The sequence below is a fragment of the Strongylocentrotus purpuratus genome, unplaced genomic scaffold (genome assembly GCF_000002235.5).
Source record: "Strongylocentrotus purpuratus isolate Spur 01 unplaced genomic scaffold, Spur_5.0 spur5_scaffold_12, whole genome shotgun sequence".
Classification (NCBI taxonomy): domain Eukaryota; kingdom Metazoa; phylum Echinodermata; class Echinoidea; order Camarodonta; family Strongylocentrotidae; genus Strongylocentrotus; species Strongylocentrotus purpuratus.
In genome coordinates this window covers 332,936-477,114 of record NW_022145597.1, presented here as the reverse complement: position 1 = coordinate 477,114, position 144,179 = coordinate 332,936, and the positions used below count along the sequence as shown (strand labels likewise).

General features: G+C 37.4%; 5 protein-coding genes and 3 non-coding genes across 14 annotated transcripts in view; 4 read left to right on the top strand and 4 right to left on the bottom strand.

Annotated features, from left to right (window-relative positions):
• Positions 1-34,416, top strand: part of NCKX (testis potassium dependent sodium/calcium) — a 44,961-nt gene extending 10,545 nt beyond the window's left edge. Inside the window, exons 1-12 of one of the 3 annotated variants that reach the window (XM_030981350.1) lie at positions 9,451-9,597; positions 13,447-13,685; positions 21,403-21,546; positions 23,253-23,494; positions 24,566-24,762; positions 25,337-25,517; positions 25,983-26,081; positions 26,815-27,378; positions 29,576-29,808; positions 30,556-30,709; positions 31,916-32,086; positions 32,617-34,416. In XM_030981350.1, the coding sequence (XP_030837210.1) occupies positions 9,572-9,597; positions 13,447-13,685; positions 21,403-21,546; positions 23,253-23,494; positions 24,566-24,762; positions 25,337-25,517; positions 25,983-26,081; positions 26,815-27,378; positions 29,576-29,808; positions 30,556-30,709; positions 31,916-32,086; positions 32,617-32,826 (2,460 nt within the window). In that variant the 5' untranslated portion in view covers positions 9,451-9,571 and the 3' untranslated portion in view covers positions 32,827-34,416. 3 annotated transcript variants of the gene reach the window in all.
• Positions 34,417-36,314: 1,898 nt separating this feature from the next.
• LOC576628 lies at positions 36,315-47,325 on the bottom strand. The gene is made up of 6 exons (XM_030981536.1): positions 46,508-47,325; positions 41,666-41,756; positions 41,113-41,178; positions 40,287-40,361; positions 38,539-38,776; positions 36,315-38,110 (listed from the first exon to the last, which is right to left on the bottom strand). The coding sequence occupies exons 1-6, from the start codon at positions 46,856-46,858 to the stop codon at positions 37,894-37,896; spliced, it is 1,038 nt and encodes a 345-aa protein (XP_030837396.1). The 5' UTR covers positions 46,859-47,325; the 3' UTR covers positions 36,315-37,893.
• Positions 47,326-78,163: 30,838 nt separating this feature from the next.
• Positions 78,164-96,472, bottom strand: LOC100890291. 5 transcript variants are annotated; one of them, XM_011664272.2, is made up of 7 exons: positions 95,809-96,472; positions 95,167-95,497; positions 90,878-90,913; positions 87,931-88,002; positions 86,365-86,412; positions 83,902-84,023; positions 78,164-81,796 (listed from the first exon to the last, which is right to left on the bottom strand). In XM_011664272.2, the coding sequence occupies exons 1-7, from the start codon at positions 96,283-96,285 to the stop codon at positions 81,551-81,553; spliced, it is 1,332 nt and encodes a 443-aa protein (XP_011662574.2). In that variant the 5' UTR covers positions 96,286-96,472; the 3' UTR covers positions 78,164-81,550. The 5 variants fall into 5 exon arrangements, with proteins under 5 accessions (XP_011662574.2, XP_011662576.2, XP_011662575.2 ...); XM_011664274.2 differs by lacking the exon at positions 86,365-86,412; XM_011664273.2 differs by lacking the exon at positions 90,878-90,913.
• A 10,554-nt stretch (positions 96,473-107,026) lies between these two features.
• TRNAE-UUC lies at positions 107,027-107,098 on the top strand. Its single transcript has one exon. It is a non-coding gene; the product is annotated as a tRNA-Glu (tRNA).
• A 512-nt stretch (positions 107,099-107,610) lies between these two features.
• Positions 107,611-107,682, top strand: TRNAE-UUC. The gene has a single exon. It is a non-coding gene; the product is annotated as a tRNA-Glu (tRNA).
• A 352-nt stretch (positions 107,683-108,034) lies between these two features.
• On the top strand, positions 108,035-108,106 carry TRNAE-UUC. The gene has a single exon. It is a non-coding gene; the product is annotated as a tRNA-Glu (tRNA).
• A 13,653-nt stretch (positions 108,107-121,759) lies between these two features.
• Positions 121,760-123,900, bottom strand: LOC590135 (G-protein coupled receptor GRL101-like). The gene is made up of 2 exons (XM_030982505.1): positions 123,881-123,900; positions 121,760-122,831 (listed from the first exon to the last, which is right to left on the bottom strand). The coding sequence occupies exons 1-2, from the start codon at positions 123,898-123,900 to the stop codon at positions 121,763-121,765; spliced, it is 1,089 nt and encodes a 362-aa protein (XP_030838365.1). The 3' UTR covers positions 121,760-121,762.
• An 11,448-nt stretch (positions 123,901-135,348) lies between these two features.
• LOC105437559 (slit homolog 2 protein-like) overlaps positions 135,349-144,179 on the bottom strand; it is a 15,808-nt gene continuing 6,977 nt past the window's right edge. The window contains exons 4-7 of the mRNA XM_030982504.1: positions 142,533-142,604; positions 139,745-139,816; positions 137,168-137,239; positions 135,349-135,424 (exon numbers count right to left, since the gene is read on the bottom strand). Coding sequence (XP_030838364.1) covers positions 135,349-135,424; positions 137,168-137,239; positions 139,745-139,816; positions 142,533-142,604 — 292 coding nt within the window. The remainder of the gene's footprint in view (positions 135,425-137,167; positions 137,240-139,744; positions 139,817-142,532; positions 142,605-144,179) is intronic.

Here is a 144,179-nt window from a genome sequence, read left to right as displayed (position 1 = left end):
ATCAAGCCGAAATGGATTAATTGTGCGATGTTTTCCCGCGCATTTAAGTGGTGACTGCTAAAATCCTCGGCGTAACACGTCAGTCACACCGCAAAACCAACCTTATACCGACTCGAAACCGGCCGATTTTTGACCATTCGGAGAATGTAATTATGTGTTCGGTCTGGTGTCGGTCTGCTTTCGGTTCAATATCTCGGTCACACCGTAAAACCGACTCCATATACCGATTCCAAACCGACCGATTGGTCTGTTGTCGATCTGCTGTCGGTCCAATACCTCAGTCAAACCGATTGGTCTGTTGTCGGTCTGCTGTCGGTCCAATACCTCAGTCAAACCGATTGGTCTGATGTCGGTCCGCTGTCGGTCCAATACCTCAGTCAAACCGATTGGTCTGATGTCGGTCTGCTGTCGGACCAATACCTCAGTCAAACCGATTGGTCTGTTGTCGGTCTGCTGTCGGTCCAATACCTCAGTCAAACCGATTGGTCTGATGTCGGTCTGCTGTCGGTCCAATACCTCAGTCAAACCGATTGGTCTGATGTCGGTCTGCTGTCGGTCCAATACCTCAGTCAAGCCGATTGGTCTGATGTCGGTCCGCTGTCGGTCCAATACCTCAGTCAAGCCGATTGGTCTGATGTCGGTCTGCTGTCGGACCAATACCTCAGTCAAACCGATTGGTCTGTTGTCGGTCTCTTTAATGTGACTGGGGTATAAGCAATGGAGTGATATCATTGCTATGGGTAACCAGATACTGCTCCAAATACTAACTATCTTTTTTTTTAATCGTTTTTGCTATAGGTAAGAAATTGATACCAGTCTGAACTCGCGTTCACTCATTTGGTCATGATGTAATTGAGATGTTCATGGGTTTTCCAGTAAACTGATTTTTATGAATAATTATTTACTCTGTGTTAACATTACAGTCCCCAAACTTCTTCCCCTTCTGTCTGTCTGTCTCTCTGTCTGTCTGTCTGTCTCTCTCTCTCTCTCTTTTCTCTCTATCAGGCCAGGTGATTCATACTAAAATAGAATAAAAACAACAACAACGACAACAGCAAACAAATCGCGAAACCAGCACATGCGTGAGTGTTTGTAATATTCGATGCAAGAAATAGGATAAAGCAGTGACAACTATGACGTCATGCGATGATAGTATTTATATCTCCATGGACGTGACACTATTTTCTTGCTCTTTCTTACAAGTTAGTTTCTACTGTGGGATATGACATTGGGAGGTACGTCCTACATTTTTGCACAGGCGACACTGCCACCAAGCGATGAACGCGACTGCCAAGAGTATCGTTTTAATGGTGCGATGAATTATAATATTTATGATATGTTCGTTTGCAAAACGTGGTTTTTGAGGATGGTTAAATATTTTTTTGTGAAATGTGGAAAATTACTATCAAGACTCCATTTCCTGTGCACAATTAAAACTAGTGCTGTAACATCACGGATATCTCCAATTCCGTTTAACCGCCAGTCAAAACCGAACGGTTTTCGGTTAAACGATTTTTTAAAAAAAAATTAAAAAAAATTAAAAAAAAAAAAAAAAAAAAAAAAAAAAAAAAAACATTTTTTTTTTTATTTATTTTTTTTTACCGACTCTGTCGGCAACTTTCATTTAACTGCGAGGTGCATTTAAAGGAGCCGATTTGTGCTTGTGAACTTGTCACAAATAATAGTAACAATGTTGTTTTTAGAAGAATGTGTAAGATCATTAATGTAAATTAAAAACAGTAGAGGACCTAGGACAGAACCTTGTGTAAAAGTTGGATGAATTATTATTATAAACTACATATTGAGATGATGAGATCTATTACAAAGATTACTTTCAAACCAAGATGACAGACAAATTGGAGTGTTGTTCTAGTTTTGGAGTGGTGAGTCAACACACAGATTACTGAGCTGTGAGACATTGCCAGGCATAGTGCCAGGTGGAGGGGCATAAATCGAAACTTTAAAAAAAAAAAAAAAAAAAAAAAAAAAAAAAAAAAATTATTAAAAAAAAAAAAAAAAAAAAAAAAAAAAAAATCGGGAAAACGAAACCGTCCAATTGAAAACGGAATCCGCCATGGGCGGTCGGATACCGGACGGTTAAACGTTTGACTACAGCACTAATTAAAACCACCACACAATTATTACCACCACAGCATTGCCTGGTTACCATTTTGATAAGCTTGGGTCGAGAGAGACTAAATGCCGGTTAAGCACCTTGTCCTAGGATGTAAGCACTGAACAACGATCGAACCTATAGCTAGGACCTCTTGTATGAAAGTCAAGAGTCTTTAAATATACCATGCCTAACAGAAAAATATGAGAAATATGTATTTCAGAAGTGATGCAGAAAGAGAGAGTGGTGTATGGGAAAATTCTTGGCACGTTTGTTTTTCTGAGGATTATGAGACGATTGTGGAAGTATATTTTTCTTCGACCCTCTTTCCCCGTTCCTCATGTTTTCTCGTCTAAGTTTAGATTTCGTAGAGTACGTTGACATTAGAAAGACATGCAATGTTTAGACAGGCCACAACCAACATGTTTGATCGCATTGAAATGAATAACATTGGCGGATCCAAGGGTGTGAGGGGGGGGGGGGGGGGAGGGGGAGGGGGCTGCCCCGGTAAAACACAGTCTGGCATGCAGTAAGTACACAATGATTATAACGGTACTCTCGGCAGCAATCTAGACGCCAATGATGAAAAATTAGATTTTTAAAAATATTTTTTTTTTTTTTTACCCTCCTCTCTCTTCTCTTCTTTATCTCGCTGTGCTTGTCAGAGAGATTTTGAACTTCAGTTTCCAGCCCCCCCCCCCAGTAAAAGTATCCTGGATACGCCTCAGACACCACTTATCCACTTTTTCATCTGCTCACCCTGTTCTAATCGATCTTCATTAAGAAAAAAGAAGCTTGATGTAAACGCTTTGAATATAAAAAGAGCAATTAGGTTGTTTTGAGAACAAGAGTTAGAGTAGGAACATGAATAGAGCCCCCTCCCCAGCATGCCAGAAAAAACCTGGATGCCCCACTCTTCGCCTTTCTATCGTGTGATTATCGATTTAAAAGAAATGAGATAAATTCTCTGAAATTGATAAAAACGAAGCACGTGGCCTCTATTTAGACCAACAGTATAGAGGAGTAACATGGGTCGAGTCTCACTCACCCTATTCAGAAAAACCTGAATCCATCACTTTTCAAGAAAAGTTAAATGCACTTGAGAGGTTGGCTTTTATATTAATAGAACAAATAGTAGAGCAGTAAAAAATATAGATCAAGCGCCCCCCCCCATTCTAGCCCTAATATTTGGAGCTGTAATAGAATTGTAACTGATTACGCTATACACAAGAGTCTCATTGTGATAATAAGGGAATGAGGTGAGCAGAATGGTAACCTAACCCATCTTTGCTGTCTTAAATATCACTCGACACACTTCAGATAGAGAACACAATCTGGGTTCGTGGAGAAATGGGTTCGCCAGCTTGCCCGTAATGAGCACCGATTGCTACAATCCTGTGAATCAAATTGTGTAATGGTGTACTGCGGATTTTTTTTTTTTTTGGGGGGGGGGGGGAGGGGGGGGGGAGAGAGGGGGAGGGGTGGTGGGGGTCTGTCGAAAGGGACCACATTGGAGGGAGAAAAGTGATCGAGCGGGGAGGGGGACATGCCCCTCACATGGTAAAGAAATATTTAATTGTTCTCTCACTCCGTCGGCCTCCTCGGTATATTTTCGATGGGCCCTGTATGCCTCTGCTATGGTTTATAACTTCTTCTACAATTCTCTTGCAATGATAATAATTGAAAAAATACCTAGAACCTCGATAGAGCCGCCTTAGTCTTCATTTTTTTCAAAATACATGCAAAGTGATATGCAAAATAGGACATTTTCGTAATTTAATTTAATTCACAAATGTTTGTTAAGTGCCCCATTACAATGAACACGGAATGACTTCCTGACTATTGAAATATAATTATTTGTAAACAGGTGAAATAAATATCTTCTTCTTCTCCTGATTGTTATTATATTGCGAACCAAAACACACTTAAAATGTGTTTTTCTTTGTTGGTTTTCTGTTGTTTTGCCTGCTTGTTCATGTTGGTAGAGATATGTGAAAATCACCAACGAAAAAAACCCAATATGCTTACCTTAATATTAATAATAATACTATTCCGTGTTTATATGGCGCCTAATACATCGATCCGACGATGTGCCTAAGCGCTTTACAGATATATTATTACCCCGGATTCAGGCTTACCCGCACACAATGTAGGCCTATGCACATTTTCCACTCCTTGGGGAGCATTCCAGCCAGTCGCCATTTTACAAGCGCACACTTGCTCGTTCAACCATATGAACTTTCGCATCCTATCGGGTACCCATTTAACACCTGGGTGGAGAGTAGCAAGTGCAGATAAATATCTTGCCAAAGGATATTACCTTCTTTTGTATGTGAGATGTAAATCCTGGCTCCACACCGGCCCGTAGTAATTGAGAGAACAGCTCCTAGAAACTATCTTTTACGATTCTATTAAAGCACACCGATTAACGCATCTTGAACTAACACCATGTGGGTGTGTCTTACGCTCATATCCTAATACATTATCATGTCTGGGTTTTTGTTACGTCATATTTTGACATCGTTAACCTTCTTACGAAGCGTTGATGCAAGGATGAACATGTTGAAACAGTGGACAGTATTATGGTCAATTGAACTTTACTCTTTCATCAGGTTCATTTTTTTTGGAGAAACGTCGTAAAAACAAGAATTGCATGTTTGGATGTTGGTTGAGTTTGAGCGCCGTTGTCAGGTAAATATGATACTTTGATCATATTTATTAGTTCGTTCTCTTTTGTTCGTAGATATTTTCTAGTGCCATTAATGTCCATTAGCATGTTTACTTTCCACTCCCCCTGTTAGATGTTATAAATGTTTAGTTGTTACTAAATTTTTACGCGGGTTTATATTTTATGTGGGATAACATTTTGATTTCAATCTAATTGTATAAAAAAAGAGAACTTAAAATGTTACTCGTTTAACCTTCAACCCTAACCCTATTCTATTATGGGTGGGGGGGGGGGGGGGCTGCACTAGCTGGTCCAAGTGGCATTGTAGGGGCGGGTCTGAGAGCAGTCATATCATCTTTTTATTTTGGGGAGGGGGCTTATCGATCACATGAGGCCCCTCCCGTTGGGGTTACGCCATTTCCAACATGCAATGAATGTTGAATAAATTGGCCTTCAGATTTCACCTGTATTTTATCGAACGCTTCCTGTCTAAACACTGCTTTTTAAGGTGTCTCCATGGAGTTCGTACGAAAAGGTCAAGTCCTTCGTGGTTTTTCAAAGCACCCTCATCATTCTCTCAAACACCATCTATCTAGGCAGTGAAATAGTGTTTCCAATTCAACGACGGAAAGAGATGTATGGTCTAAATACAGAGGCGGTATTCTAATTTAGATACTTCATTATTTCGAAGAACAGTGGGGCGCTTTAGCGCAGCATAGGTCCAGCCATTGACGGAACACTGGCGTCATTGAGTGGGGGCGGGGGAACCGGAAATATTGTGTTGACGAAATGCGAAAGAACAACGTCAACGAGTGAGGATATCTAAGGTGTTGGAGGGGTCCTATCAACTTTTGTTCAACGTCGCCCATCCCGTCCCCTTTTCTCTTTCTTGATTTGTTTTGTTTTGTATAGCTACGTTACTTACTGAAAGGAGAGGGGCGCCTCCTTCATCATGTATTAAAGATGTAGGATACTCCGCTTCCGTTTTTAGGAAGGGGTTAGTAATAGGAGGAATATGGAGAGTGGGAGAGAGAGAGAGAGAGAGATTAAAAGTGGAGAGAGAGAAGGAGGGGGAGAGAGTGTAAAAGTAAACACAATATGGAATGTATATGAAGTTTATGATCATCTGCCTGAAACCCTAAAACCCCTTATGCAATGTTTTCTTTTTTAACGATTTTTTTTATGGATTCTGGAATGCAGGATTTTTTTTTGGCGGGAAAGCGAGCAATGCAGGGAGAATGCATCCTTCATCAGGGGAATAGATGCTCAGGGATCTAACACACCAATACGGGGCTTGACCCGGGGAGTGACATGACCCCCCCCCCCCCTTTAAACGGCATGGAGCAGGACTAGGCGGGACCCATGTAGGAGCAAAGGGTATATAAACAAATAAATTGCCGGGAAAAAAAGAGAAATATGGTACCGTATACTATAGACATTTGTGAGTAAGGTCAGGATCCATGGTAAAATCAAAAGGAAGAGAAACTGAACGAGGAAGACATTATGTGTGAGTGAGAGAGAGAAAGAGAGTGAGAGAGAAGAGATAGATAGAGAGAGAGAGAGAGAGAGAGAGAGAGAGAGAGAGAGAGAGAGAGTTGGTGTCTATAGGGCTTGTACATAGGAAATTTTATATGTTTACCGAGAATGATCAATTTAAATTGACATAGATGCGATGGCATTGGAAAATGGAAAGGGATAGAGAGGCATAAAGTCGGAAGGAAGAAGGGAACAAGAAAATTACAATAAAGGGATATGGATAATTTATGAGAGGATTAGATGTTAACAAATATATCAAGTGGAATAATGTTTTCTCCCCTCTTTTCAAGAAATGATTCTGACAATATGATTTATTCTTGAATCTTGATAGATTAAGATATTGTCTTCTCAGAACTTTATAAATTAATTTATGTGAACCATTAGATTGATCAATAAAGTTCACAGAAGATAAGTTATACATTTTATATATCAAGAATAATCATATTGCCCCAATCACTTCATGAAAAGATATAAGAAAGAAATCAATCCACCCTTATGGACATAGTTTACTAACAACATGTATGACTATCCTAATGTGGAAATGTCTCTATATATGCCACGGGAGGTTCCTACAATTTTGAGAGAAGACTTTTAGTGGAAAAAACACGAGAACAAAAGGACGTGAAAAACGTTGGCGTTCGGTAGTAGGTACATACCCATATAACGATTGACTTGAAAGAGAACTGTTGATTGGGGTGTCAAAATGACAGGTGCGATTATAGGAAACGGTGACCAAAAGGTGACAAAGTATGAATCATTTATAAATAGAGCAGATAGAAAGAGAGAGAGAGAGAGAGAGAGAGAGAGAGAGAGAGAGAGAGAGAGATTTAAAAAAATGATATCTGTTTTAAAAAAAAACCTGAACATTTTGACGGCATTCGCTTTGAAGTATTTTAGGTTTTGTTCTGAAATACGTGAAATTACATGTATTATACAAAACTGTCTTATCGTGGCAAATCAAAATCATTTCGATTCAATCCAATTCAATTTTTAAATTTCTTCATGTGGGTGATTATTTTCGTGCCTGAAAGAGTAAACATAAACAACAACAGCAACAAAAACGACGACATCAACAACAACAATAAAAACATCGACAACAATAGCAACCACAACAACACCAGCAGCAAGAACAAAAAAGCAACAAAAAAGCAGCTACATGAGCAGAGGCAACAGCAATAAATATTACAAGAATAAAACACTTATAAATAGGCCTAAAATGACAAAAATGATGCATTGACGAGAGTCAATAATTTCTGATTTAGATGTGCTCATGTTAGCTAAATTCGTAATGTTTGTATATCTCCGTTTTGTTTTAATGACATTTTGCTTTCTTGTATAGCTCTTTTCGCGGGGATTTAGACTAACTTTCCTGTAATAATGATAACTAAGACAGACTTAAAGAGAAGGTTGAGTTCTGGGAAGAGGTGAAAAATAATTTGTGAGCGTTATCATTCTTATTATGCAAGTGTGGAAGAACATCAGATAAGACACGTTCCCTGAAAAGCATGGCTCTTCAAATGCCTTCATACTCTAAATATGGCATGTAACACCGTAAAACTCGGGGGTGGGATTTTTACGCCACGTGTTCGTGTAGTCCCATATACAAATTTCTGTGTACAGTGTTTGTAACTTTACCAAGACTTGGCCAAATTTCTTATCATTTGATGATTCCAGAACCTTGCAAAGTTGCAATACAAACAAATTCTAATATGCTAGATGATCAACCTTTTCTGGTCGATTCCACACCGTTTCTTTCACAATGCAATTGCATGACCAGAACTCAACTTCATCTTTAAAGAATGAATCATTATTTGTGATTTACATCAATTTTGTTTTTAAATGGGTGTAATTGACCATCCGAAGATGTACGATTTGACGACATACTGACAAGAATAACTACCCCCTAAATGCATGCCCCCAAAACAGTTTAGAACTCTTCTTTTTCTTCTTAGGTATTCTCCTCAACGTCCCGTTAGGAATCAGTTGCTCTGCTGTCAGTTCCCTGAACTAAAAACCGAAGTCTTAATTTACATTGAACCACACTATTCTCAACCCTAACCCTAACCCAGATACTTACCGCAACACTAATCCTAACCCTGTATAACTCTAACACCACATCCCTGTATGACCCTAACCAGTAGCAACGCTTACTTGAAACCCCTAACCTTTTGACGAAATAAAGCCCGGAGCAAAGAAGCGAACCAAATATAGGGTTACTTGAACAAGTTCTTATAGAAGTTCCGCACAATGGGTGGAATATGATAAAGGGTACATTATTAGCAGTTGTCCGGGGGATATTGTCCTAGGCGGGCGGGTTGTCCAACGTCGGTGGTCCGACCAAAATGAATTAAATGCAGCATTTTGGTACAAATAAGTGTATATGATGCTTTCTGTGCACATATACGGCCAACATCTACAGGGCCTTTCATTGGACAACAATCTCAGGAAAATAATTATAATTATGGCATTCTACCTGAAATATGAATTGGTACATTATTATTGTAAGTTTTATCCTCTAGAAGAATCGTGCCCTCAGAAAAAAGAATAGAACTATAGGATTTGAACTGTAAAAAAAAGGGAAGGTACTTAAATTATATGCTTCTTAACAGTGTTTAGTAAACCGCAAAGAAAATTATGTGATAATAATCATAAAACATGTTTAGCAGGTATTATATTATCTCTAAAGATAGGATATTTATACTTTTTTAAAGACAATATAAAATGTCTGTCTTTGTTTATTGTTTACGAAGCTCAGTTTGCAGACAAAGTTTATTTCCATACTTTTGTTTGCTTTTAATTTTGTTTGCTGACTTGGAGATGATCACAATGTTTTCCCAGCACCCAATAACACGACTACCGCCTGATTTTAATTAATAATGAGCCTCCGACTAGTGAATAATATATCACTTTGTAAGACCATTGTATTTACCTTTTTCTCGGGGGAGTTTCCTTTGTGACGTAACTTCTTGAAGAAATTGATTAAATGGAGTCCTGTTATCCTCTGGTGCATTTTGTGCGCCGGTTGCTCCTAGCAACTATTGGTCATTCCAGCGCGCGCTACTACAATACAGTGGTCAATGGATGAGCTGCAGCTCGCGCGCTTGCGCACAGGTTTACCATAGCGTACATGCAACCGCCACAAAAAGGTGCACATCACTAAATGCGAGTCGCCAAAGACAAGAAACTCGCAAAATACACAAGCCCGGAAAATAACTGGACATTATTTATCATTTAAAGGAAATTAAGCTATCTTTATGAAGGGAAATGAACACGCAATAAGGTAACGGAGTTTTATATGTGTATGTTTTTGTGTTTTATATTTGCTAAATTATCGTCAGATACTCGGAAAGCTGTAAAAAGGATTCATTTTTGTGTGATGCTTTGCCAGGAGTGTGGACTGGTGCCTGGTTTTAGAAGCGGTGATGAATGATGATGCTGTCATTGTTATGCCCTCTCTCTCTCTCTCTCCGTCTTGACTCTTGAAACGAGTAATTCTCGGCCAGCATTTGTTTTCTTATGATTTTCCCCTAATAAATACTTGTGTGCACACGTCTCATTGGGAGAAACAAAAAATGAGGAAAGGAATTTCGTTCAGCAGACACGATTGGAAGATTAATGTGAATATTGACATAGATCTAGACTCTACTCTAGACTAGACTTTCTAGATGTGAGGCACTGCCTCATATATTTCGACCAAGACCAGGAAAATGTGTGAGAATTCCTTTTCGTCTCTTCTTAGTATACTGTTGGTCTTAGTCATGCACAAAGAATAAGATCTTACTTTCAGTTTTACTTTAATATCTAGACCTCTAGACCTAAATCTAAAGACAGCGGTGACATTATTCTCTTCTCTTCATTTTTCATGATATTATTGTCCCCAAAATGTCAACATTGGATCGAGATCTCGATCTTAATAATATGATAAAGATCTAAATCCTCGACTTTGCAGAACAATTGTATTGCTAAACTGGACAGTTATGGTAACAAAAAGATAATGAAGATCTTTATTTCTAAGTTGCCGAGCAAAATGTGAGTTTACAAAGGCACAAGGTGATCTACTTTTCATTTCGTAACTAACGCCGCATCCGAGTCTGCGCGCAAATCAAATTCATTGCGTTTTAAAGTTGTTGTTGTTGTTTTTTGTTTCCGAAATCAGATAGGCCTAGATTCTAAAAATATTAATTTGTTTTATTAGATAAAAATCGAGAAGCGTAAAGTGAAATTTATCCTGAGTTTGAACGATAGCAAAACAACAACAACAACAACAAAAAACAAGAAGGAGAACTAAGATTTGAATCGCGAACTAAATTTGTTTGTGAAAGGGCCAAGTGGTCGTCAATATTTTTTTGGAAAAATAATTTCTGATTCCTTTATACGGTCACGCTAAGAATTATTGGAATAGTTGTCAATTTGACATAGACTATATCTAGCCTAGAGGTCTAGGTCTACATGTATTTAGTTGACTAATTTGATGGCTCTTTGTGTCTTTTCAATTTTGAATGTAACTTATGTGGTTGGACTAGACCTAGTGGTAGGTCCGGGCAGGTCATTTTCAAGCAAGAAATCGGAATCGTTTTCATTCAAGTTATCATAAATCATTCACAAGATATCTAGAAAGTTGTAAGAATAAATCCAAAGTATACACGTAATGTAGTATTATTCTACGTTTTTCTATTATATACCTTTCTAAATCCCCAACCGCATACGTGACAGTTTTAAGTCTCATTGCCCACGCATGCACACCCCCAATAATATTTACTTGCAAAGTACTTCTTACATACACTGTAGACTCTATTTCCGTTTGGAAAATGACCTAGCTGTCCCAGATAAGTAACCTGTCCGGACACACAACGTGTTTACATTCAGCAATAATTCTGTATTTCCTTCTTATTTTATAATCTCCCATCCAACCACAAGGCCTGCATGTTCATTATAATAATAATTGAAAAGATGTATTATTAGATCTGTCAAGATACAAAAGTAAAATGACGCCGAGATGTTTGGCAGAGCAAGGTCAATGATGATTTCTCCGTATATCTAGGATTGAAGATGTTCACGATTCTCCCTCAAGGTTGGAAATAAAATAAGAAAAAAAAAATCTACCGATAACTCCTTGAATAAATTTGCTCAAAGAATCCTCTTATTTCAATGAAATTCCCAGAAAATGTTGTGTTATGAGCATTGGCGGATCCAGCCGGCGGGAAGAGGGGGGGGGGGGGGGGGCAATCCGTGAAAAAATATTAGTTGCGACTCAGCCTTCGATGAATAAGCGGGGGGGGGGGGGGTAGGAGGCACTTTTTTTTGGTCCAATGGGGGGGGGGGTGAGACCACTATTTTTGTTTTTTCACCTAATTCGTGAGAATTTTTTTTTTTAATTTTTTTTTGTTGTCCCGTCAGCCCCCCCCCCACCGTGGATCCGCGCCTGCAGAGGATCCAGACGGCGTGAAGGGGGGGGGGGGGGTGGGTGGGTAGCCAAATCTTAATACAAAATTTAGTGCCGACACCGCCGGCCGGCGAATAAGCGGGGGGGGGGGGCGCTTTTGTTTTTTGTTTTATAAAGGTTAACTTTACGTTATTATCCTATCTTTTTATCGTTTTGGGGGGCTAGGGGCGAGGGGGGGGGGCGGGCCGGAATATTCGCTACGTGGATCCGCCCCTGGTTATGAGTGACGTAAAGCGTACACTGATTATTATAGTCTAGGAGGATTTATTCCGTTATTAATAGGACGTCGACGATGCACATTTCAGTATTTTGCTTTCTTTGTAAATTATGTCTTCGTTCATAATAAGTTTGGTGTGAAAGATGATTACAATATTATGAATCATCACCAATTTACAATAGCACAGTTCTCTGAGCTTAATGGTTAATGATAAATTTGCCATTTTTATAATAGCAGCGACGACACCAACAACAATAAAATGATAACAATAATAACAACAATAATGATAATAATAATAATAGTGCTCATGACATCTACAATTTTTCAGAGTAAGCACTCTACAGAAACATCGAAATGTAACCGTTTGTGAAAATTCTGTTACGAGTGTTTCATGATGCATTTTTCTTATTTTCATTATGACAAAGAATTTGACAGCGCTTTAAAACAATGAAATACTTTCAACAATAAGCTTAATGTAGGGATTGTAGCAGCGTCGAGAAATATTTCCTTGAATGAAAAGGTGGCATGACTTGTACATGTTCACATGTACATGTACATAATAAAGGCAAATCATGGATGTCGCCAAACTTATCATCATTACCGCTATAGACTCCTCCTCCTCCTCATCACAAATGTCGTCGTCGTCATCGTCGCCATCATAACCATCATCAGCACCATCATCACCACCACTACATGCACGAATATCACTATGTGATATCCTCCTACTTCTCATTATCATCCTGATCGTCATATCATCTCATAAAGAAAAAAAAAACGTTCTTGGACTTAAATAAATGTTCTATAAGAACTTAGGTACCCTTATAATGTTTGTAGCGTCTTGAGAACGTGTTGTACTTGCTTTGTTCATCATCATCAAGTCATCATCATCTTAATCATTATTATTCTCATAGAACCTCATCATCTTCCTCGTCATAACCACCATCATAAAACTTACCACCACTATCACCACCATCATCATCACCATCACCACCGTCACCACCATCATCATCACCATCACCACCGTCACCACCATCATTATCACCATCACCATCGTCACCACCACCATCACCGTCAGTACCATCATCGTCACCACCACCATCACCGTCAGTACCATCACCGTCAGTACCATCATCGCCACCACCATCGCCACCACCATCACCATCACCACCACCATCACCACCACCAACATCACCACCATCACCACCACCATCACCATCACCATCACCACCACCATCACCGCCACCACCACCATCACCATCACCACCACCAACATCACCACCATCACCATCACCATCATCATCACCAACATCACCACCATCATCATCATCAATATCATCTTGCATACGGAATGAGGGCGTTGCCCTACAACTTTCGGCCATTTCTCTATAGGTGAAGATGATTTAACGTTTCGGATTTGTTTTTGATCATTCTAATCAAAGATGAATTATTCTGTTGTTTTTCCATTTCAGAACAATGCAATCACATGAAATAGCAGTCCAATCCGAGCCTGTGAGACGAACTGGCCGCCTCAGGAAACCACCATGGCGCCACCGGGTTGGACTCGGGGGACGGGACAAGAGCAAGATCGGTACACTCAACAAACAGTGGCTATCAAGAACCTCCATCGTAGTCGCATTTTTTCTCATCTCTTCCATACTATACATCACATCAAACAGAGCATCTGATATGCAAGACAAATACCAATCAGGTGAGGCTTTTCAGTCCTTTGAAGAAGAAGAATATACACTAGGAAATAAATGTAAAACGACCCATTTTTAGACGTTTCCATCCGACGAAATTATTGAAACCATATAAGAGATTCTCAGGAAGATGGCCTTCTTGTAAGATGTAATCAAGTTAAAGATTACTCTCATGGACATCAATCCTCACACTTACCTATTTCTAGTTCGTGTATTACGAAGGATTTTCTAAATTATACCGACGCGTTCGTTACTCTTAATTGCTATCAATTACTGACCAATATAAATGTGTTATTGTTTAAAAAAAGTACATGTACGTCGTAAGAATTGAAAGTCGATTAAAAACCACTCGGACGACTGTCAGAGGTAGCGTCATCTGTATTTAAAGAAAAAGAAAGAAAGAGAGAGGAGATCAAAAGAAAGCGATGTTCCTCGAGTATGTAAGACAGCATTGAGAGACAATTTCCTGTAGCTGATAACTTAATAGAATCATTGAATTTCTAAGATAAAACTGCGGCTGTCGTCTAAAACTCTTTGCAGTGTAGAGCATCAAATTATTTCGAATAGAATGACGATAAGCGAGGCATAAAGCAAGGTAAATGAGATATGTTTTATGAAACGTATTTACTGTACATGTAGAAAATATTATGAGTAAAGGTAAAACGGAGAATTCGCGATAGTGTCATCTGACATGTTGCGCCGCCATGCTGCCATGCTGAGATGCTGAGATGAGTATGATGATGTAAGTTGTGTATACATTATACATACATGCTAATGTGAGAATACTTGAGCATCGTTTTAGCATGAGAATGATATATGTTCTGATCGGGGTAATTCTACTACGAGAAGATGAGAGACGAGCCCTGTCTGACCATCATGTCTGACGAGACAATCCTTGGGATTTTAATGATCGATAACGTCTCCACCTACATGCACACAAAGATACAATAAGGCATTTCTCCTTATGTATAACATCGAGATGCCATTACGGCACCTTAACACCACATACTGTACATGTAGTCATTAGAAGAATATTATTGGATATTTGGAGTCGTAGGTGCCGTGCACATGCAGCGATTCGCTTTAACGTTTATATACATGTACGTTGCTGCTCAAAAGGGATTTATCATGGACAAAAGGCGAAGAAGACCCTTCGCACGGAGCGATCAACCTTCGATTTTCTTTCTTTTATTCTTCATCTTCGGTAGCTGCCCACATTCTATTCATCGCAGTTGTTACAGATCGAAGGCGCTGAATGCGATTTTCGGCAAGACCGATCTCGATCAAAAGAAAGGGAATATGGACACCCTTATTTCACCTTGCTTCGTGTAGCAGGAGAAAGATGGTTCAGTATTGTGACGTAACAATCGGTATAATTATACGAGCGGGCAATGTGGCGGCTATATAGTTGTCATGGTTGTGTGGACCGTGTTGTGCAGAGATCGACAATAGGGTAGCTCTAGAATGGCGGAGTATTAATGATATCCCCAAGCACACAGTGAGTGGAGATTAGGGCAGGGGGTGCGGGGTGGTGGGGGTAAAGGGGGGGGGGGGGGGTAAAGGGGGAACATGGGGTGCGTGGTGGGGGTATAAAGGTAAAAGGGGGAACATGGGGGTGAACTGTGGCGTATAAGGACGTGACTATCAATAGGGGTGGGGAAATAGGGGTTGTTTCGCGATAGAGCAAACCCCATGCAATGTACATATATTTTTTTCCTTCCAAGGGCCTTCCCGAAGGGCGGATATTCTCGCTTGATTGCGTCTTTCTAGAATGATTGCTTTTGAAACATTCATCTGAAATAACCTTACTTTTAAAGGAAAATACCCGTCAGAATATTCCCACCAATGCGTCAAGAATTGATTACAGTTTGGACTTAACTATTCGGCAACAAACGCTTAAGCACACTACCGTATTTGCTGTATTTGCCTCAGTTATTGATACTACGTGTACTTTTATTATAATTCCGAATTGTATTGGGAAAATTGTTGAGGAAATAATTATCATGTAGACCTACAAAATACAGAAGAAAAGTGAATATGCCCTACAGTAATACATGAAGATTATTAAAACAAAAACCTGATTGCAGTGTATAGGCGCCTGCATAGAAACAAGTACAGTACACGACCAAGCACAAGGTGCCATGTTTTATGATGAAAAATATTGCAATATCAGAGACAGAATACAATATATGATTTATACAAAATGCAATCATGATTGTATAACGGTTTTAAAGTAATCAATTATGGATACGTTGTGAGCATGCAGCGCCGGGAATCTCGTGTGAAAATCAACGTGTCTCGTTTCTATGGTAAACTGAACGTGTGAATGTTAGGTTTTAAACTTGTCTAGGCACTTACCATATTGCAACGCATCGATGACCAAAACAACGGTACGACTGAATCTCCCCTCTTTTTATTATTTTTCTCGTAGTTTTAGTTTGATACGATTTGTTAATACGTAAGAGATAGACAATGTTTAGAGGGAGAATGAGAGGAAGAAAGAGAAAAGGAGAGACGAAGGGGGAAGGAGAGGAGAGAGAGAGCGACAGGGACAGGTAGAGAGAGAGAGAGAGAGAGAGAGTTAGAGAGGGGGAGACAGAGAGAGAGAGAGAGAGAGAGAGAGAGATTTTATGCCGTATTCAGGCGTGAGTACATGCATAGCTCGTGAAACCAAGGTATGGACAGTCATTAAATTCTGACTTTTACAAAGTCATGCATTTTGACTTTGTTTATGAGTAAAACAGAGTGCGATTACACTGTTCATGTATTCACTGTCTTGCGACATGAAAGGAAAATTTACTACAATTTAAAGAATTTTTCTTATTTTGTTCGTGTTTCATTCAATGATTATTTATACTTGAATTAAAAGAAAATATTGTTTATGAATTATTGGTTATGATTGTACAAAGCGAACATAGATTTTATATCACAATAATTATCATAAACCGTTTAAAAACCCCAAAGAGCTAAACATCATTATATCATTTTGCCTCTTGTCTTCTCCACTACTTCTCCATTACGTCCATTTTCTCTTATTATTGGATGATTTCGAAATGACAAATAAGCACTCTAAACAAGTGAGACTATCAATGCGATAAAGATTAATGATGCATAAATAATTTCGAAGTGATGGAGTCAGGGGCTATTACAAGCGTTCATTTTATCGACAATAATGGATTCGATAATGCGATGGTGAAAAGTAGGCATATACATTTGTACTTGTACATGCTATGTACAGTACATTATGAACATCTGACTATGCTGTATAGGGTAAAGGAGCTGAGGGGGAGGGGAAGGGGGGGGGGGGGGGGGGGGGGGGGGGGGGTAATAAACAAAGCTGTCACGCGCTCTTCTATTAATGATTGTTTTTGAATTTTTAGGAATATTTCGTTCACATCATGCTTAGCAAATCTTTTATAGCTAAGATCGTAAGATAATTATCACAAATGATTTATCATTATTGATTTACCAATAGAAGCCATTGGACTTCCAATATCATCAGACTGCCCCCGAATCAAAATAAAAGTCACACAAAGATTCTAATATCCCACTGCATGGGCTAGACTGTTTAGATTCATTCCCGGCATGCATCAGTCTGTCGAAACAATAATGATTCAACCATGACGTAGGCTGCGATCAGAATTTTCTTAAATATTATTTTCTCTTTCTATCGGTTGAATTATTTTAACGATTTTTCATCAACCGACATGAGACAACTATTATTTTTATTGAACTCATCAGAAAGTGACGGATAATGAATTTGATTTTGGCACTTGCTGGATATAGAATTTTGGATGTCTAGATGAGTACCATTTTTGTTGACAAGTGGCACTATAATGTTTGTGTATAGAGATATAGAGACAAAAATTATCTATCGTCCATGTAGGACGCTAACATACACATGAACATTGTTAATCTATATGAGATGTGGAAACACTGCACACAAAGTTAAAACACACACAATTCTATTGCCCTCCTCAACTGTGTGTAGTTATTTTTTTCTATTTTTTATCTCACTTAGAGTTTCTTTTTAATTTGTCTAATCTTCTACTTTTTTCTGGGACAAAATATTACATGTATTGTATTGTATTTATTAAACATCATTGATGTACATCAATATTCTGTTTATAGACATAGTTATAATCACTTTACAATGTAATGCAACAATCGATATATAAAACATAATATAAAACATTTACAACACCTTTCTAAATAAACAATAAGTCATGCAATACGAAATATGTAAATGAGAACTAAAACAAAAGCATAAGATTGTACACGACTACTTTGTTATAACATATAGTATCTAAAAATTACCCCTCATTGCAATTATGTTTTTGGTGAACAAAGAAAAACTATCTATTACAACTTCATTATCTAATCTCATTATAAATATGAATTTTTCTTGACTATCCAAATTACAAAAATTTTCTTCCAGATTACTAATTGTTTCTATAAAATCTACTCGTAAATCTTTATACTTGTCACATTTCATAATTATATGGAATTCATCTCCTACAAGATTCATATTACAGTCTTCACAGAATCGTAGATTCGGGGGAGTTTTTTCTGGTCTTTTATACCTTCCTGTTTCTATGGGTAAGTTGTGCGCGCTTAGACGTAGTTTGGTGATATTTTTTCTTAAATTTATATTTGGTATATGAGATAAATACTTTTCTTGCTTGATTGAGTTTTTAAATTGTCTGAGGGTTCTGAGTTTATTTCCTTTACGGGTATCCCTATCATCAAATAAGTCTAGTTTTAATTGTTCATCAAATCTCCTTTCCAAACAAAGTTTACATAACTCGACAAAATCTTTATGAGAAATTTGTATATTTTCAGGGTCCAATACGGTCTCATTTCCATTATTACAAATATTTAGTGAACTAAAGATATCCCGAATTGACATTAACCAACAGCTTTGTTCGTTATTTACTAATTTTTTGTTTTCTTCAAAAGATTTATAGACAAGGCCATTTTCATCCAAACTCCGTATTCGTATCCAATATTTGAGCATGTTTATTGCAATTTGAATAAGTTGAGGATGCCTTCCAATTTCAGCTGAAACTGCTAAATTGCTGCATTTGCGGTTTACCCCTAAGATATTTTTACAACACTGAATGTGTACTTTCTCAAAATCGTTTTTATAATACAGTCCTGTTTTCCCTGTTTCTATTTGAAGAATTTTCTTCATGTCTATTGCACTAGCACCCCAAATTTCGGATCCATAAAGCAAAATTGGTTGTACAGTTGCATCAAACAGGTGTAATAAGGTTTTAATACTGGGCGTATAATTGCCGAAAGATTTATAAAGTTTAAATAATGCTCTCCTGGCCTTATCCGCTAAGTCCCTTGTCGCCATTTTGAACGATCCATTATTACTAAAAACAATGCCTAAATATTTCATTTCCTTTACCGAGGTAAGTTTTTCCCGTTTATTTCAAAATCACTCTTATCATTCAACCTGCCTGACTTATTACATATCATTATTTTAGTTTTGGTGACATTAACATTCAACATCCAAGAGTTACAATATTGAGTGAATTTATCTAAACAGTATTGCATTCCTTGAGGGGATCTAGAAATAATTGCTAGATCGTCTGCATACATTATGCAGTTCAAGTCCTTGTCATGTAGCGTTACTGGTTCACTAACTGAGGTATCAAAAATATCTACAACATCATTTAAAAACATATTGAATAATGTCGGGCTAATGACACACCCTTGTTTTACTCCGGTATTCGTATTGAAACACGAGGTGACGCCCTCGTCTAGTTTTATGGATACTTTACATTTTAAATACATGTCATGTAGCACTCTCAGAAAATTACCACCAATACCTTGTTTTAACATTTTATACCAAAGACCATCCCTCCAAACATTGTCAAAGGCTTTCCTTAAATCTATAAAACATATATATAAACCTTTCTTATCATTCTTTGCCCGGCCTCTTACATATTTATCTATTATTGTTTTTAGAACAAACATGTGGTCAGACGTTCTGTAGCCCGCTCTGAACGCAATTTGATTGGGTTTATACAGTTCATTGTCTTCAAGGAACTGTACTAAACGTCGGTTTAAAACCGAACAAAATAATTTGCCAAGACAGCTGGATAGGCATATTCCTCGATAGTTTGAGGGGTCACATACAGACCCACTTTTATAAAGCGGTTTTAGAAGGCTCACTGACCAGTTTTCAGGGAAACAACCACTAATTAAGATTAAGTTAAATATCTTTGCTAAAATCGGTGTCAAAACAAATCGGCTTGCCTTTAGCATTTCGTTTAAAATTGAATCATTTCCTGGGGCCTTATTTCTTTTCAATTTTTCAATACATCCTAGAACTTCATTTGGAGTTATCCTAAAATCTAAAGATGAGAAGTTTTTTTGCAGTATTGCGTCGTCCGTAAAGTTTTTAATTTCTTTTTGTTCTTTTGACAGTTTTGGATTCTTGTTCATAAGGTTCTTGAAATAGTCAAACCACATGTTTGGTTGTATACTGTTTCCAGGTCTACATTATGTAAAAGCCAATTTGTAATCGAAGCATTTGCCTGGAGAAAATGACATCTGTAAAAATGTGGGATCATCTAAAATCATCCTCTCTGCTATTTATGTACATTTACAGGTACATGACCTGTATAGGTCGTCTAGAATCTCTAATAATAATTTCACATACAGCATGTACCACTGAAGTGAATTTGTGAAAACATTATATACAGTAGATCAATTGTTGTAAATAGCCTACAACAACATTGTAGTTATCTTCATGATGCCCACAAGTTCAGCGCTATCATACCCAGCGATAATCTGTTAGAATTAATTGATGTTTTACAATACTCTGCATTGAGTATTTTAAAACGTCGAAAGATATTAAATTGAAATTTAGCGATTTCACCACCTAATACAATCTTTAGTTTAACGTGTATAAACGTGTACAAGCTTCTCCAATATGATAGTGTAGAAAGCTACACGTACTAACAAGATGGTGGTAAAAATACGAGCATGTATGTACTACCACCATACGACGCACCTGCCTCTAATCTCACCAATGGGAGAGGACTTGAGTGAATTATCTCTTGATATAAGGTCTGTCATGTCACTTTCTGCATGGAGGTTGTCTGGCAGCTAGGTGACAGACGTCTGCCTGAAAGCCGGATAATCCAATAAGACTCCCAAGTTCACTTGTATTGTATGCAGCTCTACTGACAGCTAGTCATGATGTTTGTTTCTTGCGTCTAGGCTTCTCAATTATTATACGAGTGTTGAGGTCTGATGTTAACCCTTCAAAGCTAAGAATACAACATTCGTGATCTCAGATTGTGAATGGTGTCGTCCAGTTCGATATTGGCTGGGGAAGGGGGAGGGGGGGGGGGGCAGATAACTTTTGTATTGATGTCCGATTTCAAAACTTCACTTCTACATGTTCATATTAAAGAATGGGCCACTTTTGAATTACGATGATGCGCAACCTTGCAAAAAGGATTACCCTCGTCATTTTGTCTCTACACTCATTTTGTGCGCTCTATTGGCATCGTTATTATATTTTCTGTCATTTGTGACTTAATTGTATTTCTGTTATCACCGAACTGTCGAATTGAAATGTCTACATGTATAATTATTCAAAATGTAGGCCTACTTTCTATAATTTTGAAAATGCATACATGAATAACTCTTGATCATCATCATGATTATGTAATTCGTATCATTTGTTTTTCTTGTTTGCAGATGGTAACATGGGTAGGAGTTTATTGTCGAATGAAAGCGGCGGCCATGTAAGACCGCCCTGGGAGACATGCAGCTTCGAATCCGTTAATCAACCAGTACTCTGGGTCATCTTCTATGCTATATTTGTCATCATTTTGTTCATCGGTAAGTTACGTAATACCGTCAAGGAATCACTGTAATGAGTGGCAGAAAGCCATTAGCCTGTATCATTTAACACAGAGCAGGGAGGTGATCCCTGCACAGAGCTATAAATGCCTTTCTAGTCCTTAACTCAGGCATACAATGCTATTCATTTTGCTACACGCATTATAGTGCGTGATGCATTCATATTTATATACAATAATTCTATACACTGTCAATTTAATGCTCCGCAAATGATGTTTATAATGGTGATGGTGTAGTATATCCCGACTATCGTATCATTTATTCCTCAGTAGCCCTAATTTCAGCCGGTTTAGAGATAATAGTAGCCTTTAAGTTGTATTTTAAGATTAGAAATTCAAGTTGCAAAATCCAAGATTCAAGAATACTTATCGGATTAGATAATCAAGCTTTAATATACAACATCAACGTCACAATTCTAAACAAAACTGATGAAAGCGGTGAAATTCCCGAGAAGGAGGATGCTTGTGTTGCGATACCGTAATACGTCATTGTGAAGCAAACATTACATGGCAACAAAATATACACGTACATCTGTACATGATTAAAAGATAGAAATATAACGAAAAGAAAGAGTGTCTATCTTGTATGGGTTTAAATCATCCCAAACAATGAATCGAGATTAGATTAGTAGCACATACACTAAAACTCGACAAACAGTGCACAAAAAGAAGGGGAAAATAAATGTTAGGATGTCTTCCTCTGTATCTATGGACTGTTTAACAACGGAGCGCAACTAACGATTTTAATCCAATGTTGGAAGACTTATCTTGTTTCCTTGGATACAGAATAAATAAACTTTAATTCTGTAAAGCTTTTTTTGATTATTGTAATCGCATTTTATATTCCTTTATACTATAAAGCCGTAAGAGGCTTTTAAGAATTACATGTAGATGTAGATCTGCAGACATTTCCAAACCTCATATACTAACTCATTTAAATCCCCAGTCACAATCCGACGATTGCATGATTGTCAGAAAAAGAGATATTGAAACGGCAATGAATGGGCAGTTTGTAGTAGGAAACAGAAATTATCACACCCTTTTTAAATTTCATTGACACCTCTTGAAGTGATGTATTTCCTCAGCATTTGGTTTAACAATATATATTTACGAATATTTTGTTTTATTTGAAATAACTCAAATTAATCGTCATTTCGGACCTAATCATAAAGCTCAGAGCTTATCTAGAAATGCTATGTAATAAGAAAAATTGATAGAATATATATTACAGTCACAATAAATTTCATATAATGCCCTTCCAAACTACAATGTATATTGATATTTTTCAGTAATGTTTCACTTACCTTTGAGAAAAAATGTGACTGACTAAAGATGGTACATAATGATTTTTTTAGTATAAATGAATATAATCATGGTTGTCGAATTCCCATAAATGTACAAAATTACGAAAAGATCATTTTAAAATCATGGCGCATAAATGATCTAACATTTAAGATGGACAAGTATTGCTCAAAATTATTACTTCTATTTATAAAGCTAAAGAGATACATTCTGATCAGCTAATAATAATGATTTGGTTTTCGCTTATGTCATGCATTCGAATATTCATAATTTGAACGATGTGTTATAATCGATTTGATGTTTAATTGTATTTATTAGGAAAGCTTCATTTACATGGTACATGCATATTAACATGATTGATTCTTATTTTGATATTTATGATAGCAATCGCAATAATTTGCGATGACTTCTTTGTGCCTTCGCTGGAGGTGATCTCGGAGACCCTCAGCCTATCGGAAGATGTCGCCGGAGCGACCTTCATGGCGGCGGGATCGTCGGCTCCGGAGCTCTTCACAGCCGTCATCGGTGTCGCCTTCGAAAGCGATGTCGGGGTCGGCACCATCGTGGGATCAGCCGTGTTCAACATCCTCATCATCATCGCACTCACAGCTGCTCTAGCTGGTCAGGTGAGTCGGGAAATGATTAGGATTGAGGACAACATTGGAATGAAACGTTTCTTAATTGTCTGAAAAAAAGACGAAGAAAGGTAGCACCTGCGCTTGCAATCAAATGATTTCCTTTGCTATTCTCATCCTAATATTCCGTATTCCTTCATCATGATCACATATAGACTTTCGAAAGATCAACCTAAGGCCATTTCAGTAGGGGTTGTTCATTGCCTATCGAAATATGCGAACATCACAATATCATAGGACGTAATCAGAATATGATTTCTGGGGGATATACGATACGAATATGAAAATTGCCTCAAAAGTCTTCAGGAATTGAGTTTTTTAAAAGATTTTTACTTGAGTGTTTTTGTTTGTTTTCGAGAGCCATTTTGTTTAAATGAGACGGAATGACCATGGACTCCTAATCCGACATTCAAGTTGGAAGAAACCGTGCAGTATGTGAGCTCCAAATCAACTTATAGCATGAATGAAATTAATGTTGGTCCTACACTCTCTCCATGAGCTTCTTCATAATGATTTCTCCTTTTCTTTATATGTTTAAGCATTATTTAGGCTATCACAATTTTGTTTGTAGTGGCAGGTTTATATGTAATGAAGAGTTACTATGAGACTGCCCATTATCTGTTTGAACATAATTATGTAACAAAACAAATTTGTATTTTTTAAAAGATAATCAACACTCATGAATAATAGGACAGTGTCACTAAATCAGTTGCAACCATCATAAACCAGGGCCTCGTCGCATTAAACTTATCATTGATAATAATAATAATAATATTTAACTTTTATATAGCGCTTATCACAAATGTCTCTAAGGACTCTACATATATATCATTACCCCGGTCATTGGATTCAGTGCTTGCCCGCACACACTATGTGCACAATCTCCACTTCCCGGGGAGCATTCCAGCCAGATTTTACTTGACGCTCAAAAACTGTTTGACCAACAATGACGGTCGCATCCTACCGAGCAATGTTACCATGGTAGTTACCATTAATGGTTTTATGCAACAGGTCCGGCCCAGCATCAAGCACCATCTAATATCTGTTTCCTCTTTTTCACAGGTTCTTAATTTGGACTGGCGCCCTCTGGCGCGTGATAGTTTCTTCTACGGTCTGTCCTTGGTGTGTTTCATCGTCTTCTCTTGGGACACGGAGTTCACGTGGTGGGAGTCCCTCATCCTTGTCATCCTCTACGTCATCTATCTCATCCTCATGAAGGTTAATCCCATCATTATGGACAAGACCAAGCACATCACATGGTGAGAGAGAACTCAGAGAAGGATGCATGGCTAAAACCTTGCTTTACCCTAAGGGGCCTAGGGCGTTATGGAAGGGGGGGGGGGGGGGTTGTCCGAAGGAATTTGTTTTTAAGATACCTACTTATTTCCAACAATTCCCTCCCCCTTTATGATAATCAATTTAATTTGTAATTACATTTAGAGTTAGATTTATTCACTCATTCATATTCCCCAAATTCAAGTTTAACAGTGATTTGAAAACAAAAATACAGAGAATAATGAATAGATTGAGAACTAGTAGAACATCTTTTAGCTTCGCCTCGGGGGTGAAAGAAGGGCCGGAATGAACACCACCTTGGGAGTGAGAATTCCCACCATCATCCTCATGAGCAGTCAATATTTGTATACTGTAACACCTCCGAGTACAGTAGCAAAAAAAGAGTTTTGTCTTGCAAAAGTATGTGACGTAATGTCTCAATGAGCCTCGTAATGTAAATGTAGATGTCCGTTGCCCATGCACCTTTTTAACTGCAAATGGTCATAGGAATTGCGAACATTATCACATTTTCTTTTGATCTGATTTTTGTTGTTGCAGTGGTGGTTTCTGTCGCAACGAGGTAGCTCCATTGGATGCCGAGGCGGGCGAGGCTGTCGGAGAGACCGCGGTACAGACCGTTACCGATGGACCTGAAAACCCCGGACAAAACGGAACAGCCAACGGCAATGCCTTACCGCGCAAGCTACCACCCCTTCAGGCGCACGAGCTTTCGGAAGAGGTAAAACATCTAAACTCAATTCTAATTCATTGCTTGTTGCTTTATTCATTGTATCTTCCACAAGTCAACTCACCAAGGAGGATTAGACGGCATGACAGCTGACTTCTTTTAGTGATTATGTTCTCCAAAAGAGTTTAGTCAGAATGAAGATGATGAAAGAACAGGTCTCAATAAAAAGTTACAATTGCTCCGGGCTTTATTTTTTATAAGGGTTAGGGACAGGGTTACAGTTTGGTGTTAGGTTAGGTTTGGGTTTAGGTATAGTGTTTGGTTCAGGGTTAAACTTAGGAATTCGGCTAGCGTTCGATCTTGACCATGGAAAAGTTGTTGTCGCGGGGGTATGTGTCATACGACAATATAAACATGTATATTGAAGAAGATGCCGTTGCTCGGATAGCTGAGTGAGTGAGGAGTTTAGCACACCATTAATAATCAAATGATTGTCTTGATTTTCTTTTCATCCAGAACCGAAAGATATCAGTTCTGTCCAACCAGTCGTTAGCAGTACCAGGCAACAATCATATATTCCATCACGTGAAACATGGAGAACTGTCTTCTAACTTTGTAAGTATCGTTACGGCCGGCAGAGAGATAACAAAGTATATTGCAACATGTTGATCGTGAACTTGTAAGGGTTAAGTAGCAATGAACGAAGTTAAGTGATTTCTATTAAATGAATCGCATACGACTTGGATCGAGAGAAATTCAATTTAGATCAAAAGGAAAGACGCATAATTCACTTTAGACCGGAAGTTTGTCTTAACCCAATTATTAGGGAGAGTACGATTTATTGTTGTTCTAATCATCTGAATATATTGGAACGCATACCATTTGCTTGTACATTAATTCGATTGTTTTTGTTCTTTTTTGCCCTTATCCAATCCCACACCACTATCCATCTCCTTTATATATGTTGCATTCCTCTTCCACTTACATCTTTAATTGTTCATCATCGTAATGTTCATCATCGTAATGTTCATCCTCGTATTGTAAATGTTACTCTTTCTTTTTAACCTGTAACTCTTTTATATATTATCCTATGCACATTTCTGTCATATTCATTTCAATGCACCCTATCTATGACCTAACGTTTTCATGCATTGTGGATCTGCGCATGCAATTCTACCTCGCGATATCTTTTTTAACGTGATATGCGCGTAATTTTCCCTTTATATGGTTTCCGAAAATTAAATTTCATTATCAAAATTGTGCTTGAATTCCACTTTGATGGTTTCAACAAAAAAATCTATCCAATGTTGTCGGATAATTGTGCAAAATTCTCATGTGTTGTAAACAGACCTCATCGAGTTACGATCTTAGAAAACTCACACGAGATACTGACAGTCGGTTAGGTTCGCGACCTAATAGCGCTCACTCTACAGCGCTTAGCTCGCGACCCGATTCCCAAGCATCGCTTGTAAATAATAATAATACAAATATCAACGGCGACGTGAACGCCAACAACAATAACATTCCCATGGTAACAAAGACAAATGGAAGCATCGGCAACCACCAGAATGGGGTTGTTCCGACCGTTGTCGCCTCTGATGGGCGAATGAACGGGGACTTGGTGGTGGGAGACATGGAGAGTTTGGGTGGGGATAGCCAGGGTGACTTTGGTAGTCAGACGCAGTTGCTAAGCGTGCCGGGTAAAGGTAACGCGATGATTATGCGCGATAATGATTCAGGGATCCACAGCGCGCACGGAAACACCCCTGTCATTCCCGAGTCTTCCTCTGACCCCTCTTCTGATTCTTCCGACCCAAAGAGAAGACAGTCCCTGGTAGATGGCCTCAATCATCCTCACCACCATCATCATCATCATGATGAACATGACGGGGACCACAAGCCACACGCTCAGGTAAGTAATGGTCAAGCTAAGTCATTGCAAAACAAATGTATGTTGAAAGCCAGAAGGGTGTTAACATTTAAACAGGGTTAACTCCCTACCTCTCACTAACTCTCAGCAGATCACATGTTTCTATGTTGTGTGTTGTAGGTTGTGGGTTGTAGGTTGTGGGTTGAGGGTTGTAGGTTGTAGGTTGTAGGTTGTATGTTGTAGGTTGTACGTTGTACGTTGTAGGTTGTAGGTTGTATGTTGTAGGTTGTAGGTTGTGGGTTGTAGGCTGTAGGTTGTAGGTTGTAGGTTGTATGTTGTATGTTTTAGGTTGTAGGTTTTAGGTTGTAGGTTGTAGGTTGTAGGTTGTAGGTTGTGAGTTGTGAGTTGTAGGTTGTGGGTTGTAGGTTGTAGGTTGTGGGTTGTGGGTCGTAGCTTGTGGGTTGTAGGTTGTGGGTTGTAGGTTTTAGGTTGTGGGTTGTAGGCTGTGGGCTTTAGGTTGTGGGTTGTAGTTTGTAGGTTGTAGGTTGTAGGTTGTGAGTTGTAGGTTGTAGGTTGTAGGTTGTAGGTTTTAGGTTGTAGGTTGTAGGTTGTAGGTTGTATGTTGTAACTTGTATGTTGTAGGATGTAGGTTGTATGTTGTAGGTTGTAGGTTGTAGGTTGTATGTTGTGGGTTGTGGGTTGTGGGTTGTGGGTTGTGTGTTGTAAGTTGTAGGTTGTAGGCTGTAGGTTGTAGGTTGTAGGTTGTAGGTTGCAGGTTGTAGGTTGTAGGTTGTAGGCTGTAGGTTGTATGGATAGACATGAATGATACAGGAAATATACGTCCTTTGAGATGCGAGACTGAGCAGCAAGAGCATTAATTTATTGGCTCATAATCCATTTACACAGACTAATCTATTTACATGCCCTTCTTGCTTTCGGCATACCATGATTTGACATTGTTGGTATGGTGTATACTACGAGCCGGACTTTGGTGCGTGAAAAGTACCCCTTTACCGGACATTTTGGTAACACGCATGGTATCCCTCCGATCACGGAGTGGGGGTGAGGGGTGGGGGGGGGGGGGGGGGGAGTGATTGCTATATATGCTCGTCGCACGTACACGAAGCGTCTCGCAAGACTGTCTCAGCGATTTGCATGGTATTTGACGCGCCTTGTTTGGGTGATACAAACAAAGCAAAAAACAAAAGAACATTAGAAAATGAACAATGACCACACAACAACAACATCAAAACAACTAAACAAACATTGACTTACTGGTGTAAAGGCAGAATTCACCAAGCCTTCCTTGAAACAAATATTTAGCACGGTTTTCATATTCCTTCGTCGACTAAATAATAATTTTTTAAAAAATTCTAAAGTGCTACAAATGATTTATTTTTTCTAAAAGTAGAGCGATAAACAAATGAGAAGTGAAATATGATAGAGAACTCTGTCCTTGATCTACATCAACATGTTTTTTTTAAATTTAATTCTCCCAGCATCCATGATTGTCTTTCCTCATTAGGACTCTCTCATACATGACGCCATAAAAATGCATGCCTGAAAAAAAAAAGCGCAGTGGCAAACTAGAATGACAATTAGAGGCATTGTTAGCTTGACATTTCTCTATGATGTCATCACCACACAGAGTACAGATCTGTAAGTCCGTTAAAGGCAAAGACCGGAAGTGGTAAAATTGCGGTTCGAGGGTTTTGGGTGCAAAATATCCATTCAATATCGTTTGAATATTACCTTCAGAAGTTTCGATGACTTCAACCTAAATTCGCAAAAAAGCAGAAATATATGCCCAAATTTTCAGTGTTGAAATGCATTCGCGATATATATCTATCCAGGCCGGATCGATATGATAATTTACCTAATACATGTATAAATCAATTAGTAGGCGGTTTCCCGGCAAATTTGTATCATCACGTAAAACAGTCAAAACATTGGTAATAAGAGCTTCCATTTATTTTTTGAGAGGGGGGCGTTTCCAAAACTGGTTTATACCTTTAAGCTTCACTTCCAATTCTTTTTAACACAAACATATTTGAGTTTGCCATGGCAGAGCTTTTAGGCGGTTAACTGCATCATGTGAACATTTTTCACTGAGATTCTTTGCAGCGCTCTTATTGACCTTCAGCTGGCCTCATTATTATTATCGCATATCGTCTCCGTCAGAGAACATCACAGTACAACTCGTAATCATGTTCTTATTCCATGGCTATCTTGAAAACAGGGTGAGAAGGAAGAAGAAGAGGATAAGAAATCGGAGGATTCTGAGGAAGAGCCGACACTTCGTCCCCTGCCCTGCCTACCAGCTATCAACATGTACTACCCTGATAAGGAGATCCTGGAGAGTACTTGTGGTTGTCTTCGCTACTCACTCAAATGGTTGCTGTTTGTGATTAGCTTTCCCTTTATGTGTGCCTTCTCATGGACCATCCCCAACTGTAGCGTGCCACGTCTCAGGTATAACTCCTTCATTATCTCAAGTTCTTGTTTGTTCCATAGTTTTTATTGTTGTGTTAGTTTATCATCTATTCAAATGATTCCGTGAACAAATTACAGGTAGAATTCATTTTGGAAAGTGCAGCATACAAACTTTGCTTTTCAGTATATCCCACCGTTTCCCCCAAACAAATTGCTCTTAGGTCAAAGCTTGTTCGTATACTGTATTGTAAAGTCTTCTGATATAACATTAGTGTTTACTGAATGTCACAGAATTCTTGAGAGAATTGCGTTTGATCACATTTCAATAGAAAATGACTCGGGAGCTTTTTGCAATTTTTTTTTGGATTTAACACAGCTAAGAACAATGATATGACTCAAATTCTCAAATGATTTTAGTCGGAAGGAAGAAGACGCAGCGCATGCAGTCACAGAGCCTGTCACTTTTTGCGGTTCTTATTCCTACTGAAAGACGAAATAAGCCCCCCCCCCCAAAAAAAAAAAGAAAAAAAAAAAGAAAGAAGTTATATTGCCCTTTAGGTGCCAAAACATTAGTCGGTCGGTCGGAAACCTTTTATTTAATACTTTTTTTTAAATACTTTTTTTCTTTGAAAGCTTTAATTTTTTTTTATTCATTACACATTTTTCCCTCTAAAAAAAGGTCGCAAAGGGCAATACAACATTTTTTTTTAACGCCTAGTGTCAACCGTTAAACCTAGTTTTAACGATTACCCCTTCTTCTTTTCTCCTGATTGGATGTTGATATAGGAAGTGGTATGTAGCCTCTTTTCTGCTGTCCATCTTCTGGATTGCTGCACTCAGCTTCGGGATGGTAACCCTGGTCGTGAAGATAGGATGTATTCTCAATATCAGTGATTACACCATGGGTCTCGTCATCGTCGCAGTCGGGACAAGCGTACCGGTAAATCAATCAATCAATCAATCTCACAGTCGATAATTTAATCATGGCTATATTTCTTTGATTTTTCACAAGTAACACAATTGTAAAGTCTTTTTAAGAAATCGAGCTCAAGTGCAATTTCAATACATTCTTGTCTTAAGAATCATGTTGGGATTACGTAACATGTCAATGTAATGTTTGCACATTTCAATAGGTGACGCACAAGGTCTAGGGAAATGTTGCCAATATAACTTTTTCGAAAGTCAATGCGATCATGTCAAAATATAAATAATAGTTGTCTTTTTAGAAAAAAAAGAAATCGTCGCAGCCCGAACCCTGGAATGTGTAATTCTTATTCCAATCGTGATTCGGATAATTTGCTCAAATTTGCCCGAAAATTTGTTATAGGGTGGCATTTCGTGTCGAAATGGCAATCAACTCAATTGTGATTATACTTTTTACCGGAAATATAAATTAATTGCAGGGAAATTCATTTTTCTCACAATCACAATATTGATTGAAAACATTAATCTATCAAAGATTAATACTTATAGTTATTTTTTATTGAACACACCGAAACAGGGCAGAGTTTCATAAAACTTGTTGGCAATGCCAAAATGCTAAACTTCTATGACAAATTCTGCTCTCTGCCAATCAAATGCCACAATTTCAGCAGCTTATAACAATTGTTATAACTTGCTAGTGATTACACGTTTTATGAAACCGGGCCCTGATATGACTACTTTCTGTTAATCTTCGCTGGAAAGATGACTGAATGTTACAATCATTTGGGAATCGCAGACAAAAAGCACTGTTAGTATGGTATCCGCGCTCGCACAAACTAAGTTTTATCACGTAAACCAATGGGGATCGCAGCAAAATTTTACTATTTTCCCGGTACCCGGAATCTTGCGGGAATTATAAACCGGTACTGGCATTGTTCGTTTCTTTACGGGAATGGCTAAAATCACGACTCCAATTTCGACCAATCAGATGGCTAGATTTCTAAAGAGAGGTATATAATAAACTTGTTAATGTTAATCAATTGTCATACCTCTGTCACATCACCCACACCCACACCCATTCCAAACCGATCCTTCGTCATTACCGGTCTTATTTGGTTCGGTCTGTTGTCGGTTTCGTGCATGAGTATGACCGTAGTATGAATTATTCTTTGAGGGAGCTAGGACCGACTGCTTATCATCTCCATCTTTCTCTCTCAACCAGGATGCATTGAGCTCCATCCTAGTCGCCCGCGATGGTTACGGCGACATGGCAGTCTCCAACGCCATCGGCTCCAACGTCTTCGACATCAACCTCGGAATCGGACTACCCTACCTCATCCGAATCGCCATCAACGGCGGCACCAACATCGCCCTCCTCAACCCTGCAGACCAGGTAAGAAGCTAATTATACAGATATGATGCGGTCAACAGCGGCGGTTGTTTTTAAGATGACGTACAGTGTAATACCTGTAATAAAGAGACTCTACTGTATATGAGAATCATATAGGGACAGACATGAATTATGTAAAATATTACATAGATTCACAGTAAAAGTTGCAGATGATTTGGATTCCACATTTCTGTGACATTAGTCTACTGTTTTCCTCGTTAGGGCAGTTTACAAAATATATCCCAATAAGACTAATATCCAATGCTTTTATTCGAGGCTCCAGTTAGATATATGACATCTCTGTGACTCGGGAAATGTACTAATGCAGTCATCTTGATTACATAGATTCAACTAGAGTCTCCCAGGTGTATCTTTGTAAATATAATTATAACATTTAATATTTCTTGACTTATTCTCTAATAAATCTTGAACAGTTTGTAAGAAATCTTGACCGATCTTTAAGAAATCTTGACCAGTCTGTAAGAAATCTTGTCTGATCTGCAATTTTGTTTGGCCTGATTTGTTCCTAACAGCTGCGTTTCGACGACGGTGCATTCGGCCCGATCCCACCCCATGCCAAGTTTGGTTTCATCCTCCTCCTCATCCTCCTCTTCACCATCCTCGCTTTCACCGCCGTTCGATTCCGCCTCAACGCCGTCATCGGGGTCTCCTTCGCCATCATGTACGTCCTCTTCATGGTGTATGCCTTCGTGCAGGAGATCGTTTGCGATGGTGGATGCTAACGACCACCACAACACGAACAGCAAGCACATACAAACAACAAACTAATAGATACAAGAGCGATAAACACTAGTAAATTCAAGCAAAGTATCAGGCAACATTATACTGTTTTTAAATTAATATGGCAAAAATTATGAAATGAATTATGGATGATGTAAATGATTATGCTTCATAAAGTAAATTCTGGCAAATCAAATTCATCGATGGGTTAAAATTTAAAAAGTAAATATTAAAGTAGGATGCACATTTCCGTTTGTATGTGCTGAAAAATGACAAAGGTTAGATAAAATAGCAATAATCAAATTTGCATATTCTTTCTGAGAATGCAATCGTATAATTATGAACACCCGGTTATCAATCAAAAGGTATTTACTATTAGAGCAAAATCGTGTTATAGACTTTGGGAGAAAAGAAAAGGCTCAGAGTATCATGAACATTTCATAAATCTACATTTTATCATGGAGAAATTAAACCTATAAACGCTATTGTAATACACTTAACAATGCTCTTCGAAACATTGTTCATAAGATATTTTCCCTTAGATTTTTTGTTCCGTCTTTCGATATTGGTAGAGTCATCCGGGTAACTTGGTTTCTATTTATGTCTTGCCATAGACCGCTATTATATTTAAAAAGTGAATATCAAAATTCCGTCCAATTATAGCTTTACAGTTTGTTAGACACAATGTTATTGTACATATATTCCAAGATACACAAGCATGGACTAAAATGTATAGAATTGGATTAATAAATTTGATCTATTTCATGGTGTTCTTTTGAAGAGATACAAATTTCGAATTATTTATATTTTGCGTTGTTATAGTGCAATGTTATAACCGGTATCTTCTTTTCTCTCTTGCTTCAATCCCAACATTTTCAAATGTTGTGGTCGGTGTTGTAATTGCAATGCAGATGAGGATGGATTGATATTTGCTTGTGGCAATATTCTTTCTACCCAGTTTGTGTGAGAGAAGTTAACGTGGGATGCAATAAGTAGTCCAGAGTTGAAAAATGTGAATTTTCCCCTTTCGGTGTCTTGTAAACGATCAGGGTGTGCATAATAACATATGTAAATAGAATTGCATTACAGAGGGCGGGTAATCCTCTGGACTGATAATGAAGAAATTAATAATTGAACGCGTCAAGCGATCTACCAAAACACATTAGTGCCTCTGCTCAATAGACTGTTTCTACTTGGCGACAATATAATGATTCATGTTTTGTTTCTTTAGTGCACTTTCTCAACGTTCATATGTACGCTTTAATGACTACAGTGTGTGATTCCCTTATATTGTACAAAGTACTACCTATCGCAGAGCTACATAGTGTAATACTCTGAGATTATATTTAAGTTTGTAAAGAGTGTTGTACAGTGAAACAATACAGTGTATATTAGTAACATGTACAGTATCCCCCCTATCATTTTTTATATAAAAGTTGTGTGGCACAAACATTGAATACCCATGCATAACATGATATAGATATGAGAAACTGTAAGTCTAGGCATGGAAATTGTTGATATTCTTCTCTTGTAAGCTGAGCCAATGTAATTTATTTTCTAATAAAGGTTTGAGACTGATTACAACATTCTAAGGTATTTTCCCGACTTAAATTATAGTTTTGTTAAAATGTACTTGAGAGAGAGAGAGAGAGGGGGGGGGGGGGGAGAGGGGGGGGGGGGTAAGAAGGTGAGACAGATAAGGGAGAAAAAGTGTAAGAGAAGAGGAAAGAAAAAAAGAAACAAATGAATAGATATAAAGAACGAAATAGAATTGAAGATAGACATTGAGAGAGAGAGAGAGCAATAGAGAGAGAGAGAGAGAGAGAGAGAGAGAGAGAGAGAGTGAATATGGAAGGACTCATTAATGTTTTATTCATTCATTTTCTTTTTAAATATTTCCAATTTTCCTCCAACCTGTAAGCCTTCCTTTCCACACTGATGTCCCTCATTCAGTTATCTCAATGTAAAAGGCAGAATCTTGACTTCACAAATGAATCGTGACTCAGGGGTGTATCCAGAGGTAGGGGTAGGGGGGGGGCAGAGGGGGGGGGGGGGGGGGGGGGGGGTAGTGGATGACGTGGTGGCTCATGCCCCCAGTCAAAATTTGACTCAAGACTCGCAGTATTCCCTTCTCTCTACGCAAAACCATGAGTCACTGACAAATTTGATTATGCTTTTCTTTCTTTCTTTCTCTCTCCCCCTCTCTCTCTCTCTCTCTCTCACTCTCTCTCTCTCCCCTCCCCCCCCTCTCTCTCTCTATCTCTCTCTCTACCCCTCTCTCTCCCTATCTCTCTTGTTATTTATTCATCAATTTTTTTTTCTCGCTTCTTTTTTCGCAGATTTTGGAGACACATTTTCTCACTTGCCCTTGGTTTGAGAGCCAAGTGAATTAACCACTATACCACGACTCCTCCATAAAACAATTAAAAAAAACACATCAGAAAATGAAGAGAAAATGTTGTGAATTAAAAATACAGATGAACAATTTATTTATCTGACGTAGTCTGGGTATGTATACCAAACTGGGTTGAGTATTAAGTATCATTTCAAAATATTTTGTACAAGACATAGTAATGTGATGTTATTATTTACAATAAACAGGTAATCAGGTGAATTGCAAACAAGTCTTGTTTACATCAATAGCATTAACTTGAAATCGAGGAGACACGAAATGAACACACAAAAAAGGCTTCATGTAAGAGGTAAAGACGGTCGCAAAGACTTTCGAGAAATCAAAAATCATTACCCTTTTTAATATCCCATACAGATCTTATTCGGATTATGAAATGATTGTGATGTTTGCAATTTTCAAGCAGTGATACAACAATGTATTTATATAGAATTAGCATGATTTCTCGAAAATGCTTGCGACCTAGTTTACCTCCTGCATGACTCTTTTATATTAAACTTCGTTTCTCTTCGATGCAAGTACCAACATTTAGTAAGCAAACGGTAAAAATGTATGTATAATTCTAGTACAAATATCAACAAAAAGGCATAATCATATACCTCACTTACATCATCAAACTGATTCCGAACCTAATTTATTAATCGACCGATTTTAGACCACTAGAGGTAATTTTGTTTGTTTTTTGTTTTGTTTGATTTTTTTTCTAAAAACTCCAATTATTTTTGGTACACAACATAGTTTATACAAAACTGCATCATATTATAACAAAGCTTTTTTTATCGTTTTATAAACGAACATAATTTATTGTTCATAATTTCACAATGTAAAGGACTAAAATATATCACAATCACATAATAGGAAAATATTTTAGATGTACTACTCCGAGCCCTGCCTCCGTGAATCCCAACGAAAAAGAAAACGAATTTTCAGACACTTGAAATAGGAAAAATTTATCTTAAATCTCACAGCCTCTTATACCAAATACCTGATATCATTTGTTTAATTAATAATAATAATAATAATAATACATTATGATTTATAAGGCGCCAAATCCACTTGACAGTCAAATGCTCAAGGCGCAATTAAAACATCCCAACCTGAATAACATCACAGCAACAGAAATTAACAAACACAGCAACAAAATAAACAGTGACATTAGGTACAGGCAATCTACATTTAAATACGGAACTGATGAACTTTCATAATCAACTGGATAACCCTATATCTAATTTCCACTTCGCAAACATGGGACGGAGAAGCGAGAATCAACAGCGCAGCTAGGGAAGCAGGGAGTTACGGGACCATACTACCTACTGCTGACCGGAGATGGCGCTAGAGGAGATTTTGCGATGGTGCTTCTATATAGTACAGTAATGCTTTAATAAAAAAAAACATTCAAGAGTACGAAATTATTACTATCTGCGAATCAATTAAGATATTGTACAATGGAAAGAAATATGCAATTACCATCAATGTATCTCAATTAATATCTTAATATACGTCCCAAGCTGCTTTCTTCTAAACGATCAATGATTTTAATACAGTTAATATAATTATGTAAAGTTCATATAAATTTGATTATACAATAACACTGTTTACATTTTATATTAGATATCGTATAGCCGTGTACAAAAATAAGGTGCTCTCATGTTTTAATGCATGGTAACAAACAAATAATTCTTTTCGATCCTGAACGAAATCCAATACAATTATGAGAATAACAATTTGAAATTTAACGGAGACAAGTCAATAACAACTGTGTAGTTGCAAAGAATATCAAGCATAATATGAAATAATAAATAAACAAAGAATATATAAGATTAAGAAGCATGATAGAGAGCATAATGTTCATCATAATGATGCATACAAAAGGTGTTTGTTTAACTCGACCCCAGGGCGAACTCGACACCAGAGTGAACTCGGCATCGCGTCGCGATTGGGTTTCAAGAGTGGAAGAGCAAGCTACAAACCTCCCTCGATATTTAAAAAAAGAATGTCTAACATTTCATGTTTTCTTCAATTTCACGATTTTCACCTCTTGAAAATGTCAAGAATAACCTTCTAATAAATTAAACAGATTCCTGTCTGATATTTCTCTAAAAAAATTGTGTTTTAAAGGATGTATTCCATGTAAAACACTCGTTTAAATTTGGTAAAGAAATTCCCTTCTCAAATAAATTCTTAGAATGCTCGCCTGGTTGACGAGAATTCAAAAAGGATGAATCGTTGAATATCTGCAGCTAATAAATAGTTGATCCTGAATGCCCAATGCATATAGAGCGTCAATTCGATTGCGTTATTTCCTGCGCTAATCAAGCAGGCTACGGCAATTTGCCCGTCAGCCAATGATTTAAACCACTGTTTTAGCAATCACTTTGTGTACGATCCAACTCTCACATGGATGGCGCGTCAGCAACACTCGCTGACGCAGTCTTGCGTCAACCAAATAACTCTTTGTGTGCAAAGGGTATTGGGGGTTATTTAGTACTTTAAAGCTCGTGAAGATCAAGATGAACAATAAATAAGGGTCTCTAAAACGTAGAGGAAACAAGATTTCTTGCAAAGAACAGCCACGTATCACGAAAGGGCGCAAGACGTGAACGTGAACATGATACGTGATACGTGACTGTTCGTTGCAAGCCAACAAGATCATTGCAAATTAAGACGAACGAGGATAACAGCGGCGCTGTGTTCCTTGTGGGAATTTAGAAATCAGGATCATGCCGAAGTATGAGTTGCTTAGTTTGAGGAAGATACGAGACCGCATGGATCCTGGGGGGACGTACGGCTTCACTCCTACATGGTCGTGCTGCTCAAGGTAGTATACACCCCCGATGTAACCAGTGTCATAAGTACAGCCTAGGTTCCTGTTATACCTGCATGCCAATATAAAGGGATGGAAAGAAAACGTATAGATTAAAGAGAATCAGTCATCTGATTAAAATATTCAGTCGATAAACTTATTGCCTATATCACGCGACTATTGTCAATCAACTTTGCGTAACCAATCGCTAACCAGTCAAGCAATTAATTTTCGAATCAACCAGATATCATTTAATCAATCAATCAACTAACGAACCATTTAGTAATCAATCAACCAACTAACGAACCAAATAGTACCAGTAATCAAACAATCAATTATTATCATTTTGCTTACAGAGTTGTACTGGTATAAGTCAATTTGAAAGTTTGTGTTAAATAACACTATCCATTCTTACCCTATTTGGAATTCATTAAACTTTCATTTGATAAATCCTAAATTATTGATCCTGCATAAATCAATAAAACATTTGTGTCTACTTACGGAGTTGTAACTGTATAAGTCAACTCCTGCTCCGTGTCACGCCCACACGTGGTTTTCACATAGAGACTGTGTCCTCGTCCATCGGTATCCGAATCATTGTTGCACGACTCTAGCGTGACTTGGCTGTAGATGAAGTAGTAGCCGGAGTGAGGAGCTAGCAGGAATTTACCCGTATTGGAAAGAGGGATGGTCGCATGAGAGATCCTGTTCACTTGGTCCGTCCACACAAACCATGCACCTGATAAAAGATGGAGATAATGATAACAATAATAACAACGAAATGTCCATTTACATAGCACAGGAACTATACTGTACAAAGTATCACATTATTACCTCGGCTGTAGCTGAACTGCCATAGGCGCTAAAGCATTCAATAATTTTGTTTCCTCCAGGGTACCCATTTACTTTACCTAGTGGAGGGTGGCAAATGTTATTGAAATGTAGATTAATTTCTTGCCAAAGGAAATTTAGGGCCGCGGCGCGAATAAACCACGAACCATGTTATTCACAGTCCGATGACGTAGCAACTAGACCGAGTCACATCTACACCAAGGCATATAATGTCTAGATTTTTCAAATTTATTCCACAATCTCTGGTCATAACGATTACTACTGACCAATAATAACGCAAGGAAACGGAGCGTACTACTGTAAACACAATCGCAACTACTGCACTTTCGAAAAATCGACCTAAGCCAAGCCTTGTATATCACCTTTCGAAATGAGCGATTTTTAAAAATGACATATTACTGAATCCGAACAACTTTTTTTTTGGACTGTCAGTAGGGTGTTGAAGTTTTCGAAAGTGGTTGCGATTGTGTTAGTCTTTCTTGTCAAAAAGTGATCCTTCTCTTCAACTGTTATTTTGCCGATTCCCTACTTTTGTAGTTCCTGATAGTGAAGAAGATCGTAACATAAAGGTATACAAAATAAATCAAATTAATGCTCATATCAAAGTCACACCGCCCAAAACCGTTTGATTTTTAAGTTATTGCGGTAACAAACTGTTTCTTCTTCTCGATCTGATGTTGGTCTCATGGGCCTGTTTTCATCAGCTCTAGTTGGCTAAATAGCCCGCTATTCCTGATTCGGGAAATTAGCCCGATCACGAAAAAGCGGGCTATTTGGCAAGTGAAGACACAAAATAGCGAGGTATTTGCTCGGGAAATCCTCCAAAGATATCTTGGGCTAGTTTGTGAAATAGCCCGCTATTTGTCCGGTGCGTCCTCACCAGCCCGAAGACTCGCACTATGCGCGAACACTGAGCAAATTTCTCGAGCTAATTTCTCGAGCTCATGTTTTGAACTATCAAAGTCGCGATTTGTAACTTTGGGCTAATTTCCCGAAAAGAAAAAGCGAGCTGATGAGGACAGGCCTATGGTTGTGACTGAGGGAATATCTTTCTAGCGTTATACAACATTATTTGTAAATGGTCAATTCCAAGCGTTACGAAATTACATCTCAAGAGAATTTTCTATTTTGAATACAGAGTGTTATTTAGAATGACATTTTCGGTCGTTCCGTAATATTTCAACAAATATATATAAATAAATATTTCATAAATTTAATGAATGGTTAACATGAAACCCAACTGATGTGAAAGTATATCATATTAGTTTATATATTATATCATTAATAAGTAAATTAAAATGTCCATGAATTAATCTGTTCACAATTGAAATTCTCTAGAAATGTCCGTAACGCTTGGAATTGACCAAAATCAGAATTTGTCAATTATCTGAACTCACTTGTGGGATAGAAGTTGTTGTTTTGTTGCGCGTTAGGGGAGATGAGAGGAACAACATGTGCCGATGGCTCACCTTCTACAGAAGAAAAGAGTGGAAGAAAAAAAGGTGACAAAAAGAATAAAATTTGTTTTTTTCGTCGAAAAAAAAGTCATAATAAATCAAATTCAAAACATACCAAATCAAATCAGATTACATTACACGACATCATATCACATGACATCTTACAACATCACATCACATAACTTCAAATTAAAGCAAAACAATAAAATAAAATAGAATACAATAAAATAAAATCAATCAAATCAAATCAATCAAATACCAGAACAGGACACACCACATCACATCAAATGAAATCATTTAAAATCAAATGAAATCAAATCACAAGGAATCAAATGATAAAAGAAAATCACATAACAAAAACTATAGAATTAAGCCAAATCACATGATATCTCACAAAATCAAATCACATCTTATAAAATATGATACTAATGCCATCATATCCATTACGTAACCTCAAGGTCATTAAAATCGTATCAAATCAAATCAAACCATTACAAAAAAAAATAACATCACATCATATCACTACAAATCGAAGGAAATGAAATCAATCAAATCCATTCCAATCCAATCAAATCATACCATATCATTTCACATCACATCTCATCTAATCAAATCAAATCCAATGAAAATCGAATCACTTAAAATCATACCATATTAAATATCACATGATAACATCACGTAACAACAAGTTAAGTAACATCACATCAAATCAAATGACATCAAATGACATCAAATGACATCAAATAAAATGAGATTGCATCAATACCTTGCCTCATTCGAGTGTGCATCACACGCCCTCGTGAAGGGACCTGATCATTGGTTGATCTCCTCCCTACAGAAACAAAAGAAAGAAGGAAATATAGAGACAAAGATAAATAGATAGATAAGAATTGGAATTAATTAATAAAATTTAGATTTGTTTAGTGCCCATATCTGCCTATAAAGGCCCCAAGGCGCACACAAATGAAAAGGTTACAAAATAGTACAAAAGTTAGTAAAACTGATAAAAATGGCAAAATGGCAATACAATAATCAGATATAATCATTAAAATGATTAAAACATTAGAAGATTGTAAGTTTTGTTCATGAAGATTTTCAGGTTCTTGTGGAAAATTGAGATGAGAGAGAGAGATAGAGATAGATTGAGGGTTAGAAAGAGAGAGAGAGATGCGAGATAATGAGAGAGTGAGGGGGAGAGAGAGAGAGAGAGAGATTATTATTCATTATGACTGAACATTAGCAATTTGAATCAAGGTTGTCATTTAAGGACCATTTAGAAAGTTTACTACGAAAACAAGGAGTCAAGATATTGTTTCTACCTCTCGCATGCCCCTTGAAGTGTGTGAAATCATCATCGTTATCCTCATCGTCGGGATACCTGTCGCCATCTCCGGGGAATCGAAATGGGTTCTGGAAAAAAGTAAGCAATTCGAAATTAGGCATTGATAAAAAATAAAAAAAAAAACAAACTTTCGGAACACAGAGTATACAGAACATCTAAAGACTTATTGGGGAAAAATATATTCAGATATAACGGCGACCCCCTTATTCATCTCAAAATTAACCTCGGCATAAAAACAGACATTACCGATTATCTTGCACCGCGAGAGCACACTGTTCCTTAAATGTTATATCAATGACAAGTTACAGTATCTCATATAAGCTACTGAAATAGCTGTAAATGAATGTACATAAAAATGAAAATAGAAATAAAAATGAGAGCTTTTGTTGATAAAAAGTATGATGAAAACAGAGCACATGTTTGCTTGCCTACATCAATATTTCATTTTCAGTCAAAACTCGTAATATTATCATTATCTTGAGAAATGAGTAACAAAGAAATTAGCAACAGATTACTAAGAACTATTGATCGAATGTATATTATATCATGTCTTCAAATGCTATATGGAAAGAGTTATTCTGCTATTAGATGAACCTTCCTTCCTTCCTTCACACTGATGTTCTATCCTTTTCATCATTTTCAATGTGTAATAATAAGAATACTGCCATTGTCTATCTTTTATTTTTGATGGTTCTTCTGTGATTATATACACAACGATATAGTTTTTCATATATATTTTACGTATGTTTACAATGTGTGACCAAAACAAATTTCCATGTATTCCTGTGAATTTGGATGAATAAAAAGAATTGAATTGAATTGAATTGAAAAGGAGATGTACTCTTCTTGTACCACGACAACTGTGTTATTGACGCCCTCTGTGTCGTAAAGATTAAGTTTCAAACGTGGCCACTCAGTCAAATCACTCATGCATTCAACCTTTGGGGTGCACCGGTGTCATCTTATTCATGACATTTTCTCTTTTAAAATTCCTTTCTATATATAATTCAAATCTTGATTTTGGAAACAGAACTACCCACTGACAGAAAAGCATCTCAGCAATTCGAAATTGGATTTAACTAAATCACGTAGGCTTTTTATTTGTTTATTTTGATTTTCAATCTATTTTTGGCTGTACATGTACAAGGATGTTTATTCGAATGATGTGACATTCTTTTCTTCGGATTCAGCTTGCTCAAGATTCAATACTCTGTATGCTAAATGGGTTTCAAACTAAAGGAGTGGGGGGGGGGGGGGGGGTTGGAGGTGGTTGCGGTCCCTATAAATTCGCTATTGTTCCAAAAACCAGACTGGAAGCATTGGATCATATCCCATACATGATCTTTCCATTATTTTGTTTACATTATGTTTTTTTCTATGCACATCACGAGGGGGCTCTGTCAAACACATTAGCGGGATGAACGCTCCCTTTGATGGAAAACACATTAATGTCATCATGTTTTCAATAATGTCTTATCGCTCACACCATTCATTCCATCAGAGCTTCTGTCATAAATTCAAGGTCCTTCAGTCTCGCGCAGGACGGTAGACATTGAACTAACTTTCAAATAATAATAATGACTCATTAGTAGACCGTTTAGCATATGAAGAGCTTAATTCCAAAAGGAGCTAAATCCATTTTTGTAACTACAGAGAAAAGAGAAATTGTTTACCAGATTTTGTACAGTCGTCTATGGAAAAGTGATATTAGAAGGTGCATTTTTCATAATTGGTTAAAAAATGTAGATAAATAATTTTGTTGAAAGACGTGTTCTTTAAGTCAACAACGTTCTGATATCAATATCTCAATTTTCATTAACAGTGGGTTTAGCTCCTTTCGGAATTAAGCTCTTCATATAGACAGTGCACTCTTATATTTGTATTTTTTGCATGTCATGGATTAATTAAATGTATGTGGGAAAGCAGTGGTATACTGATGAGCTTATGTTTTGAAGGCTCTTCACTCTCACACGAGAGGTTCTGGGTTCGATACTTGCTCGGTGGTTACCTCTTTGGACGAGCTGTTTTTACACAAATTGTCCCTCCCGACCCAGGCAGGCGGGTACTTGGCAATGGCGGGGGTGGGGGGGGGGGGGGTGCCCCTCGGGGAATGAGTCTACCCTTGGTAAATCAAACTAATATTATCAACCATTAATATTTATCATTACTCATTTTCAGCTTCACTGTAGGATGTATACTACAAGGAAAGTACTCTGTGTGTATAGGCCCTGCATTATAATTGCGATGCCTATTCAGGATAGTATAACTTCGAAGTATCTTTGTTTCCTCTATAAAAGAATACTTTGCTAACTGAAAGCCAAAATGGCGTTAACTTATGATACAGTTATTGCCTTCCGACTTTTAAGAGACGAAATATATATCCTATACACATCTGGCGAGTGTTTCACAAAGACTAAGATCGACTAAATTTTGTCAGGCTGTTCATGTCACTGTTTGATCTCACCATTATGATCATTAGATAATATGTTTTCCTTCAATAATCAATTATCAACAAATATAAATTCTGTACATTTGTGACCGTGATTTGGACGTCCCTTGAGAGACCAATGCCAGTACATGGTGAGAGCAAACAATGGCATGAGCGGCCTGCTATATTTAAGTCCAACTTAAAGTCGATCGGAAGTGAAACACACCCCCACCCCCAGTTCTACTATTAATAATTGTATAATAATAAGCGCTTGATCGACCTTCCTTGCATGGAATGATTTCTTTTCATCTAGTTCCCTCCCACGAAGTATACTACGAATCAAACCTAAATGAATCAAATTGTTCAAATATAACCATAAAACAGTCTAAAAAGGGCGGACTTTGCATCATATTGTCATTTCTAAACAATAGGGTATAGGCCTACAGAGTAGATTTGAAGGTTGCCAGATTTGGAGTAAATCGATAACAGTAAAAAAAGCTTTTAGGATTTACATTATACTCTAATTCCTGAATTACAAAGTACAAATAACATTTTAAGGTTTCCAGCTTCCCGGTTCAAATAAAATCAATATAACATTCTAAAAAGCTACTTCTGTTTACATATCCTAATTCTTAAACTACATTGTTTAGAATAAATATATCCAAGGGTTCTAGCTAGTTATCGCGTTTTTAAGAATCATGCCAATGTTTGAGGCCTATAATATTCTTATATGAGATTTTATTGATGTTAAACTTCTTTTTTACCATTCAATAAAATAGTTATTTTTGATAATTTCCCAATAATTCTGGCTCAAAAGTTTGAGCTAATTATCAAAGGGAATAATGGAACACTCTTTGGGTGATTATAACATTGATAGGCCTATACACCTATACATCTTATTCTTTATTGACAAAAATGATAGCCCTATTGTATAACAGGTTTTTTTTATTTATACGAAATTCGATATACTTCACTTCTCATTGATAACAACACATATCTAGAACATTTTAACAGTAGAATGAGTTATTATTCGATGAAGTATTTTGTATTTTTGATTTTAGTTTATCATCAATTTAAATGTGTTTACAATTCACAGTATGGTGATGTTATGAATAACATGTCCATTTGTTTATTTGAGCGCAACCATGCACTATTGTAAACACGACCTTTGATACGTATTGAATCATGATAATGTTATCACGCAATCTACACTGCAATGCTGAATAAAATGAAGATATTTGTATAATGTCTGCTGCATAATGCGACATACACGAACATTGTGTTTGGACTTGAAAGGTTTTAACAATGTTCAACATTGACATTCCAACTTCTATTTGACAGAATCTTTTGTTAACATGGTACATGCAGAGCACCATAAATGACGACCTCTACATGGACTTATACAGTATAGCGCATTAATGCATGATAATAGCTTCGAATTGTGTATCAGCATATCCCTTTTTTCTACCAAGTGAGATATAGGCATTCAATATCTTTTCAGCAGCTTTTAAATCAAATTATGCAAAGGTAATATGGTTGAACACTAAACACTGGTCAATCGCAAATGAATGTAGTTCATACAGATAACGTCTCTTGATGTTAATACTTATGAAGTTCTGATTACAAGATATATTTCATTTTTGTCTCCCACACAATTTCCCTTGACATAATATAGTCACATGATATATGGGCCCCGTCTTACAAATTGTTGTGATTGATCCGAAATAATCGCAAGTCCTCCGATCCATCGCAAGTTTGCAGTCTCATATCTCTTATGTACATAGCTGCGATCACTATTATTTGCAAATAAGTTGCGAGTAATCGCAACTCTTTATGAGACAGGACCCTGGCTGATGAGACGTTCTTATACGGAGCAGACCCAGGATTTCATAACAAGGAGGGAGGGAGGCACAATGGCAGTGCCTAAACAAATGTCAATTGCTTACAATAAAATGCCTTTTTATTTAAATACTACTAAACAAAATTACTCTTTGACATATCTTGATAATATTATTATAGGCCTATCTGATGAGATGATATGACCGATTACACAAGCTTATTAATGTGAATGATGTTAATAGAAGTTTGATAATAATACTAAAGTAAATGCGAAAATTAAACTTCACTGTTGTGCTTCTACAGATTTTTTTAAAAAGCCCTGAATATAAATGGAAAGAACTAGATCTATAAATAGAAACCTTCTCGAAATAAGGCCTCGTTTATAAACTCGAGATTTCTGCATTCTGTATGTGCGTCACAACTATCGTTATTCATTCATCCTTTTATTCTCAATCTTGTTTTGACTGTATCCGTGGAAATAGATCGTACTTTAACAATAACAGGTGTATGCTTACAGTACCGACTGCAAATCGCTTATTTAAGTTTCCTTACCTTTTCAGGTTCTCGGGAATGGGGCGACCGACCTGGTTGCGTTTCTTCGTCGTCAGATGACCCGTAACTTTGGGCTTCGTAGGTAAGCTCTCTTAGCTGGTGGACCTGTCGTTCGAGGTCCCTCATTTGAAGGTAGAGCATGACGAAGCCAGCGCAGACGGCCAGAGCCAGAACACACAGTACGATAGTGCGACACAAACTTCCCTTGGAGCGATCGTCTCTTGATACGCCTGTCTGATGTGGCTCCGTCCATTTAGACGCCAATGACGGGAATCTCTGCGGCAACTTTCCCGGTGGCGACATAAGGTCCACGGTTGTTGGCGCGTACGGAGGAAGCAGATTCTGATCCATCTTTTTGCGAAGTTAAGAACTGGAGATGAAATGAATGAAACAGAAAGTTCTTGTATCAAGCCGTCACGACCTATCCTCTAACAAGCAAAGTGGAATTTAAATTCGGAATATCCAAGCACTGGTTAAGCTATCCTGCTTCGCAACCAACAATGGGGCTGGAAATCAGAGATACACGCGCAAAGAAATTCAACGAATTCATTGATCTACTTGATCCTTGCGAAGTCCTTCATCACAAGCGCATCGGGAACCATTGCTTTCGAGAAGCAGCAAGCTCAACCGAATGGGACGGTGGTATGGGCCTTCTAAAGAGCGCAAAAGGTAATGGTAAAACGCTATTCCAACTCAGTGTCTGTTATGATGAGGGCCCCTAAACCAGGATCACTAAAGAGCCTGGTTGTTGTGTGTAGAATCTATCGGAGCATGCAACAAATTGCGTGACGTTAGCAAATCATTTAGACTTTGGGACTAAACTCGGTGCAAAGTTCAATGACATAATCTGTCGAATCATTATACAACAGACACCCGCGTTCTCATTTTATGAGCATTTATACACAAATAAAAAGGAAAAAAGAAAAAAAGAAAGAGAATACAATGAACTTTATGAAGGGCATCTCAATTTTGCCTAACATTTAAGTCACTTGGACATTGAATCTCTAATAATTCATCTAGTCTATTAAAAACAAAGTCAAAATGTTTACTGCAAAAACAAATAAAATCAGACAAAAACCGTTAATACCTGTAGGTAGATGATTTGCGAGAGACCAAGGACATCATGTGAAAGGAAAGTGTGGGAGGGGTCACATAATCTCTTTTTATATTGCCCCCCCCCCCTGTCTTCCTTTTGTCCCTTTTCTCTCCATTTCCCAACCTTTTATGCCCGGATGCAACTGGGAGTCTGGGACTGGGTGTTCTTTGTACCTTTCTTTCATTTGTTCTTCTCTCTCTCTCTCCCTCTTGCCGTGTCGGCCTGTCTCCCCACCCCCTCTCGCCGTGTCGGCCTGTCCCACACCCCCTCTCGCCGTGTCGGCCTGTCTCCCCACCCCCTCTCGCCGTGTCGGCCTGTCTCCCCACCCCCTCTCGCCGTGTCGGCCTGTCTCCCACCACCACCTCCTCTCGCCGTGTCGGCCTGTCCCCCTCTCCCTTGCTATTTTCCACCCTCACCTAATCTATTTAATTTTATATTTCAATGATTTATATCATTGTTGTATTTACATTAGCCGGTCGTGTATTACGTCAGTGTCCATGGTACCGTCCTACATCGAATCTGTTTTGCGTTGCAAGTCAATATTTGGTTATGGAAGATTATACAAAATAAAAACCATTTAATAGCAATGAAAACAAACAAACGTTAAAAGGTTAATCATCTTCACCGAACCACAACCCTTCGTCATAAATTGAGTGTATAGAAGCAAAGGACCGGGACGAAATGAGGTGTTTGTTTAAATTGTTTTGATAACCAAATCCATAGCAACCAGAAATAAGCCAGAAGGTATTTGTTTTATCGACTGTGAATTTACAAGACGAGAAAAAAAGCACTATGTTACAATTTTCTTCCGTGATCTAAAGGATTTAATATGAAACTGAGTGAAAGTCACAGCCTCTAACCAAACATACATAATATGAAGATTGTAATAAAGGATATTTGAAACTATTCAAAAAGTTGTTTATATAACATAAACACGACAGCGCCTACTTTCGAAAAAATCAACCTCCTGCAATTTCGACAGCCTTGAGCGTCACCTATTGAAAGCGTAAACATGACAATGACGTATTAAAGCCCCATTTTCCTACTTGTAGTTACTTGCTCCCTCTATATAGAAAACTTCCCCAATCGGTGCCTGTTGGTCCCCCATGATCCTCTATTTTTATGTTATTAATTGAGAGCTGAGTTAATGAGATAGCCACCTGTCAGTGACCTCGCTGTGTGGTCTAATCCCTCCTTGCCAAACTAGTGGAGATAAGCTTTAAGTAATCCATACATGATTTCTATGGACAATAGGGTATTACAATTGCCCTTGATTTGGTGGTTCGAAAAATGTTCCGATCGTCTTCATAAAAAAAGTGTAAGTGTCATGTTACACTTTTTCATATTACATATACATGTATATATACTTTTACGGTTTACTTCTATCTTGTTTACAATAATCATTGTCATATCTCGCCCCGTTCTGTGCATGTGAAAACAACCTTTGCTTTCTTCGTTGTCATTTGACAGGTCGACTTAGTTGGTATTCACTTTTGTTACCTCAGAATTTATTTCGTGTACATAGTCGATTGTGTGACACATGCCCCTGTGGCAATAATGCTCTGCGTCGTTAATGCTTTACCTCAATGTCATATACAACAACAACCAAATTCTCACCTTCAATCCTGGCCTAAACAGTAGACATACCCCTATTACTCGTAAACCTAACCTAAAACCCCATCGCATCCCGACCCTGCCAGTACGATAGATCTACCCTAATCCCAACCCTATACCTCTGACGTAACAAAGAAGACGGAAGCAATAATTGCCGCAGGAGCAAATCAATTGTCGGATCACGACATGATCATGATCATGAGGCATGCTTGTAAAATGAATATTCAAACATACTATAATGTACCATTATATGGTATGATGGACATTATTAACGCTATTTAATATAAATGTTAATTTTACCCGCTGATAAAGTAAACATTATTCTATTACGGTGTAGTTTTATGTTTGTTCACGTTTATATGGAATCCATTATGTATGATTAATAAAATAATTTTTATTGTGCATAATCTTGATTTGCTTTCAATTGATGCTATGACCTGTAAACGTTGACAAGTAATGAAAACGTGCAAACAAATATTGAATTGTGTACTGGTACAGCTAAACCTGATCATAATTTTGATTTATTTGATTTGAAGAAGAAGAAAAAAACTTTCGTCAAACAAAGAGTCGTGACGGACAGCGTAAGAGCGCTTTCTTTGAGCTGAGTTTTGTTTGTTTTCGCCATAAACAGTGGTCGCATGAGGACCGTATGTCAGATTGAAGTAAAGAACAATGAACCCACCTTCTAAATAAATAGGCGTTTCATCGTGACTTTGCAATAGTTCTCCTCTCATACCATTTATTCTTGCTATTGTCTCTGAAAGGGGGTTAACGACTTCAGAATCGTATCATCAAAAGAGATTTTTGAAAGATTGCGTGAGAATATTTTTGGGTTTGAATACCGGCTGCAGAAGGATTGTTAGAGATAGGACGGTGAATAGAGAGGGAGAGGGAAATGGAGATGGAGAGAGAGAGAGAGAGAGAGAGAGAGAGAATGAAAGAGAGAGAGAGAGAGAGAGAATGAAAGAGGAAAGGAAGATAGGTAGACAGGGAGAGGGAGAGAGGAAAAGGGGAAGAGATGAAGGGAGGTGGTGGATGGAAGACGATATCTAGTAATCATGGAATGGTATTAACAAAGGTTTATACTTCTTGGACTTATAGGGTAAGAATGGATTATAACTACATTTAAAAAATACCCTTGCTTAAAGATAAAGACCAGTTATGGTCATGCGATTGTATTGTGAAAGAAACGTTGTGGAATCGATCAGAAAAGGTTGACCATCTAGCATATAAGTATTGGTGTGTACTGCAAGGTTCTGGAATCATCAAAATGATAAGAAATTTGGCCCAGTCTTGGTAAAGTTACAAACACTGTACACAGAAAGATGTATATGGGACTACGCGACACGTGCGTTTATCTCTCACAGACCATGTAGATAAACTAATTTACTAAATATATCAATTAGTAGGCGGTTTCTCGGCAAAATTTGTATCATCACGTATTAGTCAAAACATATTCTTTCACATGATTGGTAATAAGAGCTTCAATTTCATTTTTTGAGAGGGGGGGGGGGGGGCGTTTCCAAAACTGGTCCCTACCTGTTTCACCACCTGATCCATAGGATAATACTGAAAGTCGAACCTGTCGTAGTGGTCGTTCTTATAAAAGGTCACCTGTCTACTGCGGTCACCTCTACCATCGTCATCTATGGGAAACGGTCATTTATCAGCATGGCTACTCTTAATATGTTCCATTTGAAGCCCTTTTGACAGATTTGACTTTAATTATGTAAGCTACTGTCAGGAGAAGAAAAGTACAGCTTGTGTAGGTGAAGGCTGAAAATACCTTGTCATCATTATAAAATAAATATAGGCCAAGGGTTGTCTCTCTCTCTCTCTACCCAGAGAGAGAGAGAGAGAGAGAGAGAGAGAGAGAGAGAGAAGCAGCAGAGCGAGAGATTGAATCCAGGCACATAATATACACCTCCGCACAGGGTCCACACAAATTCACTTGGTGGTTTGTTTACCTTCACACACAAAGGGTATAAGAAAAAGGGATAACCCCACTTCTTTCCCTCAACTCCTGAACTCATGCATTAAACATGAGCACTGAATATTCATGATTAAGTGAAGGCATGTACCGCCCCTATTTGGTTGCGCGCGAAATAGACAATTTTAAACTACATTGGAACTGATTTTTTTTCTTCAGTCTTTCACAATAGTGTAAATAAAGTATGGTATAAATAGCTTTTATCTGTTCGAAAAATGTTTCCTTTTGGGCTAAAAATGCTTTAGAGATTGTCCAATATTAGTTGTGTTCCAAAAAATATGCATACATAATGAATAGGCCTTCCTAGACCTCTATATCGTAAAAGTCCGTTCATTGGGTATTAGCAAAAAATATTTGTACTATACTACTGAATGGTTTACTGCGAGTCATCGGGCATCACGTTGGATCGGTTCGGGTCTGGTCGGGTCGGGTGGTCGCGTTACCCGACCTTTTGTGAAAATGTGACTCTCTATTCACGAAATCTAGGGGTTAATGTTTGTAAAATATACACCTATAATTTACTTATAGTCTGGTCCGAATTACCCGACTCTTTGTGAAAACCATATGACAAATCTACGAAAGGTCGATTTATCTTCCATTTTCGTTTCACGAAAGGTTGTGTAACGCGACGAGTTGATGACTCGAATTAAACGTATTGGCATTACTAACGACGTGAAATTGTTTGTATATACTGTTCGTGCATGTACCTCTTTAACATAAATCTCCGCGTCGGCACTGAGGCTTGTCCAAGAATTGTCCGACATAGCAATAAGGTGGATTCCCTCATTATATACCACCCTTTTATCTCCATTGCTCCTCTGTTATGATGGAATGTCATCGTGGATAGAATTGCATATCACTGTGGCTTGTCAAAATGGCCACCAGTTTAGAATGCTCCCCAGGGAGTGGTGAATGTGCATTAGAGAGCAGAATTGTAGCTGAATCTAGTGATCGTGAAAGTACACTGTAAATTGTTTTGATCTGTTACTTAAAGGCCGTCTGTACTAGTTTGGCCAGGGGGATTAGACCACCCAGGGTGGTCACTGACGGGTGGCTATCTCATCAATTCAGCTATCACCGATAAGGCATTGTCTTCTACATGTATATAGAGGGAGCAAGTAGCTAAAAGTAGTACAGTGGGGCTTTAATTAAAAAGGCGCTTCATGATGACATTATCTTAATTATTATTATCATTATAATTATTATTGTAGTAGTAGTAGTAGTAGTAGTAGTAGTAGTAGTAGTAGTAGTAATAGTAGTAGGAGGGATAGTTGTAGTGGTAGTATATGTACAGTTTATGTCCTTGGTAATTAATAAGGAAACTCGAATTATGTCTGCTCCCTTGTTAGTGATATCACGGCATTGTACAGGAATGTTGAACCTTTTCATTGTGGGTAGTAAACATCAGACCCAGAGGCATGAATTAAAAAAAAAAAGACAGCTTTGTCATTTGTGTATGCACAGCATGACAAAGATTTCAAAGTCAAACCATGTATGAACTATGTGCATGTACATGAGTGCAGGCGTCAGTAAGGTATACAGTGCACAGTACGACACCCGACGTTATAAGCCGTAGGTGTTTGGACTGCTTGCAGTTGCCGAAGGTGGTTAATTACACTTGAATTCCAGATGTACATTTTTGTATATAGTATATAATAATAACAATAATAGTAATACATGTAATAATAATAATAATAATAATAATAATAATAATAATAATAATAATAATAATAATAATAATAATAATAATAATAATAATAATAATGATAATAATGATAATAAATAATCAAACAACAATCAATGCCTGGGAATTGGTCAAAAGAAATACCAATTTATTTCTGTTTTAAGTGCTAAGATTATTAAATAACATAAAAAAACCCTGCTTACTTGTCATTTAAACCAATAAACAGACCAATAAACCATTATTTCTCTTATTTACCAAATTGTAGGAAAAAAAATATTGTCACTTGGTATGTACCAAGTTTTGGTATGGGGTCATGAATTTGGTTCAAATGAACATATTGGAAGCATATGCGATCCTACAATATTCAGGGATCGTTGTGTTGGTTGAAATCGAGTCTAAAGTTATGAAATTGTTAATAATAAACCATTTATGTTGTATAGCTCCCTCTCAAGGTCAAGATTTTAATTAACCTATAAAACAATGCTTCTTGACTAAAATCGACCGATTAGCTATTCCCGTTTGGAAATTATATATCACGACTATATATTCTAAGATTTTTATGGTCGCAGCTATCATTGTACGGCCGTAGGCGCTGTTTGAAATTTATCAAAATTTACCGGGAGCATCGGTAAATTTTTATATTAAATTTTTCTCGAAAGCAGAAGTGTGTTAGGGGCTAAATTTTCTAGTGCTTATAATATATGCACAGGGGCATCCAAATATATCAAAATTGTAAAGAATCACTTTCCACCTAATGTTCAAAATTTCCCAAAACTTAGTATTACCTTTAAGATCATGGTGTAATATACTATCAATCAATATCAGTACAATATAAATGTATTATGACAATTTCTCTAAATAAAATTCTGAATTTAGCTCATGCTGCAATCATAATCATAAAACTTTAGGTCAGTCAGGAATTCCATGACCTTTACAAGCCGATCGACTGTCTGCTCATTTAGATATTTATGATTAGAATTCGATTTAAGCACTACAGCCTACTGGGGAAAATGAGAATGGGAAAACCGGTCACTCAAAGATTTGTTTACTTTTTTGAGGCATTTCATGATTATTTTGAAGCGCAATTTGTTTAGGGCTTCAATATTACACAATCAAAGACACTGATAACACGTATGGCCACGCATCTCAGTTTTAACATTGTTAAACGATGCCTTTAACTGTGAAATTGTTTAACAAGTAGAGAAATAAAGAGTTTGATTGGTATGATACACAGTTTCATTGAGTTATCAGCGGAAATGACCTTATTTGTTTTTCGGAAAAAGTAAAGATAACGAATCAAGGTCAAAGTTTACTTGGTTGCACATGAGCAGAATATTGTTCGAAACAGTTTGGTTTATTGGTTTACTCTTGATATACCTCTCTAAAATGATAATGAATAATAAATGGAGCATGACAGGAAATAAATATTGATTTGCAAGACTCATGTTGACCCGGTGAGAAGGAGAAGAACAACTACTAAGAGAAAAAGGAGGAGAAGGAGAAGGAGAAGGAGAAGAAGAAGAAGAAGAAAATGAATTAGAAGAGGAGGAGAGAAGAAGAAGAGAAGAAGAAGAAGAAGACTGCAAGTATCAACTGCTACAATATGCTCACGGCCAATCAGATGAAGCGATTTTAGTAAAGTGTAGCTTGTGACAGGGGACCAGAGTCATGGAGATGCTAATTGAATTCAGTAAAACCACTTATTACATTTTAAGTATTTTGTTAATAATATGATGTATGATTGAAACATTGTTGATTAAATTAAACACTAACACATTGTAGTTTGGGCGAACGGAGATGAAACGACAACATCAACAACTATTTAGAAGAGGTTACTCTAACTATTACAGACATACTCTAAAAATACTCTACGATTCAGAATTGAGAGATAGAGAGAGATAGAGAAACTTACCTTGTCTAGAAGAAAAATCAGATAAAGGCTGCACACGCGAGCGATGTCTTTTTACGCTGAACAAGTTATCGTCCGTGAAAGTTTTCGTATAGCAATCTTTTGAATTTCAAACTTTCTGATTCAGATGAGTTCTTTGTGAAGTCGTTATTAATCACTAAACAAGTAAAATAAAACTCTAATTGCAAATTTTCCCCACACAATCTTTAAGAAGCAATTTTCAGATTGATGATAATTATGATACAAGACAAGTGTAGTGTAAAAAGTTTTTCTCGATCCAAACGAGATGTTCTTCGAACACCGCATTACAATTAATGACCAGAAATACCATGCGAGTTTTCATATAAATAGATTACCGACACAGGAATAGAAACAAAAAATAGTATATAATATATCATATATATCTCAGGTTACACCTATACACTTTCATATCTCTAGTGCTTTAAATAACTGTTCAGTTAACGAGAAAGTGCTTTTTACAGAATCATGATGTATTCGTGACATGGCATTTCCCTATCGCTAAATAAGTATTTTTTTTGTTTCTATCAAGAACGACTAAAGCTGGGGGTAATTTTATGACAAAGCATTTTATGCTATACATGAACACCTGAGCATCGGTTACAAAACCGTCATAAGCACCGGTTCACTGACACCTCATTAAAACACTTAATTTCAATCTGATGTCGGCGAACGTAAACTTATTATGCCCAGAGGAAGATATTAAATCCACGTGTAGTCGTTTATGAAGCCCGACAGGATAAAAAGGAAATAGGCATATGTCAAGGTTTGCCAAATTACAGTGCTTCAAAAGAATAGACATGATATAAGAATTAGCGTTTTCGTGACAATAGTGGAAAAAAAGAAGTCACAAGTCAAAATGAAGGCATATTAACTGTTTTGTGTGAATTTTCATAATTAAACACCAGCTCCTTATTTCCAATGATAAGAGGATTATTAATCTTTCTTCTAGAAGACAAGTAATACAAGCGACGGAAGTTAACGCTATAATATGCACAAACTAATATGATCTCATTAAAAAAAAAATTACTTTAATACGAACATCAATGCAATAATACTAAATCAAATAGGACTCACCATATATGGGTAAATTTCCTTCAAATAAATTGTCTTCAGTGTTATTCTGAGCAAAGTGAGCTAGTAACTAGGTTCCAATCTTTGATGTTTTCAAGTCGAGTACCTCACAAAAATTGAATGGCTTTCTTCTGAATACCATGTATTTATACCTTACCGAGGGTAAAAACAGAGAAGAAAAACCCGATGTTCAAAATAAACTTTCTGATCGTGATGGATATTGCGGCATTTGCATTACTGAAGAGGTTATACACAGCCGAGCTTACACTCACAGCCGTGTAATATAGCATTTTCTGATCGATGATCTAAATATAGATTGGAAAGTATTTCCATCTCCTGCTTGGGAATTCCTCTGTCTGCGCAATTTCGATTTTGATTCGATAGACAGAGAGGGGGTTTCTCCATCGGAAATGATTTGTGCGATGTTGGGGGAGTATCTTCAAGACAACGAGGCAGGACTGCTCCCAGGGTTTGCCTACCATGGATACATTGCGCAACACCATATCCCACTCGCCCGTTTAGAGAATAGACTTATCACATACATCGACGGTTATCTCCGTGCTGGTATCGAGTCTTGACGTACACGAGGTATGAATCACTTGGGGAATCCCCGCTCACCGCCACTCTACGTATCGTCTTTATAGCTTGCCTAGTCTACACACTCCAGACGCACATGTATCATCTGTATAGCTTGCGTAGTCTACACACACCAGACGGCACATGTATCGTCTGTATAGCTTGCGTAGGCGAACGCTCCAGGCGGCACACGCTTTGTGTTCAGATTCGATAGGATATAACTTTGCATTTATCGTACTGTAACACGCAGAAAATGGTAGAAATGACACATCACCATTCTTTGTGTTGCGGTTCGTTTTATTTCATGTTACAAGGCAATTTAAACCCTGGCAATGTTTCCTCTGTTTCCACTTCTTTACATGTTGATGTCATTTGTCAACACCTAATGTAACCCCAAAGCTTGAGCGACGACCTCCCTGCCTGCCCCATGCCTTAACTTTAACAAATCCCATGCCCAACTTTAAATCTCAACAATTTACAAGTTCAAATGAAGGAATATTCCAACTATTCATAAGTGACAAAGCTAGAGCTTCATACCTGCTCTACACCTACATGTACTGTTATCCCTCCTATCAATATTATAAAATACCGGTGTCTTTGTATGCCATCACTCTGAGGCTCCATCTAACCAGCCAATATTAAATATGAAAGGGGGTATGGATTGTTTCAAACACAGGATTACCACGACACCCTAAATAATCTATGAATTAAAGAATTCCTTTCCCCAAAACAATTCAACCTTAATACATTAAAAGTATTCCATTAAAAGATAATTTCAAGAAAATTATTCTAAACAAACACAATGTAGCTCCTTAATAAATCATCACACTGACTAATTAGCTACAATTACACTCATACAATACACACACTCGTATCTTAACTCTACGTCCATATTTACACGTTTCTAGACGTCTGTGTCCGATCGAGCTGTCCCAAACAGATGTAGAATTAAAGATGCTCAGAAAGCCAGGGCTTGCACTTGCAGTGATGAAATCCTGCCGATTACTCCCTGTTTTAACACGCAGAAACTGGTAGAAATGACACGTCACCATTTTTTGTGATGATGTGGTTCGTTTTAGGTTTAAATTGCCTTGTAACATGAAATAAAACGAACCGCAACATGAAGAATGGTGACGTGTCATTTCTACCAGTTTCTGCGTGTTACAGTACGATCCATGTTTGATATTTGTTTTGTTTTGTTTTTTGCTTTTACAGTTTTGCGATACGTTACTCCTTTTGAAATCGTTTGATGTCGTTTTGCAAAGGATGAAACACCTTAGTCAGTGTTCTGTACTATGCGATAGAAAAACGCTTACATATCATCATGATCATTAATGATGTTCTTATCATATGCAAATGTATGGTAGCCATGTCCTCGTTTCTTAGCTGCTAAAAGTCATATACAACAAAATGTCGCACAAAATTGTAGGAAAGAGGAATGTGGTTATATTTGAATGTAATAAGGACAAACATGTTTCAGAGAAAATATGAGAACTGGATAGCAAATTGTTCAATCCCTCTTCGTAACAATACTCTACCACACTTGAATACGACTAAGTATATAAGTCTATTTATATATTCATCAAAACCTATCAAATTTGTGAAAGAAATAAACAAGTATGATGGGGGTCTTTCTTAAAAAGAACCGTAGGCCTACCTCCTCACTTTGTAAAGATTTATCGTGTTTTCATTCACTTTTTTTGTTATAGAGACGATACAAGTCTACGTTCCGCCGTTCCTATTAGTCCACAATACCTTATGGTCTATACATGGCTGCAATCATTACAAAAAATACGACACATGAATATTCCATACATTGGCATATACGTTGAAACAAATGAGGATAAAGAAGATGACAAGATGAGAAGATAAGAAAAGAATGTTAAAAAAAAAAATCACCTTTGATATTGAAGTAACATGGAAAGCTAAATCTACACGTAAATGAGTACCTGTCTGCGTTTTGAAAGTAATAACCCTCCAAGCTTTCATTTTGAAACAATTAAAGACAAACTACTTTCAACTTAAAAAAACTCCTTTATCCATTGCACTGTCAAACCTTTGTATGGCCAATACCGAGGAAAGTACCATTCTTTTTCTTGCAAGCATTTCACAATACATCTGGTAGTGTTGAACAGATGTTGCTTGCATGTTGCAGTTTTCACCTTGAATTCAATGATTTTTTGAGATAGACTTGATATGTTATTTTCTCCCCCTTTTCCTAGTTTCCATTGTTTGTGATTAGTTTAAATTTTGTGGAAAATTACACTGAATTGAATTAAAACTAAACCTGTATTCGGAAAGACCATTGTTGAAGATGACTGACTAATAAATCATAATGATTGCGAATGTTTTAACAATAATTAATTAATTTGATGTTTGAATAATTGTTGTCACTACCACTACCACTACCACTATCATTTTCACTACAAAGTTGAGCTTTCTTTTCATTGTGACATAATAAGAACAATAATTCTTCTCAAAAAAATGAATAGATAATTGTTTATTTTAAAATGATTTCGGCATGTATTTAGTACTACAAATTAAACAACAGAAAGGAGTCTCCCAGCCTTACAGAACTTTATGAAGATGTGATGATGTCAACTAATGAATTCCTGTCTTAAATTTATATTAATTTAAAAGTCACTTACTTGATCCATCTATTTTGTGCAAACAAATAGAGAATTAACCATAACAACTACTGACTACCTTCTGATATTCAAACACAATAATGTAAAATGGGGAAAATATCTTTGTCCTGAAACATTTGTTTACTACAGACCAAGAAAATGGATGCCTCAACTATTCTTCCTTCTGAAATCACCGCGATTAAAATTAATTGAATAAATATAATTGATCATTTAGGCGTCACCTTTATTTTCTTCCCCGTTTAGAAACAAATGATATGCAACCGGAACAGGACTAATTTACTTTCCTCCGCCAATCATAACATTGGTTCTTTAAATCAAACGATTTAAAATAATTCTACGAATTGTCATTTTTTAAGACGTAATAAAAACTTAGGTGACGCCTAAATGGTCAATCATATTTATTTAATTAATTTTAATTGCGGTGATTAAGACAAGGAAGCGTAATTATACACGTATGGAGACCATTGAAAGTTATTAATACTTATTCAAACTCATTATGTCCCGTCTTGTTTTGCATCGAAACAGGTTGGTAAAAGCAATTGAACAATGTCACTTACGGATATGACATAAAGAAAGTGGTCAACATGCGAGCATCAGCTGAAATACGAAAGTGGGTTTTATAGAAAATACATCATAGAAAGGCGGGGAAATCATGGATATTACTCAAACATTTCCCACTCTGAGGCAAAGAAATACCAAAAGTAAATGTGCGATTAAAAATAATATTGGGTGAATTTTGCCCAGCACCATGGTCATTATGTATCCAACCAAATATAAGCATTTTCCTTAGCACACTTGAGTGATATATTGCCCAATTAGGTTTAAAAATTAACATTTTCGGTTTAAAAAAGTGCCAAAGTTATAATACAACTGGGAACATCTTGAATAGTGTGGGATGGAGGCGTATACAACCTGAACTTGTTGAGGGGTGTGAGATGGAGGCGTATACCAACTGAACTTGTTTGGGGGGGGGGGGGGGGGGGGTGTGAGATGGGGGCGTATACAACCTGTAACTTGTTGAGGGATGTGGGATGGCCGGCGTATACAACCGGGAACATATTGAGGGGTGAGGGATTGGGGCGTATACAACTTGAAAATGTAGAGGGGTGTGGAATGGAGGCGTATACAACCGAGAACATGTTGAGAGGTGTAGGATAGGAGCGTAAAATACCTGAACATGTTGAGGGGTGTGAGATGGGGGCGTACACAACCGAGAATATGTTGAGTGGTGTGAGATGAGGGCATATACAATCGGAAACATGTTGAGGGGTGTAGGGGCGTATACAACCGGGAAAATGTTGAAGGGTGTAAGGGCGTTTACAACCGGGAACATATTGAGGGGTGAGGGAAAGGGGCGTATACATCTGGTAACATGTTGAGGGATGTTGGATGGGGGCGTATAAACTGGGAACAAGTTGAGGGGTGTGGGATGGAGGCGTATACAACTTGAAACACAAAGTTGAAGTTATCAACTGATTAGGGGAATTAAAGAAAAAGAAGAATAAGGAGGAGGAGGAGGAGAAGGAGAATAATTTCACATTCGCTGCCTCCTCCATTAATACCACCTGTAAATGGAGAGGCGAGTTGGCTCAGTCGGTAAAGGCGTCTGCCTGTCAAACCACAGATCGTGGGTTCGGCTCCAACCCAGGCGGACGACTGAAGACTGTGTTGTGTGGTACCACTCCCCTTGTTCCATAGACGCAGGCTATGTTAAGTGGAAACACACAGTCCCTTGGATAGGACGGTAATTGGAGATCCCGTCTAGAGTAGAGTCACCACCTTCGCACGTTAAGAACCAACAGCACTATTCTTACAGGAGTTGTGGGAAACCCCAGTGTAGTTGTCCACCTACACACCCCAATCAGTTATACCGGAAAGAGAGACCCGAGGACAGTGATTCAGTTCGCTTTTACAAAATTAACAAAATATAAAAAATATTGCAATTTGGTCCAATACCAATGCAGCCCCCCCCCCCCATCTACTTCCCAAGCACGGTGGAGGTGTCGTGGTCTAGTGCTGGACTGCCTCTTGACTGTCAAACACATGGTTCAAGATGCGAGTCCCCCTACGGCATTTATGTCCATTGGCAAGCTATTAATCTGCATTTGCTACTCTCTATCCAGGTGTAGTAAATGGGTACCCGTAATATACCTGACCGGCAGGAAGAAATTCCTTGATGCTCGAGCGGTGCACCACGGTAGCTCTGCTATTAAAATCTGGGGTAATAATATATTTGCAAGGCCCTCCGAGAGAACATTATTAACAAGATATATCATTATTATATCAATATAATTTTCCAACTGCTAGTATAAGACCAAGTGTTAACTATACTATGTTAGAATTTGACTAATTGTGTCAATTAGGATAACAGATTTAGATAACATATGAAATGGGTGTAAATGATCATGTAGGCCTAAACGAACTTAGTATCGAAGAAATGTAACTTGGCGAAATGAAACCCTGATCAATTGACAATAATTCGACCCTTACAACTCACAGGAAGTAATGAACGAAAAGAGAAAGAAATCGTATATACATTACTATAAAGTTATGAATTGAGGGGCTATGGCCCCCCCCCCTTATTGAGATTATTGCGATATTACCAGGTTTTTGTAACCTTCTTCTTCGTTTTGGGCTCTCGTCAATGACGTCACACGTACGCCAGTCTCACAAAGTCAATACTACTAAATTTTGTAGATTTTTCTGAGGAAAAAAAAAAAAAAAATCACCGTAATAATTAGCAAGCAAGTTGATTTATAAACAGGTTAGTTAAAATTGTGCAATATTTTCTTCGTTTATGAACATAACTGTAAATTGTAAATGTCAATTGAATATAATTATAGACGTGAGTAAATAATAAGAAGATGATATATGCATACAGAATTTATATTGTTTCTCATCGAAATTATAAACAAGAAGCACAATTGAACCTAATAAAATTTAGGAATATACATACAGCAGAAAATGAGAACATTTCAATTCTCACATTTCATGACTGACTGAACTAGATCAGGATGAGAAATGCGTGCAACACAAACACGGAAGATTTCTCTCTAAAGCCTTGTCTCCGTGAATGGATCCAGCCACATTTCAAATGAATAGAACAAAAAATGAAATTAGGCATAAAGTATGAAATGAAATATTATCTCAACTTCCGTTGTATTAAGCTCAGAAGAATTTCCTGAAAAGTCCATACCCGATCATTCTCAGAATTAAAAAAACACAAAAACCAACACACCGACAAAATCAAAAATATTAATCAATCAACTACACAGAACAAGACAGTACCACATCATTTTCAGAAAAGAAGGAGGAGTAACACAGGAAACGGAAATCAAAATCAGCAGTTCAGAGAATTGTTTTTATCAGCTTTATAAGAAATGTTTGAACAAGGTCGTTTATACTTCCTCAACAGCCAGGTATTCAAACAGACATATTGCCTTGCATTATGGTTCAGGGCATGGCCACGCAGAGAATCTTTTATGTTGGAGATCGGGGCAAAATTCAATGAATTATTGATAATTTATTGCATTTCTTTGTTTCTGGTTTTTTATTTATCGGGGCGGCCCCGTACCCTAGCCCCCGCTGCGTACAGTCATGATTCAGTGGCTAAGCAATGGCCTCGTTACTGTGAGGCTCCAGAACAAAAACCGTGTCGATTAGCTGTATAATAGTGCCCTTTTGTGAGGCATTAATCCTCATTACTGTCATGTATAACTTAAGGACGTAGGTACCCTAGTTGATTGGCATAGTGGCACACACATGCTTTAGCAGTCACACAAACTCCACGAGCGCCGCCCCTGCACCCCCTCACTTCCGACGCCTATGGTAATAATTGATTCTTATTAAGCGCTTTTACAAAATACTGATCAGAGCTACGATACAACAAACACACTAATATGTTTGGAACAATTACAAAACCTAAATCCTCATATGGCCAGTTTCTTTCTTGTATCAATACCATTAGTCAATGGCCATAACAGGAGATATAGTTAGAAATAAACACGATGAATGGATAATTTGTTTTAAATGTTGTAACACTGTATACCGAATCGTAAAATATATCTAAAACCTTTCCCACATAAACTTTAGGACAGCTTTTCACATAACCGTTATAAGTGCAAGTTCATCGAAATCCCATTCCCACACGTGTATGTCATGAACATGTGTTTCAATCGGATGCTGTTCTGATATGTGTACCTGTGGAAATAATTAATATAAAAAATGTCCGCCATGTCATTGACATCATAAAATACATTTGACCCAAAAAATGAAGGTCTGGCCTAACTTAACTTTATAAAGACGAATCGGAAATGAACTGAGCACGCCCATCGTAACAATAGAATAGTAAAGTAATCGCAGGCCTAGCGGAAATAAGGATTGGAAATGGTTATTGCAATTAGAAACTAATTCTCTAATTACAGAAGCTTTTTGGTGAATATTTCACTTTCATTAACAGCCGGAAGAGGGCATAGCATATTGCAAAAGCATCCTGGACATCCTAAAGGGTTATTTATTATAATTAGTTCTATTTTAGATCAAAGAGAGAACTGTAAATTTTATGGCTTTCAATTTTGGGGAAGAGGGCGTGTTTTTAAAGGATCATAGTACTGCGTTCTCATGCACTGTGAAAAGGTTGGGCAATATTTTCCCAACAGTTTGCCCAACGTTGTGCCAATAGTCAACCCAACCATCTATTGGGCAATATTTTGCCCAGTGGTATTGATAAACGTAAGTACCCTACTTCACACGTGCATAATTGTTTCGTATTTTGACCAAAAGTTGGGCAAAGATATGACCCTTCAACTGCCCGACTACGGTAGCCCACTTGTTGAGAAAATCTTGACCAACTGTTGGGCAAAATACGAAACAATTACAAAATATTGCCCAATAGATGGCTGGGTTGACTATTGGCACAACGTTGGGCAATGTGTTGAAAAAATATTGCCCATCGTTTTTAAAGTGTGGGGGAATTTGACACTATTCGAGTGTTTACCTAATATCAGGTGTTGTCAGTCACAATGAGCGGACTTCACATTTACGACCAGCGGATATTGTGTAGTACACTGTACCCTGAACCATTATAAATTATCATCATAGTACAACCTTCCCTCACCCTCGAGATATAAGGGCAAACTGGAGCACTTTGTGGCGAGACATCGGGTTCGCCGCCTAAAAGACTTATGTACACATTGAATTGTCAATTCAACCAAAGTTGTTGTCAGCGAATTATGATGCAATACACATGTAAAGTGACTGACTGCGATGTGGCTTTGAATCAACAATAATAGAAGAAAGAAAAAAGCTGGTTTGGAGGCTCATTAATTGTTTCTTCCAGATGAACATATTTAATATGTTTAACGAGAAAGGAAATTGAGGGTAGGACGACGATAGGGCGAGGGGAGTGCCGGGGGGGGGGGGATGGGGGAGTGTTGAGGTGGTGTGGTTTAGAAGATTAGTCACGTAACAGTATAGATCAGAAGGTAAAGTGTTCGAATCCCTACCACAACACTAACGTCCTTTCGGAAGTCATTAATCTACATTTGCCACACTAGACCCGGATGTAGTAAGTGAGTCCCTGATATGTTTTATTCCTTGAATATAATAATATTCAAAGTCCTTAAATAGAGATATTATTTATCATGATGTGATAATATTTGTGCTATGAACGAAATGAGAGACTATTATGTCAGCATAAAAAGAGAATATCTCACATGTGGATTATTTTTGGGTAGGAAGGGAGATCATCAACTTTGTAATTTCTTAACATTATTGTTGTTTTGGTCTTTTAAAAAACTTCACCTAAGATCTCATCGATCGCTATGTAATAATCATGTGGAGGTGTCGTGTTATAGACCTGGTGGTTGTTCATTCTCTTGACTCTCATCTAGAGGTGTCGTGGTCGAGTGGATACGTCACCGGACTGTGGATCACAAGGTCCGCGGTTCGAGCCCCGCCGCGGCACTAAAGTCCTCTGGCAAGACATTGATCTACATTTGCCACACTCAACCCAGGTGATGTTAATGGGTACCTGGCAGGAAATGATTCCTTGAAATGCTAGAGCGCCGTAATGGCAGCCGTGCTAAAGCCAGGGTAATAATCTCCCTCTGCGCCTTAGAATAGTTTACTAGAGCGATGGCGATGTGGTTATTATCCAACGGTCGCTATTTGGGGTTTACTGTTAAAGTGTTTAGTGGAGGTGGTTCAGTGGTTCATTCACTCAACTCTCAATCCAAGAGTTGAGGTGGTTCGAGTCCCGCCCGGCACTAATATCCTATGGCAAGACATTATTCCACATTATTTTGCCACTCTCCACCCACGTGTTAATTACTGGGGTATTTAATAATTTAAGGGGCCTCAGGAAGAACGGTATTTATGCTGATAAGGTTTTAATATTATTATTATTATTGTCATTATTATTCTTACCATTATTATTGTTATTACAATTATTAGCTGTTCGAACTCGTCTCGTTTAGCTTCGGATGACGCGTGTTCAATAAACTTTGTTTCCGCTAGACAAAAAACAAACTTGTCGTTGCAAAGTTCTTTTTGAAGAGAGAAATGGCGGGAAAAGATAAATAATAGATGAAATGATGACATAGAAAAAGGTAAACAATCAGGGGAAGAAAAGGGATTTTCCCTACCAGCTCCCTTCCATTCAACAACAAATGTACAATTCATAGAATATGAAATCACGTGGGAGAATACAAAAGAAAAATGATTTACCATTCTGAGTTTAATTGAAGTTAAGCACTGGCCCCTTGTAGACCTTTAACTTTACCCAGAATATTTACGATAGCTAGTCACGCAGGATATGTCGCATGTATGATGTTTTGAATGGAGTACTTCCTCTCTGTTCTTATGATTAAATCAGCTGTATACAACCATAAAATTAGTTGCTTTGTGAGTATATACCTGTTCACTAAAACCAAACAATAGGGGGATACTCAGTATTTGTTTGTTATCCTTCATTGTCAAGAAGTATGCATTAGGAAAGATACTAAAGCATTTATTGAGCTTACTTTAAAAATGTTGCTCGTTTTTAGTTAGTGTAGTCTGCAAGTATGTAAATTATGCATTTAAGGCTAATATTGTAATTGAGATTAATAATTTAAAGAATAATTGCCAACTCTTATTTCACTGAAAACGAACCATTGTATTTGACTTACATTTGTTGAGGCAGTATACTGCATAAAGAATGAACGTATCTTTCTTCTCTTTTTCGATTCATCTAAACTAAATCTGTATCAATACACATGTAACAATGTAGATCGATCAGCACGAAAGAGGGCGACATTCCAATATAGCGAAGGCAATTGTTCTTCTTCTATTTATAGAACCTCTGTTTATCTCTATTGCTTTTCTTTTGCATAAAGCTTTGTCACAAGTTAGCTAAATGATTAAAATATGTTTCCCCCCTTTTTTCAAGAAAATACTTTCGGTAAGAACGTTTGAAACCCTACAAAATATTTGTTTGATTACAGTTATCCTACCATTGATTATCTTTTCATTCGTTCATTGTGTAAAATCTGTTCATGTCGTGAATGTAAATATTATTTCTAGAGCATATTTGTGTCGTTAGTACACGTGCTCAAACCGTTTTACGCGTTTCCAACATTAAAACGCCATATACACCGCCTTATATCAGAATACCAATTATAGATTCAAAGACTTCTAATGATAGTAGGATAATGATGACTCTAACTGTCCATTGTCGCCCCTTAGAATTTGTGATGAAGTCCATGCAAGATGCGAGGCTATAATTATGGTTTCCAGTGCGTAACCGAATATATTGTGGAGTCCGGTACACAACTTAAAATTGAATGTCTCACTTCACCTCATATTAACCTATCTAAGCTTTTGATAAGGTTATTAAGTTAATAGGCCTACGGTGACCTGATATATTAAAATCTTAGATTTATGGGACAAAATTTTTGGGCTTGTACTTGGTGTACTGCACACATACACATAATCATTCCCTTTAATAGGACAGAACATAAATCAACTGAACCTGAAAGATCTGATACTTCTTGGGGAAAACCACGGAGTAATGATACAGGTTCATGGTTTATCCCACTATTGATCTAATTTAACCTTTTGATCATATCAAACATAATTGGGTAATAAGAGATTAGTCGAGTAAACACACACAGGAAATAGACGCAGGACCAGTCGGCGAGGGCGGGGTGGGCACGTTTCCGTATCGTGACGTGAATAGTTTTTTTGGTAGAAATTATTGGAAAATTTGTCATTTGTAGGGCGATGACTGCTCTTGACTTGCATCACCTCCCCCTCCCCCTTTACCTTCCTATTTCAATATTCTAGAGTAATATTGGGAACCGCTATAGACTAAGATTTAGATAAGCTTAAAGGGAAAGTCCACCCCCAAAATAAGTTTGTTTCGATAGAGGCAGAATATTAAGAAAATCAGGTGAGTGAAAGTTTGAGCAAATTCTGAATGAAAATAAGAAAGTTATGAATTATTGAAATTGTGATCAATCAAATACAAATTGGCAACTCTGTGGCTTATTATACGAGCTCTCCTTCATTTGCTTTGTGCATAATATTCCATAAAATCATGTTTTCTTCGTTATTGATGACGGAATATATATTTGTTCCTTGCAGGGGGAGTATAGAAACATATTTGCAATTATTATATTTAGGGTGCATGTATGGTTGAAATTTTTCTTGAGGGAAAATGAAAATTTTAGATATTTTTAGTACTGAGCAAATGGAAGTTGAGCTCGCATGATACGTCATAGAGTTGCCAATTTGTGTTTGATTGATCACAACTTCAAAAATCCTAACTTCCTTATTTTTAATCGGAATTTGCTCAAACTTTCACTGACTTGTTTCTCTCATTTTTCTACTCCTATTAAAACTAACTTAATTTCAGGGTGGACTTTCCCTTTAAACTTACATGTAGAGTTCAATGGAGGTCGAATGTCGGGTTAGAAGGTCAAGAGTCAACGTTTTAAAATAAGATGATATTAACGTCGATAGAAGAATAGAGATTAGATGTATAGATAGATAGATATATAATAGCAGAGAGAGAGAGAGAGAGAGAGAGAGGCAGAGAGAGAGAGAGAGGGAAGGGGAGAGAGAGAGAGAGAGAGAAACAGGGTTAGGGGGAAGGGCAGAGAACAGCAGACATATTGAGAGGGTGGGTGGGGAGAGAGAGTTAGAGTAAAGGGGTAGAGAGAGAGAGAGAGAGAAGAGGGGAAAAAGAATAAGACGGAATGAGATAGCAGAATATATATACATGTATATATCTTTCATCTAAAGCACAGCTCATTAAAATGGAGAAGAAAGAATGTTTTAACCTCGAAGGGAATACAAACGCAACAAGAATTACTGCAGGTATATAAGCTCACAAAGTTCTTAATAGGCGTATGTTATACAGGAAAAACATGAATTCTATTTCCCCAAATAACAATGCCATCTAACCTGAACCCCCGCCGGTGTACACAAGGCTGGCCTGGTAGACAAAAATAATACTGGGATTCCCCAGCGCATGCGCAGATCACGAACATCTGCCTAGCTCGTGTTTGAAGTAAGAAATAAATCCATGACCTGTTACACATGTTGGTATTCCCACAGATGTATTGTGTGTAATGTCAGTGTATCATGATAGCAGTCTATACAAGGGTCGTGGCAATGACTGATTTATTCCCCAAATATATATCTATGATAACGAAACATGCTATTCCGCTTGCGATTCGCAGTTCAAATATTAGATATAGAAAACACATAATTTGGATCTGATAATGATATGCGAACTTCTCAAAAAATAAATTGTTTGCCCACTTTGACCTGTTATTTTACCTGATTCCATCGTATAAACTGTTGATAAAAATATTGACAAAAGTGAGGGATATAGATATACAAACTACTATGTTAACAGCTACGTATATTTTCACGTCTTATTGTTTTATCACCCGCCGACTTTGCGATGTTATACACCATGATGAGACCCACGATGTCGGTCTCAGGTCGTCTTTTAGCCACTTCCATTAGACCGACAGTCAGTGAGACCGACAGCTCACCGTGGGATCAGACACTTTTTCTTCACGTGTGTTTATATTTGTTCTTATCGGTCTTGTGGTTTGTTGTTCTAGTGAACTTTTTGGAAGTTTCTTTTTTTTGTACCTTGTTTTGTTCCAATCTTATGGGCTGTCGGTTTATAAGGCCTTGTGAAAAATAAAAAAAAACTTTTTCGACCATGCCGGTCCGTGTTGCTGTCGGGATGACCGCCTACTGTTCGTATCCGGACACCTACGCCCTGGACATCCACCCCCGGATAACCACCCCCAGTCAACTACCCCCTAGGACAACTACCTCCTAGGACAACTAGCCCCTAGGGCAACCACCCTCTAGGACGACTACCACCTAGGATAACAACCCCCGGACAACTACCCCCTAGCCTATCCGATATGCGTTGGGCTTTAATTTAAGGCAAGTGTACTATGGAGACAGACATTGGCGTGGGCGTATCGCGATTAGTACACTTGCCATAAAGCCCGAGGCATATCGGATATTGGCTACTACCCCCGGACAACTACCCCTAGGATAGTTGTCCAGGGAGCAATTGTCCTAGAGGATGGTTGTCGTAGGGCGTAGTTGTCCGGGGGGAGCAGTGAAAAAATATACGGGGGCTCGGGGCGAATTAGCCCCCGAAATGCCAAAAAGAGCCACAGAAAGTCATTAAAAGAGCCCCCCAAATTTGCATAGAGTTCAATGCAAAACAAATTAAAGAGTGTTATTTTCATGGAAGCAAGGTTGAAAAGTAGCCCCCGAATTGTCCGGGGGTAGTTGTCCGAGGGGTAGTTATCCGGGGGAAGTTGTCCGGGGGTAGTTGTCTTAGGGTGTAGTTGTCCTAGTTGGTAGTTGTCTAGGGGTAGTTGTCCGGGCGGTAGTTGTCCCGGGGGTAGTTGTCCTAGAGAGTAGTTGCCCTAGGGGGTAGTTGACCTAGAACCCCTACTGTTACAAAGCCTGCGTATATTATGAAACGCGGGACGGGAACGTTAACAAACAACGCAGGCTTCTATCATCCACCTGGATTGGATTCGAATATAGTGCACGATACTTGAACTGACAGACATACGCTTTACCGATTGAGCCAACTCGCCTCATGGAGGGTAGACAAAACGCCCCATAATAAGAGGAGGGGAGGGAAGAGAAATGAGAAGAACAAAATTGATGTAGGGGTGGGCCCGTATTCAATTCAATACTTAAGTACAAAATTTAAGCGTTTTACTTAGTATTTGGCTTAGATAAAATACTTAGCCAATTTTGGTATTCAATTCACACTTTTGGCTAAGTATTTTACCCTAAATCTAAGCCAACTCCATACCAGACTTAAGCCAATTATTTGGAAGCCTTGATTGGCAGGCATATGGTTTTCTTATGCAGTATAACCTGCGCTCAATTATATCAGCGCGCATTTATTGCAATGCATCAATAAATATTGCGCATTACTTTTGAGTGACCGTGTGACATCACAATGCTTATCAGTAAGTATTTTACTTAGATTTTGTCTTACGTAGGTATAAGTCTAAAATGCGATTTGAATACGATATAAGTAAATTACTTGACTTAGCCATTTACTTAGTAAATTTCTTACTTATGCTAAGTATTGAATTGAATACCGGCCCAGGTATGGACGGTGTCCCCCTTCTCCCACTCCTGTAAGCAAAATACATTTGGGAAAACAAATAAAATCACCCCTTGTCGTAAATTCCTGTAACGGCTCCATCCCTCTTCGCAATATTTGCGGATGTTATCATTTTATCTGTAGACTAAATGAAAGCGGTCTAACATTCACAAACTTTATCAGAAATTTATCTTTACAAACCTTTACAAACTGACTGATCTCCCCCCTCTCTCTCTCTTTGCTCTCTCTTCCTCTCATAGAGACCTACCGTGTTATCATTTTATATGCAGACGATAAAGGTGGGGACAATGTTATCAAGAAGAAGGCTTAACACATTAAAACAGACAGAGGCAGACGTGTGTTTGTGGTGCTCCGTAAATTCCCATATTTTGTGCGTTTATAGTGCACTTTCTTTTGACTGTTATACATCTACGTCTTGGAAATTTTCCTGTGATTGTGGACATTTCACTCTTTTCGACGGTATGTGAACATTTTCCGAGATATATTCGTTTTTCGTCAATTTTAATCCAGTTTTTTAGCGAATTTATATTTCAAATTTGAACACTCTGCGTAGCATCAAAACAATTGTGCGCAAAAATATTGCGCCATACTAGTTAAGTTACGCAAAGGACCAGCAGATACCAACGCAGCAACGTAACCATGGAAACTTTACCAACAAATTTACGTGGACTCCGCGTGAAGCAACTACGTGCTGAGTTACAGAAAAGAGGTATGCATACAAACGGAGTAAAGGCGATCCTTCTTGAAAGACTAGAAAATGCAGTAGGCCTAGACGAAATAAGGAACACTAATGCCGCTGGTGATGTAGATGAAGATAAACATGAAAAGCCAGATGATGTCTTCAATGATGACGCAGACTGCCGACAACTACTGCATAATGTACTGAGTGAAATAAAAGGCTTGAATAGTAGGCTAGATACTATCGAGAAGAAGTTCAACAATCTATTCGAACAGCATACTTCTACTTCTACTTCTACGACGATACTCAGCAGGATCCATAAGTCAGGATGTAGTGCAAGGGAGAAGGAGAAGGAGAAGGAGAAGGAGACGGAGAAGGAGAAGGAGAAGGAGCAAGGGAATCTGAGGGCACAACAACAAGTATCTAGGCCTACCACCAAATATTTCCCGACAATTGCTACGCATAACCGGTTTGAAATACTATCCGAGATCACGGAATCAGACAACAGTGCCAAGAGTGTATCAATGCCAATTGAAGATCAACTTCGTGACTACAAGGCCAAGCACCTGAAGTTGTTCTCCAAAACCAACATCACCCATTCTGAAGTTATCTCTGATGACGCAACTGATGACAGCGACGCAACTGTTGACAACGACGCAACTGATGACAGCTCAGACCGATCTTTGTCAACACCTACTAGTACTACTTCTACTTCACCACCATACCATGAGCAGATAGAGGGATACCGCCACCGACATAGTGTGATCCGCAACAAACGAGATGTAGTTGTGGTCGGTGATTCCATGATAAAACACATCGACGGAAGACATCTCTCCCGCAGCAAGAATGTGAGGTGCGTCTCTTTTCCCGGTGCAAAAGTGAGAGACATATTCACCTCTTCACCTTGCGAGTTTCTCAAGCCAGGGGGAGAACTGATCATCCACGCTGGCACCAATAACATCTCTGAGGGTGCTGGTGAAGTTTGCCACCAAATCACAGACCTCGGCAAGTCTGTTGCTGCCGAGGGGTTTAACGTCTCAGTCTCTACGATCATCCATCGTAGAGGGGAGAGTGAAGCGGACAAGAAGCGGGTTGATGAGATCAACTATCTGATGGAGTTGGCAGCCAGCGAGAACAGATGGGGCCTCATCATCAACAATGATATCAGCGAGCAGCATCTCGGGCGTGATGGCGTTCACCTCAACAGAGCCGGTCAACGAATCTTGGCAGGCAACCTGAAACGCCTCATCAACAGTGCTGACCAACCGACAACACGAGGCCATGGCTGGACTCAACGGTCGTCCGATCAAGTTACAGGCAGTGAACCTGGAGCAAGGCGGCATCAAGCCATCTACCGAGAAAACCAGAGTCTTCATTCTGATGAGGAGAAAAGCAGCCCCGTAAAGTCCTACGCCGAATCTGTTTCTGGGAGATCTTTGGATTTCAGTGCAGTCAAACAGAGGTCACGACTGAAACCAGCCTTCAGACCATCCAAGGTGGACATGAAAGACTGGGCGAAATATCTTCAATTTGTAAGAAGGGTATTGAATTAAGTGAAAGTTTGACAAAATCTAGTGATGATCCGAAAATTATAGTTGACGGTCGAAAATATAAGTTCCCTTGTGGGAACTGTGATAAGCCAGTCAAATGTAATCAACACGGCCTTCTGTGTTCTTATTGTAAAAAATGGTTTCACACTAATTGTCAAGCTATCAGTTTTTCAGAGTACCGCAGGTTATATTATGAATGCCCTGATGAGAAGTGGAATTGTTTAACATGTTGTCTGCCATCTTTTTGTGACTCATTATTTAACGACGATTGTTTAGAGAAAGAAAGCCAAATGAGTATAGACTAAAAGAAAACTATTTTAAGATAACGCGCGTTACACCTGAAAAGCAAGCGATAGCAAGAGTAATTCAGCCAAACCTCAGAGATGAAAACACTTCTCTTTATCAAGAATTTGAAGAAAAGTTTAAAGTTAAAGGTCTTCATTTTTTACACCTTAATGTGAGGTCTATTCTAAACAAGATATCGGAACTTAGAATTCTTTTTAAAAGAAAAAGGCTGTCTATTATTGCTTTCACTGAAACATGGTTAAACAATTCCATAAATGATGAAGAAATTGAAATAGACGGATATAAAATCATACGCCATGATCGATCCTCTGGCTCTGGAGGTGGTGTATGTTTCTATATCAGAAATGATATTGCATTTAATATTATGGATGCTATAAGTACTGGAGATACGGAATCCCTGTGGATAAATTTGCTTATACCAAGATCAAAACCAATTGTTGTTGGTGTTCTGTATCGACCTCCGAAAAACAATTTGTTTATCGAGAAATTGTCCAATATTCTTGATACATTAAAGAAGGATGACGAAATAATTCTTTTAGGAGACATGAATATTTGTCTTCTTCGCAAATCGCCACTGGCTAAAAAATATATTGACTTGTTGAGTCTTCATGGGTTTAGTCAACTCATTAAAGAGGCAACACGCGTTACACCTACATGTTCTTCTCTATTGGATCATGTTGGTTGTACCAAAGAAAATAAAATAAGTCAAAGTGGTGTCATTGATCTAGGTATTAGCGACCATTATTTTACTTTCTGTACACGGAAAAATGTTAGACTGGCTATAGGTCATCACAGGACTAATGATATCAGATCCATGAAAAAATATACAGAAGAGTCTTTCAATCTTCAACTATCTGTTGTTGATTGGTCACGAATAACTGACTGTACAGATGTAAATGAGGCATGGTCAATATTTCAACATGTTTTTATCTCAAATTTGAATATGATAGCGCCACTGAAACGGATAAGAATAAAACAAAGATCAGAAACTTGGGTGACTAAAGATATTCTTTCCCTAATTCAAGAGAGAAATATAGTATACAAAAAATGGAGGAAAAGAGCAAAAGATGAGAAGCTCTATAAAAGATACAGAGTATTAAGAAATATGGTCCAAAGAGAGGTGAAAAAGGCTAAACTCGATTACTTACAAAACAAGATAGAAGAAAATAAACAAGATTCGAAAAAACTTTGGCAGAATCTAAAAAGCTTAGGATTGAAAAATAAGAAGCGAAAAGAACAAGAATCTGTCATTAAAATTGATGGGGAATTATGTCATGATAAGATGGCCATCGCTGATGAATTCAATTCTCATTTCACAAATGTGGCTGCCAAATTAGTAGACAAACTCCCCCCTTCCAAAGACCTTTTCAGCGCAGACAATGATTGTATTCGTGACTTTTACGAAAGAAAAGGTGTACGTGAAAACAGCTTCGAGTTATTACCAATCAGTGAACAATTTGTTTTCAAAGAGTTACGTAAGTTGAATGTATCAAAAAGTACTGGGTTAGACTTGATTCCAGCTAAATTTCTAAAAGATGGTGCGAAGGTTTTATTTAAGCCTCTAAGTTACTTAATGAACCTATCTATCTTGACGAGTACTTTTCCAGAAGATATGAAAATAGCAAAAGTGACTCCACTTTATAAAAAGAAAGATAAAACTGATGTTAGCAACTATAGACCTATTAGTGTTTTAAGCGTAGCATCAAAGATTCTAGAAAAATCGGTCTGTGTTCAAATTGAAAGATACTTCAAAGAAAATGATATAATTTATGAATTTCAATCTGGTTTTCGACATGATTATTCGACTGAAACATGTCTAATTCATTTGACTGATTATTTGAGGAGAGAAACTTCCCAAGGACGCTTTGTTGGTATGGTGCTCCTTGATCTGCAAAAAGCTTTTGATACAGTTAATCATTGCGTCTTATTGAAGAAGTTACAACTAATGGGTTTTGATAAGGCAAGTTTAGATTGGTTCAGATCCTACTTATCTAATCGGCACCAAGTAGTGGCCATTCATGATATTCGTTCCAAACTAATGCCTATAACATGCGGTGTTCCTCAGGGAAGTATTTTAGGCCCAATTCTATTTTCAAGTTATATAAATGATATGTGTATTTGTATAAAAGACTTCAAACTATTATTGTACGCAGATGACAGCGTGCTACTCTATTCAAATCCTGATCCTAAATATATTGAGGAAAAGCTCAGTGAACAGCTGTCTACGTGTGTCGATTGGATGACTGATAATAAGCTTTCTTTACACTTGGGAAAAACAGAAAGCATTTTATTTTGTTCTAAAAGTAGTTCTAAAAAGTCATTTGAATTCAAAGTGACACACAATAATCAAGCAATCAAGAGAAAAGAGTCTGTGAAGTATTTAGGCATTGAGTTGGCTAGCGCAATTTCATTTTCATCTTTAGTAGAATCAGTTGTAAAAAAAGCAAATTCTCGTCTGAAATTTTTGTACAGATATCAAAGTTGTATGGATTTAAAAGCAAGACGTACACTCTGTTTTGCTCTTATTCAATGTTTATTTGACTATGCTAACCCTGCATGGTACAGTAACATAAACAAGTCAGATCAAAAGAAGTTGAAGATTATACAGAACAAAATGGTGAGATTTATCAACTGTTCTGGTCCAAGAACTCATGTTGGCTATAGCGAACTTTCTAAAGCTGGTTTTCTTGAAGTCGACCAAAGATCAAAACAACTCGCATTGCATCACGTGCATAAAATATATCATACTAGGGCGAATCATTATATTCGATCCAACTTCGATCTTGTTACCGACGTACATGATTATAATACAAGAAATAGACGATTCAACTTTAACTTACCAGAAAGAGTAGGTAGTATTGGAAATTCGTTTTATTACAATGCCATAAAACATTGGAATTCCCTTCCCAATGGTGTAAAAGAAATAGGAAACTATGATCATTTTAAGAGGAAATTAAAGGAATACTTAATACTTGACAGTCAGAGAAGAGAAGTGAATGACATGTTATATGATTGAAATTGTTATTCTTCTGTCGGTTCATACTTTTTCATGTTGTATATACTTATGTTTTCGTACGTTATAGAAATTCTACAAATTCATCATTATTTTCCTCTTCTTCCTTCTCCTCTTTTTCTTCTTCTCCTTCTTCTTTTTCTTCTTGTACTTAATATCATTTCTATCATCAGTTTAATTTTGTTATTATTATCTTTAATAAGTAGTTCTTTTAATTTTCTTATCTGTCTGTAAATATTACTATTTTAATTTATTAATTGTATACATGTCTGTAAGGGACCCCACTGGAAATAAGCTCTCGAGCTTTCGTGGGTTATCCTGTTCAAGCTGACTTATTTTTGATCTGTTATTATTGTATATTGTTGTATATTGGAAGCTTGTCGAATAAAAATCAATCAATCAATTCTATTGCTGCTTATAGATTAACAACCGGATGGCATCATTTAGTTTTTAAGATCCATAACTACATCCATTTATCCATTTGATCTACTTAATTTTTTATTAAGTTTGAAGATGTATTTTTGTTTCTACACTTCTAAGGACCAATAAACAGGTTCCGTACCTTTTCTTGTCAACACAGGTTTAAAGAAAATAATATAAATATCAATTTATTTATAATTCTATTCTTAAACACAACTAATAGTCATACAAGCGTAAGATTATTAATTTCGTTTCGAAACGGAGAAAAGCTTGTCTTGGTACATTATCCGTATAAAACTTGGGGAATAGCTTTCATTCCTGCAACACCAAATTGCTTCCAAAATTAACCCGCAGACTACCGGATTCATTCAATCTCATAGGCTTTATACAGGGGCCACTGGGTTCCAGTAGGCAATGGTTTAAGGCCTATATTTGAATTGAAGGTGTTGAATTAGAGCACATCATTTTGGTTTTCCCCCTTCGTTGGATTCTAATAAGAAACCGGACCTTAAACGTAGATTACGATGGCATGACTCATGACTGATTTCAATGAGAGGAGCTTTTCTCCGAAACACATCACAAATAGTAACATATGATAATTTGCAGAAGAGTTTTACAAAAGATGAATTTGTGGTTTTAAAACTCTGACAGACACCAACGGATGAAGCGGATAATGATTTGAGCTCTAGAAGTCAGCTAACAACGACAAAGATTGATACTGGATTATATCTTAGAACAGACAACGGTTTATTGGATCAGGTCTTTGCTTGTGAGTCTTATTCAGGTTTATTTCCTTGGAAGTAATTAATTCTTTTCAGATAAAAAGAAAAGATTTATTTCATTTCAAGTCGTAACAACTAACAATGTTACTCAGGAAGCACCTGCCTCAATGGTGATGATGATCTTTCTATTGAGCAGTATAAATGTCATTTTGAAAATAAACTGTGACGAAGGGAAAGATAGCTCTCCTGTGTATTCATTGCGATAAGTGTGCATGACACAAATGTCTTTGTGAGGTTTACCTGGAGATCATTATTCATATTAAAGGAATTTAAGATGTATAGAATGATTGATCTTATCTGATCATATTTCATCCTCAGCTAGATGGTTGTGTGAGAAGAGGAAGCCATCAATCTAATGCGTGGATAATGTGGAAATATCAGTCATAATGTAACATTTTGTGCAATCGCGTTGACAATGCTTCACGTATATTTTGTATATGATATATTATGTAGGTTTAAATCAGCAAGTTAAAAGTATTAATCTGCCATTTTGAAAACGCTGTCGTTCTCAGTCCTTTTGATATTGAGTTTATATTCAGCTGTTGAAAATTTGAGAGTATTTTCCGATGTATTGATGTTTCCTTTTCATAAAACACACAAAACTTAAAACATAAAAGCGATGATGAAGGAACACTATAAACGTTTAATCTCTTTTACCAAAAAAAGTAATCAACATTTATTTGTTTAGCCTCAACGATTGCTATACACAACGTGGTATCCTGTGAGTAAAACTAATGACAATAAACATTAACATTCACTACTAGCAATTTCAAATATTCTTTTTGTCTCTTCTATTACACGCTATCGTGTCAGAATTATAATTTTTACATCATGCATATTGTATCATATTAATGTAAACAGAAATGAAAAGCTGCTTAAATTGCAAAGTTTGCATCGAAAAATTAATATTTGTACTACATTCTATGTACACATGATTGAATTGAATTTATTAGACCATATACATGTAAAAGCAAAACATACAACAGAAAATAGAATACATAAAACATACAAAATACAAAGCAAATATATGGTCAGGACCACAAAGAAGCGAATTGCTTATAAGGGCAGGCCCACGCATCACCATGGCTATAACACTATTTTCACATTTAAATACATAACAAAGTTATCCCCTTTGTAACCATGTAATTTTCTTCTATTTTTGAGTTAAACGTTGCATACAAATAGAAGTACAATGGTTTTGATATATACTAGTCCCAATTTAGTAAAGTATGACTGAATTACAAGTTTTAAAGTAACACCAAGTAATCAAAATACTTAGGGAATATTCTCTGTACATCAAGGTAAACAATGGTAAAGGTAAAATGATGAAGTGCTACTCGTATTAAAGCAACAGAAGTGATAGGCTTAGTACTACAGTGTATAAATGGTAGTATTTACAAAAATATACAACGATACTATTTACAAAAATACACAGTTTTGACAAAGTACTGAAGCTACTCGACTTCAAATCTTAAAATGATATTCGTCATTTCAACATTAATTTTGTGTTATTTATTTACAAATACAAAATCAGGTGCAGAGTAAAAAGAACTAAACATTGAAATACACGAAGATGCTGACAAGCTTATTGATAGAAATAACAGATTGATCATGGTGATTATTTTAAGAAAACGAAATGAAATGTCAGAAAGGAAGACAAATTCATAAAAATGAGGTAGGCCCTATCTACAGTTAACAAATAAATTATGCACCCCTTTTTAGATGTAAGCTTTAATAATTATGTCACATTCTCAAGAAACATAAATCGAGACAAACCAATTTTTCAAATACTTAAACAAAAGTTTAAAAACTTGGTAAGTGTAAGAATAATTTAACCGTTAACTGTATATATTCTACGTAACTATTTTACAATCAGAAAAGTAACAAACATGAACGCCTTTTAAAAATTATTTTGTATTAAATTACATTAGATATTTGCAATTTCATGGTTTCTTAATCATCAGGCAGAGTAAAACCTTAATCGACCTGCAGCATGTTCAAACAAACAGACTACTTTACAACTCGTTATGATACCGGATACGCTAAAATAGTTCTATAATGATCAAAGTTGTGTGAATTTTGTTTCTGTATTTATTATGCGCTTCTGCATTTTTTCCTGATTATTTTCTTCCTGGGCCATACGCACTATAATGTATGTCACTCAAGACAATATACTTGAAAGAAAATGTGACGTCATGTACCATGTTTATGTTTAAGGTTACATAATTGTTTTTTTTCCCTAACTTAACCTTTCGAAACAGCTTCTTGACCAAAAGGATACCATCACAAGTAGCTCAAGCAACCTGATTTCTGAAATAATCATTTTGACAAAATGAAAGCATGATCACAGCAATATAACTTAAAAAAAACATAAATCACTTAACATTAATGTTTAATTATTCTGAATAAAGTAGACCTCATGATCAGTATGGAGAATCTCCAGTCATATGGATGTGCACAATTACAACAATTCACTGTAAACAAAATGTTGGGGTTAAAAGGCGACCAACGTGAGAGCAATTTGTTGTAAATTTGAAGTAAAAGATGAGCATGATAGGGTAAAATGTTACCCTTGTTGAGCAAGAACATCGCCCCCAAATTGGTAGACATAATTACAATAACCCTCATGCTGGGCGATTTTACCCAACATTTTGACAATTTTAGATAAAATAAACTTGATCAATAGTGGGATAGTTCCCGTTCGCATTAGGGTATAAGGTTTAAACTGAAAATCCTTTGAACAAAAATTAATGTTAAGTTGGTGACTAAAAACTGGACCCAATGAATTTCTTATGAGTCCCTCTTGCCGTTTTAGTAACAGATAATGACTAACTGTTTTTTTCACTGAAAAGGATAGATACGTCAGATTTTGGCACAATTACTTTTATTGTTACGATTATTCTATGTAATACACACACATGTTATATCCATTAAGTACGCTGCTATCAACCGTGGTCTATCCAGTTTGACCGAATCCTCTTCAATTGATACGGGGAAACTGCCGGCGGCGCTGGAGGTCGAACAGGGGGTTCTAGGAGGTTCGGGTGTACGGGGAAGATTTTTACTAGATTTTGCTTATCAGAAACATTTTGATGGTCAAAACATTCAAGTTTATTATCTCCTTTTGCAGGATAATGCGATTTGAATCCTTATACTAAAGGTGTAGTCAAATGTTATAAGATAATCAAAGCGACAATGTTTCCAACAGTCGCTAACAGAGGATAATCGGGGATGTTTGAAGGTGTATATCAGTATTATTTAATTCTTAAAAATGCCCAGTAAATTTGCCATCAGGATATGCATCCGACTTTGCAATGGGCATTCAATATTTTTCCCATTGTAAAGTAATATTCAACTCTAATTGGACAATTTATTCTTCAAGTTCAGAATTTTTTTTCTCCAAAAGTTGGTTGAATACATAACTAATCTCGTGCTAGGCAAATTTGTACCCAATTATTTTTAATATTGTTGATTGTATCATACTCACTGCTTTCATGTTGTGATGTTTATTTATAACTCTATTTGTAAAACATACATCATCCATCTCCTTAGTCGTGGCTCAATTAAATGTATTGCGGTAAAGATAATGTAAAAAAAATGATCTTGGATCATTTTGTTTCTCTAAATCCGAATTGCCTCATAATCGTTAGACACATTCATTTTTATAGAGCGAATAAATGCAGACTATTACAGAAGTTTTTTCTCAGTTATTAATGATGGTTTGTGTTTGAATACAAATTCAAAAAATCTGACTTTATTTAGGGACACTTTCAATTCGGAATTCATAGAGCAAATAGAAGAAAAAAAATATTCATTGCAAATGTCTGTCATTAATGACGGTTTGTGCAAATTATTATATTTCAAATATCTATTTATTATAATTTTTACTGTGGTCTTTCGCCCTAGACCATCATTTTCATTTGATTTGATTCCTTGTTAAACAAAACGACAGAGTAAGGTAATTTCTCAGAACCGAAACATAATCCCATTTCAGTAATACATCACTGTTCCTATGAAAAACTGGCGGCCTTATACATGCCGAAGTATGCGCTGTCACTGTGCATATTAACCCATCGTTGAGAGAAAGCCAGGTGGACAGCTACCCGTGAATCTCGATGAAGGTAGGCTAGTCCACCCACGTAACAGGTATGCATGTTGCGAGGACGCAGCGGGGGACTTTCGGCGCACTTGAATGTCGGTTGTTCGTTGATCGTAATGGCGTGCCCCATGTAACGATCATCGTCGAAAAATTGTACCTGTGGAAGACGAAACAGACAAAGTTCTAAGGATTGATACTATTATTATTAGGAATAGGTGTTTTTATTCTTAAAAATAATGTATTTAGTATTTATTTATTTATTATTTATTTATTTCTGATATTTATACAGGGTGGCACATATCACCAATTTGGTGGTTTTCCACGACGCCCTGTATATGTTGAGTATATTTTTCGATTTTTCGGGTCACTTTCTTTCTTTGAAATGTTCCCTAACTTTTGCTCTATGTCACTTTTCATCTTACTGATATCCATATAGGATTACAAATGGAGTTATTGACACGAATCATTATAAATAATTCCAACAACAAAAACGTTTGTCAATATAACAATCGCTTTCATAACAAGATACACATCAGTAGACAATTATAATTTTGTTTTGTTTATGACCTCACAAACAAGAAAGGCTATGTCATTTTTCTGTCATATATTCGAAAAAAAAAATCTTCTAAATCATAACAACAAAGTGAGTTCCTGTCAGAAAATTGATTCTGGAGCCATTATCATCGCTTAACTATTCGATAATGGACGGTTGAGCCCTTTATCGGCAGTAATTTTCAGCAGAATAATGCTAAAATGATCAGTAGTCCCAATTAAAATATGAAGTATTGCCTCATTTAAACATAAATACAAGAACTATTTAATGAAGGAATTCCTATTGTATGTTTAATTTAATTAGCCTTTACTCATTTGTTTATTTATTTACTACCCATTGTTTCTTTTCTCTTTACTTTGTATTATTATTTGAGGACACTGGAGCCCAGCCTTTGAAAGGCCAATGGCCTCTGCTGGCTCCTCCATATTCTTTGTATTATTTATATTTATATATCGGCTTATATGTATAATGTATTGTTAATTTTTTTTTTATACGAGAAATGGAAATAAAATGAACTTAACTTATGAACTTATGAACTTAAGTATTCACATAATACTAATTTAGAAGTTAAAAATAAACGATTGTGAATAGAAATGAAAGTAGATTGATAGATCTTCAATTTTTTGTTCTATTATTCTGCATATTCTGATCTCTTTTGTCTTTGTCTGATCAGTATAATGACTCATCAAACCACAGCAGACTATCAAGTATTTTGTTTGATTGTTATGGTATTCTCATTTCTCAGTGTCATTTGCTACCGCCCCTGCATTTAACAATGGTACAAATTTATACATACCACATTGATGTTTATCGAAGGTGAAATAACTGTTTTGAATCTAATTGTTCATGCCCTGTTAAAGTTCAAAGATGATAAGTTCTGACTGACTTGTTTCACTTCTATCTCTGTATTATGTTGAACTAATGTTTTTACGCTCTCGCTAACTTACAGTTTAAAAAAAAAAAGATTGAATAATCTGTTTCTGGTGATATATCTTTATTAAATATTAATGTACTTATGCTTTCGCCAGATTGACATTAAAAAAAGAGGGTTCCCTAGCCTATTTTGTCGACGAGATCAAATACACATCAGACCGAAAGTACACGTATAGTTTTCTTTTTGGCCTCGTAATCATTAGGTCAACCGGATTGTAAAATAACGAAGACTGTTATACTGTGCACCAGTTCAATATTCCGACTTATTTCGGTAGAGCATGGATTGTAATAAATTTATAGTTGCTCAACTGGTGTTTTTCTAAGCGTATTAATAATTGTTTAGGCGGTTTTTATACATTGTGGAACACAATTAGTTATGAAGGACTGAACTGCAAGAGCCCTTTGAAAATCATAGTAAGATAGTGTTTTGAAGAGTTTTGTGCTTCATAATTTACATCGACTCTGAAAAAACAAGTCCGAATCATTGATGAAAAGAGTAAACTAAAATCCTTTTAATCATCTAACATTTATAACTATAAATTCATAACTTTTATTATTTGAGGATCGAAATTCCACAAGCCCTGCTTCACAATCCCTCCATTTTTACAGTTTTCCTCTAAACTGAGCTTACATTTGCGATTCGACTAATGATTGCAAAATGCATTATATTAATGTACGCTTCGATTTGATAATCTTTTATGATGAGTGTTCTTTTGGGAATGAAAGTAAAAACTGAAGCTGAAACATTCCTTCAGTATAAAGATATTTATATTTACCTGGCTGTAGATGAAGTATATTCCAGCTTCTTTGACCGTGACGACGCCATTGTTTAATACAAACTTCTCTTTCTGACGAGCAAGCGTCCATGTCGCGTAACCCCAGTCACTTAACAGATTCTCTGTGAAAGAGTTTGGAAAATAATATACATTTCAGGGTCGGAGGACGAGTATTTTGTTTTAGATAATAATTTATATTGATAACAGGAACAGAAGCGGATTAATCTTGGTCAAAATCGTTAATAAGTCGAGTATCATGCAGTCTCAATGTGTGCTTATGAAAACTTTAACATCCGTAGGTCCAGATTCGCTGATAGTTCAGGCTATAATCTTCCGACATTCAACATTGATTGTCAGAATATAAACCTATTCAACGAACATAATTATCTGTTAAGAACTAATTTATATACAATATTTGCAGGAAACATGCAAAACAGCTACTACACGAAACTGTTCAGACAGTTGAGAACATCTTTTAAAACTGTCCCTCTGTAATCATCAAAATTTGTATTTTCAATTACCTATCCGTTCTGCTTAATAAATGTGTTAATCTATTTCACGAGTTTTGTCTGGGGCTGTCGTATTATCAAGCAATCTGCCCACAATGACAGTCTTTCTTCCGCAAATAATTGTATAATGTTTGAGGAAATTTAGTATTTATGACAGTTGATCATTTCGTTTTTGAAAATAACAATTGTTATAAATAATTATTTGCTTATTTATGATTCATTGTCAGAAAAATACTTATTGTAAGTTATATCATTATTGTTATCGATAAACTGTGTGCTTACATGAATGCAGAAGAAAATAAAACCAAAATCAAATCAAAAATCATGTAATAGACAATAAATTGAATTATTTTAAATCAGGTTGTTGCAGTTAGCACATTCATATGTACGTATGGTTAACCTTCTCATGATTTATATATTATTGAACAAATTGTCTTGGTATCTAAGATGTGATGGCGTGCAGCGAAAATTAGTCAGATAGGGTTGTACATGCGACACGACTGTATATATACTCTGGTCACTAGAAAGCTCCAATATCTAACCTTGCAATAACGATGGACTTTGATAATACTAATACTAATAGTATGAGATAGATCAAAAATCAAAAGAACGCGATCGCAACTATTTTCGAAAAGTCAACTCAAGGGTATTTTCAATAACCAATTGTATGTCCCATATAAACCATGTTCAGATGATTAAATAATACGTCATTATCGTGTTCGCACATTACAATAGGTGACACACTGCTTCGCACATTACAAATAGGTGACACACTGCATGAGGTTGATGCTTCGAAAGTAGTTGATATCGTGTTAAAGATAATGAAATATATTCTAGTGGGTGACTATGTTTAGCATGGAATGTATAGCAGGGAATCTAAATAAGCATTGTACTTTGGAATAAAATGCCTAATGATCAATCATATAAATTGATAGATTATAATATGTTTCTATATTCTAGAGTATGATTATGTTTAGCATGGAATGTATAGCAGGGAATCTAAATGAGCATTGTACTTTGGAATAAAATGCCTAATGATCAATCATATAAATTGATAGATTATAATATATGCTTCTATATTCTAGAGTATGACAATTTTAAGCATGGAATATATAGCAGAGAATATAAATGAGAGATGTTCTTTTGAATAAAATGTTTTAATCAGAAATCAATGGATAATTGATTAATAATATGCTTCTATAATCTAGTGAGACATTTGAATTTAACATGAGTTGCAGAGATAGGTATCTAAATGAGCGAAATAATATGGACTAATCTTCAGAATGAAAATAGATTGAAATGCAATCTGTAATAATAGTGATATTTCCCACATTGACCTGGAGTTAAGTCATTGACTACATAATGCTCGCATTCCCATATGCTTAATGCTGGGGCTATCGGGTCCCTCCAGGCAATCGGGTTAATGTATAAATAAGGTCTCCATCCAAATCCTAAATAAACCAGCACTCACTCTGTATTTTTTCTATGTAAGCAAGATTTAAACGTCTCTCTTTTCAAAGAATTATTTCAGCCAGAGTCACGGTGCAGAACATATTCCATTGTTGGTTTTGCGGGTCTTAATTTGGGTATATTCCTTGCTGAAAACGCACTTTTTTAATTCATGAATGATATTCTGCAGGAGTGAGTCGGTCAAAGGAGGTGCACACCTTCTAATTCCTTGTTTGTTTGATCCTATGTTTAACCTCATGTCCGACCTTATGTATGTTTGATCCCATTTTTATTTTTATCATTATATATGCATGATTTAATGAATAAAGAACAGATTGATATTTTGTATGTTTTTTATAAGTTTTGGTTGGTAATTTTTAGTCAGACAATGGTGCACTTAGAAACACCCGTATTAAGCGCCTAATAAAATTATGTTGTGTATTATTATATTGAAGTTAGAAAAGCTAGAGATTAGCGTTTTGAAATCATTAATATCTTTACATACCAGAGATGTTGACCATCCTGGGAGAGAGTGGATGTAATCTTTCTGGATCTATTAAGATTAAAGACAAATAATAATAATAATAATAATGGGTTCTTGTATAGCGCTCATGTCAGTCAGGTTTGACCCTCCTGGCACTCCCGATTATTACCCTGGCTGTAGCACTGCTGCCACACGGCGCTCTAGTATTTCAAGGAATAAATTCCTAACAGGAACCCATTCACTTCACCTGGGTGGAGTGTGGCAATGTCTTGCCAAAGGACATATAAAGTATAAAGTATGGAAGCGGTTTACTCCATATAGTGTTTATTTATTTATTCATATAGTTACCTTTCATTAATGAGTAGGTGGGTGGGGAGGGGGGGGGGGCGGTAACAACAGGAATGCACGAATTGTATTATGCGTTTATTGACTCAACACCACCCCACCCCCTCCCCCTCCACGAGAAAAATACAAAAGTCACCCACTTGTACACCAAGTGCATAAAGTTGAAATAGGACATTTCCTGAATTCTGAGCACAAACAATGGATGTAATGAAGGAACCATTGAATGTCATTCGTAACTGGAGGCTATAAAGGCTGGACTTTCTAGTCGCACAACACCACTACTTCAAGGATGTACATGCAGGACCGTTTTCTCCGGACAACAATCCCCTATGGAAACTTAAAACAACTAATTAAGTGTGGGGGGGGGGTCCCCTCATGATTGCAGGGCCCTCAGGGAGAACAGCATGAATACTGATGAGGCTACCCTGGGTAAACAAGACATATTATTATTATTATTATTATTATTATTATGTACGTATTATATTACCCTTCTGCTTGCAGATACATGTAAGTCGTTCTGGGAATAATTGCCCGTTTTGATTAATTTTTATTATTATTATCATTATGTTTATTATTTTTATTATTATTATTATCATTATTGATATTGTTATTTTAATTTTGTTATATATTTTTTTTCTTAGGGAGGGGGAGGGGGGGGGGGGGGGGGAGTAAGGGAAGTGAAAGGGGCGGAGCATGGGTCTAGTATAAAATTTGTTTTAGTTTTTGGGGTAGCACTGATTTTATAATGGTGCAACGGTCTTTTTCTGGATTCCAGTGAGGTTGGAGGGATATAATGGAAGCGTCTTGTTATGAAGTGATTTAAATAAAAGATGATGCTCAATTATGGATAGCATGCCAAAATAATGAGTAGAAGAAAAAGAAAGAACAATTAGCTATTATTTTCTAGTAGTGGTCGGTTAGTTTTATATAGATTAAGATACGGTGTCGTAATATAATATCTCGAATCACCTACCACTTTTAGAATCATAGAATATAATTCCGCCCAATCAAATAATATGTATACCCTATACACAAATATCGAGATGCAAAAGGGAGGTGGTATTGAGCATACACTTCATATAGTAATGCACGTAGTTATCAGTTGAAATGTATTTTTTGTATTGCATTAAGTGTGTTAAAAACTAATTAAACTAATTAAAAACTAAGAATGACTATGAAGACTATGTTATTATGATTTGACATTTATGTTTGATCAGAATATATTACTTGATTTATACTTACGAGTGTCTACTAGAGAGCTGACGTTTCCAACGAAGTGGACATAGGCAGACTCTGGTTGTGGGGGAGATTCTCCTGTAAGAAAATAATGAATAATAAGAGCAATTGGAATACTTCTTTTATTCATGATCTTATTTTGAAAGAGAACTGAAGCGTCGATAGATGGTTCTAAGATGAATGATTATACGGATCAGTACTTCAACTAACATGTGGCGCGTAAATATTCATAAATGAATGATACACGCCATTTAATCTAAAATAACAACAAACACTGCTTAAATTTTGTACATAGGACTCATTGCACATATCCAACAAAACAGTATTTGATGACGCATAAGAAGATTTGATTGAAATAATCATTATAATATATACATTTATAAAGCGCCAACCCTGAGCAAATAATTCTCCTGTGCCACAAGAGCTACCGATGTGCTTGATATCTAGCACATGAAATTAAATTAAAATTTTGTGCTATTAGTTTTGATATAAAAGTACTTATAGATGGTGATTTCCTAATTTGGCGGCTATCAGAAAGAATAACTCACATTCTACAAGATAAACATCATTGGTTCTCTTTATAGCTACATCCCTTCATGATAATAATGATTAACCATTCTTGTATAGCGCATAACGCATTACATGAGTATGTCCCCTACGCACGTGGGCGGGCACGTGGGAAGAAACAGAAAATATAAGCAAAGGGAAGAAAAGGTTACTGAATCCCTTTTAGCTCTTTAACAAGTGTGTTCTAAGGGCAGACTTAAACGTTTCTATGTATTAATGTTTCTATGAGAGTCGGGGAGGCTATTCCGTAAAACTGGGGCTGCATGGGCAAATAAATGTTCACCGTATGTTTTTGTCAGAATAGGAGAATAAACAAATCCGTTTTTACACATGTTAGTATTCAGAAACTGATAAATGATTTACTGATTAACTATAATCTTTTCGAACATACATATTCATGTGCATTAATGTGATATTTCATATTAAATTCATTTAAATATTGATACATTTATCAATACAGTACATGAAATTGTATAGAAATTAGAAAAGGTATAACAAATTAAGTTATCCGCTTAATGCATATATGCCTAAGATGAACATGATGTAGGAGGGCTAAAGCGTAAGCATGAAGTTTAATGTCCTTGCAGCCCTCAGTTAAACTAAAAACATATATGTCAAAGGGAGAGAGTGGCTTGTCATTAAGAAAGGGAAACAACAAAGAGGGGGAGGGGGGGGGGAGCTGGTCAACATCTGTTGAATATACCAAGTCGAGGACGATTTATGCCCCCCAAGCGTGTTTGCTCATTACAAAACTGCATAAAAATGAATCAAATATTATTTTAGAAAATTCAGACAAGGATTAAAAGTCGACATGAACGGTACAACGAATTGTCTTCTTTCTCTAATAATTTAATGAAACGTCAAAGCTTCCGCGCTTCGCCCTCCCTGCACCCATTCTCCTAGGGAGCGCGCCTCGCCCCCCTAAAATAAACCCCTAGCTACCCGCTTGAGAAATCATTGTCTTCATATCAATTCGAGGAGTTGATCAAGAAATAAAGACGGAGATATGTGTGATCTTGTCAGGTGTACAATGCTCACGGTGAAAAATATTTAAAAAGAAAAATCAAAGACACCGTTAATCAAACGGCATCATCAAAAAACCTATTCAACACATAGTGAATCAAAGCTGATACACACACTGAGAATTTTCTTAGAAGTCAAATAAGGCATCTCAGAGATGACAAACAAAATAGATGCAATCGAAACAAACGCTTGTTGTTCTTTGAATTCAAATTTATTTCAGTTAATCGCTTTTTGTGTGGCGATAGTTATTGTTTGTAGGAGTAAACAAATCATCAAACTTTTGGTCTGAAACTGGATGTCACGTACTGTCTTATGAAACCCTAGTGTATATGTAAGGTTTAAATTGGAAGACCCGATTCCTAACGGAAAGACGTCCGGTGATCAGAATCATATTACATCCTATCGGAAACGTGTATACATCTCATTGAACAAGAATAGCGTCGGAATATTTTACCGGTGGTACTTTTATAGTCCTTCGACATGAGTGCTACGTCGGACATGTTGGTTGGTCACACGTCCGATAAGGCGTTATTAAGGCGATATGTATTTTATTTATATCAACAAACTCCCAGCTTTTAATGTCATTCGTTCGACATCATACATAATATATTAGGTTTAAGGGTTAAAATGATGTTTGATTCGACAGATGTGATACAGGATGAGAATATTGGGCAAAAATTAATGCAAGCCCCCCCCCCCCCCCCCCCATTAATGGGCAAACCGTGATTAAATCCATTTATTATCCACATTGTCATTAAATCGCCCCAAAAGGGTATGATAACTACCTTTATGTTGGGAAGGGATTTTCTCAGCCCACAAGGGTACTATTTAATTGAGTTCACTGTTACCCTTAACGTTGGTAACTCTTTTCATGAAATGATTTTGACAATGTTATTTATTCTTGATATATAAAGTTTTCATGGTATCAGATGTCGTGGACGAGTGGATACGTCGCCGGACTGTCGATCACAAGGTCAGCGGTTCGAGTACCGCCGTGGCACTAATGTCCTTTGGCAAGACATTGATCTACAATTGCCATACTCCACCCAGGTGAAGTAAATGGGGACCGGTAGGAAGAAATTCCTGGAATGCTGTGAGCACCGAAATCGGTAGCCTAGCAGAGCCGGGGTATAATTGGAGCGCTTTGAGCACCTTTCAGGGTGGATATGTGCGCTATATAAATATCCATTATTATTATTATTTATTGTCTATCTAAAGATTCATAGAAATTGATCTGTAAAGTTCTGATATAAAGTTTGTCTTTACAAAAAATCATAAGAAACTTATTTCAACTTTATGAGAAACAGTGTGTTATCAAAAAAAGTAAAACGATATTGTGAGAGTATTTCATCGTGTCACATACCATCTGGACACTGACACCTTTGTCTTTGCCTTCGTTCTGGTGATAAATAGAGATAAGAACATCTTCATTATCACACGCCATGGTGGTATACGAAGACATCAGTTGCAATGAAGCATGTTTGCTATCTTATTACAGCTTAAAGCTTTGTCATGAAAATGGAACACTGGATTAGATAATGGGAACGAGCCTGAATAATATTTATCCGATAATGTGTTAATTTGCGCGAGCTGAAAGTGATGGCATGATATTGATGTGTGCAGCAATCGTGTTGGAAGAATATTTTGATTTAGGATATAACGGGATATAATCAGAAGCAAAATTATATTTTTGTTTGTTTGAGATAACTATCAATCATTCATTTTCACTTTAAATGGTTTAAAAGGAAAAACGTTCAGAAGACAGGACGAATGGACTGAAATCTCTTTTGGCGAAGGACAATTTCGCCCCGACATGGTTTATATCCTATAACTGTTAGTTTTTGTTTAGGCTATAATCAGTCCTCATAAAGCAGAAGTGTTTAATATTATTTTAATACATCAATCCTTAGCAAGTATTACGCAACCTGTTTCTTTACGGGAGATATAAATGTATTGCCCTTGACATTACTGGCACAGTTTCGCCGCTCCAAAACATTGGATTAACCTACCATTAGACATAACAAAAGCCTCATCTGTTGCTGTCTTAAAAGTTTTGTTGAAAACGAACTTGTTTTCAGGACCTCATGAATAGTTTTTTAAAAATATTTTCATTGTGTGTTTGTAAATATAGCACTATTAGGGGTTGTGTTTTCATCACAATGCAGTAGATATATTATATAGTAGCTGCGCAATATAAATTGATCTAATCATTATTATACTCTGGCCATATAAACGTTTTCCCAGCCACATAGTTCAGCGATCTGGAGTTCACTACTAAGAGCTCTTACTTAAGCACTCATGTGTGTCATTTTGCTTTTTCTCTTTTTTTCTTTACACCCCACCATTCCCCTATTGTACCGACGCCATTGTCATGAAGCATTCATCTATTAATAACAACTGTCTACATGAAACGAACCAAGTTATCGTCTGTGAAGAAGGTATGATTTCATTGTCTCAATCAGAAAAGAAATATTGTGCGATGCGTTAGAACAGTATTTGGATTATCTGTAGCATCACGAACCACTTCTCAAGTCATGAAAGGGTCACCTCCTCTTCACTTAGAATTATTGACAACAATAGAGCAAGAAATTAGGGCTCATGATGTGATTATTTTGTCAAATCTTTTGTGTTACTTATATCAAACAATCATACATAAAGGGTGATCCTATGATTATATATATATATATATATATATATATATATATATATATATATATATATATATATGTAATTATGTAGTCTTTCAAACACAGATTTACAACTTTGTGATTTACCTTATGAGTATTCTATTTCCCTTGTTCTGAAAATGCAATCAATTCAAATTGGGAGATCTATATCATAATAAGGGTGTTTACAAATATGTGTTTAAAATAATATTTATAAAAAAGGTGAATGGATTATTTTCTTCGTAAAATTGAGAATTCATGACATTTCTAGTACAGAAAAGGTATACGAGAGGTATTAAAGACTCACAATCCTTCATTATATTTTCCTCGAACTTTCACTGAAGTTTTTCCCTCCGTTAAGCTTCTCTTTTAGCCAACTTGAACATAACCCCATTGTACCATTGTACTATAATAGGACATACCACTAAGTGAGACTAACCCCTATGGCACTGACCGTCGCTTGAACGCATCATTACAAAATGATTATTTGCTTCAATCAGAGGGGGATAAGCAACATGCAGAATGATGAAGACCACATATGCTGACATGCAACATTGATATGAATCAAAGCTCGCAAACGATATCAGAACCAGGATCACATGGTCTTCTTAATATCGGAAAGTTTAAAAAAAATAAATTCTTCTCTTTTGCAGAATCTATAGTAAAGTGGCCAATACCCATAAAGAAGAATCTTTTGAGAAAAAACAACAACATTAGTTTAATAAAATATGCTGTCAATTTTCTCTTTTCTTATACACTCATCGAGCACTTAATGTCAAAGAGATCATCATCATTACAACATCTACAACGAATCTCATCTGTAGAAAGAAATAAATTTCACTATTTTGAATTGGACTTATGTTTGGTCATAGCGCCCACCCCCCCCCCCCCAACAAGCAACAAACCAACAGTTCCTTTTAGGGGTAAGTATTATATAAATCAACCGTCTCAACTAAATACGTGGTCTAGAAAGATCAAATCTATTGTCCGTCAGGGGAAAGGATGATGCAATCATACTCCAAGATCGGGCATGTGGAGTACAAGTATCATGCTCCTGACGTAATCTCTCATTCAAGCACGTTATTTCTAACACCTCGAGCAGAAGACTGCTGCTTGAAAATCAAACGGAGATTTAATTGCACATAATTAACAACAAAAACAAGAAGAAGAAGAACAAGAACAAAAAGACTATCTTATTCAAATACCTATCTTGCAAACTAATATATTACAGTCGAACGCATTTGTCGATACGGACGTTTTATCGATTCGCTTCCCTTCAGTCTATTTTCGTTTGGAAACATAATGTGCATGTTGTTTCTTGAAAATAAACTAAAGCTAAATGCTCTATAAAGTTGGCAAAAATTGTTTATTATCAATCCATTTGCCTATCGAGATTTCTTTTGCGATAGTCATATATACACTAGTTATGTTAGTGCGGTACTTTTATTACGAACGCAACGTATACGGGTTACTGAAATGGAGCTGCTCTTGGATGGTTAGAGCTTGTTAGACCACTGCACAAAACAACATAACACGACAAAGCACGATGTGATTTCAAGTGTACTTTCTACAGGTGGTGCTCAAGACTAGTTTGGATAATTGTCTTTGCATCTTCTGTAAGGAGAGCTCAAGACATCCCTCACAACTTTTGATATTTGACTGAGAATTTGTCGAATGATTAGTTGGAAACTTGATCGGCGTGATTAGGGACTTTTAGATTCTGCACGACGAGAACGCGGACTGCCCTTTAAGGCAATGTGACGTCACTGCCAGTGCTATAAAAGGACGTCACATTGCTTTAAAAGGGCAGTCCACGTTCTCGTCGTGCAGAATCTAAGAATCCCTGTTAACTGGTGTCTCCGCTACGGAGAGCCAGAAGGGCGTTTGTAGATACAATCATCACATGGGATAAATGTTATTTGTATCGAAATAGACCAGTTCACGGTTAGCTCATTACTGCAATGACCCCGAATATCCACAGATCTTCAAAACATGAAGAGGTCCCACTTTGTATATTTTGAAATAATCACTCCTACATCAATGGAGGTCTATATCAATAGTCTTTGTTCCCCCTTTTCAAAGAATACTTCCACCTGACAGTGTGTATCATGGAGTGCACTGAATGTGCATGAATGAATAATGTTACATAACTTTCGTGAGCACGTATCCATTATTTCGTCTTCGTGTATTTCTAAATTTGTTCTGCAATGACCTTTATCTGCTCATGCTCAGACAGCAACCGTAAACTGGCTTATTGTAAAACCCATCGAGACGAATAGTGGATACGTGTTCATTAATGTTATATAATCATTATTCACTTAAGCACTAACGGTGCATTCTATAGAACACATGTGGAATTCTTCTTCTTAAAAAGGCAAACAGAAGATACTCATGAAGCACAGCCATTACTTTGGCAGTGATTATTCTAAAATATACGAAGTGGGACGTCTTCATGTGTACACTTCATATGGTCATTTGTTCCCAAGATAACTATGAACTGGTCTATATTGATTTACATGCATCTATTCCTACAAGCTTTCAATCTATGAAGCATGAAGTGTACTTGAAATCACATAGGGATTACATGACGGAAGCACATGCAGGGGGAGCTGAAGATATTTACTCAGACACTGATGACAAATGATCTTACCAAAGTGAACCACTGAGATCTTATTTCTCTCACATGAATGCATCAAATAACCAAAGGGCATTCTGAATACATTTCATCAATATGATGAAGTCATATAATCATGAAAGCTACCAATCGATGTTCTAAAAATAGAATTCATGTGAATTAACTTTAATAGTTGTTAACCCCTGATGAATCAACACAATTCTTCTCTTACATACTTTAGAAGAAACGTAATGAACATTCCTAAGATGGAATATGTCTGTAAATTTCTTTTTTTGTGTGTGGAGAATATACGTCAAAACAATATTCTTTCCCTTATCAAAGAAAACTTTGTCATCAGTGAATGCAAATTACCTCCTCCATTTTGCTGTGGAGTTTCTTCAGTCTCTTGCTCTCGTCTCCTTGTGCTTCCTCGGTTGCCCCTATTCCTTTTACTAGCCCCTTTCGAGGCCTTTCGATCGCGATTGCGATTCCTTGACTCACGGTTTTCTGCCTGTCGTCTGGTCCGCTTTCCCGCTCGATCCTCACTGGTGGATTCCCATCTGACGTCATCGCGTTCTGACTGGTGATTGGTGGAAAGTTTGCCGATATGATGACGGAGGGATGTTTCATGAGAACGATCCGTCGGGTAAAAGAGGTCGTCTTCTTCCTCAGACATCTGTTGGCTCTTGTATTCAGTCAACACCTGACAGAAAAATAAAAAGAAAGATATGATATTTTATGTTAGTAACATAATCATAATAACGGTTGTAAACCATGATTTTTTTTCTTCAAAGAGGGAAGCTGTAGCACATTAAACAAAACAAAAAGAAGGGCAAACGATCAATAAGAACACTAATAATTACATACCAACCATGGACATGAAAAATAGTGTGAAGCATAATGCTATTAAAGGTAGGCATCGTGAATTACACAAGTTAGGTGTCACAAGTGGATAAATTGCAACAAAAAATGATGAAGATGAACATAATTATAGACGAAGACAAAACTGTGTACCTCTGGTTCAAGTGCACCGGGTCCTGCATTATCTCTGTCTGTTGCCCATTGTGTATCTGATTCTGAACCGAGCTCTCGACGCCCAAATAGCTTCTCCAAGAAAGTAACAGAATTATCTTTATCATCATCTGCAGTTTCCACCTCCTTTCCTTTCAATTGATCTTTGCTAAAATCCATCAAAAGTTTTTTCAGATTTTTATCCTGATTTTGGTTCTGTTTCGTCTTGGTTTGTGTTGTATCGAGTGCCTCGAGACGTTCAACCCGTTCTCGCAGCGCTGTCACTTCGGCCTGAAGCTCGGCTACGAGGGCAGCGTGAACTCGCAGCGTCGAGAGCGAATAAATAATAAGGGTACCGATAAGCATTAGAGCAGTTACTACAGCCAAAACATGGGCCAAGCTAGGTGTCACTGAACAAGGTCCATCCGTGTGCTTCTCGCGGAAGCCTGGACTCGACTTGTTCATGTTAAATGCCTCCATGACTCCACAAATTGCTCCGTCTATAAACTCTAAATTATCTGAAGATTACCCCCTGCCTGTAAGAAGAGGATTTACTCGGAGAAGTGAGCCAGGACCGCGTTGTACCCATTAAATACAACCTCATGGTCCCCCCGGCAGAAATCGACAACAAACTTGGGTTGTTTTCCCCGGTTTAGCTTTATGTATCTTAAACCTCTACCTCTTCATTCGATCACAAAATATGCAATCGATTGCCATTTTGGTTGTTATCGTTTATTCCTATATTTTGTTTAATCCAAGAAGCTCAAATTTCTTTTCAAAAATCGACCCGGCCCACTGAGCTACCCTGGATCTGTGCTAGATTTTCAGCCAGACATCCATGCTCGTTTAAGGGCCTTTACGTCGCGGACGACTATTTGGAGGCGGGATATCAGTACAGGACGCTATCTCATTGGTCAAAAGGGAGAAATTGACTTGATGGCTTTGTGACAAATATGGACTTACCTTTTGAGTCCGAGTGCAAAAGAAGAGGCGACAGGGGGGGGGGGGGGGGGGGGGGGGGGGGTAGCGTCTTGTTCTCACGCGAAGGCATGTCTCATTGTTGATGTGTGGTGTCCATGCAATTTGCCTGGAGAGGAGCCAATACCTTTTTGATCTATCAAATGCACATAAAAAGGGCATGACAATCAAAATGTTAATAAAACTGATATAAATAGAGTTGGCTTTAGGGCTACAAGGCCTTATACACCCATGGCCCAGATCAGATGAAACAATGCATTATGATTTCAAACAGTTCAAGCACGACCTTAAAATGTTCAGGAAACATATTTTTGTATGCAATGGTAAATTCAGTACATGTGCGTCCTTTTTTCCACATAAACAAACTTCAACGTATTTGTTTATATCTGATGCTATACCTGTATTAACAACCGGGTTGATTCCAGGGAAAGAACATAACCTATAAGTTACTGTGCTCAATACAAAATATAGGATTACATTCAATCTATATAATTGCGTCAGTAGTGCAAAACATCAGTTTCCCATAAAAGTGATATTGAATACACAAGAAGTGAGAGATTGAAGGCTGAATTGATGCAGAAGGGGTTTTGATCGTGGCTAGTCATTCCCAACGAAGCTGTGTGGTGGTGGTTATTTTACTTGACTGCTAAGAAAGCATAAATGCTTGTTAGTAAGCAACCAGACGGCCGACGGCTTTAGGTCCTCACCAAAGGGCACTAGCGCATCGACTTGGTTTCGAACCCGGGTCACCGGATCACAAGACCACTGCTCTAACGACTGAGCTATCGCGACTCAACTGATGATTCGGGCATTGCCTACGAGTTCTGGATTGAAAATAGATGACTCATTTTTTTATATTCAGAAGACGACTATAGGCATGCGTTGCCTATTGTGTGTGTGTGTGCTAACATTCCAATAATCACTGCATTTTTCATTAATTCAACTGTTGTCACGACTATAGCTGATGCTTTGAGAATGCTATATCAGTGGGCGGTGGCGGGGAGGCATGAAGCATTGGATCATCGTGGAGAATATTTCTAGTAAACAATTGTTATTATTATTATCATTAGATTGCTTTGGATTGGGATGCCGTGACTATCACTAATACTCTTTTTGTTGATTAATAGTACATTTGATGTATATGTTGTATTGTGGTATGTCGAGTTGGTGTAGATTATTCATACCATTTCATACGGAATGTGGTCCATTCCACATCTTGCCAAAACCTCGACTGGTGCTAGAGTCCCACCCTGGTAATGAGCACCCATCTATGAAGTAACAAAAATAAATGACAAATAAGTTTTATCACATGATCTTCTTTTCAAATCATCATTTTTTAGATTATCGACAAGGGTGAAGAAGAAAAAATATCCCGACAGAAATGTTTGAATGGGGGAGGAGGGTAGCAAGGTTACACCCCTCCCCCCCCCCCCCCCACACCACGTGACCTCCCTCCAGCGGCGATCTTGGGCCCAGTAACATAAAGCTTATCAATTGATCATCCGGTTGAATTTTGCTAGTGATTGCTTTGAACAATATGTGCATTCAGTCGTAAAAATCGATCGTACCATCACTCACTATAAGCTTTATATTATGTGGCCTTGATGAGGTAAAGGCTCTTTTTTTCGTTTTAGACATAGCCTATAGGTTTCTCCGAAATAAATTTAGATTTAGCTTTGTCACGATTTTGAATTACAAAAGTTTAATAAGCCATCAGATGATATGTTGTATGAATTGCAAGGAGATGCCACACATGTTTAGTCCGTATTATACTGTGTAGTTCAATGGTACCAGATTTTTACCGATTACACAGAATTTTATGGAAGAAATCGCATACAAACCGACATCCAACTTAATGATAGGATCGCCCAAACGTATAAAACATTCCGTCATAGTGATATTACTTGCACATCACATAATGTGAAGTTTAAAGTCCCACTGCACTAGTTTGGCCAGGAGAGATTAGACCTCCCTGCATGATCACTGACAGGTGGTTATCCCATCACATAAGCTCTCAATTAACATAAGAAAAAGGGGGTCATGGGGGACCAATGGTCACCGATTAGGCATTGTTTGCTATAAAGAGGGCGCAAGTAGCTATAAGTAGTTCAGTGGGGCTTTAAGGCAAGATGTATTGTAGCTCCTGGTGACCCCGTGGACAAACTCTCTCCAGGCTACCCTATCCTGTGTAAGTATGCACATCTCTCTTAATGTATTGTCTGTTTATTTGGTCACACCTTCCACTGAATCTATTCATCCAATCATTTTTGCCATCCTCTTCTCCTTTTACCCTGCACTTTGCCTAGCATCATATCCTGACACTATGAATATGACTGACAAAGAAAGCGGACAAAATATACAGTTCCTCAGGTAGACAAAGGAACATCCCTTCACTGCTATTTTGTAAGGTGAATATGCATGTGACACCTGTTCTACACATTTTTTACATAATAGCAGTGAAGGGATGTTCCTTTGTCTACCTGAGGAATGTATATTTTGTCCGCTTTCTTTGTCCGTCATATTCATAGTGTGGATCCAATAGTCTAAAAGTAGAAGTGTTGTGGTCTCGTGGATTAGTCTCCGTCCATGTTCACCTTCAAATACAGTGGTCATAATAGCATGATTAATAAACATGTGAACCGCCTACGCACTCTGAGTACAAAGGTCTTTATTTTCATTCTATACACTCCATTACACACCAGTAGAGTCGAAGCACTCATTCATTTCCTACGTATAAATAATGAACACTATTTTTATCTAGATTCTTTTAATTAATAAAATGAATCATTGCTTATGACAAACATCAGAGAAATCGCTGTTATTTTGTTTTGATAGATTGTGATAAAACCTACGCAATTCGGCTTCTTTGTCGTCTGAGAGTGACCTTTACCTGCCGTTTGGAATGTTTATTCAAATTTGGAGGAGTATATTTTGTTCATATTTGGGGTTTGATTATGATGGGTGTGGTTGGAATCGACGCAGTCTGGTAGGTTTGTAGAACGCACTCAACAAAAGGGAATTATTCCGGTAAAAAGCCGGTGAACAAGAGACATACCAGTGCCCCCACCACCCTAAAAAGAAAATGGGATGAAAAGGAGAAAGAAAGGATGATTCATGAGCTGATGAAATTTTCGGTTATGTGCCATATCTCCCCCCCCCCCCCCCCCCCCCCCCCCCCCCGCGCCCTCAGAGAATCTGGGTTCGCAACTGATTATTCACAGTGCTTTAAAAAAAAATTAAAAAAATTAAAAAAATCCTCCTTACCACATGTATCCACTGTAGAGGTCAGTGCATCTATCGTGAGTAGCGCGCAAACAAGCTTACACCGCCAGAGGGAGACATTTCATTCCGGAACAGCTTTCCTGTAGAACATAAATTATGGTAAAGAAAATATGAAATATATATTCTTAAAAGGAAGAGTGGTTTCTCTGAACTTGAAAGTACAGAATTTAAATGGATAGAATAATAATAATAACTTGTAAGACAAAACATGTGAGAAAATTTAAAGAAAATATCCTTTCCTTTTATGATCATTATAATTTTTAAAGTTTAACTCCTTTTTTCCTTCTTTTTAAACAATCTTTTAAAAAATACACCCCCCTCCCCCAAAACAGAACCTACAGCTCGGACATTTCATTACTCCTCCTGGTAGTCAACTTTTATCGGGATATTGCATCATCCTGTTTTTTTTTTTTTTTTTGGTTTTCTTGTTTTGATTTGTTTTGGTTGTGTTTGTTTTGATGTTTTTGAACAAGAAGAAAGTATCAACGAGTAAATTTCATCATCTTTTTTTGTAAGAAAAGAAAACGCCTTTCTCAGTGTTGTGATTAAGGAAGAAAAAGCTAACCTGGATAATTGGTGAATACATAATGTACGAATGAGAAGTAGTATAATCTCAGTTGAAAGGTTTTTCTAGTTGTTAGAGTTGAGGCATTCGGATCTGCAAAGACGACTATAAGATGGAAGGAGAACGATTTCATCATCTCTACTCGGAATGTTAACGATCTTTTCTGCAAATGATGAGCAAGATTTAAATGCTGTAGAGATTTTTTTAGGTCCCTGTGAATGATAGTATCGAACAAACTATTTACAATATATACGTGACAAAGGACAAATAAAGAAGTCGACCGGAAATTCATGTTGATCATAAATCTATTGTAACGGGACATTTCATTTCATTTCATTTCTTTCATTTCATTCCATTTCATTTCATTCTATTTACATGGTTTTTATTTTTGTCACGGTATCCTATGGACAGACTCTCTGAAATATGATAATTTTCACTTTTGATTATAATAATTTCTTAATTAATATATTCATCATTATCATCATTGTTAAAATAATAATTATGTTTTGAAAATAATACTAATAATTATTATTATCATCATCGTTAATATTGTTATTACAATATTATTATTATTATTATTATTATTATTATTATTATTATTATTATTATTATTACTATTTCATTATCATCACCATCATCAACACCATCATAATAATCATAATAAAAAAACTTGTAAGTAATCTGTAGGAAAAGTCATTATGGATGTTAAACTCACCCACTCTACAAAAGTTCAAAGACGTCTTAAAGATGTACGAAGGAAGATTTCATCATCTATTCGAACAAGGACACACTGAAGATCTGAAAGGGAATCGTAGTGAAAGAAAATCAATGTTTTGACTATTCATTAACAAAATAACAAAAAGAAGAAACAGAAAATTGTACTTCATCATATGATTTTTTTTAAAGGCAACCAAAATATTCTTAGATTATATTCGAGCAACAAGAGGAATTGATTCGATGGAGGATGTAAGAGATAAAGTTTAATTCAATCATGGCAACATGATGGATTATGGAATGTGTAAAATGTTTAGTATTTCAGTTTAAACTTTGTTTAAGCAAAATTCCATATCGATGATGAAATTATCTTCAAATTGATTTTTGTGTTTTGCATGTTTATTTTCTAAAATCGACTTCAAAATAAATATTGCGTTCTATTTTCAAACGTCGTGAAAAGTATAACGCATTTTTATGTACTACTATAGCCAGATGTTGTTATTTTTTTTATTTAAAAGATGATGCAATCGCGCATACCTCTTGCTTGCTATAGGCACATCTAGAATTTAGATCATTTTAAATATCAACGTCTATTTAGGGACTAGGACATTCAGGTTCCTCCCATACTTATTCTTCGGGCTTACGATAAGCCCATGGATACCTTTTAAGAGGAAAGGCTCCTTCTTAAAAGGAAAAGAGAAGGAAGGAAACAAGGTGACTTGTCCCCAAATTGAATGCGTGGGGAAATCTCTATCTTTGGTTATACTTTTAGAAAGTAAGCCCATAGTACATCAGCATACCTTCTTTGGAGTAACGTTCACGGTATCACTACGCATATTCTTTGGAATAGGAATACCTATAAGTTGTTTGAAACCTTAGGACAACCGACATCAACAGATAAAGAGGCTTTTACTTACCCTTTTCCCTTAAGCCCATTCATAATTGGTATTAGCATTTTGTCACTTAGGAACCGAGGGAATGTTTATAGTTACATAATATTGTATATAGGATCAAATGCGATGCGAACTGGCTCTAAATAAGCAAACTTCTCATTCAGCGTTAGTCGGAGTTGAACCGTTTTGAAAGGACATTTTTCTCGTCATAATTGTGTAGACGAAAAAGGGGCCTGCTCAAAGATTAATTATTTGCTGTGGATGGCATTTTTAATCTCAAAGAAACTGATTTGTTTAATTTCGTTTGTCTTTACTTGCTACTTAGAAGCTTGCCGATTAAAGGTAAAGACCAGTAATGGTCATGCGATTGCATTGTGAAAGAAACGTTGTGGAATCGATCAGAAAAGGTCGATCATCTAGCATCTAGCATCTGCAAGATTCTGGAATCATCAAAATGATAAGAAATTTGGCCCATTCTTCGTAAAGTTACAAGCACTATACACAGAAAGATGTATATGGGACTACCCTATCTCTCTCACCAGACCATGAGAGAAATAAATTTACCAAATATATGAATTAGTAGGCGGTTTCCCGGCAAATTTTTTATCATCATGTATTAGTCAAAACATATTCTTTCACATGATTGGTAATGAGAGCTTCCATTTCATTTTTTGAAATTGGGGCGTTGCCAATACTGGTCTTTACCTTTAAATAGTGTTGATATACTTAACAATGCTCGGACAAATTTAACGATTGCATCATCTTTTCACGGGAAATAATTTGAGAAAACTAGTATTTTGTAGTTGGTTTCCATATTCCATAGTGGACGCATTTTAAACGTAAAAATGCCCCACGAATTTCACAAAATTATTTAGCAACATCAATGCAGTAAACTTCATTTAAAATAATGTCTCGCTGATCACAAGATTCAAATTGGCATTACGCCCCTTTTTCAACACCTGTTTTGTGCTCATAAAAAACAACAGTACTGTTACCACTCATTTTGTATATGCATATTTTTCCGATAATGTGGACAATACAAAATAGTGTGTAATAATACGTGTACCGACAAATGTGACAGGACTTATGCAAATAATTATGTCCATCTCAATTCACTCTACACATATCAAAATCCATGTCTTGTTGTTATGATTGATTGTATACATCTTACGGCACCATAAAATATTATGAATTTTCGTCATCATCATCATCTCCTTAATCCTGATTTGTTATTATTTTTACAAAGATTAGATCAATACCTTCTCCTATGAGGATTAAAAGCTGATATGCCAAATGTATGTAATGATAGCCACATTAGCCCCTAATTTTACACTAAGTTCTAAGCGCTTTTGTATCATAGATATTATTCCCCCGTCATTGAATTCAATTGCTCATCAGCACATGATAGTACAACACGCTCCGCTCCCTGGTGAGTATTCCGACCAGGCGCCATTTTACAAGCGCAGACATTCTAATCTGAAACGTTAATTTGTATCCTACCTGGAACCCATTCAACACCTAGGTGGAGAGTGGAGAATGAAGATTAATGTCTAGCCAAAGGACATTAGTGTCGCGGTGGGATTCGAACCATGTGATCCACGGTCCGGTGACATACCTACGAGAACACGACACCTCTACATGTATGTACATATATATTTCAGAAAATGACAAGTTTTGTAAGATTCTGGAACCTGCCTTTAAAAAAAGGTTGGAGATGGCGCTGTTATATTTTGAAGGTCAGACTCATGACAGATTTAACAGAATGGAGATCGATAGAGAGAGAGAGAGAGCGATGGCTAGAAAGATTGAACATCGAAATATTGTAGACGAATAAAGGGGAAAAGAGTACATTCCAAAGGATGGTATGTGTGTTCTAAGATATATATCCATGAATCATTTTAGCATTTTCATCTTGGTCTTGGATACAAGTGGCTTTTCATGTAAATCTAAAATTTGTTCTTCGAGTATTAAAGATATTCATTAAAACAGCGCCATCTATGATGTCTGGCGTTGCTTTGTTGATTTTTTTTTTTCATTCTCTCTCCCCATTTGTCATACCACAGATTGACAAATATCTTATACACCTCTGTCTTTATTCACTTACTCAGCTAACCATCGAGACCTTTCTTCAAGATGACAGCATCGCCATAGCAACAGGGAATGCATCTTTTATTTCTACCATCATCACCATCAACATTACAACCTAGATGGAGTAGTTGAAAAGAGGGACGTCATACATCTCATGATTTTTATTTTTTCCAAAGGTTAGTTCAATTTTAAAATATTTGGGAGCACATTTCCACCCAACTATAGAAAAGAAAAGAATACCATTGATTTATTGATTCTATGTACCGAGTATTACACCAAAAATGTTTAGATAATAACTTGATAACGTAAAATAATTGTATCATTGTATAGGCTGAACTGTCAACTATACATGTATATCCATGTTTGAAAGCGTTTATGATTTTGTTAAGAGTTAGAGGCATTCCAGCAAGAGAAAACATTTCTCTAGATCCAGTCGGAAGATACAAAATAGTATTTCATTATTTTTGACGTTCACTATATGTTTGTTAATGTCTTTAATCTATCTTTGGTGCTTATCTTGTTACATGTCATTCGTCGCTGTGTACTGTGAAAGTGTTTAAAGTGACACAATAAATACATCTATATGCATGTTGTGAGGTAGGTTTGTGTTTTTTCAAATTAATAATGTCAAAGAATAAATTCTTTGAACATGCAAATATAGCATAACTTCTTTTCTTTGTCGACTGCGTGGGTTTATTCAAATGATATGCACTTTGGCCCTTGAGCAACGTACCATAGAATACCTAATCGTTGCTCAACAAACACATCTATTCATATTCATATTCACGTTCCATTGTTGAGTACTGATGGGAAAACCCCTACAAGCTACCTCTCCCATTAATCAAAAACCTGAATCAAAAACACAATGGTTGAACTACTTTTTCATTATTCGAAACTTCTGAATTTCCGATTTGTATGGTCAATTTTAGGTGGATAATCTTTTCTGCAGTAAATTAAAGAGGGAATTTTCTATGACTTGTAAAATAATCTTGAACACTTTGACCGATCTATATGATTTCAACCCTTACTATAATTCTGATTGACAAAATGTTGATAAAACTATGATATTATTGGTATATGTTTAAGCACGACTGGCTATTTTGAAAGCTGTTCCTGGCAGGAACCTGTTCCCCTCTCTGTAAAACCGAAATATATCCCTTCCTTTTCCGAGACGATTCTTATTTTTTGTCAATTTCGACCAAATCAGAAAATCAGTTTTTTCAAAAAGCGTGAATGTAACCAGAATTTCCTAGTGATAAGGGACTTGATAACATTGCTCAGATGAGAGAAAATGTTGGCTAGGTATAGTGACTTTAATGCTAGATGTACAATTACAGATAATCTGTAAGTTTGAGTGAAAACAGACCATTATTAATGATGAAAATTGGGGAAAACTGTTCTGATCGATTCCTGAATTCTCTCAACTATATTATCATAGTTTAATTAAATTTGAGTTGAATGTCAATCGTCACAGAGCAATGAATTGGTTCTTTATACCATTCTAAACATTTAAGTGTTGAAACTTTTTCAAAACAAAAAAAGGTTAGGAGAATTTACTGTTAGAGTCTGTCGCACAGTGACGCCTTCAAAGAAAACCATAAATATCTTTGTGGTTTGAGAATTTGTTTAGTATTGTTTGCAAGTAAAAGGGTAAGTACTGTAGAAGGAATATAATACGTAACATTTTATACAAAAATTACGCAATTTTTTCATCAACCTTCAATAATGTTACTGGTATGCCTTAGTTTTACAGGTTCACGAACATTTTGGGAGTGATGGTACTTCTTTAGCCATCCATCTCATTTCTTGCCTGTCTTGCCTTCGGCTATCCTGAAGTCCATAGTGCTCAGTGGTCGGTTCAATTCACACTGTCTTCACCAGGTACTGTGCTGCATTTCAGATTCAGATTCAGGTTTTTCATTGATTCATATTTCAGAAGCCCCGAAAATTAGCGTCCACGCGCGGACGTACTAACAACAATGTTCTCCTGCATAATAGAAACTATCAATAAATATGAAATAAATATTCAAAAGACTCCGTGAGAAAAATTAGAGGGACGTAACTATGGTATTAAAATAAGAGCCCCCGTCAGCACTAAAAGAGCCCCCGTGAGAAGGCTCACGGGGGCTCTTTTTTTTTGGAAGAGCCCCCGTGGACAAAAATTAATTTGAGCCCTGGAACCCCTTGGACATTCTTTCCCATTGCCCTTAGAAGGAATGGTTCAGTGTACTTTGGGTAAATGGTAGCCACGCATGACGTAACCATGGTAACTATACTGCAAGAGTATAACTTATTTCGGGTTCCAAGGAGAGTTGTGGAGGGGTAGGACGGCTCCGTCCTATACTGGTGTGGTATCTGTTATTGTTGTTTATTTGTTTATTTTGTTTTGGTCTGTTTTTTTTCTTCATTTGTGTATATGCTTTTTCCATTTCCAGCTTTCAACTCCGTGCATGAACAAAGTATTTATAATTTATTTTAGTTTGTCTTTTTTGTTGCTCTCTTTAAAAAAAAAAGATTCATTCTTTGAAGGTAACTAGCTCGGGTCACTTTCGCGAGCCGCTCATCTTCTCCAGCAGTTGCTTCATCTCAAAGCTGCTTCGTTGTTCGCAACCCTCTCAACAATGAAACAACACAGGGAATACAAGTCTATCTGTGTACAGTGTCAAAAATAGAGCATAATCTCTTATATATGATCAACAAATCCCGTGTGGTCTAGTGGTTAGGATTCGTGGTTTTCACCCACGCGGCCCGGGTTCGATTCCCGGCACGGGAGTATTCATTTTTGCAGCCCTTAATATTTTCCTAAAATCTACGTTTTATTCCTTTTGTTGTTGGTATGATGTAGAGCAGAGTGAGTAAATAAGGAAATATGTGAAATGATAACATCAATTATAATAATTATTTTCATTTGTTTCTTTTTTGTTGCCTCTGGGACACTTATATCAGGGTCGATTTGTATGTAATGCAGTTTTTCATCACTATCTGAGTGTTCCAGTGAATATCATAATAGGGACTTTTAGATTTGCACGAAGACAATGGGGATTGCTACGATCGACGTCCTTTTAATGCACTGCCTTGAATGGAAGTCACACGTATCAGTCCACGCAAATCTAAAAGTCCCTAATGTCACTTGGACGAAAGTAACTAGTCTCGTGTGGTCAATTGTCTCTCAAAGCTGCTTCGTTGCTTCGCAACCCTCTCACAATGACACAAACCAGGGAATACAAGTCTCCTCTTTGTATAGTGTTAAACAGAGAGCATACTCTCATTTGAATGATCAACAAATCCCGTGTGGTCTAGTGGTTAGGATTCGTGGTTTTCACCCACGCGGCCCGGGTTCGATTCCCGGCACGGGAGGATATCTTTTTGCGATTTTTTTCCTTCACTATACGTTGTTTTCTATTGTTGTTATATTAATCATGTTGACCACAAGGGGCATACCCTTGAGTCGAGTGTGCCATTTCATTTCGACTCCTCTTGAGAATTTTATTCAATGGTCGAAATCGTTCTTGCCATTTTCATATTTAGGTAGGTATTCACGGATATATAAATTTGTTGTTGAATGCTAATGACTTAAGTTAATCCAGGATATCAGTTGGTTTATACAGACGATTGATTAATATTTATTACAATTTTATTCACGATCAGTTTGTTCCAGGCCATGTTAAGAATGACCAATAAGTTTGAACAATTTGTTTGAATTACCTAATCCCGTGTGGTCTAGTGGTTAGGATTCGTGGTTTTCACCCACGCGGCCCGGGTTCGATTCCCGGCACGGGAGATGTTATTTTTCTTGTCTTGGGATTATTATTCCGCTGTACGGAGGTTATTTTGTGTCATAATCTTATCATTTATCTCATCTAAAATCTCATTTATTAACAAATGTGAGAATGGAGGCATTCGATCGAACATTGAAAGTGCCGAATACTTACATGAAACTTTGAAAGGATGGAGTGAGAGAAATAAAATTTAGTTGCTGAACGATACAATATTCGGTCGAGTTTAAATATAATTTTGATCGCTTTTTGCAGAATCATCTAATACCGTGTGGTCTAGTAGTTATGATTCATGGTTTTCACCCACGTGACCCGGGTTCTAATCCCGGCTAGGTAAGTTCTTTTGCACTCTCATTTTAGGGCGTGCCCCCGTAACTGATTACAAATTACTCTAAAGCAATTCAGATTTTTTAGGTTTTCAAAAATACTTATTTGTTAGGGATTTCCTTGGAACGATACATTAAAGGCACACTGTCCTACTTGTACCTACTTGCTCCCTCTATATAGAAAACTTCCCAAATTGGTGCCTGTTGGTCCCCCATGATCCTCTTTTTCTTATGTTAAATGAGAGCTGAGTTAATGAGATAGCCACCTGTCACAGTGACCTCGCTGGCTCGCTGTGTGGTCTAATCCCTTCTACCTGCAGTAGTAACGCCTACCTTTAAGAGCTACACATTTTACATAATCATTCTTATATACAGGCGACAATAATAGAACCAAGCAAGAGTGCATTTTGAAAGGTCTCCTTTAGCACTATCCCATGACATGATCGCAAAGGCTTTCAAGAAATCTAACCAAAAGCATTCTTATTTCCTTATTTCATAAGCTGTATAAATCAGCTCGGTTTATGATATATGTTATAGTAATTTCCAAAATGTTTTTGTCCTGAAGTCTGTGAAATCATGTGATTTTCGAAATAAGATATTCGTAAAAACTCACCTTTATCTTCGTCAGCGTTGACTACGGGAACACCGGGGTCGATTTCAAGTCTAACAGTCTTCCTGACTACCGACATTGAAAGGCCCACCGACATCGAACTGTCTATCGCTCAGACACATCGGCGACGACGTCTTCATTCCGTCGACGTAAAATGACGAATAAAAGTGCTTTAGGAATTGTCTGCAATTTTTGCAATATCATTTCTCAACTTGTGTCAAATCCGGGTCTTTATCATTTAAATTTCCCGAGTCCGGATTTGCTAGAAAACCTCACGTGGTTCATTTGCCCACGACTTGGTCCGACTTGGGGAAAATTGAAACGAGAGCGGGGAAAAATCCCGAATTCTTTTGTTGGTCTAAAAATCAAATTGGTAAGCTTTCGTTTTGCTTGGTCGTTGACGCTACCTATGCACTACACTTGCGACTGTTGCCCAATCAACCGGTATATTCGGGGATTTTACAGGGGTGTGCATTACGTCATGAAGGAATTTGGCCATCGGGTTTCCCCCACTTTTAAGTATGAACTGTTAGACTTTTGGGCACAACAACGTATGATTATACAATGTACAATACATCTAATAAAGGTGAAACATGCCTAACATACAGGCATATTAATTGAATTGTGCTTAAAGTGATTCGGTAACATTGTTGAAGGTTGAAGAAAAAAATGCTTAATTTTTGTATGAAATGTTACTTTTTATATTCCTTCTACTGTACTTACCCTCTAACAGGAAAACAATTCTCAGAAAATTCTCAAACCACAAAAATATTTATGGGTTTCTTTGAAGGTGTCACTGTGTAACACTCTCTAACAGTGATTAACAGTAAATTTCCCAACCATTTTTGACTTTTACCAATCGTTTTTCCTTGAAAATAAGACATAAGACCGGCATTTAAAAATCTTTCAACACTATAATGTCTGAAAGGTATATAAAGCCAATTTATTGCTTTGTGACGATTTACATTAACCTAAAATTAAATCAGTTGGGAAAATTAAGGAATCGATCAGATTAGTTTTCCCCAATTTTTATCATTAATAATGGTCCGTTTTCTTTCAGCATCTAGCATTGAAGTCACTACCTTAGCACCATTTACTCTCATCTGAACAATGTTACTAAGTCTCTTTAAGAGTGGCCCCACTAAAGTATATGTGCAAAAATGAAAGTGCTGATTTTTAATAACTGTTGTATGTATTTTAACAATGTATCACACAGGGTGTTTGAAATTGTCTTCTTTTATCACTCAGAGTACAGTCTGCTTTTAATGCTTCTCTTACTCTTATCTCTTTGTTTTGTCGAAATTGGATCATTCGACATTACTTATAATATTCTCTCATTAGCTTATATCACATAACATACATCAAACAAAATAAAATGGTAAAGTGATAGCAATCACTAACTCCTATAATGCTTAGTTCATTGAGAAGGTTGAGATTAGAAGTCATGTGAAATAATCTTATAGGAGACATTACTCTTCCGATCAAATATTTCAAAAATGTATGTATTCATTGCTCGAAATTCAACGCGTTGCACAGCACTTTACTTTCAAGGTGTGTAATTTTTTTATCAAAAAATTGTATAAAATACGTCACAACATAAGGTTCGACAGACCCGTAAAATATTTACCTGTGGTTAGAATGAAACACATTAACACATCCTGACTCAAGAGTATATCGCGTTCATCAGCTGAAATAGAATTCTTGAAGAATTCTGGGACACTGTCTACTGATGAGGATCGTTAGATTCCCAAAAGATATTACCAAATGATTCCAGTCGCCATTTCGAAGCTCATTGAAAATAAATATGAGTCCAGTCCGAAACCAAAGTATGAGACTGTAGTAAAGTACATGATATAAGGAAGAAAAGCAACCGCTGACCTGAGCTTACGAGCGCCGTGTAAATTACAATGTGATTTTTAGGTGACTGATTGCGTGGGGTAATCCCCTCTTGCGATCCGGGGAATATTGGGATTGTGCAATCACCATAGTGTGGAATACAGATAAGATTTTTCCTTTGACCATAGATTTTACTAGCAGTCATGGATTGCTAGTAAAAGCAATGGTTAAGTAAATGTCGTACATTGTCATACACAGCACTAATAGGATGGTTCAGTGGTAGAGCAGCGGTCTCGCAACCGGATGGTCACAGTTTCAAAACAAAGTTGATGCGCTAGTGCCCTTTGGTAAGGCATTAAAAACTCATTACCAATTACCTCGGAGAGGACTTAAAGCCATCGGTCCCCTGGTTGCTTAATAACAAACCCATATTATTTGTTTAGCACTCATGTAAAACAAACAAATAAATAACCAAAGCTGTTTTGTAAGGTACATAGGCGGATCCGTAGGGATGAGAGAGCCGTGTCCCCAATACTGAAATAAAAACACGAAGAGCAACTTTCTTTAATCGTAATAAATGCTAGCGCCCCTTTTCCCTTTCCTTTACCTGATCGTCGAAGAGCCTTCAAAGTATATGGAGGTAAAGTGTGCATGAAAAATTGGAGGACTTCTTTTTATTATTCTATCTATACAATCTTTTTTAATTATGTCAAATTTATTTGGAACAAGTTCAAATAATTGTTTTTAACTATTATTATTTATATTTTCGTATATCAACCAAAGCTATTTAAACCGACACTTGTGTAAACCTGACGCCAGTTATGGGTTGTCGATAACATTGAAGGGACATGGGGTCCTGCTAGCACACTCATTCATAACATGCTCATCAGTCTGGATTAGACCACATGGACACAGTCTCTGAGAACCCAGAGCTTAATGCTTGCTATTGATATGATTTTGATATAGAGGATATTTAAATGGGCTTATTGGATATTTGTTTGTTATACAGATCAATGGCCTTTAACCTGATTATGTGTAAAATAAAATAAAATAAAAAATTACATATTCGTGATGCATCCAAATATACAACTGTAAAAATTCATCATATTGTTGATGTAACAATGTTTCATTCTTTCTTCACAATAAATTATTAGACAAATTACCGGTTGTGGAAATGAAAGCTTAACCAAAACAGAAGTTTTATTGTTCTGACTATGAAGAAATTATTAATTTCGAATCATTCACATAACATGTATACATGAAAAATTACATTCGTTTATAAAGTGTTGTATTTCAATAGCCACAATACCAAATCCTTAATAACTTCATGCTAGGTCAGATAACTAAATTGTCCTACCTAACACGTTTTCAACCCGCGAATATAGTAATCAGGCACAAATTAAAATAGCCTACAGAGTAAAAATGGGGTTCTAGGACAACCACCCTCTAGGACAACTACCCCCCGGATAACCATCCCCATGCAGTCAACTACCCCCTATTACAACCACCCCCTAGGACAACTACCCCCTAGGGCAACCACCCTCTTGGACGACTACCGCCGGGACCACTACCCCCGGACAACTACTCCCAGATAGCTAACCCCTAGGACACCCCCCTAGGACAAATACCCCCGGACAACCACCCTCTAGGACGAATTCTCCCCAGGACAATACCCCCGGACAACTACGCCCCGGACAACTACCCCCAGAAAACTACCCCAACGACCACCACTGTCCTAGGGGTAGTTGTCTGGGGAGTAGTTGTCCGGGGGTAGTTGTCCTGGGGGCAGTTGTCCTAGGGGGTAGTTGTCTGGGGGAAGGTGGTCCGGGGGTAGTTCTCCTGGGGAGAAGTCGTCCTAGAGGGTGGTTGCCCTAGGGGTTGACGTCCAGGGGGTAGGTGTCCGGATACGTGAAGATGCCCTATAGAGAGATTCAGAATACTACAAACACTGAACTAGGGGGTCAGACTTGCGCCCTCATGTCCTACCCCTCTTTCTTTTAATTTGTTTGTTTATACATTGTAATTTATGTCGCGTTTATTTGCCCCTTAAATTCAATAAGGCATGATTGTTTTTATAAATATTTCTATGTTTATAAGCTGACCAAATTAAGATATAAACGAAAAGAAAAGGCCGGGGAAAAAGGTAAAAAAACGGCAACAATAGATCAGTCGATAGAAATTTCGAACGGGATGTTGTTATATCCCATATCCCATATCTATCGTCCCCCTTCTCGTAGTAATTGGTGAGTAAAGCTTTTAAAGACGTTTTAAAGAAGTGACCCCATATGGGCGGAATAGGAATAAGAGTAGGATTCCTCTCGGGAAATCTATGTGGCCTTCCCTTTCTATTCGATACATGCTCCAAAGCAGCATTCCTTGGGAATTGACTCGTAGCCCTTACTGGTCAGTTGCTCCTGTTGTTGGGGACTCGGGAGCGCCTTATGAGGAATAAAGTTCAATTGGTTTTATCCCAACTTGCATTGTATACGAAGCTCCACAAACTTTATTGGAACACCCCCTCAAGATCCAAGCAAGCATACACCTTTATGAGTTCTGCTTTAGAATCAATTTCAACGACCCCAAAATGAGGGATTTTAGTTGTCATTCCTATGCCTCCATAAAAGAAAATCTGGGAGGGAGGGGAAGGGGGTTCCCCAAAATATGGGGATAAGAATTTCATATCTTTCACTGTTTTCACCCCTCTCTTTCACTCTTCTTTTCTCTCTTCCTCCCTATCCCTTCCTCTTTTGTCTCTCTTTGTCTCCAGCTCTCTCTTTCTCTATCTCTCTCTTGGTATATGACCCTCTCTTTGTATGTTGTGTGTGTGTGTGTGTGTGTGTGCGTGTGCGTGTGTGTGTATGTTTCCTCTATTCCTCTCCCGTTATCACACACTTATACACAAATCCACACTCTCTCTTCCACATAGATATTACTTACCCCCCCCCTCTCTCTCTCTCTCTCTCTCTCTCATCCTCGTCTCTCTTTCAGCCCTATCTCTTACGCTCTTTTTCTGTTCTTTCCTCCTGTCCTCCTCTCACTTTTGCTGTGTTCCAAATTTTCTGAATTTGTCATTCGTATTTTACTCCCTCCCTCCCTCTCTTTTTTGTGAGGGGGGGGGGGGGGGGTAGCCTTGGGAATCTTAGATCAGATTAACATAAAACACAACCCCCAAAACACAAACAAACAAAAACAAGAGTTGTAACCATTACCAGTAATATAATATAATAACCAACTTTGTTTCTAGGAGCACATGCAAAGGCACAAAAGACATACACTTGCTGAGGCTTGTTGAAATGAAATCCTTAGAAATACTTCTCTTTGCCTCCTGTTTTAAAGACTTATCTCAACGAGTAACATCTATTTTGGTACCCTACATCTACAAAATTACGAGTGCTACACTAGATAACTTCATTCTCGTATATCAGGACAATTACCCCCAGCACACTCACCCCGGGAACATTACCGCTCCCCTGTATTTGTCCTAGGGGTTAGTTGTCCTTGAGGTTAATTGACCTAGGGAGTAATTTTCTCCGGAGGGTGGTGATTGTTCTTGGGGTTAGTTTTTCGGGGGGAGGGTAATTGTACCGCTGGTAATTGGCCGGGGGTGATTGTCCAGGGGGTAATTGTCCTAGAACCTCAAAGTCGAGCTGTTTTTCTACAAACTACAGCTTTAACGAGGGTAACAACATTAGTCTCGGATGTTTATGATTGAAATTGAAATTGAATTGAAATAACATCGTCAATGGTATAATGACATTTTGTTACAGATATTTAACAAACAAAAATTAATCATAACAGTTCTTTTTTTCTTTCTTCACATGTACAAAGTTTTTACATTTCTCCACATAGGCTACAGAACTAACACATCTTATATATTCCATTATATTACAATGAACTTAATAACGTCTAGTTTCAGCAAGCAAAAAGTTTTCAAAATTGTCCTCTTACAGATATTACACATCTTATATATTAAATAAAATAACAAATAATGTTATTATCGTCAAGTTCCATTATCTTTACAAATTTGTCTTCATTGTTCAATTGTTTTCAATTCATTATCAATAATACTAATTTGTTCAAACAATATTTCCCTCTGGGGACTAAATTTTGTACAATCCATGGTGTGATATTCGTCTCTAAATTCCCCACTATTACAATCATTGCAGGTACGTAATTGTTTTGGTAATTTATTCGGGCGTCTATACCTTCCCATTTCAATGGGTAAATTATGTGAACTTATTCTAAATCGGCAAACAATTTTACGTAATTTATTATTTTTTTTATTTTTTGACAGAAGTTAAATATTTCTCTTCTATGTTTTGCTTAAACAATCTATATGTTCGCAATTTTTGGTTTTCCTTTCCGTATAACGTAATCATTGTTTAAATCCATTATGAATTGAGAATCATTTATTTCTCGAAGCTTAATTTCAGTTTCCTCTCCGACTATTTTATTGTTATCTATAATATTTTCTAATTCTAGATATTCATTATTTCCATCAACATATAAATGGCTTTTCTTTAATAAAGTATGAACATTACTAAGCCAACATGTACTAGATTTCGCTAACATTTCTCTATTTTCTTGAAAAGAAGAATATAACAAAGAGTTTTCATCAACACTTTTCATGCGAATTCAATATATCATGAAATGTTTAACATATATCGATAATTATAAGATATTCTCCAGCTTCAGCCAACACAGCCTATGTACCACTCTTTTTAAAATAAACCCTAATATATTTCTTATTCATTGCAAATGAACACTTTCTATAACATTGATACAAACATTCTTCGAATTCCCTTTTTTAATCTTTACCAATTTCTCAAAATTCACTACAAAAGCACCCTAAACTTCCGAACCATATTAAAGGACAGGTTTAACAAGAGAATTAAATAAACCAACACCTATCTTAATTATCGAAAGATGCTCCCCAAATGACTTAAATAATCTAACAAAAATACCTTTTTAGATTTCGCTGCCAGAGTTATTAATGTTTTACTAAATGAACCACATGTAGAAATATTAAAACCTAAATATATTGCCTGCTTTACAATTTCACTTTCCTCACCACTGATGTTAAAGCTATGTTTTAACAACTTTCCATATTTATTAAAAATCAACCTTTTTCGTTTTCTTAATATTTCCTTTGAGTAACCATTTCTTGTAGTAATTCCCACGTCTATCTAACAAAGTCTGCACTCCGTTTTTAGTTTTGGATATTAGTACAATATCATCCGCGTACATCAAACAATTCACTATAGTCCCATAATTCTTCTGGATCAGTACCAGTTGTTCCTAAATCCTGTGGTAAATCATTAAGGTAAACATTAAATAAGGTAGGGCCAATTGTACAACCCTGTTTCATCCCACAACTAGATTGAAAGCATGGGGTAATTTTTTCGTTTACTTTAAGACAAAAACTTGATTTTTTATAAACGGTAATAATAATATCATACAAATTTCATCGACTACCATATGTACATTTTTAAAATAAAATAATCCTTTTCACCAGACACTATCAAAGGCCTTCGTAAATCTACAAAACACAAATAAACAGTACTTTTCGGACCTACGTCCCTAGCTCTCACATATTCATCAATAAATGTTTTCAAGTTAATGTATGATCCGTGGTTCTATTGTTTTCTCGGAAGCCTGTTCGATTTTGAACATAGGCCTACAGTTTTTTTTTATTAGTTTTTTTTTTTTTTTACTGAATATGTAACCAGACGTCTGTTAAAAATACTACAAAATAGTTTGCCAACAGAGCTCGAGAGGGAGATGCCCCTATAATTAGAGGGATCGGTTCGACAACCCCCGTTAAACAATGGAATAATATAGCTTTCTGACCATTTACGAGGAAATCTCCCGCTAATTAGTATTATGTTAAATATTTTGAACTGAAGAGGTAATAGAAAAATCCAACTTTAAATCTTTTTTAGTATTTCATCATGTAAAGGATGTAAAAAAAAAGCATTATTGTTCAAAAAGTTTCCGATATTCATTAATTTATGATAACAATCATGACATTCTATTGGAGGTATTCTTTCAGAAATGTGTCCCTTTTCCATAACGTGGTCCATTAAATTCATCAATTATATTCCACCAGTCACGTGAATTTGCACTTTGCAAATTTTCTAACTTTCCCATAATTTGTTCCTCATTATCTTTACATTTTTCTTTATTTTTTCTTCAATAACTGTCTACATCTGCAATTCATCTTTCTTACATTCCTATCGGATTGCTTCCTGCAAACCGCTCGGCATAGTTTTTTAACTCTTCTCCCTATTGCCTCAGTCTCTCTATCATAGTGCATTCTATTTTATTTCTTTCTTCCAGATGTCAAAGTTTTTCTTATAACATTTCTTGGGTATTCTAGCTGACTCAGCCATGTGTAAAATGAACTCGCTAATATCCTCTACCGCACAATCAATTCAACTGTCATCAAGTGTATAATCCTAATCCAAAAGAACCTTTATCTTGTCCTTATTTTGAGGCTGATTTAGTGTCATTTTAAACTGTTACTATAATTATTACTAACAAGCCCTTGTCATCTAAAGGCGGCATTCGGTAATCTCAATGCTATTCCCTCCCTGTCAATACATCCATCATCACGACAGTGCACTGTCTTTATCTTTTCCTCATAGGGCAATATGATCTGAGTATATATTAGGAGTTAATACATGCACAAAAGTAATTTGATCATATACTTCACTGTCAGCTATTGCGTAATCAATAACACTTGCTGTTAAACCGTATGTACCATAACATTGTAAAGTTACCTATGATATCTCCAATTTTACGACTATTTGAAATGCAAAAGTCACACATTTTACAAAGTTCTAATATATCCTTTCCTCTATTATTTAGAGGCCTGATATCTAGATTTGAATAATTTTCTCGAAAATCTTGAATAGATATATCCGAATTATCGTTGCAAATCACATTAGTCTGATCTGATGTAGTATTTGTATACCCATTGATATTTCGCATTAATAAACATTTCCCTAATCTCATTTTTTAAGCTATGTCAAATTGTATTTGTTCAATAACATCAATATAAGATGTATAACTTGAATTTTCTAGATTAATATAAAGAAAACAGATAAACATATTAAACGCATTTTTCTCAAGTTTTACCCATGCATATTGACTAGATGTAGCAGGTGACACTTTCCTTTATTTCATTTCTGACATAAATTGCTAAACCACCAGAGTCTTGTCTTGCTCTCTCACTACGTTTTCTGTGGATTACATTTACTGTAAAAACATCTATTTTCATACTGTTATCTTCTTGACTTACTTTTATTTCGTATATAATGTTTTTTCAGTTCAATTTGTTTCATTATCATATCACACCCTCATCTGAATTACATGACAATTTACAATCAGATTTAAAGTAACATCACATTTCATTTCTAAACAACATATTTCACAATACAATGCATTTATTTAAAAAGTTATATACAAATAGATACTTTACATGTTATATGATTAATATTAGCTTATATAAGAAACATAATTACTTAGTTTTCTTAAACTATTTCCAGAAATATTTTCATACGATAGCTCGTCTGTAGTTGACGGAGTATTTGTGTATGTTTTTAACAGTAAGGACAAATATGATTCACGAGTTTTATTAAAAGGAAGGGAAAAAAGGTGTGGATGGAGTACTTTAAACTTTAATCAAGATATACTTATTGTTATAATTATTTACATACTGATCTTTCCATATTTCATATTATAATTTCAGGTTACAGATATTAATCTGGTTGTATTGTAATCAGGTCAAGAGAAGAAGAAAAGAGAGTGAAATATTCGTTATTATTCGTTATTATTCATTACTTATTCATTATTATTCACCCCTCTCAGAAGAGTGGTAAGTAAGGAAATAGATTAATCAATCATAGAGATCCTAATCAGAGAAAGAAATATTGAAGAGGAGAATGCAAGAGGGTGAGAGAGAGAAAGAGAGAGAGAGAGAGAGGTAAGAGAGAGTGAGAGAGGAGAGTTAGAGATGTGGTAGGGAGGGATGGTTATAATCAGACTGAGAGGAATCGACTAGTGTTCAGAAGAGTGGTGAGAAAGGAAATAGATTAATTAATCATAGAGATCCTAATCAGAGAAAGAATTATTGAAGAGGAGAACGCAAGAGGGTGAGAGAGAGAGAGAGAGAGAGGGAGAGAGGTAAAAGAGTGTGAGAGGGGAGTGTTAGTGATGTTGTAGGGAGGGATGGTTATAATCAGACTGAGAGAAATCGACTAGTGTTCAGAAGAGTGGTGAGAAAGGAAATAGATTAATCAATCATAGAGATCCTAATCAGAGAAAGAATTATTGAAGAGGAGAACGCAAGAGGGTGAGAGAGAGAGAGAGAGAGAGGGAGAGAGGTAAAAGAGTGTGAGAGGGGAGTGTTAGTGATGTTGTAGGGAGGGATGGTTATAATCAGACTGAGAGAAATCGACTAGTGTTCAGAAGAGTGGTGAGAAAGGAAATAGATTAATCAATCATAGAGATCCTAATCAGAGAAAGAATTATTGAAGAGGAGAACGCAAGAGGGTGAGAGAGAGAGAGAGAGAAAAAGAGAGAGAGATAAAGAGAGAGAGAGAGAGAGATAGAGAGAAAGAGAGAGAGGAGAAGAAGGAGAGAAGGAGGAGAGGAGGAGGTGGTAGAAGGTAGAGAATAGCCATTTTCTACTTCATCTATTCATCAAAGGTAATCAAAACTAATCAAAAACTAATCAAAAGTTTTCCGAATATTCAATCAAATTTTTAAATACTTCATCCAAATTCTTAAAACCAGTATTTAATAAATAAAGAATATTCCACTAATAGGTAGCAAATTATTACAACAATAGTTTTTCCTAATTTAAAGATATATTGCATTTTTTTTCTTTCTAATTTGACTTCTATGTACATATTGAGTTCCAACACACAATTATCTAAAAGAGCATAGAAGCACCATTGTTTTACACGTACAGTAACTTATCATATACAGAAAATCACGCATCATAAAAGTTTTCTAAATATCCAAAAAATAACAACAAAATCCTTGATAACTTATTCCGAATTCTTAAAACCAGTATTTGATAAACCAATATTGCACTAATAGGCATCAAATTATTACAACTTATCATTTTTCCAGTTTATGTGTTATTATACAAACACTTGTTAAAGAAAGCCAAACTCAGTTTCAACTTCTATAATTGAAAAACAGACAAATCATATTAAATCCAACCATTAAATAAAGATGAAAAATATGTATAATAAATCAGTATGCATCATTTATATTCCAGTAGCAGATATCTACATTTTTGTTCAAAAGTTTATTATTTTTAAACACGATTTATAAAGACTATAATATAAAATATATCATAAACAATAATAGGATACGTCAGTACCTATTCTTGCGGTCATTACGTTTTGATTGGTAATCCTTTTCGATAGCATGCCTGAGGTTTGCGGCTAACACCTTTGTTCCCTTTCCGTATAGGTTAAAACGATCATACTTGTACAAGCTTTCGTTTATTACGCCTTATTGCAATAGGTCTTTGTGATGCAGTACTCTCACTTTCTTCACAAAGGCTACTTTTAATCGTTTCTAAGGATCGTATTCACAACACTAACCCGTTAATTGAAGAGATCATTGTCACCTCTCGGTGTTCCTAGTGACACCACTATTTGTGCATCCTTGAAGTGAAACGCAATGTTATCTACCAGTTGAATCATTTCTCTTAATACAATGTGTCGCCAAGGCATTTCTAACACCATTAGTGATTTCATAAATTATCACGGCATCAATGTTGTCAATGTTTTCAAGACTACGGTATCCCCCGACCAAAGCCACTCTCCTACATCGTCAACTGTGTATTTGAGTATCTTACGGAGATGCACTTGACTCGAGAATTTCACACCCTCGATTTGGTTTATTTGAGAGTTCCGAAAGAGTAAAACGTTCTTCTTAACTTTATTTGGTTCATGTTTCTGGTTGTGTTTGTCTGCATTCTCTCGGCCACTCATTGGATGACCATTTGTTGGTTGTGCCCTGGGCTGGGCTCGTGCTTCCTGGCGTCTACGCTCGCGGTCATGAGGACCGAAGAGTTCATTCGAGCGTGACGGGATTGGTTACCCGGATGTCTGGCCATCCGAGCGTGGCGGAGGGAGTTTCCCAGGTGTACCGTTATCCTCAGAGCGTGGTAGAGGGGGTTACCCGGGTATGAATGTTGGCATCAGATGTGTTGGCATCAGAGTTTGGCGGAAGTTATCACTCTCTAAAATATATTTTGGAGTTCCCCTTTACAACTTTCGATAACTTTTCAAAGTGAATAGTAAAATCGCCCCGAATCTCTGATCCATCTAGAAGTATTGGTCTCACAAATGAGTCAAATAATCGTGTCACCATGCTAATATGAAGGAAGGTTATACCCGAACGACTTGAACAATCTAAATACAAATTTGTATTTATTTATCTGCTAAATGCGCCATTGAGTAACTGTTCTCCTTTTTAACTGACGGTTTGACGGGTGTCAGTCAGATACTACTTGAGGAATACTGTAAACCAATAACCATCTATTTTTTCCCCGGTCCATTGACCATTTATTTTGTTATAAGAAGTACATCTCTTACAGCATGCTCGTGTACCAGACTTCGTGGTCATTTTATATAGGGTCTTAAAAGCAGAATTTAAGGTAGATTTCATCTTTGAACCACCAGATTAAAATAAGTATAATCCTACAGCACGCTCGTGTACCAGATATAGTGGTCATGTTTAACGGGTCTTTAAAGCAGAATTTAAGGTAGATTTCGTCCTTGAACCACCAGATTAAGTATAATCCTACAGAATGCCATGTATCAGGCACCGCGGGCGTGAAGCGGGTCTTTGAAGAAGGGTTTTTAGGTAGATCTCTTCTTTGAACCATCACATATTGCGATGAAGGTATAGAGATATGGATTGATGGATGCGTTGATAGGCAAGATAAAGACAACGCTCCAGGCGTAGAGGGATACCGGGAGGGTGACAGCACCTGTTTGCGAAAGGATACCCATGATGATCACCGGCATCCAGCAAAAGAAATCCGTCAGGACAATGATAGCCATGCGTGTTGTCATCTTCACTTCCCGGGCGCGGTCAATACTACCCGAAGCACTTACTGGATTGGCCACACTGCGTGCCGACTTGCGAACTTGAACGAATATGACGACATAGGAGAGCAGAATGAGGATGAAGATCAAGAAATTCACACCTAGAAAGAGGGCGATTGAGTACACCCAACTTGGTCGCTTTGTTGTTTCATATTGGAGTTTCTCAAATAACCCTAACTCGTCGTTAAATACTATTTCTCCAGTCTCTCTTGACTCGATATTGAGTGGGAGTCCAACGCAAACATCTGACATGCCATAAAAACCGCTGATGTAGGAGCTAACAATCAAAGGAACAACGCTCACTACAACAGCAATGATCCATATCAGCGCTACCCCAACGCGAGCAGAAGTAGCCCGAAACTTCAGTTTACCGAAGGGGGACACGACGTTAAGGACTCGATCTATCGTAATGATTGCAAGTATGAAGACGGACGTTTCGCTGGAGAGAACAGCGATGAATCCTGCGACTTTGCAAGTGACCGATCCGCGCCATTGCTTTGCGAAGAGGTAGTAATACTCTCCGTGGTACACATCTGCTGACGCTATTATGATCATGTAGACTCCCATCAGAAAATCTGCTATGGCCAGGTTGAAGATGAACAGTCCCTGAGTCTTTGCGCTGACTGAATGATCGGGACGACACCGCAAGACAAGAACTATGGTATTGCCGATGAGGGCGCCCCACCCTATGACCCACATGGCTATCCTTAAGATTGTGTTTGGCATGAGACGGGAGCAGTTGTCCAGGAAGTTCGAGGAAGCAATGTTGCACAGATCCGTCTCGTCGAACAAACAGCAAAGCCTGTAGTCATAGGTCGACCTGAAAGATGTACATAAATATTTGCAATAAACAAAGGGCTAGTGTATAATAGTATACGTAAAGAATCAAAGTTTCCGTCAATTTTTTTTCTTCTAATTAGACTGAGTCCAGCTTTACTAACTATGACAATAGCACAATCACTTAATACATCATGAATGGGAATTGAGTAAGTATTCTTTGAAAAGAAAATGCAGAATCCTTTATGAAGCAAAAGTTATCTGGTCTCTAATTACTGAACTAGTCTTAAACTCATACCTTCGTCACACCATCAACCCGATCCAAGACCGACTCCAAACCGACTTAACTCCGTTTCGTTGACGATCAGCCATGCACAAAAAAGACGACAGACTTGAGGCATGGCTGATCGTCAACGAAACGGAGTTAAGCCTTTTATTAACTCTGTTTGTTGCTACGGCAGTCACCCACACTCTAAAAATATTGAGCAAAAAATTGCCCAATTTTTACCGAACATGAGGGCGATTAAGTGTCCAACCAACTATTGGGTAAATTAAAGATTTTCCATGATTTACCTAGTGTTGGATGAAAAGAAAATACCCAACTTTTGACCAACAAAATTGTACCCAATTCTCACCATAACGTGTAGCATATATTAGACACTAGTTGGGCAAATAAGTTGGATAAAATAGTTATCCACTCGACCACGACACCTCTAATATATATAACCCTATTGTTGCATAATAATGTTGCCCGACTTACATTTGCCCAGTTACATCTGCCCAACTTATAATGAACATGTAATTGGGTAAATACATGTAGTAAATGGTTGGGAGAAAATAACCTAAATGTTGGACAAAAATGGCCCAAATCTAATTTGCCCAATAATATTACCCAATTATTTCATCGGTTACTACATGGTTGGTAGGAAATAACCCAATTGTTGGACAAACTTGGCCCAATCCTAATTTGCCCAATAACATTACCCAATTATTTCATCGGTACTACATGGTTGGTAGGAAACAACCCAATTGTTGGACGACATTTGCCCAACATCGATTTGCCAAGTGACACCTACCCAACCTATTTTTTACCTTTCATGAGGTAACTTCATATAGTAAATGGTTGGGAGAAAATAACCCAATTATCGGACAAAATTTGCCCAACTTCGATTTACCCAGTAACATCTGCCCAACTTTTTAACAGTGCAGTGAAAAAGAACCTCTTTTAATTAAATTATGGAAATGCAAGCACAACTTTAAACAAACAGAACTTTGTTATTCCTGGCTCAATTTTCCTTATTGAGGTGTCATATGAAAGGGCAGAAATTGAACTTTTTTAGAATCTAGAATGTGATTTTCTCTTTGAAATTCAGATACCGTCGGCCAAATGACTTTTATGTTTCCTCTCTTCAAACTGTTTTTAATCACTCATGTGTGAAATATGCATCATATGAGTTGCATCAAATTATCAAGTTATGATAAAACATCGATAATTCTCGATTTCGTTTTTTCCGGGACGCACTGTATATTGTATGAATATGGTATTTTGCTATTTGTATGTAAAAGGTAAAAGATCCACCAACATGTATGAATACCATAGGCGTAGCCAAAGCATTACTTGTAAACGATGCATTATCTCATGATCCTTGGATTAAAGTATAGAGACGGGGAATGATGTGTCGTCGGTATGATGTGAGATGAGGCAACATTTGTTTGTTAAATGTAACTGTTTGATAAGGTATAGGACTAGGCTAGCAGTAACTGCATGTAAACGGTATCAGCCATGGTAGCGCTAACCGGCTAGCGACGGCTAATGTCAAAGACCCCAGGCTAGCCGCGGCATAAAGACGGTGCTCTGGGGGATTTTTAAAGTTGTTTGACAGAAAAATAGAAAATGCCTGAGGTAGATGTTGAATAGAACTTGTTAGATCGGGAAGTCTTGCCTAGCCTGCTTTAGTATCAGTCGGCAAATCCCAAAACAATTTTGTGAACATCATTGCTGTCAGTTGTGTGTCCGTACAGGTTGTGTATCCGGACAGTTGATTTAAAAACAGCAATTTGAAGAAGTTTACAAGCAATATTCCATAAATATTCAGTGACTTTTGTTGGACAGTATTATAAAGGAAAAATGTTCATGCCGGTTGATACTATTTGATATAGATTTTTCATTACACTGAAAGGCAAAAGAGAAGTGTAATTGTCCGGACACCCCCTCATCATACGTGCGTGTATAATTTTCGTCCTGTGCACTTTTTTTAAATTTCTAACAAACAAATTGCATAGGCCAAATGAGCTGCAGTTGAATCGCTCGACTCGACCAATTTGACTTTACAAAATGACGTCATCACAATAGAATTTTGTCTTATCTGTCGTCTTAGCTAAGACGAAGTGCTTAACGTGTATAGAGTACGGCTAAGACAAACAAAACTTCTTAAACTAGACAAATTTTTTCTCAAAATAAATGTCTTAAAAGTTTGTTGACTAACCAGAGGTTAGTAGAAACGTCAGACACAGTTATATATGTCAATTTATTTAATGAAGAAGTCGTAACTTACAATAATTTGAGAGATGTAATCCCTTTGAAGGTATCTGGCTCGAGATTTGCCAGTTTGACATTCACAATGTTTCTATGGAGAGAGAGAGGGAAAAAAATAATGAACGACATTATAATTTTGTGAGACATTTTAGAGCGAGCGCTATTAGCGCCCAACATTGGCGCTACAGACGCTACACAATAAGGCGCTACAAGAAGCAGTCAATGTAAAGGCCAAACAAAAAAAAAATCATTTGGTTGTCCTCGACCGCCCGCTCGTCATTGTCGGGCCGCTCGTTGTTGTTGTTGTTTTTTTTTTTTAATTCAATTTTAAAAAAAATCCCCCTTTTTTCGGGGAGCAATCTCAATCGCCCAAACATACCATTTTATGCATTTTGCAAGAATCGAAATCCGTCCCATTGCCAGTTTGGTCTTTTCAGTACGCACTTCTGTATTAAACTTGCCATTTGTTTTTCTATGTCAAAATCCCGTTCATTAAAATCAGGTTCTGAGCATTCTTTAACTCATTTAATGCCCATCTGTACTAGTTTACAGGAGGGATTAGAGCACCCTGCAAGGTCACTGAACAGGTGGTTATCTCATCAAATCAGCTCTCAGTTAACATAAAATAAAGAGGATCATGGGGGACCAATGGTCACCGATTAGGCATTGTTTGCTATATAGAGGGCGGAAGTAGCTAAAAGTAGTACAGTGGGGAATTAAAAGGTGCTGTTTTTCAAAGCCAAAAATACCTTCTGTGTTAAAGTATTTCAATGACTTCGTTTGTTTAAGTGCTTGACATCCCAATGATTTTTTGTTTTTTATGGAAAAATATTTATTTAAACAAAAACAAAAAATCAAAAAAATGGGGGGGGGGGGGGGGGGGGGGGGAAGGGGGGGGGGGGCAGAAGAAAGAAAAAAGACCCCCCAAAAAATTAAATTAAAAGAAAAGAAAACAAATCTGCCCGCCCACCCCTACTCCAGAAAAGCAATCGAGGACAACCAAATGATATTCTTTTTGCCTAAATTATCATCATCAGATTGATGAATGTTCTTAACAAGTGGCTACAAGAAAATTGTTTAGATTGTCTCCTATAGAACCTATCAATGTGATGTGCAGGGGATAACGTTTTAACGTTAAAGAAAACATCGCAAGCGAAGTTTGGTTGACGGAGGGGGGCGTTCCATAGCAGGCATAGCAGCATGTTGCTCTTGTTTTGAGCTCCGCTTTTGTGGCCAAATTCTACGATGTTATATTCCGCAGTTTGATATAAACACTTAATCAACAGTATAATTGAAGGTTATAGATGATTTTGGACTTAAAATCATGGCTGAAAAGCACCTCCTTTCTCCTGAGATATCGGCGAAGTCTCAACAAAAGAAGCCTGAAACGGTGAGCAGTGAAATTCAACACGTGCACGGTGACCCCCCACACAGGGTGCGAGACGACTCGCTTGTGATGAACGCCGCAGAGTCGGCCCCCCTGTCTGGTTCACGAAATTCTTCTCGGGTTTTGAAGTCCGACTCGAGCAGCGCTTAGATGTCATCTATGCTAAAAGGCTTGAAGTTCTTTCATCCACTGTGAAGGAACATGGTGAGAAAATCACTGCGTGTGAGATTGATGTTGAGGACTTAAAGTCACAAGTCAAAAAGTTGAAGGAAGATAATGTCTCTCTCTCTCTCGATGACATTGAAAATCGTTCCAGGAGGATGAATTTGGTGTTTCATGGTATTCCTGAAGTAGCTGTGTCTGGTCAGCGAGAAGTATGCCTTGATGACATGAATGATGTTCTTCAAACCTTTGTGGGGCTATCTGCTGCAGAATACTCCATGGAGAGATGCCATCGCACTCCCACAGCTCCATTACCGACCGTACCCCCGTCCCCATCGCAGAAGCAGAATGGTAATGTCCGACCAAAGCCCAGAATGATACACGTATGTTTTGGGTCATTTCTTCAGAGGGAAAAGGTTCGGGTTGCATGCATGAAGAAGTTCAAAGAGAAAGAGTACAAAGGAAAGAAGCTGTTTGTAGCGGAGGACTTTAGTAAGCGGATACAGCAATTGAGGAAGAACAAGATGGAAGATTTCAAACGACTGAAATCCGAAGGTCGTAAACCATTCTTCTTGTATCCAGCCAAGTTGGCCTATAGAGTTCAGAATACAGGAAAACTACAGATTGTTTCTTGAAGTTTGATGATTCAAATTGTAAGACTCAAGGGTGATAACTTGTTATCTATCTCTATTATTGCTTTTGTCTTTTACTTAGGATCATACCTTCCAACAAACTTGACAGATATTTATATTTATCATTATACATTCGCAGTATAATGTTCAAAGTTCTTTGTTTTTCTTTTGAAGATGCTTTCCAGTCCATTATTTCTTGAAGTTTAAACCTTCATTTCATTATTAAAATTTGAAAGGTTTTTGTTTTCAATTTCTGAGATGTTGTAGGGGGTTGTGCCTTGGTCATAACGTTCTGGAGTGATATAGGTCTTTATGGTTTTTATTGTTTTGTACCTGAGGCATGCTCCTTCTGTAGATGAGTTGATTGTATTGTTAATTATGCGTTTTTAAGTAAATATGTAGTGGTTGTACATTATGTTCATTCGTGGGGTCTGGCTCTATGTTGCGTAGCTGTTGTGTTTGCTTTTAGGAACTGCGCGTTCATGCAGGTCCGTGCTATAATTTGAGGACCTGTATACATCCTGCGCCTGTGCTCTGATCATTTTTTCTCATACCTTGAATAGTTGTTTATTTTTTCTTTTATTTTTTTGTTCTGTATTTTTTCAGGTGGGCCGTATTTAATACAGACATCCTTATAATTTTGTTAAAATCGCCTTTATTATTCATTATTTATTTTTCTTATTTCGACCCACTTTTTTGTTAGCAAGATAACTTGAAAATGGTTAAATTAAATGCTTTGACATTTGGCGGTTCCATGGCACATGCTCCGCCGACATTTACTCCGCAAAACGCGACAATTGCTCCGCGAAATTTGTTCCGCGACATTTGCTCCGACGTCAAATGCTCCGCCGACACTTGCTCCACCGACAGTTGCTCCGCCGACAATTGCTCCGCCGACAATTGCTCCGCCGACAGATGTTCCGCCGACAATTGCTCCGCCGACAATTGCTCCACCGCCAATTGCTCCGCATGAAGCGATAAACGCTCCGGTGACAAATGCTCCTCGAACGACAATTGCTCCGCCGACATTTGCTCCGCCGACAATTGCTCCGCATGAAGCGATAAATGCTCCGGTGACAAATGCTCCTCGAACGACAGTTGCTCAGCCGACATTTGCTCCGCCGACAACTGCTCCGCCGACAGATGTTCCGCCGACAATTGCTCCGCCATAAATTGCTCCACCGCCAATTGCTCCGCATGAAGCGATAAACGCTCCGGTGACAAATGCTCCTCGAACGACAGTTGCTCCGCCGACATTTGCTCCGCCGACAATTGCTCCGCCGCCAATTGCTCCGCATGAACCGATAAATGTTCCGGTGACAAATGCTCCTCGAACGACACTTGCTCAGCCGACATTTGCTCCGCCGACAGATGTTCCGCCGACAATTGCTCCGCCGACAATTGCTCCACCACCAATTGCTCCGCATGAAGCGATAAACGCTCCGGTGACAAATGCTCCTCGAACGACAATTGCTCCGCCGACATTTGCTCCGCCGACAATTGCTCCGCATGAAGCGATAAACGCTCCGGTGACAAATGCTCCTCGAACGACAGTTGCTCAGCCGACATTTGCTCCGCCGACAACTGCTCCGCCGACAGATGTTCCGCCGACAATTGCTCCGCCATAAATTGCTCCACCGCCAATTGCTCCGCATGAAGCGATAAACGCTCCGGTGACAAATGCTCCTCGAACGACAGTTGCTCCGCCGACATTTGCTCCGCCGACAATTGCTTCGCCGCCAATTGCTCCGCATGAACCGATAAATGTTCCGGTGACAAATGCTCCTCGAACGACAGTTGCTCAGCCGACATTTGCTCCGCCGACAGATGTTCCGCCGACAATTGCTCCGCCATAAATTGCTCCACTGCCAATTGCTCCGCATGAAGCGATAAACGCTCCGGTGACAAATGCTCCTCGAACGACAGTTCCTCCGCCGACATTTGCTCCGCCGACAATTGCTCCGCCGCCAATTGCTCCGCATGAACCGATAAATGTTCCGGTGACAAATGCTCCTCGAACGACAGTTGCTCCGCCGACATTTGCTCCGCCGACAATTGCTTCGCCGCCAATTGCTCCGCATGAACCGATAAATGTTCCGGTGACAAATGCTCCTCGAACGACAGTTGCTCAGCCGACATTTGCTCCGCCGACAGATGTTCCGCCGACAATTGCACCGCCATAAATTGCTCCACTGCCAATTGCTCCGCATGAAGCGATAAACGCTCCGGTGACAAATGCTCCTCGAACGACAGTTCCTCCGCCGACATTTGCTCCGCCGACAATTGCTCCGCCGCCAATTGCTCCGCATGAACCGATAAATGTTCCGGTGACAAATGCTCCTCGAACGACAGTTGCTCAGCCGACATTTGCTCCGCCGACAACTGCTCCGCCGACAATTGCTCCGCCACCAATTGCTCCGCATGAAGCGATAAATGCTCCGGTGACAAATGCTCCTCGAACGACAGTTGCTCCGCCGACATTTGCTCCGCCGACTTTTGCTCCTCCGACAATTGCTCCGCATGAAGCGACACTTGCTCCGGTGACATTTGATCCGACGACATTTGCTCCGCCCAAAAAGTGTCCCATAAAATACAAATGCTACTAGTACTACGACAACTGCTCCGCCGACAGATGTTCCGCCGACAATTGCTCCGCCATAAATTGCTCCACCGCCAATTGCTCCGCATGAAGCGATAAACGCTCCGGTGACAAATGCTCCTCGAACGACAGTTGCTCCGCCGACATTTGCTCCGCCGACAATTGCTCCGCCGCCAATTGCTCCGCATGAACCGATAAATGTTCCGGTGACAAATGCTCCTCGAACGACACTTGCTCAGCCGACATTTGCTCCGCCGACAGATGTTCCGCCGACAATTGCTCCGCCGACAATTGCTCCACCACCAATTGCTCCGCATGAAGCGATAAACGCTCCGGTGACAAATGCTCCTCGAACGACAATTGCTCCGCCGACATTTGCTCCGCCGACAATTGCTCCGCATGAAGCGATAAACGCTCCGGTGACAAATGCTCCTCGAACGACAGTTGCTCAGCCGACATTTGCTCCGCCGACAACTGCTCCGCCGACAGATGTTCCGCCGACAATTGCTCCGCCATAAATTGCTCCACCGCCAATTGCTCCGCATGAAGCGATAAACGCTCCGGTGACAAATGCTCCTCGAACGACAGTTGCTCCGCCGACATTTGCTCCGCCGACAATTGCTTCGCCGCCAATTGCTCCGCATGAACCGATAAATGTTCCGGTGACAAATGCTCCTCGAACGACAGTTGCTCAGCCGACATTTGCTCCGCCGACAGATGTTCCGCCGACAATTGCTCCGCCATAAATTGCTCCACCGCCAATTGCTCCGCATGAAGCGATAAACGCTCCGGTGACAAATGCTCCTCGAACGACAGTTCCTCCGCCGACATTTGCTCCGCCGACAATTGCTCCGCCGCCAATTGCTCCGCATGAACCGATAAATGTTCCGGTGACAAATGCTCCTCGAACGACAGTTGCTCAGCCGACATTTGCTCCGCCGACAACTGCTCCGCCGACAATTGCTCCGCCACCAATTGCTCCGCATGAAGCGATAAATGCTCCGGTGACAAATGCTCCTCGAACGACAGTTGCTCCGCCGACATTTGCTCCGCCGACTTTTGCTCCTCCGACAATTGCTCCGCATGAAGCGACACTTGCTCCGGTGACATTTGATCCGACGACATTTGCTCCGCCCAAAAAGTGTCCCATAAAATACAAATGCTACTAGTACTACGACAAATGCTTCGCCGACAATATTTTTTTTTCACGGGTTATTTTCGTTTCTTTTCTTTTTTTCATTTTCTGAATGCATTTCATGAAAAAATGTAGATGAAATGAAATGAATGAATGTTGATGATGTTTGAGGAAAAAGGAGTTACCTAAAAGTCATTTCGAATATACTGAAATAACTTTCCATCTATCACTGTACGTCCCATATAATATACAAATAATGAATGGTTATGAGTTCAATAGTGCGACTATTTTCATGACTTGAAAGATTAACATTCTATTCAACGAGGCGTCAGCCGAGTTGAATAGAATTAACGTTAATCTTTCAACGAATGAAAATATTCGCACCATTGAACGAATGAAAAACATTCATTGTTTGTTTTATACAACATCGAAGAAGATCTAATAGAACATTAATCAACAAATTATGCTTTACTCCTCATATTAAAGATAAATTAAAGTTGGAGTCGAGCCTTCTCGATTACATTCAGATTGCCTTCGCGTCAGATACACGCAGGGATACGCGCGCGCACGGCAGAGAGGTACGCAGTCTGCATATAACCAAAAATGCACGGTACATATAACCAAAAATGCACGACCGTGCAATATAACATATATTGAATATCATGTGACCAACAATTCTCCAATCAAATGATAAGGATCAACGTAGGTATTGTATAATGTACATTATACACGCCTACTAAGATTCTTGCGACCTTAATGGTCAATTCTAGACCACATGACATGCGCTAAAAGTACCATTGAACGGCATCACCCTCCAGCCGTGCAACTCCAGTTGATCGTTTCGCACCATTGCACTCTGACGTCACTAACGATGTACACAGTATATTGTGAGCTAAGTGAAGTCACTGTGCAATGGTGCGAATGAATCAACAGAAATTGCACTCCGCGTAACAAATAGCATAAAGCGTGGTACGCCTATGGTGCGCGCATGGTTTACTGCCTGCTTAATAATAGTGCGCGCACACTATCGGCAATTTAATCAATACAATTTTTTTTTTAATCGCTGAGATTTAGGCTTAGAAAAACTGTTCTTTAAACAAAAATTGTTTTAATCTCGTGAATGTCCGAGGTGTTGTATAAAACAAATAGTGAATGGTCTTTATTCGTGCAATGGAACAATATTTTGCATTCGGTGAAAGATGAGACGCTCCATTCAACTCGTCTCTTATCTTTCACCTCGTGCAAAATCTTGTTTCATTGCACTCATGGCCATTCACTATTTGTATACTAAACACTCATTACATGTCATGGGAATTTTTTTTTAAAGTAGAGCAGCACGCCACATTACCCAATACGCGCATACCGTACCTCCTAGTTAATTTCAAACAGCTCGTCAATATGTAAGACGTGAAATGACCTCAATGCAAGCAAGCACATGCATCTTACTACACTCTAAGAAAAAAGGGTGCAAAATAAGAGTTTGTACCCTTTACATAAAAATGAACCCTATTAAAGGAAAAGGGGTTCAAAAAAGGGTGCAATATAAGATTTTGCACCCTTCCCACAAAAATGAACCCTAACAACCCAAAAAGGTGCAAAATAAATGTTTGCATATCGCATGCATATTCATGATTACTTTCCACGTGTTCACATAAAAATACATTTATCATATGATTTGTTAAGCAAATTATGACAATGCACATCAATTATGTGATTTTTATTTTCCTTCGGCAATCATTAACCAATAGATTATTTTGTCTGATCATGTTACAATTACATTCACGTTTTAGCAATATGTTTATTGATTATATGATTACTAACCAAGAAACATCATGCATGTTTAATATGTATATGTGTACGAGCAAATGTCACGAGTATTCCTCGATGATGGGTGCAGGATTGCACCTTTTAAAGGGTGCAGGATTGAACCCCTTAAGGTGCTGCTATTGCATCGGTTTGCACCCCTAAAGGAGCAGGATTGAACCATTAAGGGTACTAACATGTCTCCTAAAAGGTGCATTCTGGCACCCTCCTAAAGGGTGCAGGATTTAACCCCTAAAGGTGCTGCTATTGTTGCATCGGTTTGCACCCCTAAAGGTGCAGGATTGAACCATAAAGGGTACTAACATTTCCCCCAAAAGGTTCAATCTGGCACCCTTTTGAAGGGTGCAGGATTGCACCTTTAAAAAGGGTGCAGGATTTAACCCCTAAAGGTGTTGCTATTGTTGCATCGGTTTGAACCCCTAAAGGTGCATAGTTGCACCATTCTTTCTTACTGTGTAGGTAAACCCTCTGCAAATAAAGCATTTATACAATGTACTAGGTCATCATGGAAATTCTAGAAAACAACAGGGGACGGATCAAAATAAGCTTTGAAGGGTATACGTAAAGAAGAGAACCCATTCAGACGGGAAAATTAGATGGCAGTGCGAGAGACAACGATCCGAAGCATGCAGTGGGGCAATAACAACGAATGCCCCCCCCCCCCAATATTGGGGAGTTATGGCGGCGACGCCCCATAACCACGAACCTGATCAGGATAGAACAAGGGTCATAGGTAACCCGACACATGCTCCGCCGACGATTGCTCCGCCGACATTTACTCCGCAAAACGCAACAATTGCTCCGCGACAGTTGCTCCGCCGACAGTTGCTCTGCCTGAAGCGACACTTGATCCGGTGACATTTGCTCCGCCGACAATTGCTCCGCCGACATTTTCTTCGTTCAAAAAGTGCCTCGTAAAATACAAAGGCTACTACGACAATTGTTGCTCCTCCCCAACAGTACCCCGTAAAAGACAATGCTCCGCCGACAATAAAATTGCTCTCTGATCCAAAAGTGCGGCCTCGTGGAAGACATGAATGCTCCTCTGGCAATATAGTGCAATAAATGCTCATCCGTTTTTTGCTATTCCCCATAATGTTTGATTTAACAAAAATAATCAAGATATAGCTCCTTATGCACGTTCTCCGGCGAAAGATAATTACTCCGCTCAAAATCTGTTTCATGTATTACTCATTTGCTGATCCAAAGCTCAAGGCTATCTCTCTCTCTCTCTCCAATAATGCTCCTTTTCCTTTTTACACCCTTTTCTTGTCTTCTTTGCTCTTTTCTTTCCTCTCATGCTATTAGTCTTCTTTCATTTTCATCACTTCTTCTATCCTCCCCCTCTCGAGTTCTATTTCTCTCGTGAAATTGTAACGTAATGTAGTACATGTAGTACATTCTGGTTTAGAATAGTATTTTCAATAATATCCAGTCCGTTTTCTATAGGTTTCTTTCCTTCAGTTTAGTGTATGTAACTTTACTATATATATATATATATATATATATATATATATATATATGTTAGTGTGTAAAACACCCCGTCTCATTCGAGTACTTTGTTTTCACTGACTTTAAGCCACACTGTCCTACTTGTAGCTACTTGCTCCCTCTATATAACAAAAAAATGCCTAATCAGTGACCATTGGTCCCCCATGATCCCCTTTTTCTTATATTAATTGAGAGCTGAGTTGATCCCTCCTATAAACTAGTACAGATATGCTTTAAAGGACTCACGGAGCCACCGGAAGAAGAGCAATTGGCTTATCATGAAGAACTAACATCGAACTGCAACAAAATGATTGTATAAATGGGAATAAGCAGAAAGGCTGCCATCTAATTTTCCCGTCTGAATAGGTTCTCTTCTTTACGTATAGTGCCTTTCAAAGCTATATAAAACAAATATTGACTGCTTAGTTTCGGGCGGGTAAAATTATAGCTCCTCGGTGCAGGCACGTAGCCAGAGTTTGATGTTTGGAGGGGCACATACATGTAATCGATCGAGGTTTAAAAAAGGGGTCTAAAAAAGTTCAACCGATCGTGGATTTTTTTTGGGCCCCCCCCCCCCCCCCCCCCCCCCCCCCGTGGCTATGTGCCTGCCTCGGTGATGTCGAGACTGCACTATGCCCCTCTACTGCGTCTCGAGTCACAGTACATTTTCGAGATCACATTGGGCTTTAGTTTTAACCAAGCCCCTCGAAGCAGTCAATGTTTGTATAATATTACGCATCCAACTAGTCAGTATCTGTATAGTATTTCGAATTAGCAGTGCCACGCTCACAAACTCACAGAGTTCCTAGCCGACTCAGATTCCTGAAAGTCCCCGGTTCGATGTATTCCAGCGGGTTGAAAGATAAATCCCTGAAAAAAACGGGCAAAAACAGTCTGGATCAAATGATTTTACAATCTCACTTATTGTTTCGTCACTACATTCAAATTTTGGGCCAATGAGTGTTTTTGATAAGCAATATTATTAACATAACCATTATCATCATCATCATCCTCTCCATCAACATCAATATCATCGTCATCACCACTCGGAATATTACATTCTATCGAATTCCCTGCGGTTAACATTCTTTCTAGATAATAAATAAATCATGAAGAGAACTGATTTAGAATCTTAAAAAGAAATCGTTAATGAATATTCGCTTCTTTTTTTTAAATAGTTTTTGTCCTGGTGTCTTTGTTTTGGGGTCGAATAGTTAATACGGATTAAATGCCCGTTTATAAGACAAAAGGTTCGCAAGATTAAAGGTTCATAAGACCAAGCGCCATGATTATGGACGTCCATGAAACCCAAGGCCCATTGGATCAAAAGCCCATAACACTATAGGCACGATATACCAAATTAGTTCATGAGACCCAAGACCCATGACTCACCATGAGACAGGTGCAATAAGTGACCGGTCCATGGGACCCCTTTCCCACAAAACTAGATTCGTACGAGATCGGAGCCCATGAGATGCATGGAACATGACACCGATAGCCTACGAGAATAAGCAATATCGTAATTATTAACATCATTATCACCGTCATCATCACTTGGAATGTTACATTCTATCGAATTCTCTGTGGTCAACATTCCTTCTAGATCACTGATAACTCACTTATTGCTAGTTCTTCTATCTTCTTTTATCACAAGGGAAATATTGAAAAGATGCTGTGATCATTGCCACCAAGCGCCCTGTTGGAGGAATATTTTTAATAATACTTAATGTTCTAGCAGTATATCCTATGAAAAACATTAACACATAATTCGTGCTGGGGTAGGAAGGATTGAGGAGTAAATATTGAATCAACTTACAACCACACAAGATTCGATTGATCATCAAACGTTCCCTTCCTCAATTCTCTGATTGAATTATTTGTCAGGCCCCTGAAGGTACAAGAAAGGTCAGAATACATGCGTCAACTGATAATCAATCATTTGATATAACTGGGTTTATTAATGAAAGAGAAATGGTATTAATATATAATTATTTAGTTTCATAAAAGCATTTAAATGTAAACCAATACTTCATACGGCATACGGCGAGATTGTAACCTGTATTTATCATGTTATACCTCAGTCATACCACCAAACCGACTTCAGACCGACTCCAAACTGACCGATTATTGGCTACAGACGTTTTATTATTGTCTTTCGGACTATTGCCGGTCTATTGTCGGTCTGGTCGGTATGACTAAAGCTATGGTCACAACTCAGTGCAGCGCCAGACCGATTTGTAGCCTGCTTGGTCGCCACTGGAATTTAGGCATCGCGATAGCCCGAGGTGGTGACGTAAGTGGAGAAGTGTATTAAAAAGATACATATAGGAAAGGATACAGTCTGAACATATTTCGTTACAATAATTACTCTAGATAAATAGATAATATCAGGGGAAATGTTCTAACTTTAGCCATTGTTGGTAAAAAGCACAAAATTCCTTTTGTAACCTGACATTGGTTGCCCAACGTGATGTCGAGACTGCACTATGGCCATCTACTGCGTCTCGGCTCACAACACATTTTCGGGATCACATTAACCATGCCCACTTTCAAATTAAGCAGTCAATATATGTAAAGTACTCCGAACTAGCAGTGCCAGGCTCACAAACTTACAGATATTCTAGCCGACTCAGATTCTGGAAAGTCCCCGGTTCGATGTATTCCAGCAAGTTGCCAAAGATTGACCTAAGAGAAAAGGGGCAAAAAAAGTCTGGATCAAATGATTTTACAATCTCTCTTATTGCTACGTCACTACACTCAAATGTTGGGCCATTGAGTGTTTTAAATAAGCAAGATCATAATCATAACCATTATCATCATCATCATCATCATCATCATCATCCTAACAATCAACGTCTCCATCATTGTCATCATCACTTGGAATGTTACATTCTTTCGATTTCCCTTTGATCAACATTCTTTCTAGATCATTGATAAATCACGCATTGCTAGTTCTTCTGTCTTCGTGCATCTCAAGAGAAATATTGAAAAGATCTGCTGTGGACATTACCCAGAAAATGTCCTGTCGAAAGAATAAATGAAGTTATTTCATATTCTTGCATTAAATTCCTATAAAACACATGAATGCATGATTCGTGCAGGGGTAGGAAGGAATGAGGAGTAAAATATTGAATCAACTAACAACCCGATAAGATTCGATTGATCATCAAACATTCCCTTCCTCAATTCTCTGATTGTATTATATGACAGGTCACTATGAAGGGACGAGAAAGATCAGACTACATGCATCAACTGATGATCATTTGATAGAACTGATGTATAATAATTGAAATAACTGAGATTATTGATGAAAGAGAAAGGGTGACAATATTACATTATTTACTTTCAAAAAAGCATTTAAAAGTACACCAATACTTCATACGGCGTATACGGCGTACGTTGGGAATGTTGAACCTGTATTTATCATGTCATACCTCAGTCACACCACCAAACCGACTTCAGACCGCAATTAGTGAAAGGTCCATGAGACCCCATTCCCACAAAACTTAATTCGTACGAGACTGGAGCCCATGAGATGCGTGGAACACGACACCAATAGCCTACCAGATCAAAGATTAGACGTCTGCAAATATTTCGTTACGATTACTCTAGATAAATAGATAATATTTGGGGAAATATTCATACTTTAGCCCCTGTCTGTATACAAGCACGAATATTCTTTTTTTTTAATACCGAAATTGGCTGCCCAATGCGATGTCGAGACTACAATATGCCCCTCTACTGCGTCTCGGGTCACAGTACATTTTAACGATCACATTGGGCAATAGTTTTAACCAAGCCCCTCAAAGCAGTCAATGTGTGTATAATTAATATTAGGCAGCAAACTAGTCAGTATCTGTATAGTCTTTCAATTTGGCAGTGCCACGCTCACACACTTACAGATATTTTAGCCGACTCAGATTCTGGAAAGTCCCCGGTTCGATGTATTCCAGCAGGTTGTTAGAGAAAGACCTCAAAGATAAAAGGTGCAAGAACAGTCTGGATCAAATGATTTTATAATCTCACTTATTGCTACGGCACTACACTCAAATGTTGGGCCTTTGCGTATTTTTTATAAGCAAAATCATTATCATAATGATTATCATTATCATCACCATCATCCTAACAATCAACTTCTCCATCATTGTCATCATCACTTGGATTGTTACATAATTTCGAATTCCCTGTGATCAACGTTCTTTTTCGATCAATAATAAATCACGCATTGCTACTTCTTCTTTCTTCTTTGATCACAATGGAAATATTGAAAAGATCTGCTGTGGACATTACCCACATAATGTCTTGTCGAAATAATAGATGAAATAATAATTATTTCATATTCTAGTAATGAATTCCTATGAAAAACATAGACACAAAATTCGTGGTGGGGTAGGAAAGATTGAGGAGTAAAATATTGAATCAACTTACAACCCGATAAGATTCGATTGATCATCAAACATTCCCTTCCTCAATTCTCTGATTGTATTATTTGACAGGTCACTGTGAAGGAACGAGAAAGGTCAGAATACATGCAGCAACTGATAATCATTTGATAGAACTGATGTAAAATAATTGAAATAACTGAGATTATTGATGAAAGAGAAAGGGTGACAATATTTCATTATTTAATTTCATCAAAGCATTTAAAAGTACACCAATACTTCATACGGCGTACAGGCGTACGTTGGGAATGTTGAACCTGTATTTATCATGTCATACCTCAGTCACACCGCCAAACCGACTTCAAATCGACTCCAAACTGACCGATTATTGGCCATAGACGTCAAGTAGTATTTTCTTTCGGTCTGTTGTTGGTCTGTTGTCGGTTTGTTTTCGGTCTGGTCGGTATGACTAAGGTATCAAGACGACTACCCGAGGGCAACTTCCCCCCCTGTCACTTACCTAGGGGTAATTCAATAAAGGGTTACGTAGTCATATGGGTATTATCATAGAACAGGGGTGGTTGTCCTGTGGTTCTGTCGGATGATACCTTTGCTGTTACTGCCTGAGTACCAGTGTTTTCAGAAACATATATTCGCTACAACAGAATAAGATGGTTTCGATATCTTCTTTAAACGATATATTTAAAGGATATTTGAAAGAACTTCTTTTCCTATAACTACTGCACAATGGTGGTTCAGGAAATTATTTATTTCGTTTAAGTGTCGAATCAACATGAGATATACTTACATTGACTCCAGAGTATGAAGTCCTTTAAAAGCATCAACATCAATGTTGGAGATTTGGTTTTCTTGAAGATCTCTTTGGAAAAAAAGAGATAAGAAGATTACTAACAGCATTATGGGAAATCGTTTTCACATCTTTGCAGGGGTCATTTATATTTTGGTCGAATGGTTAATACGGACTAAATGGCCTATTATGAGAAAAAAAAGGTCCGCAAGATTAAAGGTTCAAAAGACCAAAGCGCCCGCGATTATGGACGTCCATGAAAGACTTGAGAGTACAAAGTGAAAAACCTGTCGAAAGAATGAATTGAATTTTTTTTATTCTTGCATTAAATTCCTATAAAATACATGAATGCATAATTCGTACTGGGGTAGGAAGGAATGAGGAGTAAAATATTGAATCAACTTATAACCACTCAAGATTCGATTGATCATCAAACATTCCCTTCCTCAATTCTCTTATTGTATTATTTGACAGGTCACTGTGAAGGAACGAGAAAGGTCAGAATGTATGCAGCAACTGATAATCACTTGATAGAACTGATGTAAATTAATTGAAATAACTGAAAATATTTATGAAAAATAAAGGGTGACGATATTTCATTATTTATTTTCATAAAAGCATTTAAAAGTACACCAATACTTCTTACGGCGTATACGGCGTACGTTGGGAATTTTGACCCTGTATTTATCATGTTATACCTCAGTCACACCGCCAAACCGACTTCAGACGATCCCATTCTTACAAAACCTAATTTGTACGAGACTGGAGCCCATGAGATGCGTGGAACACGACACCAATAGCCTACGAAGTCAAGGATTAGACGTCTGCAAAAATTTCGTTACGATTACTCTAGATAAATATATACTATTTGGGGGAATATTCTTACTTTAGCCCCTGTCGGTAACAAGCACGAATATTCTCTTTTTATACCTAAATTGTTTGCCCGATGCGATGTTGAGACTACAATGTGCCCCTCTACTGCGTCTCGGGTCACAGTACATTTTAAAGATCACATTGGGCAATAGTTTTAACCGTGCCCCTCAAAGCGGTCAATGTTTGTATAATATTACGCAGCCAACTAGTCAGTATCTGAATAGTACTTCAATTTGGCAGTGCCAAGCTCACAAACTTACAGAGTTTTTAGCCGACTCAGATTCTGGAAAGTCCCCGGTTTGATGTATTCCAGCAGGTTGTTATCGAAAGACCTCAAAGAGAAAAGGTGCAAGAACAGTCTGGATCAAATGAATTTACAATCTCACTTATTGGTACGTCACTACACTCAAATTTTGGGCCATTGAGTGTTTTTAATAAGCAAGATCATTATCATAATCATTATCATTATTATCATCATCATCCTAACAATCAACGTCTCCATCATTGTCATCATCACTTGGAATGTTACATTATTTCGAATTCCCTGTGGTCAACAATCTTTCTAGATCATTGATAAATCACGCATTGCTAGTTCTTCTGTCTTCGTTCATCACAAGGAAAATATTGAAAAGATCTGCTGTGGACATTACCCACAGAATGTCTTGTCGAAATAATAAATGAAATAATAATTATTTCATATCCTAGCATTGAATTCCTATGAAAAACATAGACACAGAATTCGTGGTGGGGGTAGGAAAGAATGAGGAGTAAAATATTGAATCAACTTACAACCACACAAGATTCGATTGATCATCAAACATTCCCTTCCTCAACTCTCTGATTGAGTTATTTGACAGATCACTATGAAGGGACGAGAAAGGTCAGAATACATGCAGGAACTGATAATCATTTGATAGATGTAAAATAATTGAAATAACTGAGATTATTGATGAAAGAGAAAGGGTGACACTATTTCATTATTTTGTTTCAAAAGAGCATTTAAAAGTACACCAATACGTCATACGGCGGGAATGTAACCTGTATTTATCATGTCAAACCTCAGTCATACCGTCAAAAGCGACTTCAAACCGACTCCAAAACTGACCGATTATTGGCTATAGGCGTATTATTATTGTCATTCGGACTATTGCCGTTCTATTGTCGGTCTGGTCGGTATGACTTGATATCAAGACGAATACCCGAGGACCCCCGCCCCCCTTTTTTTTGTCACATACCTAGAGGTAATTCAATAAGGGGTTACGTAGTTATCTTGGTATTATGGTACAGAGGTGGTTGTCCAGAGGTTCTGTCGAATGATACCTTTGCTGTGACTTACTGAGTTCCAGTGTTTTCAGAAACATCTATTCGCTACTGTACAGCAGAATAGGGTGGTTTCGATGTCTTCTTTAAAGATAAAGTTGAGTTCTGGTCATGTGAATTCATTGTGAAAGAAACGGTATGGAATCTATCAGAAAAGACTGATCATCTAGTATATAAGTATTCGTGTGTATTGCAAGGTTCTGGAATCATCAAAATGATAAGAAATTTGGCCAAATTTTTGCAAAGTTACAAGCACTGTACACAGAATGATGTATATGGGACTACACGAGCACATGGCGAAAAAACCTACCCCCCGATTTTTACGATGTTTCATTTCATATTTAGAATATGAAGGCATTTGAAGAGCCATGCTTTTCAGGGAACATGTTTAATCGGATGTTCTTCCACCCTTGCATAATAACAATGATAACGCTCACAAATTATTTTTTACCTCTTCCCAGAACTCAACCTTCTCTTTAAACGATATATTTAAAATATTTGGAAAAGTTCTTCTCTTCCTATAACTATTGCACAGTAGTGGTTAAACAAAATATTTATATATTTTAAGTGTTGAATCAACATGAGATAAACTTACATTTCCTCCAGAGTATGAAGTCCTTTGAAAGCATCAATAGCAATGTTGGAGATTTGGTTGCCACTAAAATATCTGTGGAAAAAAAAGATACAAAGATTGCTGACAGCATTTAATATGCGAAATCGTTTCCACATCTTTGCGGGGGTAATTCAACAAAAAAAATTAAACGGTATTGTGCAAAACTTTTCGTGTCAGAGGTTTTAAGTCCATTCAGATTATTCAGTAAGATATAAATAAATCATTATGAAAAATAATTCAGAATTAAAAAAAAAGCCATATCAATAAATGTTCGCTTCTTCTGTTTGAGTTTCTGTCCGAGTTTATTAGTTATTTTTGGTCGAAAAGTTAATACGGATTAAATGCCTGATTATAAGATTTTTTTTAACAAGATTAAAGTTTCGTAAGATCAAGCGCCCGTGATTATGGGCGCCCGTGATTATGGACGTCCATGAAACCGACGGCCCATTAGATTTATAAAAAAAAACATAACACTGTAGGCCATATATACCAAATTAGTCCCTAAGGGTTTTTTTTCCATTCCGAAGTACATAGTGTAGTTGTTTTGTTAAACATAATGAAGCAAAGAAGCTACATTACACTCGATGTATACTTGCTCAAATCACTAAATCCTCAATCCTCATCGCGTGATAGATTATTCCTTTTTTTAATATCATGTTTATATATTATCATTATTATCATGTATCACATATGTTACTACATTGTATTTTATACTCTCATTATATTCCGTGGTATATTATTACTCCTTCAAAAATAATATAACAATATTAGAGTGGATACACCACGAATATAATCAACGACGCATTCACTTTGAACAGTTTGTTAATTTGTCATTCACTGATAATTATCATGATTATTTTATATAAAAACTTACTCTAGCGAAGTATAGCGTCACGCTTTTTAAAGTAATATATGGATCTTCTGTCTTATTTTATCACAAGTGAAATATTAACAAAATCTGATTTGGACATTGCCCACAAAGTGTCCTGTCGAAAGAATCATTTAAATAATAAGTATTTCATATGCTAGCAATGAATTCCTATGAAAACATGAATACATAACTCGTGCAGAGGTAGGAAGGAATGAGGACACCTGCAGATTCGATAGGTCATCAAACACTCCCTTCCTCAATTCTCTGATTGCAATATTTAACAGGTCACTATGAAGGGACGAGAGAGGTCGGAACACACGCAGCAACTGATAATCAATAATTTAATATATGTAAAGTTATTGAAATAACTGAAAATATTGATGAAAAAGAAAGCGTGACGATATTTCATTATTTATTTTCATAAAAGCATTTAAAAGTACACCAATACTTCATACGGCGGACGTTGGGAATGTTGAACCTGTATTTATCATGTCATACCTCAGTCACACCACCAAACCGACTTCAGACCGCAATTAGTGAAAGGTCCTTGAGACCCCATTCCCACTTAACTTAATTCGTACGAGACTGGAGCCCATGAGATGCGTGGAACATGACACCAATAGCCTACGAGGTCAAAGATTAGACGTCTGCAAATATTTCGTTACGATTACTCTAGATCAATAGATAATATTGGGGAAATATTCTTACTTTAGCCCCTGTCGGTAACAAGCACGAATATTTTATTTTTAATACCAAAA

What these genes read in the sequence shown, in the direction of transcription:
- LOC576628 (XM_030981536.1), bottom strand. Translation starts at nt 46,858, where the DNA reads ATGGATCAGAATCTGCTTCCTCCGTACGCGCCAACAACCGTGGACCTT. An exon ending in CAACAACTTCTATCCCACAA is followed by an intron (nt 38,777 to 40,286) that starts GTGAGTTCAGAT and finishes ATCTTTTATCAG; the next exon opens with GTGCATGGTTTGTGTGGACG. An exon ending in ACTTATACAGTTACAACTCC is followed by an intron (nt 38,111 to 38,538) that starts GTAAGTAGACAC and finishes ATTGGCATGCAG; the next exon opens with GTATAACAGGAACCTAGGCT.
- LOC100890291 (XM_011664272.2), bottom strand. Translation starts at nt 96,285, where the DNA reads ATGGAGGCATTTAACATGAACAAGTCGAGTCCAGGCTTCCGCGAGAAG. An exon ending in TCCACAGCAAAATGGAGGAG is followed by an intron (nt 90,914 to 95,166) that starts GTAATTTGCATT and finishes ATTTATCACCAG; the next exon opens with AACGAAGGCAAAGACAAAGG. An exon ending in CAGGATGGTCAACATCTCTG is followed by an intron (nt 84,024 to 86,364) that starts GTATGTAAAGAT and finishes ACTCTTTCACAG; the next exon opens with AGAATCTGTTAAGTGACTGG.
- LOC590135 (XM_030982505.1), bottom strand. Translation starts at nt 123,900, where the DNA reads ATGAAGTTACCTCATGAAAG. An exon ending in ATGAAGTTACCTCATGAAAG is followed by an intron (nt 122,832 to 123,880) that starts GTAAAAAATAGG and finishes TACATCTTTCAG; the next exon opens with GTCGACCTATGACTACAGGC.